Genomic DNA, 144,179 nt, shown 5'->3' on the forward strand with positions numbered 1-144,179 from the left:
AAGGCATTTAAAAAAAAGTGCAATATGCTAACTAAAATGCTCTGATAGCATGAAGTGGTGAGCATGGACTTTGATACTAGGTCCCTCCACTGAGCAAACTGCTAATACTCCTCTATTTCTTCCTTTGCCATTGTAACCAAAGCAGTGGCTTGGGTAATTTCACCACAGTTTTACACCACTCGGCTACTACATTGCAGCAGAGGACTGGACTTATCTCTGCTACTGACTCTACTGATACTTGGAGCAAGTCACTACATCTTGTCTTCAGCCTGTTTGTTTATGAAAGGAAGTAAATCAACCCAAGTATAGTTCAGAGTGGCAAAGAACTCTCGCTTTTCACTTGGTAACACCTATTGCAAAGCATGAATTGTTCGTGCTAGATGCAAGAAGATGCTGCCTCTGCTTATAACATGCTGTGGTGCAGTATGTGATGTGCAGTAACCACTGGGAAGTAAGGTGGAAAATAAGGTCTGGGTTTGAAAATCCATGTAGTCTACATAGACTGCTCTGATCTAGAACTGGTTAATGGCAATGGACATCTTTCCAGTGATTTGTATGAGATCTAGATGAGAATTCAGCTGTCTACCATGAGGCTTTTGAATCACTTAAATGGAAAAGGTAACCTTAAAATTAACGTTAGTGTACCTGTGTCTCATAGTACTGGATTTTTATGAACTTCTTATCCTATTGTTCAAATAATCTTAAAAATTTGGTAAAAAGTACATGCATAAGACAGCATATAGTATAGTACTAAGATTCTTGATAATGGTGATAATTTGATTCTTGAACCTACACATTGAACAATGGTCAGTCAAGTGTTTGAATATTTGTCCATCTTCCTTACTGGAAGAAAGGATTAGGAGCATATAGATGGATAAAATTTCTTCATTTTGATGATTTCAAGAAAGTATATACCATTTCCTCTTTATTCCATTTGATCCAGCATGATGGTGCTTTGTTTGTTTGTTGCTAAAACATGAATTAGACCATAGAGACAATTACTTGAAGCTTTCAAAATGCAAATGGATAGTGCAAACAGGGCAATGCTGTCCTTAAACATCCTGGTAGATATGCAGCCTCTTTCTGGAGGTGAGATGTGAAATGTTGCTGAAACCTTGTGTGTGTGTGAGCTGCAGGGGGGAATTATCATCCATCTTCCATGAGGAAATTGGAGGTGTTTTAACGGGCTTTTGTTACAATGATTGCAACAAGAAAAACCAAAAAAATCCCCACTAAATTGGTGATTTGCTGTGGTTCTTAATCTTGATCTTTTTCTTTTCATAAATCCAAGGAATTTTGCAGAAAGAGGCTGGAATATCCCCTGTGGAAGACATTAATTAGGATAATGAATGATGTGACAAATACTTGACAAGCAAAATGCTTATGTCTACTGCCATTCATTCACTGTCTGCCAATTCAAATCACATCCTGTCTTTACATCATTTCATTTCTTGCTGGTACTCAATGTATACAAACAATTAGCACGTTGCAATGCCTTTTAGGCCCTTTTGTTACATACTGAGTTAATTGCTAGTTTGTTTTGATGGCCACCATGCTGCTATCTTTAGATGAAAAAACATGGTTATTTTTAAGTCAGAAGTGGGACCCTTCAAGGAAACTTGTCCAGTATTTTTTTTTACCATATGTATAGTCAGAACATGCTGCAGCCTTTGATTTTGAAGCTATAGCAATGCTTATTCTCAAGTACCAGTACAGTAGAAGAGCCATAGCTGATAGTCAAGTTGGTCTTTGCATAGTGCCTAGGGAGTACAAGACCAGCTTTCTGGAAACTTTCAAAGGCACATCTTACCTTGGGTATTTCTTTGGGCTGAGCTACTCTGAAATCTCTTTCCTGCAATTCCATTCCAGGTGTGAGAAAGAGGTGGTTCTTTCTCTTACATCTCACCTTCTCTGGCCTTTCTGCATGTTTGGATCCTTCCCGCAGGACACTGCTGATCCAGAAACCTTCGTGAGAAAAATCTTAATGTAGCTGTGGTGAAAGCATTAAGCCTTTTACTGTTGTTATACTTCTCTGTGAAGATGGATGTCAGTAAAAATCTGGCCCTTTAATTGCTCCTATGCTCCCTTTAACTTACGGGAGTAATACAGATAATGAGTAAAGGATTTGGACAGTTTTGCTTCCAATTGCCTCTCCATAGAAGCAGAAATTTTGTAGAAGTTCCTATTCATGGGTTCATCATTTCAGTGCATTCTTACAGCACCTTTAAGGAGACTTTCCAGCTCATAGAAACAGAGTTTTATCATTTCAGAGTTACTTTGCACCTCTCCCCCCCCCACCCTTAGCTACTTTTGCTAATTGCTGGAAATACTTATTTAAAAGGAAACTTATGCTTCTCTATTTCACTGTGTCTTGGGCTTCATCCCTTAACAATGCTGTAATAATGTTGTAGCATCGTTGTGGATAGCAACAACCATTTAGAAAGAACAGCTTTTATGTCTTGCCTGTGTACTTGGTGCTTTTTCACTGTTCTACTAGTATTATCCTCATTCTGTATCTAGAGAAGCGTAAGTCTGGGTTAGCTGAAGTAGCACAGTACCAGATGCTCAGGTTTTGAGAACTTGCCAATGGGCCCATCTTAAATGAACACTGTTTTTTAAAGTGTCCACAGCAAGCTTTTCAAAAGAACAAAGCTTTTATTTAGGTCTGAAAATAAGGGCCATATTTTCAGATTCATTCGGTATCTACCATGATGAGCTCTTCTGAAATGCTTGCCATCTTTTCTGGCAATTAAATGAATGCTAAACCCTTGAAGAAATTCATCTCCAGTTATGTCTGCTAAAATCTTTCAGATTTAGATGTTCAGTTTAGCAAAGTATTATAAATAGTTAATCAAATATACATGCGTTTCACTTCAATATTGAAGTGAAAACAGGAAATCTCTAACTGAGAGAAGATGCATGGCTGTCTTTTATTCACAAACAGCATCTCCAAGAGATGTCAACAAATCAGTGTGGGAGTTAGCCAAAAAAGTTAACAGGAAGTTGCCATCAATAGCTGTCTATTAGTATAATCTCACACTTCTCTTTAACAGTTTCTATGACAGGTGCACTTACTCGGTTTTCTCTACCATTTTTTCTTTATATGGGATGCTGCTGAATAGCTGAGAAATACATGGAAAGCCCAGATTTCAAATGCCTTAAGCACTGTGTAAAAAAGGTGGTTGTAGTTGTTGTTGGTATTTTAACTGTAGGAAGAGATTTCATGATTAAAGGATATTGTATATAATTCATGTGGCTAGGATCTCAAGGTATTGTTTAGGCTCACCTTATACTATATGCTATATAAATAGTTAGAAGTATCTTTTCCCCCGAAGTTTAGGATAGAAATGCAAGATAGATGAAGACAAGTTTGAAGAAATGCTTGGATGATAATGAATGGATTTACCACATCTGTGGCCGATATTCATGTTTAGTTGTGAATATGTAGGAGACAAGAGAGGAATGGGGACTAATTTGTGCCTTTTTGTAACCATTGAAGTGAGAGTTTTAGGGAAGCCAGTGGAGGTGGATAAGAATGTAATACTGCAGTTATTAATAGGTTGCTCTTTCCAACCTTCAGATGTAGAATAGGGGAAAGCACACAGCAAGATTATTTTCTTATTTACCAGGGGAGCAGTTAAAAACCAGCAACCCAGGCTGAGAAGTTAAATCCCTCCTTGCTTTGTATGAAATTGGAGATGAAAGGTTGGGCAGGCATAAGTTGGGAAGGACCTGACTGAAAACAAGAGGAGTAAGTTTTCCAGTTGTTACAAGACTAAACCATAAAATGTGGAGCATCACAAGGATAGGGAAGGTGACATGCTAAAATAAATAGGCTAGAAAAAAAGTCTTTCTTTTGATATTCTCACTAGGAACACATTAAGACTGTGCTTCTCTGGGCAAGGGATATGGACATTTGAATTGCAGACTTAACTGATTGTGAATTTTGGGCTTTATTCTGGCAGCAGGAGTTTCATATCCTAACAGTCTGTTACTCTAGGTATGCTTAATTTGAGGTAGAATAAAAGTGTAGTTGTACCCTGTAATAAAACTTTGTTTTCAATTTAATTTGTTAGTTTCTAAAAACGGAGTGTGTTGCTTGCATACAAAATTTTCAGTTCAGCCTGCTTATAAAAATGGCATGGAAATTAGGTAGCTGGTAGGTCATCTTGATAATAAGTCTCTCATATCTCAGTAGGCTTGAAACTTCAGCAAATTTTCATTAGCATGCAAAATGTCATTCATGTTCCATATTTCCACAGAAAGCATAATGACTTCCAGTATACAGATACACATTCAGAGCTCATTCGCTGTAGTTTCTCCAGTGCATATAATGTGTTTACATGCAAGAACAAACTGCAGTTTTGAAAAGTGGCACTTACTGTGAGCAGTAAGAGTTTGAAAGACAATTAAAGTAGTTACATGAAGCACTATGTGTGACCCTAGGGATCGAGAATATCTCAGGACCAGGTTTGGGAATGTATCAGCTACATTAGGATAATTACCTCAAAAAATGATGATTTAGAGTGTTCTCATTGACTGCTATGGCTTGTTCTAGATTGATGGATGACCCTGAAATATATTTGTTTTTCTATTATTGTACACCATTATTTAAGTAACCTCTGCAGTCTGACTTGTATTTCACTGTGACAGTTTAAGTATCTGATGCACAATAGATATTTAAATCTATAGACATGTTTAAATATTAAAATCCAGATAGATACATTTTTTTCCCTTTTTCTTTAGTTTCTCACCAACACTCCCCCTCCCCCTGTTTGTTTTTGGTTTGTTTTTTAATTATTTGAGCCAGTTTCTCTGGCATGACCCAAATCCCCCCTGTCAACAAAAATGAAAGCAACAGGAATTGCTGACAGCTCTGTGATTTTCTACTTGGCTGGAGACTGACCTTGCCACAGAATAGGCCAACTTCAAGACTTCCCTAAAACTGTTTGTCCAAAATTTGCATTAAAAACATTTGACGGGGGCAGGTCCAGTCTTCCCACCACATCCATCTGTTCATGTTCAACATATTCTAAGTCCAGACATACAGTAAATCAATCCCAAAGGACCTATACAGTCCAGCCCTGGGAGTACCAGGATGACTATTCTAATAATGCCTTGTTCAGTCACTGCTCTATGAATATTTTACTTTTTTTTTTTTTCCAACCTCAAACTCTAAGGTACATTTTAAATGACTAGCCACAATTGCTGCGTTTGGGTCATGTATTGGTTTAGTCATTAAGAGAAATTACATTTCTTAATAATCTATTCAATAACATTAATTAAAGTATATCTTCTTGCAAGTGCTAGAGTCCATGGCCTTAACCCTCTTCCATTAAATATATCAGTTTCTGCTAGCTTTTTAAGTCACTTTTTCATTAAGATATCACAACCTGATGACAAGCATTGCATGCTGTTCTTTCCTGTATTAAGGCCATCAGAAGAGGCAGTCCCATGGCCGAAGGCATAGTCTAGAAATCAGACACAAACTCTACTTCCCAGAAACTTTCTTTGAGATTTTGGACAAGTCATCTGATGTCTTCTCACCTTTTTCTCACTCCCAGGTTAAAAAAAAAAAAAAAAGTGAGGGATTTAATTCCCTGCTTCTTTCATTTATCTGAAGTGCAATTTTAATGCACGGGTATTCATAAAGAGCGAGATTTCTGATGACTTGGGTGCCTAGCTGGAAACCGTTGAGGGGAGTTGGTTTTGGAAAAGCTGAATGTCAAGCTTTTTATAAAGTGTTGCAGATTAAGTGTGTAAAATGACTCATTTCTGATTTTTTTTCCAAGATATACTGAGGTAGTTCTGTGGAGGCTGTTAAAGAGTAATTGCAAAGTATTGTTGTTTACATACTTAGGCTGGCTTTGTACAGACTATTTGTATTATATCCATACTCATGTCTGGCTTATATTACCTTTAATAAAAGGACACAGGTCCTCAGGATGTAGAAATTGAAACCCATATATTATGCTTAATATACATATTTTAGAGTCATTGTGTTATATAATGAAATTGCATAGCATGTAAGACCACATGCAGGGAAATGATTTCTCAAGAGTATTGTTGCAAAACAGCATTGGTTTAATGTGGGCTATAGAGGAGATATGATGCTACACACTAGAAACTCTGTGTTCAGTGTTTTACAGTCCCCTAGCAATTCTAGCTTTGGGATGCTGCCCCATAAATGTCCTATCTTAATTAGATTGTACTTTTGGTAATTAGTTTTCCTAATGCAATATAGTCAGTCCTCTCTGAAATTTTCTTTTGATGCCTAGGGACACATCATGTCAAAACCTGATGAGTGCTATAAGCTTATGTATGCAAAAGATGATTTATAGTCAAGCTCACTCCTCTGTATCAACATAGCGAAGAAAGGAAGGAGTAGAAAAACAATCTTTTTTACATCCCCAGCAGGAAATCCAACTTGTTCTTCTTCCATTATAAGGTTAATGTCTTGCAATACTATGAACCATAGACATTTACCCACAGCCACTGACACTGGCAAGTGTTTTCTATTTCCATCTTTCATTTATTCTGGTGGAATATCAACATCCGTGCTCAGGAGCGGATGTATCAGACATGTGCACTGATCACCAATTAGCAGCTGGAGTAGAAAAGGGCAATGAATTTTTTAGATACTTTTTTTTTTTACACCTAAAAATTGTAGCTTTGACTTGATCAAATTTATTTTTCAAATTTGTTTATTTTGCTGAACCGCTTAGAAACCAAAAGGGGATTAGAATATTTTGTTTGATGCTTCTTTCAGTGACATTTTCCAAACTAATAACACCTTATACGTCTAAGTATATTTTGCTGTGAATAGCATGTTGAAAACCATCAACTTTCTTTGATGAAACCTGGGGTTTGGAGTTTTTCTAAATTTCTTTGCACACTAGGGAACTTCCCGTACCCCATAAAATGTTGGAAAAGTCTAATTACCCAAAACAGAGCTGAAGTGCTAAGTCTGCCCCTTGAATATGTTAAATTGCTTTGTTAAATTATTTCAGTTACAACTTATTTTATTATACTCCTTGAGTATTTATCTAACTTGAAAGCACTAGACAAAGGTTAATAAGATATTTCTATACATGATTTCTAATGACACTGAAATAAAAACCCAAAAGATTTCTATATCTCATAGAATACTGTAGGATATTTTGTCAGTTGGTGAAAGTGGAGAAAATGGAATAGCTGTGAGGTAAAAATTCTCAAAAGTCATCCAATTTAGAAATGTTTCAGCAGTTCCAATTAAAATTCTCAAAGATTGATTCCTTTGAAATTACACAATACTTTGAGGTAACTTATTACCATACATTTTCTCATGAGTATGAATTTTAAAAAAGGAAAAAAGTTTAGAAACACAGGTCCTTCTGGATCTCAATCCAGACAGAGCATCCCACCCATGGGATGCATCTCCCATAATAGTGCCATCCCTTGGGTACAGTGAATCAATAGAGTTAGATGGATGGCTGCAGGGAGCATTACACAGGGACAGTCTGAGCGTATGCTGCACTTGGGGCTAAAGCCAGACAGAACTGCTCTGGTCCCCAGCTGCTCTTTCCACTCCCTGTGCTGATGCAGTTTTTTGGGGCCACAATTAGACTTCCAGTATGGTTCTTGTCATAGTCTGGATCAGCCCAGTGATGCAGGTTAGAGCACAATCTCCTGGCAGATGGCATGGGAGGTGGAGGACATGAGCAGGCAGATGCTGGAATGTCTTATATCATTTTTGCTCTAGAAGGAAGAGTACTGGATAACCTTACCTTGAAAGAATTGCACTTCTAGGGATGGCAGCATGTGGGGAAAAAATCAGACCCTGAACTTATTTTTCTCAAGTCTATGCTGTGATATTAGGGACATTTCAGTATAATATTTTATCAAACTGATATGTGGTTAATGCTTTTGAATGAACTGGATAAACTGAAATATTCTAGGTTGAAAAGGCACAATCCACAATACTTCCTTTTATTCATGTAAAATCAGTTTTTTCTTATTGAAAAACTTTTTATCCCCCTTCCCCCCCCCCCCGCCAAATCTATACTTTCTATCAAGAAGTTGTTCCAACACAAAATTCCCCTCTGGTTCTAATTAAGTAATCTACATATAAAATATAATGGACACATTAAATTAAGTTTTTAATGTTTGTGAAGCCTTTGCCAGATCCAGAAAGTGTGCTCCATTTTAAGTGCAGAGATAGTGCTACAACTCATAATACCCCTAAAATGGGAATGAACTAAAATGAACTCATTACAACATTGTTTATGGCAGGCAGAAAATAACAAACCACAAGTATGTCAGTCAAAATGTTGTTTTGTTAATTTTTTTCTGTCATGTTAAGGAAAATGAGAAGAAGAAAAGACCAGTCGTTTTCTCACTTGTGGACACAATCTAATATTGTGCTTCAAAGAACAAAAAGCAAAGCAGCACACTTCCTGAACCTGAGAGAATGAGACCTCAATATTTAAAAGAGCCCATGAAAAGGGAATATTAAAGCAATTTCTCGTTTCATTCGTGTACCACATTTCTGCAGCTGTAGCTCAGCTATGTGAAGGCAGCCGTTTGTGGTGAATGTGATACAGAAAAGAAAGGGTTAGTGGTTAGGCTGTGGTGTGGATATTTGACTAGTGAGGGGCTGGTGCTCTGCAGTCTGGCTGTGACCCACATGCCCAGCTCCCCTTTCCACTGAAAGCACACCAAAGAGATGGCAGACAGAAAATGGTCATATTCTAACCTAGAGTTAAAATGCCACCAGGCTGAGCTCTCAGCTCTGGGAGGTGACTCCCACAGTTTATCTGCAAGTTTCTAGCATCTAACTTGTCTCTTACACAAAACCAGGACAAACACTTCCCTTGGCATCCTGTCCATGCTGTATGTGGATGTACACTGAAGATCTCAAGGTAGTCTTCCTCATCTTCATAGCATGCAACACAGTTGCTCAAGGCAGTAAACACCATCCATGTGGGTATTTTAAGGTATTTTTATCATGGGTGATGTTCTTCCATGTATATTTCATTCATTGACTTTCCTGTTTAGGGACATTTTCTCTTACAGATTTCAAAGGCAAGGAAGCCTGGGAATGGGACTTTTAGTCTGTGAAGCTTATGAGAGGATTAGTCTAACTTACTGCATTCAACTAGCCAATACCATTATTGAGCACCATTTTACTGTGTTTAAAGATTGTTACATAACATGCAAGAAACCCCCTGCTATACTTTTCACCTTCATTCTGTAGGAAAAAATAGGGGTTTGGCACAGCTCCATTGCAACGTGGGTCTAGCTGATCCTTTTTGCCCTTTGTACTGTTAAAGAAGGGGTGACCATTTTGCACTGCAATAATCTCCTGTCTTTAACCAAGACCAAACTCAGTTTAGAAGCTCTCTACCTGAGCACAAAAATGGGGAGGTTTCCTTAGGCAACCTTTCAATCCCTTAAGCAACAAATAAGTTTCCAAATTTTGGACAGTGCTAAAAGAACCAAAATTGAGCTCCATACCAAAGATAAAGCACACAAAGGGATGGGGACTAGTTTCACTCAAAGCCTTGACTGGAAATATTGATGGTTAACAGAACTAATACTCGTTGTTAACAGAACTAATCAAATCTTTGGCATTTACACCATTTTAGGCATAGGGGGAAGAAAGAGCCTTTATCTTATTTCCTAGCACTTTCAGATATGCTCAGAAACTTGGAAAAAATTATGATTGGCTTAGCCTCTTAAATGAAGAGAGGCTCTGAGAGGAACACTTTGATGTAAATCCATTCAGCTTGCTCTCTACAAAAACTGTGATCTCTTTAATTACAGCCACAGTATGTTTTATAAATATTTGTTTACAGCTTCCTGCAAGAAAGCACAGGGAAAATATGGAAAGAAATGTATATAATTACAGTTTAATGATCTGCATTCTAATTGAGATTTTCTTAAATAATTTTGTAGGAAGTCAGGAATGTTCCAATAATGTTGATATATGGTTAGGCACTTGGGATTTGAATTCTCCTACTTTGTTATATTAGCACCTACAAGGGCATGAAGACAGGGGCATTAAAATATTTTTAAATGTAGGAATTTTTTTCCTCACTCATATTTGTGGTATTCTAGAAAAACGTGTTTTTCCTTACATCTGGCTGCTTCTGATCAAAGTGCATTACACAGTGTTTTGAAGAAATACTTTAATTAAAGTCAATAGTGCGGTCTGATACATACTTGCAAAACACTTAGATGTGCTGCTGTTACTCTCCGAGATGCCCTCTCCCTAATTCTTCTTCTCTGAAGACAAAACCGTGTTTTCTTTGTTTTGCATTTGCCTAGTCCTCCAGTTTCTGCCCTGTTTTCCCAATTAATGCTTACTTGACATACACTGTCACTTACCGAATAGAGTTAAGAATGAGGTAGTAGAGGATGCTGCCAGAACTGCTCCTAAGACATCTTTTTGCATAATTTATGATAGTGTGACAGTTACCATGTTGGCTAAGTGAGCAGGAATTGAACCAAGGTCTTTAATGGCCTGCGATACTACTATTTCATCCTTATTTGGAGCTAGAACAGACTCCTCTCCCCTATCACTTTGGTCCAGAGGACAAACATACCCTCAGTAATGCTAAAGTTAATGCTTTCCCCATTAAACGGTGACAGAGACCGATTTTCCAGAGCATTTTGCTGCATTTTGTAGGACAACAAAGTGTTGATGATCACAAAGTCTGGCTACCAATCTCTTCTCTTTCACTTATCCCTGGTAGCTTTGATACCATTAGCAAATCTTAACCAAACTTGCCAGAAGCATGGAACTTCTTTTTGTGACAACAAGCTGGGTGGGAGAGGGAGACCCAAGCTTGTGTCACTCTGGGAGAGGTGGTGATTTTGCTCTGTTAGCTGCATCTATGCAGGTTCCCACACTTCAGATGCAGATCTGCTGGAAATCAGGTCTTGTTAGGTGAGGTATTGACAAAGTAATTACCAGTCCACGTTTTGCTGATTTTATTATAACTCTTTTTTGTGTGTGTGTCCATATTTCAGATCAAACACTAAGAAAAATACCACGTGAATGCAGCTTACTGTTTTCAAAGTGGTCCTCTGTAGTAATTCTTGTTTCCCTACTGCCATATTCATGGGGCCAGTGTTGTCAACTTAAACGTACTTCTTTTCTTTGTGATTTTATTTTGCTGCCAACTGCTAAGGCCCACTTAACAATTGTTAAAAACACATGTTTTGTGATTTCTCAATTACTACAGGTGGTGGGATTTTTAAATTTTTTTATTATTATTATAATAGCAAATCAGAATGTTCTTGGCAAGTGCACTAAATAAAAACACAGCTCTTCCCACCTTCAAGGATAAAACCATTTGAATATATCCCTCTGGATATGGTCTTTTTCCAGATGTGCAGAAGGATTGCTACCCTTTTGGATTTAAAAGATCACAACTGGGCACAAGACCCACCAGAAATGAATTGAAAATTGTTTGAATTTGGTCCTTGTAGAGATAAGGTTGTAATGTTGTAACTTTTTATGTGCCACTTTTAGTTTTCCCAGAAACCTTTTCCTCTTCAGCATCTCAAGTCCGCTGTCCAGCCTTGCCTTTTCTCTTGTGAGCTCTCATGCATTTAAAATAGTAATTTTAGTCTATGGAGCCATAAACAGGAAATTAGAGTATTGTCCCTCCTTGGCATCAAGATTGACAGTGGGTGAATATTCACTGAGCTCTACCATACCTGTCCCAAGTCATAGAAGACTCTTTATTTGAGTGCGGATTTGAGTTGCTAGCATGTACTATTCCCATTAAATATTAGACTTGGAAGAACCACCTGTGTCACATGAAGTACATGATGAGAAGAAAGCTTATGCTCATTTCTCTGTAGGTACTTTTCTAGCTGTGTGCATGTGTAAAAATAGGTTATGTACTTAATTTATGCACAGAAGTCATCTATAAATAACCTTCTCTTATTTGTTTAAGAAAGATCCTTCGTGCAATACAGACATCTCTCTTTTACATACAGCTTTTGTAACCCACGTCTTGGATAATATCGTATACCTGATTTTACTGAGTATCGTTCAGGTTAAATATCTTTTTTGCTTCATTATCTTTATCTGTGCTTTACATTTTTTTGTAAGACAGGTTTTCTCTCCTAAGCACAGTGGATAGCTATCTCTAGGTAGATTGTAGCTGGGAGTCTCTGGCTTTCATTTCTTGTGATCACCTTTTTTTCCTGTCATCGGATAATGTATTCTGTACTTTGTCATATGCTGAGCAGCCAGCCTGATGAAAAACATACAATCACCAAACAAACTGGTACTTAAAAACAGGAAAATCAATGTTGCACCTAATTATCTGTACTCTCATTTAACCCTATCTGATATTCTATTAGGTTTTGATCCCAAGCTTCCAGCAAGTGTGTATGCACCCCAGGAAACAATTAGTAGAGAGAAATACTGCATTCTCTTCCACAATAAAAATATAACCTCATCACTGCAAAAAAGTATTGCTTACTATTGGTATTTCATCTCCTCTAATAAAAAGAATGCTCAGCTGCATTACACGAAATTCAATAGGTCATGAAGGGTCTAAAGTTCAGCATCTTAGGAAGATATTTTGCAAAGGACAGGCTAGTCCATAATATATAACTTTTGCCTTTCTTTATGTCAACCTACTGATCAGTGGTGGAAGAAAGGTAATGGAGTAGAGGGAATATTGCTGTCGTATCCTAAAGATAATTCATATGAGATCAAATTTAGATGTAACAAGTTGAACTGTTCTTCCTGTACTGAAAGCAGCAGCAGCAGCAAAGTTTCCGATGGGATCAGGGGCAAAGCAGCTGAGTCGTTCACTGCAAGCCGTAATTCTTAGGAAAAAAAGGAGAGCTGAGACTATGACATTGTCCCATGACTAAATATAGGGCAAAACTAAGCCCTTCTGTCTTGTTTGTACCATTGCAGACTTATGAAATCCTCAGAGGATGAAAGGACAGATCTGAGTGTGAAAGCGTGTGATATTTTCTGAGCGAAGGATGTTAGTTTTATGAATCTAAATATAGAGGGTGGATAGACTGCATAAGTCACAAACTCCTAAACTCAGTGTGAGAGAATTATAATTACCAGGAGTGTAAAATTACTGTTTGTGTAATGTTAAAAGAGTCCTGACCCATGCAAGAAAGAAAGGAATCAGCATTTTCAGGAAGTCTTGTTATTCATTGATGGGAGCTCCTAACATAGGCAGAAGGCTGTGTCCTGTCTTGTGAGAATGGATTTCCTACATAGAAGGTAGATATGTATAGAAAATGAGATGGTGAGAATGTGCAACTTCTTTGAGGACTCAGGATTCAAAGGCTTAGCTGCAGAAACTGAATGTAAACAGACACCACTGCACTCCAAAACTGTCTTTATACAGAAAACCAGGTTGTATTCCAGAGCTTTTTAGACTTTTTCTTTGACTTTTCTCCTTGACGCACATTTGCTGATACCAGGAAGCATAGAGCAAATTCATTTTCTCTTCCTCTTCCTCAGAGCAAGAATTAGTCTTCATGAAGTTTTGTTCTTTTATGCTGCCTCCTTCATCTCCTTGGATGTTATTGCTTTCCCACTGAATATTACAGTAAAGCTCAGGTAGGTTGCTTGAGAGAGTTTGGGGGGTGAGCATTGGCCTTTTGATTGAGAAGATTGCACAACTGCCAGTAAAGAAGGTAGATGTACTGTACCTTTGCACAACTTCTTACCCAGAGAAAACTATACAGATGGCCATAAAATGAGAAGTGATGAGTGTGAGAAACTCCCTTTCAGTCTAGGGGAAGGGTGGTTACTTCACACACTAGTCGTCTTCCTTTTCATGCTGCCAACAGCTATTTCTCTTCTACTGACAAGAGAGAGAAGCCAGGACTGCTCCTATACTTATTGCTGTCCCTATTCATTTGTTCGTACTGTGGGGAATCAGGCAAGGAGCTCTTGTTCCTCCCATTAAACACAGAATTTGTATGCCTGGGTCTGAGTAGGGTGATGTTGCATTAAACATACCCCACTGCACTGATCCATTGCACTCAGGGAGGGCTGTTGAATCATATGCCTTTGAAATAAGAGGTTTGTTCCCTTTCTACTGCTAGGGGTTTTTTCCAACTCTAACAGCACAGATCGCTAGTGGGTTTGGTGCGAGTTGCTAGTTAGGGAACAGTTAGAGAGAATTATTTACCTAGAGGGAAACTTGTTTAAAAATGCTTTCAAACCAAAAAGCTGTGTCTGTTCTCTAGCCCTCTATTTTTCTTTTTCTTTTTTGTTTTGTTTTGTTTTGTTTTAACTTTGGTCATAAAATACAAAAATGATGATGAAAAGCTAAAGGGGAAATGTTGAGATGGTGAAGAAAATAATTTGATGGCCCTAATGAGTCATAGCACTGCTTTGCTTACCAACTTTTCCAGTTTCTTTTTAGCAGCCAAATGGACATATGCACAGGAACATTTCCTCACACTGTCTTACAGTAGAGATGCTTATGATCCCTCAGCCAGTCATCTTCTCTGCCTTTGTATAAGTGACTCCTCAGGATGCTATTGCAATGGTTGGACGTTTGGCCATTTCCAAAAATAATCCCTTGTGAATGTTCCTCAGTTTTTAAATGAATCATTTCAGACTCTGAATCACTGACATGTGCTACCACGGGAAAACAATAGCCCCAATCAACCATAGTTAAATTTACAACTAAAAAGCTATAAACCCAAGGCTTGTAGAAACAGGATTCTAATTTGGTGAAATACCCAAAACCCAAGATAGAGAGCGAGGACAACAGCTGCCTCTGAGCGGCTTCTTGTCAAGCTGCATAAGCTGTTGTCTGTGGTTCAGGGTGTTGAACTGCAAAGCTGTCTTGTGCTGCTTTTAGGAGATGCAAGTCTTGAGACTCCTCTCCCACCCGGTGTTTAGCAGAGCAAAGATGGGACGCTTACTTCTGGAAAGCATTCAGATCTTGTTTAATTGCCAGCAGATGCAACCAGTAATGATGCTGATAGCCGTGACTTGGATGTGTATTTCAGGCATGGTCTAACGTGGTATCACCTGCTAGCATTGTCTGGCACAGCTGCAGTATGTAATTTGCCCTAATTAAGGCAAATGAGAAATTGCATCTCCAAAAGAAGATTCTTTTGCACTAGCCCCGCGAGTTGGTAATATCAGCCACCACCTAGTAGTGTCAGTTTTAATGAGTTTGTTGACATCTTCAAATGGACAAGTACAATAAAATAGTGCTCTCGGCTACCAAAATTGCTATGATTTATGCCAAAGAAGCTCAATAGCCCCTAAGGCCATGGCAGACCATTTGAATTTTTGCTACATCCTACTGTTCTTCAGCTTCATTGGTAAAGGCAGGGAAATGTCATCCTTATTAATTATCAGTTTATATGTGTATGTATTTTTCTCAGGAGGAACACATTATGGTGTATTTGCCATAGAGCACAGGGCCAGGATACAAAGGGTTTTATAATTCTTTTTGTCCCCTCTTCTTTAGATCACAAAAAATATCCTTACCCATTAATTTTCCATTTTATCTTCTTAATGTCTTTTTATCTTCTCCCAGCCATAGTGGGACTATCTACCCTATTGCTAACTCAACTTTTATTAACCAGCTACGTTTTTGTACATTGTTACATACAGGTTGTTTTGGGGTCTTTTCCAGCATTGTAATTCCATAGGAGTGGATTTTTTCTGTCCTGGTATTCTGTAGACTTTCTTAACATGCATGTCAGATGTGCCCCTAAATGGCATGTCCACATTTTTTAAAATGCACAGAATGTTAAGTGTGGGCATTTGTCTGTAAGCATATTTTACAAATACATTACTGTTCATGGAAAATGTTTTTTCTTCCATGATTACACATTTTTCATATATGATATGATATTCCATTTAGAGGAGCTGAGGGCCCAGTGTGTTAATGCCTGTTAGTGGGTGCTAGTAAACCCTGGGGAATGTGCAATTAGAAGAGACCAAAGCTTTTAATACACTTCATATAAATGTGCGGTTACTGAATACATATGATTTAGTTGAATGTGCAATTACTACTTGATTGAATGAAATATTTGATGGTAGTCATTAGGTAAATGTTAAGAAATCTGGAAAGTAACCTATGAAATGAAGTTAGGATAGCTGAACTTGTTTTGACAAAGTTGTTGGATTTAGGCAAAAGTTTTCAGCCGCATTGTTTACTAGCTGAAAAATCAATTTCTGCATGACCTAAACAATCTTCCAGTGGGGAACTAAGTTCAGAAGAAAATTTCCTTTGAGAAAATTGAGGACCTTATCATAATAATCCTTTTCATATTTCATGCAGCATTTTCAAAGTGAAAACATTTTCTCTTTTCAAATCCACATTTTAGATTACAATAAACAAAACTAAAATTTAGGAAAGAGATAACCACTGCCAACAGAAAAGTGAAGCTTTAAATTCTAAAAAATGTTTTTGCTTTTTTTAATCTAGTGAGAAGTTGGAGGAGGAAATATTACAGTTCAGAGCACCTCATCCAAATTAGGTTTTGTTTGCTGCTGGCTGGTTTATGGTTTCAGTCACTAACCCCAAATAATCAATTATTTCTGTAGTTCCATCTTTCCAAGTGTTATGCTGAAAATTAGCTTAAAAGTTTGGGGGCTTTCATTAATTATTCCTACAGCTATGGACTTTTGCCTTCATACAGAACTTGTAAAATAGCAGAAGGAAAGCTGACTGTCTTGCTTTTATGTCTGGGACTAGAAGGATGAGTCTGAAAAACTCATGAGATGACCTATTTTACTAGACATAGAGAATTTATCAAAGCTGGCCAAAAAAAAAAAAAAAGCTGCAAGACCTTCAGAGAAGTATTCACATGGCCTCATCCTGCTATAAGTGATTCCTGAGCTTCCCACCTTTTAAGATTCTGCCAACCATTGATGCACTTGTTTCATTTAAGCAAAAATAACCTCCTCTGCTCCACTCCTCCCAAAAGGAATCAACAGTAGGGAAGAATATAAATTGTTATCATTTATTTTTTTGGCCGGGAGTTCAGATTAGTTCTTCCATGTGACTTATCGTATTCCTCTGGAAAAGAAATGCCATTTTAGAAAAGTTTTCTTGATTCTGAAGTAATATAAAGTTTGCTATAATAGTAAGTCTGTTTCTTTAATCTTCTTTTTGTGTTTTTGTCCTAGTAAATACACTGGTTTGGCCACCTTAATAAAGAGGGAGAAAAAAAATTGATAACAGGAATTAATCATACAATTTCCTTGTCAATCTAGTTAGAAATTAGCTGTCAGCTTAAAAAAAAGGGGGGGGGGGGCAGGTATAAAAAAAACCAACATGCATTCATGCTAGCACAAAATACTACAAAAACACTAGAAGAGCTTATCTGAGACCTTGCTGTTTATCCTTCTGGCTGTGAATCTGTAGAATTGAAAAGCATTTTGACATTTCATGGTAGTCACTGTGTCTACATAGTCCTGTAAAGACATCCCCAGCAGCAAGTTCAAGGCCAAATGCCTCAACTGTCTGCCTGCTGTGAAATTCCGGGAACTATCATGCAAGCACATCATCTGACATGCTGGGAGTCCACAGAAGATGTCTTAAGTGCTCCTTGCCCCTGTTATGCTGACAATAGGAGCCGGTATGAACAGCGTGGTTGAAGCTTACCCAGAAAGGCCACTACTCCTCCCTCCCAGGGCTGTGCACCCCTGGAGCATTGTGCTGACCATGCCCCTTGAGAAACCTTGGGCCTTACCACCCTTTGCCTTACTGGGCAACCCCCAGGGCTGTGGCAAGACCAGGCTTTCTGCCAGAGCCATGCCTTTTGCAGGCACCTTTCCTAACACCCTCATGACAGGAGAAACATGTCCCATCCACATATGTCACCTGAACTTGCTTTGCAGCTACCACCCATGGGCGACAAACTACCCTAAATAACTCACCACTTGCAAAGGCAATTGGCACACCTCTGAAGGTGGTTTTTTTCTACGCAGGTTGCCTTTGCACACAGCTCAGGTTTGCTTGGGGATCAAAATCTCAGTGTGTGATCCCAGGGTGGCATTGGCCATCCATCTGTGCCTTTTTGCAGATGTGCTCATGCACGTTATATTACCTTGGGCCTATTCAGCTTCTTTGCATGGCTGTGACTGTCACCATCTCAGCCTTGCCTTTCTCTCTTCTCATCCTCACCAGCAAAGCCCAATCCAAACAGTCTTACTAGTTTCAAATAGGTATCAGTTTTGCTTCTGGCAAAGAGCTATAGAAAAGTTTAACCATTATGGTCTTCCCTGACATGCACTAGTCCCTCTTTGCCTAAACTGGGCCATGCTCATCTGCTCCACTTCTCTGCTACTGCTGGCAAACTTACAGCTCTGTCACCTTCCTCATAAACACAGTTTCAGGAAAATCTCCTTCTGCCTAATGGGGGTTGAAGTCAAATGAGAGGATTAGGTCATACCTATAGATGCCCTCAAGAAGCAGGGAAACAGTCGTTTGTTAGAAGGCCAGTTTTCTACCCCAACTTTCTGGGGGTTTCCTTTTTTTGGTTTAATGAAATATTAATAGTTTTAAAAGTGCTTGTATCTCTTGTCTGGTTTAGTCAGTGGTTCTTAGACCCTTTGTCTTTGGGAATCTAGTCTGAACAAAAGTTAGGTAGTCCTTGCATTCTGGGCCAGATTTTGCAAACTGATTTAACTCTCAGTAAACATTTAGGCACCAGGCTAAGAGGCTGGATTTTCAAAAGAGCTCAAGAAGTTGGATGGTGTAGATGCTTAAAATTTCACCACAGATGCTACAGCAGGAAGATGTTGAGAGTTCTCTAGTTTTCAAAACAAACACACAAACAAAAAGTAAGTTCTTTGTCTTGGTAAGGGAAGAGATAATTTGAAAAATCCTCTTATATTTGCAGACACCAATTCCTGGAAATGGTACTGCAAATACTCTTGGATTAATTGTCCAATATACTTGGTGAAAACCCAGTTCTTCCTATCACTAATAGAGAATTGCAAGTCTTGTGTATTCTGATAGCGGAGAAAGTTTATATGCCTTTGTTGCCTATATAAATTTTCTATATTTTATTTCTCAGAATTTAAATCAAACTTGTTTTGCAATCCAAAAAAACCATTCAGGTCAGTGCATTTTCACTTCTAGTTTAATTGGAGGGCAGTGTGTCTGGCTGGCTTTGTTTGTTTGATGGGGTTTTCAATTCCTTGAGGTTACAGCAGTTTGTGATGTCTTTTACTTGTAAGTACTTAAAGGCATAGTTGGTATACAAACTTTTTTTCATTCCTTGTTATTCTAGTATAAAGCTACCAAGTTCATAAAGGAGTCAGTGCCTATTGATAATGAGCAATAATCAATACTGTTGTGTAGCAAAGTCACCCTCTTCCTGTCTTTTTATTTTGTCTTCAAAGTTCCCTTCTCTTTCCAAATATTCTGCTTGGGCTGAACAGTTGCTGGTGCTCAGTGAACACAAAAATACTGAGGTGGCCTACAAGGTAGGATGGATCTCTTAATTCGTCCCTGGGAGGGCAAGGCTTTAGCATAAGCCATGCCTAAGGTACAGGACTTGATTTGCACTTGGGATCACAGGCCAGAAGGGTGCTGGCAGTGGGCTCAAAGGTTAAGGAAAAGCTGTGCAAGTGTTGATGCTGGCTGGAAATGACGACTCACTTCTTTCCAAGCAACAGTCTAATGTTGTTGTGGAAGATTTCCTGAGAGTCCGCTTGATCACGGATTTTCTTTATAGACTCAACTCATCTACTGCTTATGCATCATTACATGGGTATGATGCCAAACCTAAAATAAAAATTAAGAGTGGCTCCTCAACTCCACTTGCAGAAGGGAAAGGTTTCAGTTTTGTATTGAGTAAATGTATTGCTTCCACAAAGTGGTAGCATTAAGAGAAAGTCTCTATCAAGCCACAAAACTGTCCTGTATGTAGCTGGGAAGGAATGAAGTCTGGGGAAATGGGGAGGAAGTGCCGAAAATTGAATCAGAACACTATAAAACCAGAATCGAGTGCCATTTTAGTCCCTTTTTGGTAATTTAAAGAGAGAATTTTGAGATCACTCAGTCCTTTCCCCCTTTCCACCTTTTCCCCTTTCCCCTTAACAACAATCAGTTCTTCTCACGTGCCCTGTTAGAGACTTTGTTCTGTTTCTTTGTAGTCTCTGGCACATTCAGGGTCCTTGCCTTTACTTCTTATAGCTGGTATTAACAGCCATTTTTCAGGAAACTTTCTGTAGAGACATCCTCACAGAAATGCTCTAAGAAGTCTGCTACTCATGAGAGAATTATCAAGCAGGGAGAACAGCACAGCAGGCAAGCATTTCAAAATGGAGTCAAAGCTGTAGCGAAACATTTGCCTCAAGCTAAAATAAGCCAGGTAGACTAGAACTAAAGCAATCACATGGTGCAGACACATGCTGCGGAGATGTAGCATTGCTATTTTATCATAAAAACTTCCACACTTCATTGTGTAACGTAAAAAGGCATCTGCTACTCAGCACTATCATTCTCTACTCTCTCATGGCAGATTAGCACCATGTACTGGCTCAGGGCTCCCCAGGTATCATCCAGGTACACACACATATAAAGTCATGCAGAGTGAACCCATTGCATGCTGGATTTATCAGACATACTGTTCGTACGGAAGTTGATTCTACAGGGAATGCATCTGTGTTTCCATCTGGACCTGTAATCTAGTCTATTAGATGGACATTTAGGTTATATGCAGTTCTCCTGGGGCAAGTCTGTCCCACCCAGAGCGTTCAGGCTATGTACGTGTGACATACCTGTGGCTGACACCTGTAAAAGAGCTGTCCAGACCTCTGGATTTTGGGTAGTCCACTCAGACTTAGTGTTCCAAGTGGAAGCCTGCTTATGTTGAAATCCCAGGGGAGTAGCTAAATGCCTTAGCTCTTCCTGAACAAAATGTATGAGAGACAAGATGTCATGCCAGGAAAATTCAGATTCATCATAACTTTATCCTGGGAGAAACAGGTTAATCATTTAATTTACCCATGTTCTATATATTCACTATCTTTCTGATTTCAGACAAATTTTCAATTTTTCTTATTTTTAAGTTCTGCTGCCTTCTTTATCTCCCCTATTTGTTTTTAACCAAAACTATTGCTACAGGAGTTTTGGCCAGAGTGCCCATCAGGGCAGCGCAGGTGAAACATGCTGAGCTTCAGCTGAAATTAATGAGGGCTTTCCACAGCAGCAGGAATCCTGGCATGCTTGTGTGGCTCCACTTAGGAGCTGAATGGTGGCTTTTAAGCCAGAGCCCTGGTGTCCAGCTCCTCTCAGGCAGTAGGAGTGCAATCTTTTTCTCTCCATTAAAAGTGCTCTCCTCATCCTGTGTGTAGACCTGTTGTTGCATGGTGGAAAGGGAAGAAAGCCCTGTACACTTCTCCAGGCTTTCTTAAGCATCCTGCTTCCCCGTCGTGAGAGTAAGAGTGAAGAAATAGTTTCTGAATGACCTAAAATACAGGGATTGCTGCTGACCCCCTCAACTGGCTGCTTGCAGGAAGGAAAAGTCTGCAGCTGAGAGATGTCAGAAGGGTAGCTGGGGTTGTTTTTCTCCTTTTAGTTGGCAGTATAGAGGCATAATAGCACTTGAGCATATATCTTTCGGACAATATTTAAAAACATCATCACCAGTTAGCCCTGGAGAGAAAGACTTGTACTGTTTTACTGTAATGTATACATATGTTCTTTCTGCCTGGCAGATGAAAACAATTGTTTGTTTTAATTGTGCAGCAAAGGAGGAAGAAGTATGTATAAATACTTACTTTTACCACCTTTAACCATCCTGACCATATATAAGGAGATGCTGGCATTTGAGAGCAATTGAACGTGTTCTGGTCGTACTCTAAATAGATGATGAGAGTAGTAGTCGTTTCTAAGATTCCCATTCTTAAATGTTACAACAGTACTTGAAATGACTCAAAGTTCAGTGTAAATGTTACGTGCTGGCTGCTCTGTGTTGATATTACTGTGGCATATTTTCCAGTAGCAAAGCAAATAATTACCCCATGGGAAGAGGTTATTTTGTTAATAAAGAGCATACAGTGCCAGTTCATCCAATATAAACCTATTGCATCTGTCTGTCTAGACAGCACATATACTCCATAGGGCCATGGCCTCATAAATTCTAATAATCTGGCCAGGGTAAGGGTGGTTGTTAAGTGGCTGGAAACCTGGAACAATGCAGGAAGAGATGATTCAATAGTTGTGCTTCTTCCTCAAATTCACCAGTGATCCAAAGTAGCTGTAGGGGATAGTCTGCCTCTGGACATGCTGCCAGATGAATAACATTTAAAACAAAAGCCCTGATGAACAACAGACATAACATAGTCTCATATGCCTTGCCATGAGAGTGGAGTTTCCTACCCATCCTAGTGAGGATAATTGTATTAATGCCCGTCTCAAGTTCTCCTTCCAGTCAAACTGAACATGATGCAGTATAATTCTGTGAGAAGAGGTGAGGATGTCACTGAGAGGATGAGGGGGAGACTGGAGCCCAGGTGCCTGGCAGGCCACCAGGCCAGTTCACTCTGTGAATGCAAGGAGGGAGACCTGATTATCAAGAGTAGAGTGATGAGCCCTTTTAAATCAATTCACAGTGATCCAGACAACATTAACAGAGATGTTTGAGCCCCTGAACTTCTTGCTACTTAATGATGAAAGGAACAAAAGTGCCAGCAAATTTGGAGAGCATCCAAAGCCCAGAGACACACAAGTTTTGATTTGGCATTTGCCCAAATGTGAGACATGAGGAGGGAGGGAGGAAGGATGTAATGGGATGGCAGTAAGGTTCAAAAGAAATCCATAAATTAAGATGGTTCCTTTCCTAATAGGACCAATGGGGATGAGTTTCATTTTTCTAGAAGACGCAGCTTTGCAAAATCTGTGACGCTCTCTTGGGCTGTGGCTTCTTAGGGCTGCTTCTTCTTCCTTCCATCTGTCATTCAGTCATCAGATGAAAGCGTAGCTGCCACAAGCTTGGAAGTGAAGCTTCCCTTACCTTAAAAGTACTATTTCTCACCCCCCTTTGTCATGTTTTGAATCACTCTGACAAGCAAAACTGCTAACCTTAGCTCTCCTCCTCCTAATTAGGCAACAGCATTAAAACTCTTTATTAATGCCATCTCTCGGGGGGGGAGCAGATATATATACTTTCACAGAGTAATTGCTTTCTGGCCCTCATTTTAATTGGAGTCAGTGGGGAGCCTGTGGAATTCCACTGCCTTCATCTCCCACTGGCTCATTTGGCCTGTGACACAAATTTAGAAACAGGGAACTACTTTCCAGATCTGCATCTGGAGATGTAAGTGAGGGGAAAAAGCCCAACAACATCTCTGAGATGTAAGAGGAATTAGACTGGGAGAAAACAAAGTCTTTCACTTTGGTTCCTCCTTTCACTGGGAGAAAAAAAAAAAAAAAAAGGAACAAACTGGTGGAAAAGCTTTCCAGCAGTTCTGTTTTCTGGCTTTTGTCTAATGCGGTGCAGCTTGTAACTAGGTTAACCAGATTCTGAAGGAGGTTAAAGACCATTTGAGGCTAAGCTTAAATGTTAGTTAAGGTTACACCTATTTTGCAGAAATGACTCTTAGTTTTCTGGGTCCTCAGAGTCTCAAACAAAGTGTGTAGAGAGAGATAACATCATGGCACAAAGGAAACGCAATACACAATGTTACAAACCCGAATATGAAAGGAACTGCTTCTTCCAATTCAGATTTTGGCAACCTTGGCTTCAGAAAAATGTTTTAGTTTTATTGAACATTCACATTTCAGTGGAAATGGACCCTCTCTGAGGAGCGGAAGGAAACCATTTGCCAGAAGAAAACATTTCTGTCAAAGAAACTCCAACACACCAACAGGTTGGAAGAATATCTGTTCATGCTTGATTACACAAAATATAGTTGGGGGGGGGGGAGGGGGGATTATGCTTGGAGACAATATGTTTTTGAGATATATGCTTTAGCTAGATATTTCAAATGAAATGAATAATCGTGAAATGGTAACAGTATTGTTATTATCAGTCTTCAGAGTTAATATATGCTAAGGTGGATGAAATAATTCATATCCATCCAAGTTATTGTTTCAGACAGTGACTGCAGACACTTCTACTCTGTATAGTGTTACAATTAATGTTTTCTAAATTATAGTCATAATCATAAGGACTAGAAACTATAATTATTCAAAAAAGTGTGCAGATACGACAGCATGAAAAGAAATTCTGTCTCATTTCAACACTTAAAGATAAGAAGTATTGTTCAATTCTTTTTGTATTAAAGCAGACATAACTTCATAAAACTGCAGGAATATAATTGCCTTTTTTGAAGCTTTTTTTTTTCAACATCTCACAGTTTTGACAGTTTTCAGTTAATTCCACTAGAACTTACATCCATCCTTCATTCTTCTTTTTCTCCTTTCTCCGTAAGCCTAGCTACTGGAGCAGTTTCACAACAACCTATAAATTCCCCAGTGCCACACACACAGATACATGAGCCTCTACACCTGAGTGCCATTTGGTGGTAATTGTGGTGCTAATATTTTCCTTCTTGTCTCTGATAAAAGGCTGATTATTGTTGCCACCTCTATGCACAGTTGGGTGTTTCTAGAGAGGACAGCAGCTCCTCAGGACATCTCTCTAATTAGGCTGATTGGTTCACAGTGCCAAGCCAACCTGATTGAGGTGTGCTTGGCTCTGTGTCCTTATTTCTAACTGCTTTCACCCTGTGTTAAATGAACCTTTGCTGAGGGTCTTTGTGAACCACTCTTCCAGCTAGAAGCAAAGATGCATGACCAATGTAATGTGAAGAAGTAAAATCTGTCCTGCTGACACACTGTGGGTAAGTATGCCACAAACACACTGAGGTCTTAGTTTTAAGTTGTGGCCGAATTGAGAGAAAATACGGCTGTGGGGTTTGTAGATTAAGGACTTGGAAAGACCTTTACATAACAGTAATCTGTACATGGAGATTAGTGCAGGTTGATTAATCTGGTTTTCCATTTAAAGGTGGTTTGGCCATCCCAGATTACAATGCAGATTTAAAGCAAAAGGTATAAACAAAAGACCTGAGAGGACTGTGCTTGTTTCAGAGGCTGTGAGGCCATAGCAGATGTAGTTTTGGGCCCCAGCCCTTTTATAATTCAGTGATCCCATTCAGTTCTCTTCCAGGGACTGAGACATTTGCTTAGGACCATTGACCTCAGAAGTGCAGCTTCCAGTGTTGCATAAGAAATAGATTTTGTAGTAGCAGCAGAATGAAAACACAAGGAGAGTACTCTTGATAAGTTACACTGGAGCAATGAGAAGGATGGGGTAGGGTTGTGCCTGGAATGAGCTGTCTAACTTCTGGGCTGCAAAATCAAGGGGGAAGCAGGAGAAAGGAGGAGGCTACGTGATGTGTAGCAGAATTCAGATGTTGGTTTGTCTTTTAAATCCCAAATTTTGAGATGTTTAGATTTGTGAGATTTATTCACTCCATAGTAGTGGCCCAGGAGCTAATTCTCTGCTGGCTGTAATTCTTGTAATCAAAACAATTAGTACAACATGCCATGCCCAGAAAAGCATTTGCAGCAATCATATATATATGTGTGTGTGTGTGTGTAAAAAAATAAGATTTTGAACTCTCCTAAATGTGGGATTGTCCTACTCACAAAGAAAAGGTAGCTCTCACATTACAGCCTTTAAATTATCCATTGACTTTGACAAGCAGTCACAGGAATGCTGTGATAACATTGAAGTTAATATGGGCAAATGTTCTTTTTTGTTGACCCTTGTAAGGAAAATGGCTCTAAGCATCTGGAAACCTAAAACTACCAGGTGCTCTACTGAGTTCAAGTTCTGCTATGGTTAAGTCACAGTTAATGTCAAGTGCATCAAAATTTTCAGAAATCATGTTCCTCTAAACCAGATGAAGCACCTGACAGATTTACATCAAAATCACAGACACATTTTGCAGTTTCATTTGATTGCATGTGAGACTGTTTCATAATCCGATACTCTGCCGTGCAAATTTAGAATGCTGCCATTAGCTTTGAAAGCACTGCAGTGAATTCCACCATCCATGTATCTGACCCAGCAAAACTAAACCCAAACCCCACATTCCTTGTCAAGATCCGTGTTCTTAATATTCTGCTCTTTTAGCTTCATTTATTCTTAAGGGATTAAAAAAAATATATCAAATTGTTCCATTTTGGAAGACAAGGAAGCTGATACAGCTGCAGCACTGCAACATTTTCCATTTCAAATATGCATCGGTATGTACAGCTGACATCCAAGAAGAATTTTACATTCAGAATTAAAAGCTCATTTGAACACAGTATACCCAGTGCATTCCCTCCTTTTATAGAAAGACCATTGCTCGTGAGCAGTGGCCTAGAAAAAGGCTTACTTCAGACACACAACAGATAAGAAAGCAAAGCACTTCCACAAGCACAATCCTTCCTCCTTTCATGAGCTTGCATGGCTTGATCAAGCTCTAATGACTCACAGGTTTGAAAGGCTTTGTCCACATCATAAATGATAAGCACTGGAGAGATTTGTCTGAAGAGATGAAATAAATTATGCACAACCATTCCAAAGGCCAAGGTGGAGTGTGGGTGGGAGAGAGTAGTTTGTGCTGGTCTAAGAGTGAGGGAATGAGGAGATATGTTTGATGGTTCAATAAGAAGATATAGGTATTAGCCTTCAGAGTCTAATGTCTTCATGCCAACGTGACTAAAGCATTACAGCTGAAAAACTGGGCTGAGGAAAGGCTCAACAGTCATTGATAGGATAATTTACATTGTTGGTTTAGAATTTCAAGGAGTAAAAAACCACCTACTCCCCTTCAGTTTGAATGGCAGACCTTCATGTAGCATCAAGCCAAAATAGCCAATGAGTCTATGGTGGGTATGTGTTCATTTCTAATAAACAGGAAGCAGTTACTCTTCTCACCTCCACCTAGGTAGGCAGCTAATCAGTGACCAAACCCTAGCTTTCTCCTAAACATGTTCTGAAACCTGCCTGCAGTCCATTCCTGAGTCCACATGGTGTGTACACAGGCACACAGGTTTTGTGTAGACAAGTCACTCTATAACTCCATGCGCTTTCCTTCCCCATCTGGGGAAGAAGGGAAGATTTTCTGGCCACAGCGCAAAAGGGCACGCTCACATACATTCACAACCTGTCCCCCAAGAGCCCTTACTGTTGATGGCTCTCTACCGCATTTGCAATGAGTCTTTAACATAGGCCAAAACACCAGCAGTGACCTCAATGATCAGCAATTTGCCTCCTCCATGTTGGGAAAACCTACCCAGCTGGTTACAATGCTGCCTAAGCTGACTACCATGCTTCTCTACATCTGCCACTAAATCCCAATAGAGATTGTAGTATAGTGGTACTCTCTGAGTAAAAAAATAGTAATTAAATTTGTTGGAGAGTCTTGACAAACTATTTGATAGATAAGGCCCCCAATATCAAAGCTAGCCTTATGAGGAATACATAAATCGTTTACATGTCCAGGACTGACAGTGGAATATGAGTTGATAACTAAGGTGACTAATTAAAGCAGAAAATCCTCATTTCCTGAACTAATGTGTAACATTTGAAGGGAATTAATAGGAACCCCTGAGGCTGAAATAGGGACATGGCTTTTAAACTGTGCTAAAATGCATTGGAATAGTTACACTTCTTTGTGAGACAGGCTATACAGAAAAATACAGAAAATAGGAACATGTTGCTAAACACAGGGATTGTCCTTTCTGAGTAGGAATGTCTGACAGCTAAGATGAATTGGTTCGGCTTTGTCGTTTAAAATAGTAACTGATATTTTGTCAAGTTGCTCCCTCATGGGAAGACTCTTGCAAAATGAGAGCGATGATTCTATTAATTTGTGTCTCTTCTGTGGTCTCAGGTGATGTAGTTAATAGAGTTTCTGTAATGTCAGGTTAATACTTATTCCTTCTCTTGGTGCATTCTTCTATAAATTTACCCTCAGCTCATATTATACCCTCTGGTAGTAGAGAAGTTGAAAGTTGAGAATGGAGACTTTAGGCTTGATCTAAAAAAAAAATTATAAGAGCTATCAAAATGAAACTTCCACATTTGTCTTCAGATGCAACTTGGGTTCTGGCTAACATGCTTTCCAATGCTACTTCATGCCTCTAAACCCATTTGTGTAAATTAACACAGCTCTCTAAATTCAGTTGAACTATGGCTGTGTAACCCAGCTGAATACTAGCCAATATTGGGCCAGCCCAACACCTGGACATGTCACAGAATTTGCCCTCTTGCATTCTCCTTTGTCTCCCCTTTCCTTTTTTTGTTCTTTTTTTTCTTTTTCTTTTTTCTTTTTTCTTTTTTTTCTTTTTTCTTTTTTTTCTTTTTTCTTTTTTTTCTTTTTTTCTTTTTTTTCTTTTTTTCTTTTTTTTCTTTTTTTTTCTTTTTTTTTTCTTTTTTTTTCTTTTTTGAGTGCTGAATTTTTAAAGGAAAAAAGTGTGAAGAGCACAGTCCCATAGCATCTTGACTTGTGAGAATGACAAGGTATTTCAGCAGGAAACCTTGGGACAAAGTTGCCCAATGCAAACCTGCTCTTGACTTGGATAATGCTTCCCAAGAGGCCTGAAGAAATAGCTGGTCCTCAGTCCAGGGAGCCTCTAGGTGGAACACAGAGAGAAGCCTAGTAATACTGGCCATCAGAAGATCTCCTAACTCAGCTGTTTCTTTTCTTGAATTAGGTGAAACAAGCCGAACACCTATGCAGGGAAAACATAGGTTTTCAGGAAGGCATTCCACCTAAACTCTAATTTCTGCTTTATGTATCAATCACAATTGATGAGCTTAAATAGTTAACAGAGCAGTTACTGATATTCTTCATGGCTCTAGGAATTTGTGAGTGGTCTTCTCAGAGGTAAACTGAATACTGGTATAAAACTGTATTTCACAAAGTAATTTTGTATGTTTCCAGGGATGCTTCTCTCACAGTGACTGAAAGAAAAAAATAACCAGGGTAATTTGGTACAGTCAGATGGTACAAGAAGTGCTGGAAAGAGGTAAGCATTTGAAAGTAATATACACCAGGATTATTTTTTCCTTTTTTCATACCTCTTCGAAAAAAATGCCACAGTTAAAACACAGTCAATATTGATGCTGATCTCTCAGGCTAACATTGTCGTGAGTGAAAACTTCAAGGAAGTTTGGCTGTATTCCCTTTTTCAGTTCTGTGCTCTTTTAGGAATTTTAATTTTTTCTTGGATAATTAGATCTCTGACATTAGATGCATATAATTAACAGGGAAAACGGTTTGCATTGCTGATTGTAATAGCACTGTCTGATCTGTTTGCCAGATAACTGTTATGGCCTGGTTTTTCAGAATCATTTTATTCCCACAGATAAGCAGCAGACATGCCTAACTGGAACCACCCGGATTTGTTTGCAGGGATGAAATCCTGGGACCTTTTACTGATTTCAGTGGTCCCAGGATTTTGCATGCATCCTCAAAATTTCCCTTTAAGATAATCCTCTTTCAAAATATTTATTGGTTTGGTAGTTGAACATGAATGACTCCCCCTTGCCAATAGAATAATAGGGCTGAAATTCAATGTGCAAAGCTGTATTGCTCAGGGAAGATGTTTTTTAGAATTGGCACAGAAGTTTTTACTGTCATTTTCAAAATGTGCCTCTCCTGGTGGGAGGGAGATGTTTTCTCTTTAAACTAAAAATTAGCTTTATCTGTCTTTTGTTAACTAAAATTCAGGACTCTGGTGTCTTTTCATTCATGTCTTCTGGAAAATTGTCCCCAAGTCTTTTTTAATAGCCTATTTACCAGCTGCTAAGCAAACAACACCTAGCAATAAAGGACTGGAAAAAAAATGGTTGCTGCTGCTTGTTATCTTGTCTTTTATGCTACTTACAGCTTTTTGCATTTAGATCAGATAGAGTTTTGGTTCAGTAGAATAAAGCTTTCAATCCTGACTTTTTAAGGAGCAAAAAAAATGGACATGAGGTGCCTGAAGCCAGTACCAGATTACTTATATTCTTTTTCCTGAGCATAGGGTCCAGCAATAATTTTTACGTGCCTAATAATGAAAAAATAATAATAACAAGGAAAATGGTCCTAACCTGTTTTGGACCAAAATGGTGTTAGGATTTTCAGTTAAGTGCTCTATTATAGTCCAGCTTTTCTGTCCAGGTCAAAGGAAGGCAGCTTTCACATCTGTGGGAGATAAGTCTATGAAGCATTTTTGAAAAATCCCATGAAGATCTGAGCACAGTGTCTTTCAGTTCATGGAGAAATGGCTTTTAAGACATATTGCAAGCATCCTTATAACTCCACTGGGTGCAATGGGATTAAAAAAAAAAAAAACAAAACCAACAAAAGTCAAAACCTTTACCAACTATCTGCAGTTAAAGCATATCATTCACAGCTCTTCACATTCTATGCTTTTCTATGTGGAAGATAAAAATAGATTTCCTACACAAAGCTCTCATTAGGGGGTCACACAAATACACAGCAGACATTTTTTTCTAAATCAGATCATTCTCTACACTACTTCTTTTGATGTATGGAGTCATTACTGCAGTGATCTTTCCCCTATCTTTCCTGAGCATTACTACCTATTGTCTGTCATTCAACATGACTACAATATATGAAGCCATTACTGTGCTACATATGCAGCAAATGAACATGTATACATATGTATATATATTTTTAAAAGCACTGTTTAGCTCCTACTTTTTTACTTCACTGTCTTTGTTTAAGCTTTCAATCTTGAAAATACCATTGTGGGTTGGGGTTTTTTTTTTAGTTTTTAAAAATGTTTTTATACTTCTTCCTCTGGTTTCTAATAGTCAGTGCAGAAAAGCAGAACTTTGTTTATCATAACAGAATGGGTGGTGGAGGGGAGCTGAGGGGAAAGCAAAGGGAAAATTTTGGTGATAAAATCTTTGAACACAGCCAAATATTGCATAAGTTAGATTTACAGTGCCGCTGGGATTAAGTAGACACATATCCGCTTATTTTAAAATTATTATTTGTTTTACTGTAATACCTAAGACCAGACAGAAATAGCTGCTAGATGCTGTACAAACTCAAAATAGAAGGACAATACCTAGCCTGAAAAGCTCACAATTTAGACACAAACTTTCTGTGTTTGCGGGAGTTCATATCCAAGGGCTGGTCACATCCCCTTGGAAAGACAATCTCATCTTTTGTATTCCAGGTTGATTACTAGTACTTTCCTTCTCATATTTTCTTGTGAATCAAAGAAAGATTTTTTTCTGACTGAAGTTATATCTTCCTAATGTCTGCATCTCTTGAATGTTCTGATTGTGTGACTACCAAGTCTGCGGATTTCCTTGTATCTGGGATCCCAGAAGAATGCCCCAGTTTGAAACAATCCCTGACATTATGAGACAATGGCTATCCCTTCTGCCATAAACTGCTGCTTTCTTTCATTGTTGGTCTGCTGAATTTACGTATGTCCAACCACCTGTGCTCAGGTGGTTCTTTTAGTTCTGCTTTGGCTAAATTAAAGAACTCTAAATATTAGCCCTCCCTAGGAATTTGTAGTAACTTGTTTTTCCTCCAGATTTCAGCCATCCTGATGCTCATTGCTCAGTAGTCTTTTCTTTCCTCATGGTCTAGTAAAAGAGACTAATAAGACACAGAAGTATCATGGACTACAACATGAAAATAGAATTTTAAGATCATATGGATATATATTAGCTAAATCACCATTCATGTAACTTTAAGTGTACCAAAATGAATTTGACCAATTATATGGATAAATCTGCAACATATTTCAGTATCCTGCTTACTCGAAGTCTGAAACCACAGAGCTCAGTTATTATGTATTTGAATTTGAGATAACCCATTCCATGGAAACAGCAGGAGAGGTCCAGCTCTTACGGGGTCCGGTGTGCAGTCCCTTTCTGCCTGAACACTTCAGACACTCTGAACCACCAGAATGACAATTATAGAGTGTTATTACTGCAGGTGGTATGACTAACAAACATAAGGAAACCTTAAGTGATTTTTTTTTTCTTAAATCCAATGAAGAATAGAAATAGAAATGAATACAGAAGATAAAGGCACTCATACTTTGGACAATTTTCCCCTCACTTCTCTTTTATTTCTCTTCTGACATTTGTTCTTCTAAAAATCTTGACCGCTTTGAATAATAAGAAGCAGTGACTCTAGAATGCTATGTGTTGAGATTTCAAGGGGAAGTAAGTGATCATATTCTTCCCTATTGCTTTAAGCAACAATATACAACAGTGGTATGCACTGGAGCACTTTAAAAAATGGATGTTATTTCTATGAAGAAATCTGGTTGGAAAGGTTCTTGACTACAATGCTTACTGGTTTTATCACTGCTTGTAGACTTAATAGTGAGATCTGATTTTTTTCTATCTAAATTGACCTGAAACCTTTTAAATAGGTATTGATTATATTTGATAGGCTCATAGGATAGTGATAGTCTTGTCTTTACGAAGAAGACAAACTTATCCTCTTATTATCATTTTGCACTGGACTCTAAGACTTTTTATTGCTTTAAAGAAAATAATAAAAATCATTACAGTGTTTTACTCTTGCAGTGTTTTTAAGGTTTACCCTTATTTTTTGCTCAATTCAAATTTTACTTCCCATTTTTATTTTGAACTGGTAACTATGTAGAGAGATAACAACCCAGCTACCATCAATATCTTTCAAATTTTGCATCTTAAAAAGATTCAAGTAACAAACCCAATATATATGGGCTGTAAGGTATTCACTTTCCCATCAGACTTATAACAGGCTGAGCATTTATTTTGTTTATTCTTGTTTGAGAGCTGTAATAGAACATTATAATAAGTTACATAATTGTGGGCAACCCTCCTCATACACACTTCTATTCCAGTTGACACATGCACTAATCTGATAGCGTGGAATGGTAATCTTGATAATGATAATTTCTGATATTTCTACAAAGTTTTTCATCCCGTAGAGTCCAAAGGCATTTAAAAGATTTGCTGTGCATAACTGAGTTCTACCACACTCTGTAGAAAAGCCCCGCTTTCCTGACAAAGGTCATTGGCGCACTGAGAAATCCTGTTTTCTTCCAAAGCAAAATATGATAGCACAACTGTTGCAGGTTTGCAGTTGACATGAGATTTATTTTGCATTCAGCATGCATGTTGTGCCTAAATATTACAGTGACAGGCACACTGTAACTACCTAAGATGGGAAACACTGTGCATGCACAGCCTTTTAAAAATTGGTGCATAGCCATAAGATATCTGTATGAAAAAAATTGCATATACATATCCTTGTGTTCACCACCAGCTATGCTGGGAATGTTTGCCAGTTCTTATTTTGGATTCTATTTACAGTCTAAGCAAAATGTTGCTCTCAATGCATTTTCCCTGACATTAGTTAAGAAATAGCTCATGATGACTGTATTCAATACCAGAGTGAATGGAGAAAATGGGAACCTGAGGCAAATCCAGTAAAGCCCTGTGAGCTGTAATACCCAGCTCATGCCTGGAAAGGCTAACAACCACACAAAGGAATTTAAGGGGCAATTCAGGTCAAGGAAGATCTAGGAAAGAAAGGGGCGACTGAAAGCTCTGTCCTATCAAAAGCCTTTCAGAAAAAAAAAAAAAGCCCAAGATCCAGTGTGGTGACCCTGTGGGGGATTCCTCCCACCCCAGAAAAGGCTGAGGAAAAAAGGTAGATTTTGCTGGCTGAGATGGTATGATTATATGACACCCTTCTGGCTGATACTGAGAGCCATCAGGAAGAGTCTTAATGACTATCCAAGGAAAGAGAAGTGAGGTTAAAGCAGAGTCCAGAAAGAGTGGAGGAGACGATGTTAATTATCGTATCTTTGTTATCTCTTTAAATATTTGGAGCATGGATACCCTGAAAGGATTTAGTGCATGGCTAAATCCCCATTGCAGCAACCCATTGAACTGGTTCAGGGCATTCCTGCTGCAGTCATATTGAACCGAGTCAGTAAATGGCAGGAATTTCTAGGAGCATCTGTGAGTTGCAGGAAATGGTGCTACTGATTCCACGGGCTTCTTCTTTTTATATCGCATTTCTATAAAAAGTGAGAAGGCATCATATTGCCAGCGGAGATGTAAAATCAGGTCAGGACTGTCGCTGGTTATTTAAAGGTATTGCAATGCTTTTTGTAAGACTGAACATATTACATGCTGTATCTTGGCTAAATTCCATCTTTTGTAGTTACATCCTCTTTCCCCTTCTCAAACATTCTTGCTGTCACAATAGGAGGCAGCATTCTTCTTTCTCCTGGTCTAGATATCTGGGTAGCAGTGTTTCAATCTCATAGTGATGTCTCTGAAAGACAGATTCAAGTTGCCCAAGATGCAGTGTGATCTCTGCATCACTCCCTGTAGCATTGCTGTAGATGGAGAGAAAGAGGGTTTTGAAATTAATACTTAGGCAGAGGTTCCAATTTTCACCCTGCTTAAGTACAAGCACAAATCTGTTGGTTTGGCTTCCTCCACCGTTACTGTTTGCTACAGTATAATCACTCCCTGGAGCAGTGCAAGGCTTAATACTTTAAAAAGTACTTTGAGATAATTTTAGTCAAAATGCAAACCACCAGTATCCCATTAGTACTGGGAATGCTTTCACATTAGTACTGGGAATGCTTTCAGAGCATTGACCAGCTTGTGCTCGTAGCTTGACGAGCTGGTGATTGTAGCCCTTAGGTGGCATTTTGATAAGCAGAATCCGAGGGGGTTGTTACTATGTTAGCTGCTCGATGAACTGCCAAGATTGTACTGAAAGCAAGCAAGGGGGGCGTGACTATAAACAAAAAGCCCCAGCCACCTCACACAATTTTAATATTGTTTTCTCTGTGGGTACAATATTTGCTGGCGAGAAGTGCCCACAAGTCTGTTACTTGGAACCACAGGCAGATACTCCACCAGAGCAATGGTCTGGTCTTTGCAGTCTAGTAGCCAGCTGGGAGTGACAGCAGATACTGGAGAGGAGAGCCTAGGGAAGACTTCCACCAATACATCTGGCCAAATGCACCATGCCAAAAGTAAAATGCCCATCACAAATGGCACTAGAAGGGTATCCTGTTGCCAGTTTCCACAAAGACAAAATTGAATTGACTAAGAAATGAAGTTACAATTTCTCACCTGGAACACTCACAAATTGGGCTGAGGGACTTGGGGAGAGGCTGATCAAGTTTCATTGTAGGTGCCAGAACTACAACCTTTTTCCTGTGTCTAATAGTTTTCTGTGGTGCTCAGCCTGCATCCTCTTGGAAGTTGGACTCTCAGTAGGCTTAATTCCTCTTTCCTTCGAGGACTCTGCTTTGGTGGCAACCACCCTGATTCCTCACTGCTTTGTATATTTCGAGAGAGAGGTATGTCATGATTTAAACCAGTGCCATTTATCAGTAGTATTGTCTCTATATGCTCCCTTATACCCTCTTTGCTGAGGAGTATGGGATGGTTTATGCACCAGACAGTGAATAATGACACCTATAGCTCCCTCCCTCCTTTTTACTTCTTCTTTTTCTCTAGTAAATACATGGGGGTCTAAACAGGAATAACACCTTTTGATAAGTACTGATTTCATATCTTTCCTTTGGTAAAATCCAGCTCTACTCATGTACCTCTTTTGCAGAAAGGTGCTCAAATATTTCAGAGGAATGTCTGTACCAGAGAAAGAAGGCAAAAGAACATGGCATGGGCCAAAACCCCTACATCAGCTTAATCTTGCCACCGTGGATCTCTACAGCACATAGGACTTGGCAGTACAGCAGTGTGTATATATACCTGGTGTCAGGAGCCTCTAGGACACTCTTGTCATGCTGGCTGCAGCCAGAGCTTAGAAAGAACTGCTGGAGCCCCGGCGCAGAGGACTGCTCTGCATCACACCCTGTCACCTTTGTGTGCAGGGCCAGGGACTGGGAGGGAGGGAGGACGGACAAGGCGTAGCACCTGTGCGATCAGCCTTGGACCACTGCGCAGAGGAATGCTTGACGGTGCCTCCAGGCAACATTCAAGCGCCTTTATGTGATGCAACAACTTCAGCCGGGGGCTGAGCATCGGCTCTCATGTTTTATTCATCCAAATTGCCTTTCTCCACTCCAGAAATCTACACTCATCTCTTCACTAGAGAATCTGTTCAATTTCCTCTTGTTTAGCCCTGTGCTGCAGTGCTCACATTTCCGCCAAGTACCCTCACTTAGAGACTGATAGGCAGTAATCACAAGTCCAGCTTCTCAGGAGTGAAGCATGGGAGAGAGAGGGAGATGCAAGTTCATCGAATTCAGTCTGTTTTGTTATACCAAATATTTGATTTTCAATAGCCAGCTCCTGTGGAAGGAAATAAAAATGTAAGAAATCCAGCTTTTCCATTTTGCTTTTTTGGTAAGATTTTAGGTTTGACTCATCTTTCCCAGGCTAATTGTCAAGAAACTGACAGATCAGTCGTGATTGACAAGTGAGTAATTGGGAGAAGAGAGGGAGTGCAGCAGGTGTCAGTACTAATTTGGTAAAACAACAACAACAAAAAAAGAGTAGAGTGGTATGATAGTCACTTACACAGTCATGACGTTACAAGCTTTTCATACAAAATCTGTGCAGGATTTTACAACACTTAGAGCATTAACTATTAACCAGCCACTGCAGGTCCATTTCAAAGGTGATCTACAAGTGCACCAGAAGAAGAGGTTTTTGAGCCTCTTAACAGGAAAGACTGGTTCACAACACTGCTGGGGAACTGAACAAAAATTAGTTTGATGGCTGTCACCTGTCACACTGCTGGGCACACAGAACAGTCCTTGCAGGGGGGTAGATGCCATGCCCTGGCCCTGACTTGGCTGTGCTAGGCTGGACCATCAGGGAAGGATACCACTGCCAGAGCTGGAGCATTCAATCACTGTCACCCTGCCAAGATCTCTGTTGCCCACAGCTGCCCTAATTCTCCCAAACTGTGACTCCGCCCAGTCCCCGCTCATTGCTAAGAGGCTGATTTTACAGCAAAGCCAACATCTCACTTGCTGACTGGAAGAAATGAGCTTTGCACCTGGAGAATTCCTCCAGCTCTGAAGAAAACAGTCTAAGATACTGCTGTATTTTGGAAATCTAACCCTTGGAAATAAATTCTTTTACTTACCTGCCAAATCGGCCCCTCTGAGCTCTATATTTCTTTTCTTCAACCTCAGTTGTCACTGACACTGCCTCAACAGCAACCAGTGCTTTTGTTTTGATCTCTGTAATAGTGTTAGCGACTACAGGCCAAATAAGGTTCTACTGGCAGACTCCTAAGACACACGTTTGCTCTGAAGGAGCTGTACAAATAGCATTGCAGCATTTCATGTTTATTGTCTGCTAAATATTTCAGTATCTTATGTGCTCTATTTCAAAGAAATAAAGCTTTTTTTCCCCATCTAACTGCCAGTCCTGAAAATTCACCAGGGATTCAAAGAAAAGCTTATTTTTTTTTCTGGCTTCTGTGTAGTTATTAAGAATACGGAGGCTGCAGGACAATTTCTTCTCTGGCTTTCATCCCTATAACCCCTACTATCTTGAAAACTTGCCTTCACTTTCATGCATGGATTATCTGAGGTGGAGGGGGCCTGCAAGGCAGCTCCAGGTAGCAGTTGTGTTTCAAAGGGATGGGGCTGGAAGGGAAGCCGGTACCCTCTCCCAGAACTACAAGGTACTGAAGCTCCTCTCTGACTCAGACCCAAGCAAATCACCTCCAAACACCTGTACCTCCAGTATAGATCAACTAAGGGACAATTTTTTTCTTCTCGCTTTCCAGGATCTAAGTATTGCTTATTGGAAACATGTTTGGGTTGTTTTTTTCTGTTTTCTTTAAATGAAAGAGGCGTCTCCACCAGCCATATGGAGCGGCTCCCGCCCTGCAAAGCATATATCTGGTGGGGACTGCATCCATTCAACCTTTCACAATACGGACCTTAATGCAGCAAGGAAGAGAGCTGACAAGCACCTTTGCAGATTTAAATCAGAGGCAAAACCTCGAGCAATATGAAGTGATCTGAGCCAGCCAGCAAAGTCGTGCTGACCTTCTGCTGGTATTACCACAGCCCCGAGCGTGACTTCAGGTGCTGCATCCTCGGGAATGACAGCACTGGGGGAAGCCAGCAGGCCCTTCCCGGTGGCTGCCTCTGCCCTGCTGCTGCCCGATGGAGTGTTATCACTATGACAACCTACAGGTATAGGATGCACACAGCAGTGGGAGCTCCTGCTGACCCTGATTGCGTGTGCATGGCTCAGCGCTGGGCTTCCCTGCCTGGGAGGGGAGCAAAGAACACGTGGATCCACAGGTGACTCTCCCCTGACTCCGTCCTGTCACTTGCTAGCAAGTTCGGGATTTAAGGCAAGGTGGGAGCTTTGGAGACACTGGGTAGCTAGGATTTTAAATAATCTTCTCTGGGACAAGGTAAGGGAAGACTCATTTTTCTTCCCTGTTTCTAGAGTCCTTCTTCAGGAAAAGACTTATAAGAATATAAAGTTGCCCTTCAAAATCTGCCTTCTCTAGCCCGTTAAAAGGTAAAATGCTTCCAAACCTCACATACACTGCCTGCCTCTCCCTGTGCATGTGTGTGTGTGTGCATGCATGCGTTACTTTCTTTCACTACTATCGCACATGCTCTTCCAAAGCTATTCACAGCATTAGAAATACAACTCCTCCCTCCAGTGCCCCGTGTGTGTGTGTGTGTGTGTGTGTGTGTTTGGCTCAGGCTTTCTGCTTCAGCTCACTCCCCTCTGATCGCGGGGCTGACGGTCACGACTCTGCTCCACACCTCCAGGCTTTACACGGAGGGGAGGAGGATCGGATCGGGGAAAACACAGGAGCAGGCACACAACTGACCCACAGAGCCATCGATAACTTACACCCCTTGCATCAGAACATAGGGGAGGGGAGGGAGGAAGGAGGGAGAGGAGAAAGAGGGGGAGGAGGAGGAGAAGGGAAAAAAAAGAAAATCCAGAGAATTCTAGTCTTGCAAATGTAGTGAAACCAAGCGGTTGGAGTTCATTTGCTCTAGAAGAGCAGAGAAGAAAGAGGACATTAAATGAAAAAAAAGCAAGAAAGGTCTGTAGCTTTTTTCCTGATAGTAGCAGTGTTTTAGAGGTAAAATGATTCCTCCGAGCAGCACGACTGAAGTCAGCGTGGATGGTGTGGAGAAACAGAATGAAGTGGAGCAGCCCCCCTCTCCAGCATCAACTACCAGCCAGGAATCAAAGGTAGGTTCTCAGAGACTGAGATTTTTTATTTTTTTTTATACTCTTTCTTTGTTTTGAAAAGAGGTGTGTTGCTTTGATTTTTATTTGGAGCCCTGTGCCAGGATCAGTGGTAGAGTGCTATGAGCTACCTCTGATTGCGGTGCCTGCTCTGACACTCCTACTCCTGAATTCTCCCTGTCACCTGGGCAGCTCAGGAGTCTGAAATGGGGAAATACCTGCCTTTTGAGATGTTTGGTTTGGGGGATTTTTGCTCATGTTTTCTTCTCCTTATTGAAGTAAGGGCCTGGGGTAGTGGTGGGGCTCAGGGAGGGGATCGATGCTAATAGATGTTGTTAGCTATTTTCACACCAAGCATCAGATCACTTAAAGGGTTTTGTTCATGGTTGGAAAGATTGGTTTTTCTCACAGGTTCAGAGAAGGTAATTTTGTCTGGGGGCTTGGGGTGTTTCACCTGCCTCACCTTCTCTGGCAGACCCATCAGTGAACTTTCACTGTTTAATGAGCCAGCAGTTGAAACAGGATTTAAGTGACAGTTTTGGCACAATAATCCTTGTGTACATCACCCAGGAAAGGATTTTTTTTTTCCCACAGCCTTTTATTTATTTATTAATTTTTAAATGTGGTTCAATTCACCTTACTGAAAACCAACTTCCAGCTCAAATGGCATGACCTCTGAATTTTTAATTGACTTGCATATGAAAAGTTTTTCTGCCTGCCAGTATGTTACTTGGAAGATAGAGAGGTAAACAGAGAAAAGTAGTAACCTTACATAATGAATGTTCTTTGCAGCCTATGTGGATAATGTGCTTTTACTGATCCTCTATTACTTACTTATGATTGATATCATGATAGCACCTGACAGATCTTCCTGTGAACTTCATAGTGATGCTATGTGCTGTGTAAACATGTGAAAATAGGGAGGTCCTCATCACTAGGAGCTTACAGCTGGGTAGAGCCTTAGAAGGTGTTTTGTATGATCAAAACAGCTACTTGACAGGGAAGGTTTGTGCTGGCCCAAGTTTAAAGGCAGTGGCTGCCTGGGTCTAACGTGGGAAGACTGCTACGTTATTCCACAGTTATAGCTAGGTTTCTGGAGAGTGAGTCGAAATTATCTGTCTGCGTGGGTAGAGTTCTGACGTGGGCTTTGGGATTTTTTAATTTTTTTTTTATTAGATGCTATACTCCAAGGAGGACAGCTAAGGTATTCCCTATGTAAAACAGCCTCTTTAAAAGAAAAGAGCTCTCCCAGCAGCAATAGCATACACTATTCACTGTACACATTCAGCACTACTGGGACACTGCTGCAATCTTCCTGTTTAATGGGAAATGAAAAGTAAACAGGTTATTGGTTTAACCCCAGGCTCTAAAAGGATCCGGCTGATCGGTACCTAGATCCCCCCCTGAGACCACTTCTCTGGACCTGCTGAATTGTTATTTGGCCAGTGGGAAGCTCAGCCCCCCCCCGCCCCAGTGAGGTCCCAAAAGTAACTGGAGCCTTCACTGCACTGCTAGCACCAGCTCCTCACGTGTGCTAGGCTGTGCATAGGGCCTGGTGTGCTCTGTGCTCCCCGCTATGGTCCTCACTCAGTGCTGGGCAAGTGGTTATGGAGCTCGAGGTGCCGCTGACATGGTCAGGCACTTCATGATGATGGTACTTGAGGGACTTTCCCACTGGGTCACAAAGCACTGGGCCCAGGACAAACTGACTAGCATGAATCCTAAACTGAGAGAAAGTGAAGTGCTGCGTGTAGGGTTTCTTCCTGCTGTTTGTGCATCCATGCACTTGCAAGGATGACAGCAGGAATTAGGCACATCTGGCCAGAGAACAAATAGGCTACAAACTGGTTTATAATCAAATATTATTATCATCCATTTTTCCAGTCTTGTGAGCATTTGAAGCGATATGCTGGAATAAGCAAAAGCTATGACTGTGCAGTTGATGCCGTTACTTGCATACAGATAGTTTTCGTAAATATATAATCTGTGTATATACATTTTAGAACAGCAAATACCATCAGAAAGCACACTGTATTGCCATTTCACTAGATGGAGTCAAAAGAAGCTTCTGATCACAGGGGTAATGAGATAAGCTTTCTTTTTTTGGTGCTAGTAAACAGCAGGATGGAAAAATTCTCAGTGATTTCATAAAGATGTTGTTTGTGCTTGGGTTTTTTTTTTCTAAGAGAATCGATGTACTTCGGAAGCTAAAGACTGAGAAAGGCATAAGTCAGTGCGTGCCAAGGGCCTGTGTGCAAGCTTTTATCCCGCAGTGTCCCCTGCTGAGGGAGCTATCCTGTCGTTCACAGAGAGCTAAGCTTTCTTCAGGTACTCTCTGTTGCACAGGTTAACAAGTTCGTGTCTGCTGCAGTTACTGCAGAACAGTGTGTGCAGTATCTAATTACCCCACAATGACTTGTTTCTGTGGCAAAACACTATTACGACTCCAAATATAGGAACAGAAACAACATGGATAATAGCAGCCTTCAAAATGCATTTGAAAACATTTCCGTGGAAAACCAGTTTTGAAAAACTAATGTAGAACTAATGTAGCAAGCTTGCTTCCAGTCCTGTGTAATCGTAGACAACTGTGGCACATAGTGCCTTGTAGTACCAAAGTCCAGAAAAAGAGTTTTATCCAGCACACTCCAGCCGGTACTCAGAAGATGACACAAGGAGGAGATATTGCAATTCCCGACTAGCGTGAGTTTGAGAGGCAGAAATTCAGGCTTCTACCAAGTCACTGAAATTTGGAAGAATGACTTTCGTGTTAGTCACACACCCCTGTCACAGGGAAGCAGCTCACTCTTTAATAAATGCTAAAGCCTCCTACCACCTTTTCCTGTGGATTAGGAGCATATTTACAGGTGAGCACACCCGGATGCTGAAAGCTGAAAGACTAGACTCATGCATGTCCTCCTCATCATGAGCACCTTAACACCTGGACTTCAGTACTACTGCTCAGAATGAGGAAATTGAAATACACTTTCAATTCACCACATTTCCTGGGCCCTAAGTGCAAATCCATTTGTGTGTTCCAAGTACATGTTTGTCTTATGGCATAGTATATATAACATGACTGTGTCTTTTGGATTATGTGTCCTCAAGTGCTTTACACATAATACCTCCAGTGTACTGTCTCATTAATATAATTTCAAATAGGTGTCTGAAGGGTAGCAAACATGCTATAAGTAAGCCTGTAGCACTATGTATACTGCTACTGTGCTAAAAACCCTAGAGCTTGAATGGTTAAGAATGTTGCAAACCTAATAATTCATTTATTAAATTAATTTATCGGCTCTTGAAAGCATTTACTTCACACCTAAGTATGACATGAGTGGATACTTAAAGTTTACTAGGAGAATAACTTTATGAGGGTACCATACAAATACATGTAATTGCTAATTTTATTACATTCATATGCTTGTAGTTATGGCTCCCACCTGTTTGGGTCCTTCACATCTGGCTTCCAAGAAGGTAAATTACCAGTTTGCCAAAGACTTTTGTAGATTTACAGCTCAGCAAGGGAGGAAGTCATTAGCTAATGAACCCTAAGGGAAAATTTCCTCCTGGTGGTGGCAATTAAGGACACACTGCACACTCGTACAATCACTAACTTAGCAATATAAGCAGAAATCTAGTGCCAGCAATCAAAGATCATATTTCTGATGTCTCTTATGTAAAGATACCTTGGAATTTAGTAAAAAAACCTAAAATTTGAAGGAATATGTGGCTAAAGAAAAGATTGCTACACCTGGCAATATTTCTTTATGTTTTGGTATAGTTGGCATGTAAGTCTGTTAACTTTTATCCTTCTTAGATTTAACTGACATTTCTATATGAAGAGGAAAGAGCCCATCTGCTGATTTCTTTAGGTGTGAGTCAAGTCATTATTGCTGTATTGTGAATAATGGCTGGGAGTATTCATAGACAATTGGGTATATCTTAGAAAATTCCCTTACCATTTTTAAGTCTGGGGGGGTGCGCTGAGCATCTGTGATATTTGAGCTAGTACCAGCAGGGCTGGTCAGCACTGCTGATCTTCAAGCTATTAGTGTTTCATTTCAAGTATGTTAAACATCTTCCAGGCTCTGCCATATGTCTTGGAAGGGGTATGTCCCTGCCCCTGCCATTGCAGGCAATCTGTCATGCAAAAGTTACTTATTTGTAGATATCAGTGGATATCTGTGAAGACCAAAGGTTTTTTTCACAGCTTTGCCCATTTCCATCTACTTTTTATAAAGTCCAGCTGTAATTGTGATGTACTGCAGTCACGCATCTTTGGCGTGATACCTTCCAAATTTTCCTTTGAACCAGTTTCATGGACCTAACAAATTGCTTACACTTGGATCAGTTAGGTAAGCTGAATAGCTGAAAAATGAAGAGAAAAAAAAAAGCTAAACCTCCAAATAAATATGGCATCTGGACTATGTATTTCACAAAATAAATGAGTCTGTCTCAGTCTGATACTTCCATACACTGACTATCCAGTGGCCAGTATTCAGGGAAATGCAGACCATTATATTCAAATTCAGGTATAGCAATTCAGGAGATGTAGCACAATTGTTCAAACACTAGCTAACCTGATATGTAGGACATGAAATGGAAGTTAAGGAAAAGTAGCAAGCCAAGAAAAGCATTAAACTTTGAAGTTCAAGATGTAGACTTCATTTACGTATATCCCCACATTGGTCAAGAAGATTGAACTTACTTTCCCCTGTTCTGCTAGTCCAATAGAGCAATATTGTTTACATGAGGTTTCAAAATCAGGTGTTAATACTAGATACTGAACTGACATAAACAGCTTGAAACTCTTTGGATTTAAATAGGATTGCGTGGGATTTAAATCATGTAGGATTTGTGCTATGCTGGTAAGCTGAGATCTTCCGCACTTAAAGAGTTAATACTTTATGAGGCTCCATAAATGGTTACTCATCAATTAATATTTGAAAAGGGCAGGGAGTGTGGTGTACAGTTAGTGTTTCACCCCCCACACCAGTGATAAATATCCAGTATGTAAACTACTGCTGTAGTCTTCAAATGAATACCAAACAGCTTAAAAAAATCGCATGAAAGGGGAAGAAAAGACCCATTCTCCATCTTAATCTTACCTCCATGCCTCTGCATAGAATGGTGAGTACATACTGTGAAGGTAAGACTAAGGGAAAGAAATGAGCTTAAGTATTTTTATGTGTTTTGATGAAGTGTTAGAACAAATTATGTGCAGGAAGATTTCATTAATAGCAGAAAAGTAATACTCTACCCTATCAATAATTTCCTGAGCAGACTTGTTCTTGTATTTACGTTTATTTTGACTTTTCTCTCTTTCTTACTCTTCTTCTCACTAAAACACTCTGGTATTGTTTTCGCTTTGATATATATGTTAGATCAGTTCCTAGGCACATTGAGATATCTAAGGCAAAATAGAAATGTGATCAGTTCATTCTCTTCTGTCCACACGTTTAACAGTGCCAAAACGAAGAAAATGTCTATTACCTTTCAACAACTAAAGATGACTTGACTGAAACCTGGTGTGGTAAAAAAATGGATTTACTAAAAAGTTCAAATTTTCACTGAAACAAAACAAAACAGTTTTCAAAGCTGGAAGATAGTCCAGTCCTACCGTCTCAGTCTCTTATGCTGTATTCTTTTTCATAATGTAATCCTGTTGAATTCAGGTTTTACCACTACTTTTAAAAGGCTCTCCCAACACCTGGATGCTCTAATGGCTAAGGGATGCCCTCTGCCCCTCACCCCCTTCTAGTTCCAGTCTAAGTTTATTTCTGGCCGCTTGTGCGGCACTGTAATATTGATAATGTTTTAGCTTAAACATCTCTTTTGCATTCTTGGTACAGGTTTTCATCATGTAAGTATAGACTTTCATATCTCGTCCCAGCCTTTTATTTTCTAGACTAAACAAGCCAGACTGACATAAGATAAACTCTCCATTCTTCATCTCATTCTAGTAGCAGATTCACGAACCTGTTTCAGTTTTGAATAATCTTTCTTGGAAAAGGGTGACTGAATTTGTGCATGGTATTCTACATCAGGTCTTGTACAGTATCACTAATGCCTCACTAACTTTCCCAGAAACTGTGCTTCTGATGTTTGTGTCTTCTAGTCACCCCTTGGTCAACCAGAGGTCACCATTCTATTTCTCTGTAATTTCCAGTGGATACAGGATATGTTTGTCTGTCCTCATCTAGAGTGGTTTGGATAAGGTCTCAGGTGCACAAGCTTGCATTTCCACAGCTGAACTTCATCACATTTCCATGTCTCCATCCCTTAAGCCCCAGGCCGCCTCAGTTTTGACAATGCCTCCAAACTCATGTCAGAGGAAAATGGCCTTATGACATGCCTAATCTTTGCATCAAATTCAGTAATAAAAATACAGAGAGCAAGACTGACCCTAAGACTAGGCCAGTGTTGTTCTTTGAAGAACTCCACCAATGACCTTCCTTCAACCTAGTCCTTCTCCTTTCAACAGTAACCAACTCCCATTGAACTTTCCTTAAAATGTCTTCACTACTTCCCTTTTCAATCTTGGCTAATAGATTCCCTTTCGGTAGCACACTCAATAATTTTAATGAAATCCAAATAGACAGAAACTACCTTTGACCTAAAACATTTTCTTTGTCTAGAAAATTGTTCATTTTCTCCAAGACAACTGGTCTAGGAGGATCTACCTTTTTTTTTTTTTTTTTTCATTTTTGTCGAGCACTATTGAAGTCAGATCTACAAATCTGGATTTGCTGGGGTCGCTTTTCCTGCTTCTTGGAACAGACTTCTATTTTACTTTGTATCATTTCTGGCTTCATAAAGCTTATTAAGAAAACTTGTTCCTAGACCTCCAAAGTAAAATTTTGTAATGGAGATTAACTAGTTTCTTTTCTCTCTTTCACCTCAGCAAACACATTGAACTGCTTTTTTCATGTCATACCATCCATTTCTGCAACCTTTTTCCTATTATTCCTATTATTCCTATTATTTTGCCCCAGGATCATTGTTCTGGGAAGAAAGTAAGATTAAGTGTTTGTTGAAGTTCTAAACCAGCCTTTTATCCCATCCTTACCGTACTGCAGCCCATTTCCTCTTTTTCTTTCCCTAGCCTGAATCAATCCATTGACATTTCCTTAAATACCTTTTGCAAGGACTCACTCAGCTTTTCTTGACAATTAATGTGCTTAGACCTAAGGAACTCTGCTTGAAAGCTCCAGTTTTATTTGCACACCGGTTTATTTTCTCTTTTTCTTTCTCTTGTTCCCTTCCCCAGCATTATTTGTGGACTTTTTGCTTATTCTAAAGTTCCTTTTTGAGGTAACTATTTTCATGCAATTTGCCAGGGGCACACAGTCACAGAATCTTTTTATTTCTTTTCGTTTCATCTTCCAGGTAGTATTAACAGATAATGAAGAAATTCTATGCCTCTTATACATCCCAGTATCTAACCGTTTCTGATCAGTTTTGTTTATTAGTGAAGCATGTCTCTAACCTAATACCTCAAGGCTAGCAAAGGCCAAGGCTGTTCCACATCCCATGGTCATCTGGGTTCATCAGCGCTCAGTACCTGCTGAGAGCCAGCACTTGTTAGCAGATGCGATGACCTGCTTACATAGCTGAGCTGCTTTCCAGACCACTGCTAAGACCTTCATACCTTCAGATGGACACTAGCTTTGGTCCTTCTGTGTCACACTCCAAAGTGTGATGTGGTCTAAAATATATCCCTAGGGAGCTGAGAGTGCTGAAGGCTTGGAATTTCTTCAAGGGAATGTAGCATGTCAAAGGCTACCCTCTTGAAATCCAAAACATGGCTTAGAGGTTCATTTTTCCCTTACACTTTGTTTAATTTAAATGGAAGTAAATCATAATCACCTGATAGAAAACTATAATTCCTTGTATGATGAGCATTTCTCCTATTGCCTCCCTGAGCCATTGCTGTATACTCTTGATAGGCAGAAGATTGCATATTTGATAAATTTGTGCTCATGTTTGTCAGGTAGAGGACTAATCTTTCAGATGTGAGCACAAGTTGAATATTCTTAGCACAGTCTTCAGTCCTGTGCAACTTCCAGTTGCAGAGGCAAATGGTCATTCAGTATTAAATGAGCACTGCCTTCTCCAGGCAAATGAATGTCTATATTCTAGCTGAACCATAAGCAAACTTTGCATGTTCATTAGCAAAGAGAACCAGCTGTGAAAATGAGAAATCTATGTGTGAAGGACTGAAATAACTTGACCTTGTTTTCTTTCGACATATGCCTCTGCTTGAGGAAACTCCCTTGATTCAGTAGACCAACTGATATAATATATGATCCTTGTCAGGGAATTCAACTCAGGAACCCTGCAAAACATGTTTACAATGGATGTCTGAAAAGCAGGCTTCTTGTGTCTTTGACATCAGCAGTTGAATATGACAAATGGCTTGCATATCTTCTTATTTATTAAAAAAAAATTAGTCTCATGCCTGTAGTCTCACAAAAATGTGCTAGACACTCATAGAAGTTTTCCCATTGCAGGTCATTGTTTTTTAGCTGACCTGTTTTTCACTGATGAGAGTAGTTTGCTAAGCACTGTCAAATGGAAGTCTTACAGTTTTGGGGCTTTATTAAAATGCCACATGTGCACTGCTTTATTAATAAAGATCATTTTAGCAGTCTAGTGTTCTGAATAGAAAAGCAAAATGCAGCTGACCTATAGTAACTGATGATTAGGTTTAATTGAGAAAAGAGCAAAATACTATAAACTGGTATTCACAAAGCTATTAAAATCAGCATTTAGAATATTATTTTTTTTTGTAGATTATTCATCAGAGTAAGACAAAGAAATGTACACTATGGAGGCACAGCACAGGTGAGAGAGCAAAGTTGACCTGACAGATTGTTATAGCAAATACTGTTGAATATGATCTTAGAGACAGACTTGCATCTCCATTACCCCAATATTTAACTTCATTTGGTTTTTACAGAAATTGCTCATGCATAGTGAAGGGAGGCATCAGCTTTTGTTGGCCAAGAGTCCAATTTCTGGCATGACGCATACAAGTCACCTCCTCAAACATCACATATATAGGTGTACTATTCATTACTGATTTGCCGGCATTTTCCCTGCCAGTTTAAATGCTGTAGTAGCAATTCTCAAAACCAAAAGGTCTTGGGATTGAAGTGAAAGGCTGAAAACCTTGACCCAGCCTCACTTGCTTTTGTGCGTACACAGGGTGAGAAATAGCCTTGGACTGAGCATCTCTGTCCTCACAAGTAAACTAAATATACTAGGCAACATGCAACATGGTAAACTTGGCAGACTGCCACTGACTTCTGTGCAGTTAAATTGAGGATCCAGTTGTTAAGACATTCAGGTCCATATGCATTTTTAAAATGCACCTACTGTTAAGTTATCAACCAATATCAATCCTCTCACAGATCCAGCATATACAATTTTTGTTGTACCTCTTAGTGTACTTATTTATATTACTTACAAGTGCATGTAGCATATTTCTCACTTATGGTCACACATCCTCTTTCAATTCAAATTATCTAATTAAGGAATTATTTACAAATAAACATAAGGTGACTTGTAATGATTTGCCAGACATTTCTGGTAAAGAACAGCCCAGTGAAATGTGTGCTTGTCGAGTGTTTGGGGTTTTTTTTCCTTTTTTTTTAAGTCAAAACTTCTGGTTTTGAGGAAATATTCATTTTTCTTGAATGTGTAAACTTTTGTCAGGAAGCTTTCCCTGGTTGCAGGTGAAATTTCAGTCAAAAGAGGAGAAAAATGCATCCTAGATTAAATCATACAGCCTCACCTGTAATTAGAGACCAACTTTAGGCGGTTAAGTTAGTAGTTCAGTCTCCCTATGTTATAAATGGAACACAGACTGAAATTGTTTTATCAAAGGTGATTTAGAGGAAAAGCCTGCCATATGTGCTCTAAATTAGCCTCTCTAAGGGGAAATCTTTTTCCAGTAACCATAGTAGGTGGCTACAGCTGAGTTAAAAGCTTGAATTTAAGTAGGGTGAACACCACTGTGAATTTGTCAGGGTGAGGTCTTGAACTTTGCCTACAAAAACTGGCCAGTTGTCTGTTCCCCTGGCAGGTTGGTCTGTCTGACTTTCCCCTCTTCTGCCCACAGGTGTCTCAAAGACATTTTGAAAGGCTGCAGTTGTTTTTTATGTCAATGTGGAACAAAATAATTCAAACTTTGAAAATTTTTGCTAAGTGGAACTGCTGTTTTCCAGCCAGCCCTATAATGGAAAGTTATGCACCTATGACAAAAAGAGAGAGAAATGTGAGCCTATCCAGGCTTCAAAATGTGAAGTGCTGCTATTAAACTGTAGCCACAAGATGAATCATGTATCAGTTTCATGAAGTATGGGCACACGGGAGTCTTTGGCAAGTTCACAGCAGTTAGATCTATCTTCTGTATTTAGTCGTAATGACAAATGGACTTCATCCTCCTGGCTGTTAAAGATCCAGGCGAACAGTTAACTTGTTTGCTAGCTCACCCACTCGCTCTCTACCTTTCAGTGTTTCTCTCTTTCTTTCCTCTCTGTTCTTATTCTCACCCAGATGCTTTAATCCAGGACCAGGCTCTCTGATACAATGAGCCAATGCAAGGTCTGTCTTTATAGGAAAAACTTCCAGGTTTCCAAGTTTAGCCAAGTCTAAAAATTCCTGTTAAGAAAATGGATGGTGGTTCTTCTGTTAGGGGGAGGGACCTTTTATAAACACTGTCTGGATGCTGGCACTCATGCCATAAGTACACTTGGAAAAAAGCAAACCCTACAGTTTGCACTTTCCCTTTCACCTATACTCAAGCTGTGCTTACTTTATTCACAAAGAAATGCCTTAAGTTGCGTTTTAGTTTCTTCACATTGTCTGGTATTACGTGGTCTCTTCCTTGTGCCTGGATGCCTATTGATCTCTTGATGTAATCTCATGTTTTCTTTATATGTCTATGTAGGAAACTATACATAAATTTAAAACCCAGGCAATGAACTAATAGAAAACATTCCTTATGCAGAAGAAATGAAGCCCTCCTCTTAGTCTCCCCTGTCTTAGTCTCCTCCTTTCTGGGTAGGTAGCTGAAGACCAATGCAACTCAGGAGATCCCTTTTCAACTGCACTGCCAGTGAAGGGCTTTTGAGCTCCTGCCTCCCCAGCAGCTTAGGCTCCCACAGACTTCCCTGAGCTGCGATTCTGCGCTTTGACAGCACTGGCTTTTTTAGCAGTTCCTGTCTGGTGTCCAAGAGAAATACTCTGGACAAATGATTCCTTAGAGATTATCAAAGTTAAAATGAATGCAAACAGCTGTAAGAGACCTACTTGAATCCTGCTAGAATGTAGATAAATGAAAAGCATTTCACAAAGGTTCAAAAAATGACAGCCAAGCCTTAAAACAAAAATCTTAATGGCGTGATTTGCCTCTGAGGAGCACTCAGCTGTGACTAGAAGTTGGCCATAAGAAGTAGCCACTCAGTCTGGTCAAAAAAAGTCAGACCTTTTTTAAACAAGATGAGAAAGGTAACCTATTTTTTCTGGCACTGTAGGCATACACTGCAATAAATACAATATTCCTGAAGTAGCAATAAAGATAATGTCATTTGGTCTTTACTACCAGCTTCTGAGTTCCAGAAAAAAAAAATCTTCTTTCCATGAGTTATCATCCCTCCAGTACAGTTGTACTCATAGCCACTACTGCAAATAAAAAAAGCACCAACTGACAGGAGAAAATGGATATAAATCTCAGATGTTAGCACTGCACTTGCTTTTCAGTTCAGCAGTGGTCAGTAGCTCTGATTTCTGCTGTAATATGTGACTCCCGTTATAAGTCAGTGCTACTCTGCTGACACCAAGAATGGTACCTACTCTGCAACTAGACTAGACAAAGTGAGGCACTTCATGGAAATTCCCCCTCTTACACAGCATTCATATTCATATTCTTTAAAACTCTCTCTGTCCTAACTTGACTTTCCTTTCTTCTTCCTTCCTCTATTCCCCTGCTCTCCTGCCTGCCTGAATCCCTCATGCAGCCCTGTGCAATATGCTGTTCCTGTTGAAGTCACTGGTATTATTTTTGTCAGACAAGGCTTTGCAGTTTTACTGGTTCAAGATCCCTCACTTTCCTGTCAAGTAAGTAACTCCTATTAAACCTGTTGGTATCTTATGTCAATACCAACAGGTCTTTTCTCTCTCAACACCAAAAATACGAAGTTTGGATATGCTTCATTTAGTAGGTGAGCACAACCTCATAACAGTGTTACAAGCTTTTTTTCTTTTTTTTTTTTATTATTATTATTAGCTGTCTGCAGGCTTTCATTAGCAACAGTTTAACTCTAGAGGATTCTGAGAGACTTCAAAAAAACTCTTCTAACATTCAGAAAAAAAATTGTAGATCTTCAGAAAGAGTTATAGTCTTAAATTCTCTACCTTTCTATTTGTGATATTCTGTATGTAACTATCTTTTTACATGAAGCTAGCTATCTCAGTATAAAAACACATTTTTGCAGTTCAGACAGTCATTTTAATCTTGAAACTTTGATAGTGGTAATTTGAGGAGGAAAGTTGTGCAGCTGGTGAGGATAAAAATAAAATGTTTTTGTTTTGCAGGGTTGATCTTGAAACAATAGCTGGCTAAAGATGTTCAGCAGCTTGGAGGTTTAGGAAAAAATATAAAAGAAATGGATTAGGCTGAGGCAAAAGGAGTCAAAGATGTATGATAAATCTCATATATAACAACTCTTGCCAATTAACATTTCCAAATATATGTATTTACATTGTCAATTTCTTGAAGCAGTGTTTAGGCCTTCAAACATCTCCATAAATTGCCAAGTAACTGTATGTCATATATATGACAATATCTTCATCAAGTTAAACAGAGTCTTCATGTGGAGAGTGGGCCTGTTCTTTATGTAGTACACTGAATGCAGTTTTTGCTGGGCATGACTAACGTGTAATAGCAAGAAGACAAAAGACAGACTGAGATGGAAACTTTCTGTACTAGTAACAGGTTCCTTGGAAACTGGTACTACAGGCATAATTTTCCCCAAAATGATTTGGAAGTACTTTTTGAAAATTAGAAAATGACAAGAATAGATGTGTTGAAAGGGATAAATGCATGCCATAAGTTGCAATTTGAGAAGTGCTTTAATGAAAAATGTGCCAGATCTGACTGGATTTGGAAATAAACAGATCTCTGACATGGTGGACAGTAAGATAACTGGATGGAGAATGAATAACAAGGAAGATGCTGTTGAGGTAGGAAAAAATTTTAATTGGCACAGCATTTGTTATGTATCTGGTAGCTGCTGTAGGACTTTAGAACTAGAAATATGAGATGAAGGAAACTCGGTGGGTACCCAAGTGAAGCATGGAGAAGCGCAGAGTAATTAACTAGCTTTGCTCAACCTGTGCTGTCAGCTTTTCCCCCAGATCCAGGGCTTCAGGCCAGAGTGGTGCCAGGGCAGCAACGTGGCTCTGCACCAGGACCTTATGGGTCCTGTTGGACTTGACTTGTGGTGTCAGACCCTGGCCTCCAGAGTGGCTGGCAAGAAGCAGCGTTCACAGGATGGGGCAGTGTCAGTCTTCAGGAGGGATAAAAAGAAGATGGAAGGCAGCAAGTTTGCTACCAGATTGCAAAAATATGTACAAGGGGAAGGGAACTGTGAAAATGAAAAATCAAAGTAAACCAATAAACACTGCTAATATTCTGTAAGGCATAAGTTCCTACCCCATCTCCCACTGAGAAGAGTTTGAAATGGAAAGATGGAAACAAGTTGTAAAATTTGGATCTGAATCTCTGTTTGTGAACAGGCAGCAAAGAAGGGAGTGCAGAAACCTGTGGGATCAAATAAGTCAAAATATCTACGACTGGGGGCTTATAGCCATATAGCGCCCAAATTCTGGCACTGTGTTTCTGGTTCTTTCTTTGTTCAGAAAATGAGGTATCATCATCTCAGAGTTAAAGCACAGTAGCTAAGCGAGAAGTTTGGGCAGAATTAATTCACACAAAGTATGAATTTGAAACAGCTGTCTAAGAAAGACAAAAGAAGCAAGAAGCATAGGTGTTCCCCTGGATCTATCTATATTGGGTTGTGGAGGAGCAAAGATTGACAGAGATGGTTTAAAAAAAGAGGAGGGCATTGAGAAGGGTCGAATAAAGTCAGCCAGATAATAGGATGCCAAATTTGGCCAGGTGTTTTTTCATGCTGCATGCAGAAAACATTTGGTTTTAATGTACAGTGTAAAACAGTAAAAAAAAAGTTTCATTTCAAAACAAAAAAACTAACAACCCAGCCAAACCCCAAGCCTTTACTCGGGAAACATGCTCGCTGAAGTCAGCGGGAGTTAGCAGTAAGCAAAGACCTTAGGATTTGGCCCAGTGACAATAACTTTGTTGTAGAGCTGAGGACTTAAGCATTTTCATTGCGAAGCAATTTTAACAGCATAAGTTTGGAACCCCAGAAGTAGGACTGGAAACACTGACAGAATATTAACTATAACAACTCCCAGCAGATCTAAGTCTTCCTTTTTGTTTTAAGATGGTACAAATGTGATTATACAGTATGTGGGATCTGGTGCTGATGTTAATTTGCCCTCAGTTAGTATCAGCCTCCCTGCCAGATGTATTTCCATATTTGCTTCAAGAGACATATTACCATCTAAAGCATTATAAAACAGCTCTGCTAAAAAAAAATAAATAAAGAGGAAAAACAAATGAGTAAAATAAATTAGTGGAAACTATTGCTATAGGTAGACCAACACTTTTTAGCAGAATACTGGTTTGGTTTTTTTAAAGGTCCAAAGGGGTCATATTGAGCTTTAATTTCTCATAAGATCAATAGTGGAAAATAATGATGCACACTTCATAGGTGGACAGACATGAGATACAGTCAAGGATGATTAATTTTACATTCGCAATCACATTCACTGCAGATTATTCATGAGCAGGAAAAGAAGCAAAACTCAGGCCCTATTATTATTATTATTATTGAAGAATCTCAGCAGGTAGATAGCAGTGTAGCTTCCTTCACCTCAGCAGGGCTGCCTGGATTTACATTACTCTGAAATCCAGCCTTTTAATCTTCAAATTTCATTGTGCCACTTCCACCGCAGCAAAGATTAGTAAATGACTAAATCGGGAGTTACCAAAGGGAAATCACTGTTCCATTTAGAAGCTGAAATGGAAAAGAGATATCCAAACAGGGCAGCAAAATGTGGGATTCCCAGAAGGGACTTCAGAAAGAACAATCCAAATTCCTTCTACGTCAAGAGACAAAAGATAACCACACGTATGCCTCATCCTAATGGGGACAAAGTATGGAGATGACCAGCTGCTTAGCAACCAGATGCCTGAGGTGAAACCCAAAGTACGAAACAAGATGTTGTAAACACGTACATGTCTTGAAACTGCAAGTACGGGGGGGTTAAAAAAAAAAAAGGTAGGTCTGTTCCTAACAATCTCTTGCTTTCTTTGTTAGCTTTCCTGTTGGTTTCAGGAGGAAAGACCAGAGACAATTCAATTGCCAGACCATGAGAGAGAGAGAGGAGCCACACAGAGGTTTGCAGCTAGTTATTCCACCAGCCACCTTTCATAACCTGAATTATAAAAGATTTCCTGCAGCTGGTGCCACCCATGTTGGAACAGCTGTTTAGCAGCAGGGAGAATATAATCCTGGATATAAATATGGGATTTCTAGTCTTTCCCTCTGCTTGTGAGAGGAGCAGCTCTTCTTTTGCTAGGTGAGGCAGGAGAGGAGATCAAAGGGACAAAACATTTTCCAACCCCGATATAAAACAAGCAACAGGCTTTGGTCATGGCTGAAGTGTTGCTTAGTTTGATTTGTAATGTGTTTTGATTTATGAACATGTTCACAAAGGAGGAAGAATTGACAATCATTGAGCTCAACACAATGAACCCAGCAAATCATACTTTGGGACTGTTAATCTGATCTTCATGAATCGGATGATAAACTTTGGAAAGATACAGTAAAACTTCTCTGAAAATTCTGGTGAGTTGTTAGCTTGAAATGCTGCAAATTTGAGAAAGTTTCACTGGTTTTCCTCTCTGCTAGAAGCATGCTGAACACAAACCATGGTTCAGTGATATTGCAAGCATTTTCCCCAAACTAAACTTTAATCAAACCTGTTAGAAAGTTTGAAGAAATACTAATAGAGATTAGATCTCTCAGGAAGAGAAATGTAATATGCACTCTTTTCTTTCTAGATTACTTTTTCTAATATAGCTTGATTAAAAGAAAGGAAAGGATACACGAACATAGGGCTGTTCAAAAACACAACAGCAAAAATGCTGTTAGATATAACATATGAGAGTTTGGGCTAAATGAATAAATGGGGGGGGGATTTTACTTAGTTTTTTATTAAAAAGCCTTAAAATTTTCTGGATTTGACATGCATAGAAGTATCGTTATATTTATTTTGCATACGTTTCCTCCTTTTTACAAGATGTTTTAAACTCTTTAAACGACTGTGAGTCTTTTGAGGTTAATATGAAAATATATTTGGCAGGGAAGGTAATACAAGCTCAGGGTAAGTCGCAATTGCAGAATTTCTAATGCAGTGTTTACTCTTTTTTATGCCTTAAGACAGATATGAACATAACAGAGACAAAAAAGGATTTCCCTGAGGTTTGATGGCAATTGTTATAGTTAATAAATTATTTCTGTTTCCTCAAATCTGTCACTCCCTGGACTGCATTACTTTGTCCTGTCACACCTTATGCTGAATTTTGAAGATATATAGAGGAATTTGGAGCACAAGGGAGGCTTTTTCATATTTTCAGGCCTTAAAATGTTCAGCACTTTATTTCCTGTTTGTCTTGCATATTTGCTAATCCTGGTTCTCTGAAATATTAGAAGAAGACATACCCCAAACTGTAGGATAATTTCCAACCAACTGCAGGAGCAATTGTTTGAGAACTAGATGAATTTTTCAGCTTGGTTTAAACCAAACCAGAGTCTCGTACAGAATGAACAGGTCTGCTGAGCAAACACACTGTTTGGCTACATGTGCAGACTGTACCTCTTGATAATTTAGAGGTCTGCCAATTAGAGATGCAAACACACAGCCACCAAGGATGTAGTACATCAGGAGAGGGCTGAGAACGTGTGATTCACAGTGACATTTGTAGGAGCAGTGACAACTGAGCATCCCTTCAGATTTCATGCTCTCAAACCCTGAGGCTCTTTCAGGGATTTTTGCTGTTATGCTCTGGCATGCCAATCAGAGCATTTCATTGTAGTTAGGGCGCTACGTGCAAAACAAAATCACAGAAAGAGCCCTGCCTGAAAAGGTTGATATCCTAAATAGGTTTGAGGATCAGTGAGTGGTTTCAAAACCAGTGTAGGGTGGGGACGAGAATCTGAGGATGACAATCAGAGCAGCAAGAGCCAACCAGAGTAGTTGGAGGTACCCAATAAATCACTATTATATTATTGTTAGGTATTATGGAAAATGTCTCCCCTTTGACTAGTCCAATGGAGCATTCAAGCAGACAGTTTGATATATTTATTTTTAACAATAATAACAAACATATTTGTTCTAATGCCAGCTATGCAATCTGCTTGGGAAAATACACAAATATAATACGTAGCAGATTCTGAAATAATGAACACTCCCTCTTTGTCTGTAGTGGATTAAAAGGATACAGCTTCCAAGAAAGCTGGCTGGGGCAGACACAAATACATGATAGGGCCAGATTCTCAGACTGTGTAAATCAGCTACAGCTGAAGTCAGTTCAGCTAATTCAATTTGTACTAGTAGAGTATTTGTACTATTTGTTATTTAGAAAGAAGAAGGTAGAAAAGGAATCAGCTTTGCTCACAAATTTTATCAAGGATGGTTTGCCAATAAACAATACCAACCCCATAAGTGTTTGAAATATCCTTTTATCTTGTTAATGCTGTAAGACATGGTACTTCTCTCATCAGCAGGCAAACACACATATTATTTATGAAATTGCATACTGGCTTTGGGCATGTCATAATCTTATTTTTGCTCATTAAAATGCCAAGGCAGTGCATTTTCAAACCGAATCCAGAAAAAAAGCCACCCTTGACTGTGCTCAAAAATCACTGACTTTTGTATCCCTCAATTTTAAGAAGAAAATTATTAGCCTTCATGCTCACAAAAAGTAAGCACTTCTGTTGGAGCTGGTTCCTTGTTTGCTCTTAATCAGCATAGCCAGCTGAAGCCCAGCAATGCTGCAAGGCTAGCTTACACCCAGGTAACATCCAACCCATCAACAAACCTAGTTAACATCTGATGCCTGAGGGTTGCTAATACAAATTGGATGCTCCTTGACCCAGAAAATGGACTGTACTCAGTAGAACAGATGCCATTCATTAAGACTTTTGCTCTTTCCCTTATTTGAAAGGCTTTTGGTCTGAGTCCCTTTTGGTCATATCCCATGTACCTGACATGCTCTCTAGTGAATCTACACATCATCTGGGCCCTATGCATTTAAGTCTTTCTTTTATAACAATGTGAGAGTCAAATAGTTTGGAAACTTGCTCTAAGAAGCTGAAAGGAAAAAGAAATGGTTCGTTACAGAAGGTGGACGTGAAAGCAAAATCTGCTGACAGAGCATTTTTAGTCTGCATGGCTGAACAAAATAACTACATTTTATAAGAATTGCAGGAATCAAACTGGCTTGATGGCTCATTCCAACTCTGTTAATACCCTGCATTACTTGTAATCCATCTAATGATATTGTTAACACTAGCGCAAAGAAAGGGATAGAGAAGAGCAAGCAATATCTTTTTTTTTTTTTTTTTTTTTCATTTCCAGCACAGTAGCAATACAGCAGACAGCTGATGTCTGAAAATGAGGGCTTGGTTATATGGTCTGTCAGTAAAGTACAGTTTATAAGCCTGGTTCATTTGTTCATTTCTCCTGGAAGATAGTTAAGAGTGGAAATGTATAAAAATAATCTCCCTGTTGGCCCCACACTGCACAGGAGTCTCTGCTGCTGGCAAGGCTGGTTAGCAGTGGCTGAGAAGGGAACAAGACCGAGCGTGTTGGGAAATAAGGTGATGTGGGCAGACTGCATGAGGGTTGCTCTGAATGCCAAAGCTGATGGCCCAAGCAAACTAATATGTATTATAAAAAAATATAATATAATATAATATAATATAATATAATATAATATACAGTTTGTCCTCCTAGTAACCACCATTCACTCTGAGATCACTAAGGAAGGAGCTTCAGGAAGGGGAATGAAGCATCTGTGTGTAGGAGGTGGAAGGAGTGAGGCTTTCCCTGAGCTTTGAATGGTGAGAAGGTGTGATGAAGTTGTGCTAGAGAAATGGTGATGGCATAGGGCATTTCAGTTTGATTTGGGATTGTGGTTTCAAAGCACATCTCCCAGTTGTTGCTGCTCATCCCACTTTGGTCCTTGTTGTGGCACATAGAGCACAAGCTGCATCACTTGGGGCTTTGCCTGTGCTCCAGGTGTGCACCTAATGCACACCAGGACTGACAGGGTGGTCTGGTTCAGAGTACTCTGTGCCCTGAAATGCATATGGTGTGTATGCTGGGTCCTCAACAGCCCCTGTTTCATTCTCCAGCTCCTCTCCTACTGAGCCATGCTGACTGTAGACAAGCTAGAGAGGCAAGGGAAAAAGAGTTTCTAGATAGCAGGGAATAGTTAGGAGCCTGAATAAATTACTGTTTGCAGGGTGGACAATTACCTTTTGTAATTGCAAAGCTAGAGATTATAAAACTGCTCAAATCACTAATATTTTCCCAACTTCCATGGGAAGTTCTTAAACCAAAATTGTAGAAGAGTTGTGTGCTTCCAATGCTTAAGTCAAATAAAGCCTTGGTGAGGGCAGGTGTAATTCCCATTCACATCAAAAGCAGTGGCACCTAGTTAACACTAGGAATAAATTTCAATAGCTGTCTTTTTGCTGCCTCCTGTTTTCTAGTTACAGCAGCTCAAGAGTTGTGGAATAGGGCAATTAGGAATAGAGGAGGTGCTGATAAGCTGTGCTTCGTCAGAGCTTCCAGATCCCTTGAAGCTTGAACATTCACTAACTCAGAGGAAGATGGAGATTGTGCTGGAAGATACTGAAAAAAAAAGGTTAATCAAGCTCTAAGGTTGAGCTATTGCACTTATCTCTACCTTGCCTGCAGGGTTAGTATGTGCGGTCACTGAGAGTCTGTGTGACTGATAAAATGCTTTTAACTAGAGACAAACTTTTTTTCCCCGACTCTAATTTCAAACCACAGGAACATCCTGGATTTGATATCAAGGGTTCATGTTTCTGAAGTGTCAATGTTGTGAAGTCTCGTGATGCTATCATGGGTCTAGAAAAACTCTTGTGCTTGTGGGAATTTTATTTTTATTCAAATGAAATCTAATTTGTAGCCTTCCTTGCAAAGGAGAAAATGTGAAAGGCTTAAGAGATTTATCTCAAATACGTTTCTTAAAGCCTTTTTGTGCTTGGTTTAGGGTTTTTTTCAGTCCCAATTCATGATGTTTCATTGAAGTGTTGAAGTAAGTATTGAGTGCAGAGCAAACCTAGTTGCAGGTTTTTCCAAAGTTTGGTAGTATTTCTTCCTAAGATTTAGCTTTGGACTCATTCACTCTGCAGAAAGAAATTATAAATAGTAAAATCTGCATACTTTCCTTTCTATTGAAAGAGCTGATTCCTGCCTCGGGTGAATGCTATAGCAGCTCTGTTAGGAGCCAGTGGCATCACAAGTGCATTAAATCAGCTTATGGCAGATCAAAATTAGGCACGTATTACATGCCTGTAACACATGTATATATGTGTTTAATTACATTTGAAATCTCCCAATAAAAGAACAGGGCTAGGCCACAGCAAACTTCAAAATGAGGAGATGGTGATATTTAAGTAAGGGAAGTGATGCTCACTTGACTGTAGCATAACAATCACTTAAGCTTTTATGGTTTTATAATTTATACTATCTATACAACAACCTGCCCTTGCTTGGGCCAACTTTTCCTGAGTAAATAATCACATACCAGTACCATATTTCAAATTCTCTCATGGGCCTAGTATGAGAAAGGAAAGTTGGATCAAATTTTAAAACCTGGTGCCAATCTTCTATTGCCCTGTATACTCTCACTTATGCAAGAAGGGAGTAAAACACTGTTCTGAGAGGTACTTTTCAACAGTACTGAGCAAAGTGTATATTTAGCTGTGCAAAATGCTGAACGTTGACTATGTTCTGCATTTTTTGCATAGTCACTTCTGTACTCACGTAACCTATTTGGGATATAATAGCTGCAGGCTTTTATTGGTGGTTTAGGTATGCAATGCAAGCCAAACAAGTAGGTGTCTTCCATCCTGAATGCAAATGAGTATGAAATCTGCATTTGGGTATTGACAAGGATGCCCACCTTGTCTGGAAATTATTTAACTACATTGACATAGGACAGTGCTCAGGGAATCTCAGAGAGGACTATTAGCTTGTGCAGAGGTGCCTACCAAATCTGTGAATGTAACTTGGTCAACTCATTCTTGAATATGTGTCCTGGTCTGAACATTGTGGTTGGAGATGGACGGAGTATGCACAGTTGCATGCTCACCTTAGGGTGTATGCATATGTTTGGACATGCATAGCCTGAATGCTGGACTGCCCTTCTTTGGAAAACTGTTGACTTTTCTGCCTGGGGAAGGAAAGGCTGCTGGTACATCCCTTGACTGGCAAATGACTGTGCACAAGAGAACGGGATAAGGATAGTGAATGCAGAGCTCCTTAAAATATACTGCATACATTGTCCAAACTAGCAGGACAGTTGTTTCATGATTAAAAAAATACCGTATTGCACAGCTTAGTCTTCTTTCTGTGGCAGAAGCAGCATTTCGAAATATAATTTACTTCATGTGGCACTGTAGAAATGGATGGCAAATCAATAATGAATGCCATTTCAGTCACCTTATGGTGTTGTAATTCGCTGTGTTTTGCTACACTAATTAGGTCTGACTTCAGTGAGAAGCATTTCAGGAGCAAGGGGGTGAATTATTGCCGAGTTCCTGGCTGTCACCAGGGAGATGAAGTAATCTCAGTACTGAGTAACCTCAGTGATTTCAGGAGCTGGTGACTTAACATCGAATCAGAAGAGGGAGGATCTCACATTTTGTTGGTGCAGTTGTACAGCGAGTTTTGGCCTCAGCTAGTCTATGGCTTAGGCTTCAGCTGAAAGAGCTTCAGAAACCAGAAACTGCTCTTACCTTGTAGTTGGCATTTAATGACTTAATTGCTCTTATTTCCACATTCCCCCAGAGACTGAATGTTTCTTGCAAACAGGTATTTCCTTCATTTGCATCCAGGGCTCCTCCCATGAGCCCAGAGAGAGTCATGGGTGAGAGTGGTGCATGTGGGATGGGCCCCTGTCTCCAATCCCTCCCTGCTCCCAAAGTCACTGTGGAGAAACAGCTCAGGGAGCAGAATGCAGTTTGCTTCCATGTAGAAAACCCAAACACTCTTAACCAGAGGCAACGGCAGCTCTTTCCCTGTTCATTGGACTCGGGGAGTTTGTTGTGAAACATGTGGAAGAGAGCTGGAGCATCTCCCTTTTCCAGGGACAAGCTGCTCATGTCTGAAGGCGGAGAAGAGGCTTCCCCCCGGGATGCCTTGAGGCTCCTCTCCGACAGCATGCTTTTGGCTGCATCGTAAAGAAAATGGATGGATCAGGAATAGAATCTAGGGAGAGAAGCGCTCCGAGGCCACGAAGTCAGTGTGACAGATCAGTGCCATGCTTCTTTGGGAAAGTATGTGAACTCCTTCCCTTTATATTAGTGTGATTCATGATTCCTGATCTTCATTGCTTCTAACATAAACAGTTTCTAATATAAACCATTCCTGCTGGTTACCACAGACAGCCTGAGCAGCATGGAAAATTTTAGTTGTTACATCACATTCGCCCAGAGAATTGCAGCAGTGATTGAAATGATTTTGCAGTGGTTGGAATAATGCTGAGAGAAAGGTGATACGGAGGAATTACACTTCAGAGACAGCAAATATGAAGTGGACGCAGAGCTGGCTTTCCTTTTACCTGTGCTCTACCTGTGGGCCACTGGGAGTTGACAAACCCTGCAAATTTATGTAGCTGGTATCCCTATAGCTTCTGTGCCTCACCTAGCACCCTTCTCGGCCTTATATAAAATTGGGGGGGAGAAGAATGAGAAGACCTCTTACAAGGCACAAGACAGTTTACAGGTAAAGAATCTGAGTTAATAATTTAAGTTAATAATGCCTTATTTTGGTGCTTAATAGTCTGACAATCAATACACAATACAATATACAAGATTATATGTGAATGTGTGTTAACGAGTATTAATTAATGCATTAACTATCAATTGGCTAGTTAATTATACTGTTACTGCTCCTTAGGTTACTTTCCTTTAAAAAAATAAAAGAAAACAAGGCTTTCTCAGCCAAAACTGCATATATTCTCTGTTTCTGCCAAATTCAAGAAATTTAAGTATATCAAATATATTTACTGAATTCACTCCTCTTGTACTGCTGTTTAACAGCTGTTCCTGAAATGGCTTTACAGGCTGCTTAAGGACCATGTAAGGACAAATAATACTCTAAGTTCTCCCATGCTTGAATACAAAGGATATATTCTCCAACGCATACAACTATCTGCAGTACCTCTTTGCTGTCATACCTGAAAGAAAAGACCAATAGAAGGATTCATCAGGGCTATCAAGTTTATTGTCTATCAATCAGAAAGCATATGTAAAGTAGTTTATTTTCTGAATGGGATAAGTTTTCTTTGCTCTGAAATTGCTGGTTAAATTCTAAAGTCGATTTTATAGTTCAGGTGGTTCAGGGTCTACCTGTGGCTCACAGGTTCACTTGTCAACAGCACACCCCAAAACCAGGAGCTTTGCCTTCCTGTGGAAGAGCAAAAGGCAGTAATTGTAACTGGCTTATTTGTTGCAGCTGCAGAAACTGAAACGATCACTCTCCTTCAAGACCAAAAGCTTGCGGAGTAAAAGCGCTGACAATTTCTTCCAGAGGACTAATAGCGATGTGAAACTGCAGGTAGACTTGATGCCTGAGGTGAGCACAAGCACTGGGCAGCTCCCCAGCTCAGAGAGCCAGGCGTCCTCCCCCACGAGAGCCCAGCAGCTGCCAGAAAACAGCAAGGCTCACATCTTCCAGGAGCACATCTTCAAAAAACCCACCTTCTGCGATGTCTGCAACCACATGATTGTTGGTAAGAAAAGATTTTTTTAAATCTGTGTGGGTGTCTGTGCTAGAACTTGCAGGATGACCTTTCCATAACTTACGTGAGCCCAGATGTCTAACTGAGAATACCCATAAAAAGGAGCTGGACTTATGTCATGTCTGCTGCAGGCTAATACAAGTTCTATATTTGTTGACAGATCTCATGCCTTGTGGACACATACTGTTATCACAAATTACAGGTGAGGGTTTCAGCTAGAGTCAAATTCCTCTCTCATTCAGGTTATACTGAGCACCAAGCACAAATTCTGTTACACTAAAACCAGCCGAAATCCACCTTGAGACTTGTGCCTGCTATTCTTACCCTTTTCCACAGCAGTAATTCTAACTCTCTCACTCCTTGTGTCTGCCCCCACACCCTGCAGTACACCCAGTTCCTATTTGCTGTGGCAACTATGCCTACCTCCTCCAGCTGCCTCGCATCTCTCCTAAGTGTCAATTGGGCAAGAAGTACACTCAGCTGGGTGGTAGGCTCCAAGCTGTGTGTGTGAGTGCATGTTGGCTGTCTAGGACATGTGTTTTGGGAGACCAGGTCAACAGAACAAGTAACAGCTGAATTCACGCTGCAGACTTTCTTGGGATTCTTCTACCTGATCCCTGCTACTCACAAAACCTCACACAAACTTTATACCTTTGAAAGATTGCCCTGTCTTCTCTCTGAAACTGTCCATGGGTATGTAGGTTACTGCCAGGGACTGACTGACAGATGGAGCTAATAATTTATTATTCTCTTCAGTGTGCAGAGAAAACTCCATAGTGAGCCCTGCTTGTAAGGTGATTTTCAGAGCAGTGTGAAGGCCTAAAAAGCCAGCCTTCACGCAGCCTTCAGGCTGCAGATTATCTATGGTGCTGTGCAAGGAGAAGTCAGGAAAGAAGTGGTGGCAGGTGGCTGGAGGTGTAGACCATGCATGGTCACCACTGTGGGAAGCTGCAGGAGTTGCTATTCAGAAGTCTGGTCCTAGAAATCCACGTCACTGTGGCTAGCTTGTTATGCACATGATTTGGTCTTCTTGCTACTTATCATCTAGTTGTTCCAACACAGCAGATCAGGAATAAATTCAGTGGCAGTGTACCAGTGTGAAAGTGAGTGACACCATTTACAGGTTTTTAGGCAGGACAAGGAGTAAAACACTGGTTTAGCTTCATGTAGAAGTAGTGCTGATACTGGAAAAGCTGGTCGAAGAAACTCTCTAAGACTCAATTTTGGAGTTTTATAAAGCAGGCATTCTTTATTGCAGTGCTGGTTGCACGGGGGATCGCTCCACCTATCGTGCACACCGTCAGGCCTAACTGTGCAGGTTAAGTACATGTTCTACATACATATTCCCTAGATTGCTGAGAAATGTTACACATATTCATTAGTTTTCTGGGAAATTATTAGCATATGCAAATGTCCTTTACATAGGCACATTGAAGGTCTCTGGTGGTCTTCCATAGTCTTCCGCACTTGTCCACTACTTGACCCTTCTCGGATGATTCTGCGCGGTGTGATCTTCTGCATGTTTGATACATCTTATCCTAAAGAATGCTCATTAGTGCTTCTATTATCTATGCTTACATTTTGATGTAATTCACATGGATCCTTCTAAACTAAGTTACCTAAAAGGGCTAAAGTCCTTATCTTCTTCAGTGGGGGCTTGTCTGGGATGGCCCAGAAACTGCAAGGCCATCCAAAAGCAATTTCTCACACATTTTGCAACATATAGAACTCCCCATCCACCACTGATCAGCAAACAATAGGGCAAAGAAACAGCAACGCCATTGTACTCAGAAAAACATCCTGCATCAGTGCACGTCTCTGAGTACAAACTGTTGTCTGTAATTTGCTGAGCTTCCTGTAATAAACTCATGTCCCTTGGCATGGAAGTCACTGCCTTTCAGATAACAATATGGTAAGTTCTTGAAAGATGCTGATAGGATTGCTCAACCCTTTTCAGAGAATGCTACCTCCTTTTCCACATGCGGGTGCTTAGTGTCCCCCATTTGCATGGGGAACCCATGCTCTTTGGAAAAGGCAGCTGTCTGCAGAACATTAAATCTGATGCAAGACAATCCTGCTTGCATAAATTAGAGAACTGAATGTATGAGGCCTGATTTCATTCTCTCTGTACCACAGCTCTACTGAATCCATGGAAACACAGGAGTTTTGATCCCAGATTTTTGATGTTATTTTCCAGTCTTTTAAGGTTTTTTTTCTCCTTTAAGTGAACGGGTCAAAGGGAGAAGGCGTAAAGCATCAATATCAGGGAAGTTCATAGTCCAGAGATTGAAGGGAAGTCTGGAAGGTAGGCAGTTAGTTGAAATAACTTTATGTATGGAGGCAGGCCCAGAACTTGTCTCCTTCTGTAATGCAGATGGACATTCTATCAAAGCTTAGTTTCACAAATACATACTGCAAATATAAGTCCTTTGCGTTTCTGGCAGCTTCTCATGAAGTTGCATGGAGATTAGTATCATCACAAATCTGCACAACTCAGCATACTGTTTCAAAACACTGCTGCTCAAGACAGATTATTACTGGCAGCAAACTTTGCAGGAAGTAACTCCAATTCCTAAACACCCGTGCCCTTTTGCTTTGCTGGGCAATCTGTGTCCCACCTGGGATAGGAAAGTCCTGAAGCATAGCTATAAGCTTCAAAATATCAGCTTTAACTCCACCTGCCTTCTGAACTTTTTTTGTTCTTTTCTATTCTCTGGGGCTTCCTTTTTCTCTTCTGTATCTTAGCCATTTCATTAGAGAAAGAAGCCTTTGATAATTGCTGAAGAAGCTAATGCAACCTATTGTCTGGTGGCAGGCTGAGTCAGGTGAATTGCTCTGACCTCCTCCAGCTCACCTTTGCTTGGACGTATGGCAGAAAAGATGTTAAGAGTTTTACCTTATAATGCCTTAGAGTCTAAATGCCCTGATTCTCATAGACAGACGTCTAGTCTATTCCTGTAATCCTCTCTCTTTGATCCTTACTGCAGTCATGGCTGGTTTCACTGTATTGTGTTTTAAGCAGCATGGGAGAGCTGGATGTTAGTGTTTGCAGCTCAATTAATCCACATAAGTTATGCAACTGTTGGTTATGGGGATGGTGAAGTAAAATAGGCAGCTTTTCAGGAAATCGTGTCAAGCCTGCTCCCCAAAGCAGACTCAAAAAAATTCACTTCTGTGCAGAGACTCTGAATTTACATGCAACACGGAGCCTATTTGTTCTCTCTGTTTGCATTTTTCACGGGCAGTGACATTTGAGAGTAACAAGTCTATGGCTTTAAATTCCTTATTGATGAGAATAAAGGCAAAGACAGATACATGTTTTGAAGACTGGGGGAAAGAGTCCAGGAAAATCCTGGCTTGACTTTAGATGGTTTCAGTTTTGCCACCAAGAATGATTCTAGGTTCACCTTAAATGACTCTCTGTTCTATGAACTAAGCAGCTCTGTTTGGTACAGGGCAGCATGAGGAACTGTGCATAGCATGAACATGCAGTATGTGCTTCAGTCTCACTAGCATGGCAGAAATCTGTCTGTAGCTTCAGAGTGAACAGGAGACTCAGAGCAGAGGCAGCAGGCTCCCTGTGCTGCTCTTTTCACAGCAAAATTAAAGCAAAGGAACATGAAACATTGTCTTCCTACAAAAAATATGCGCATTGTCTCTCCTTGATTGTTAGGCCCTATGAGCCAAATGTTGCCATTGGGATATAGCACGTGTGCCTGTTTGTTCATTTGACAGAAGTACAAGTCATAAGATGAAGGCCAAATACATGTAATTGGTTTCAGCATTCAGAGGAAGGTATTTGCTAGGATCAGTATAATGCAAACTTACTCATTCAAATGCTTTTCTTGCATCCCAGAGTGCAATGCAACGTATTCAAAAGAAACTCCGTTTATTGGTTTGATTTCAAAAAAGAAAAAGCAGTATTAATAGTGTGCTTCATACCTCAAATTAAAGACAGGAGTCAAAGTGTTCCTAACTGTACTAGACTGGGGCTAAAGTTCCATCTCGGTAAGCAGAAGGAAAATTTTATATAGAAGCAGTAGTTTTCTGCCAAATGAAAAAAGGGAGAAAATTTCAGATTCAAGGGAGCTCTGAGGAGAGCATGGAGGATGCATTTTACATTGATAGGGCCTTCTTGCAGCATCAAGTACTCCAATGCAATCATCAGTTCTTATACTGAAGTCAACAGTAATAATTCACGTAATTTCAGAGCAAATCAATAGTATGTTGGAGCAGACTCTGCACTCCTTTCTGCCGCTCACTGTTCTGCTGCTGTGACCTCCAAATGTTGGTTAGTATAGGAGTGAGTTTTCAGCTCCATGGTGGGTTACGTATTTTCCTAAATATATCCACCCATGAACATCTTCTCACAGTATGACTCCTAGAAACCCTTTCATTTGCTGTACTTAGTAGTAGTATTCTGAAAATCAAAGTATCTTGTGGAAGGTATCACTAGATGATTATTTAGAAGACACTGGTTTGTTTATTTTAAATCACTGTGAAAAGAAAATCAAGTCAGAACATCTCTGAGTTTGCTTTGTGTTATCTACCATTTTCTGTGTTTAGCAAGGATGTGGTAAGCTTTGGCAATTTCCAATAAGGGGAGGCAAAACTGCGTGGCACCAGCAAAGATAGAAACTATTAAATTAATGTTGCATCAGGTTAGAGTCTTAAACTATGCTGATCAGAAGCAAGTTCTTGCTCTTCATCAGTCTCTGGTGTATCATCAGTCATCTCTGTGATACTTTACTCTTGAAGAAAACATGATGTCAGTACTCAACTCTTGAAAAACATTGTGTATTTTTAAAAAAACTCCATCCGTAGACTTCTCAACATTTTACTCATTTGCAGTTCATTTCCTGTGCTGACTCACATGGAAAAAATGTTTTTTTCCACACATTCCAAGCATATTACATGCAATTAATGTATTCCCATGTAAGTCAAATAGAAGTAGTGTAGCAAAATGTAAGCTGCTTTGCTTTTAAAAATAGCTGACTTTAAAGTCAGACCTTTAAAGCTGTGTTTTAAAGAAATAGCTGCTCATTTATAACAACATCGTTGTGTGTTTCTTTGTGTTTCAAAAGTGTACTTAGCAGTTTCATTCCATACTTAACCTTAACTCTGACACAGAATTTTGACAAACCACCTGTTCTATTGACATACCTTTTGGGGTTTCTTTGCCTGGAAAGACACACTAGAGGGCTACAAACTTTCAGAAAGGCCAGACAAAATTGTGGTCTGCAATGTCCAATAATCGTCAAAAACAGGTCCTTCTGGATCATGCCATTACTGGCTTAGGTACCTGAGATATATGCATTTATAGTTGGTCTCAGGGCAATTGAGTTTCTGGTTTGGATGCAGATTCTCCAGACCTTTGCAGCTCTGGAGGTAAATAACTCAGTACCTGCCTTCTCAGGGAACTAACTAGGTTGCAATCGGAGAAACCTGTAGAAAACAAACAAGCAAGCAAAAAGATAAAACCTAAAATAAACCCCTAGCACAGTTTACTTCCAGTCTACTAATCAGCAGTGCTTAAGCAGTGAAATTGTGCTATCCTTTCAGTATTGACTCTCTCCTATCACCGCCTGTTCTGGTTTAGCCAGTCATTCTGGAGTTTCAAACAACCAACAAAGTGCCATGAATAATTCTTTCTGGCCACATCATTTAAAAACAGCCTGTATTTCTTTATTTCACTGTGCTACTGTGGCTACTAGAACTTTCAACCTCTTTTATCCCCAAAGCTGTAATGCAACATCGTCCATAAAGCTAGGCTCAAAGTTGTTAAACTGGCCCAGATTTTCAAATGCAGAGGAATGAAGGAAAGAAAGAGATCTGGATTGGAGCTATGGCCCCCCTTTTTGTTAGTCACTACATCAGAACATCTTCTCTTAGACTATCGGTAACTGCAACTAATAAGTAATGGAAAAACTCCATAGTTTGAAGAGGGGTTTATATAACTGTAATTTATGTGGATGTTTATTAAATATAGCAAAATTTCACAGGAACTATGACACAGTGCTTTTTGCCTCCAGTCTGATCAGCTCCCTCATAAAGATTATTCTTGACTTTTTTTAAGCTTGCTGCCTCACTTCGTTAAGTAGGCATTCTGGTTTGATCCAAGCCTGCCTTTATTCGGCATTATCCAGGTAGACAAGGATGCAATAAACAGTCACAGGTTGATCACCTCCGCTTGGCAGTTAGACAAAGTAGAAGTACTCCTGGGAAGCGTGACTGTAACTGAAGCTATGTTTCCAAGGCTATGGTAGTTTGGAGCACTCCTCCAGAGTCTTAACACAAAACAAAAAAAAAAAAAAAGAAAAAAAGAAAAAGAAAGCTTTTTTATTTACTGAGGATTTTCTTGCAGGATAAAAGAAAAAATAATGTTATTCATTCAGCGTTCACCCTGCCCTCCACTCCCCCAGATGACCTTGGGGGAAGAGATTCATGTTGCCACTGCATCAACATGGGAGTTTTCCCCTGTAGAGAAGGGTAAAGAGCTGCCAGTGAGGAGGAGATGCCTCTGGCGCAGCTTGTGGAGGTGGTTTCGTGTCCACCTCTCCAAAGGGCTTGTGCTGTCACAGCTGAGCCTTCCTAGATCTATTTTCCAGATGATAGACTATTACAGTATAAAATTGTGTGTGTGTGTGTGTGTGTGTGTGAATGGTGTTTATTATTAATGCAAGAGGGCAAAGAGTTTCCTTGTGGAAAGAGGTTTTCAAAAGCAGCTGAATTCAGCCTCCTTTGGTTTTGATTGTGAGGCAAAGGAGCAATTGTGTAACCTTGTCTGTGACCGGTACCAGGTGCCATCCCGTATGTTATTAAATAGCCTAAAGTCCCTGTCTCTCCCTCCTTCTTCCCTCCAGTAAATCCACTCCTGGATTTAGGAGACTTAGGTTCTCGCTCCAATTGATGCTGAATGGCTCTGGGCACCTAAATCCTCTAGCACTTTTGAGAATCGTTGTGTCAGAATTACTTTGGTCCTCTCTGACCTGCTGTGCTAGGGTTTAGGGCAAACAAAAACATTGTATTTTTTAACATACATCTGCAAAAAAAATGATGCAAAATAATAATTTTAACATATCTGTTAGCTTGAAATTGAACCTGGTTTCTCCTATGATATCTTTCTTGAGTTAATAACTCTCCATAAGCATAGACCTTGCCACTTTTGAGAGGAGGCCTGTAAGAAGAGCTAAACAAAAGCCTTCTGGAAATATGAAGTTAAGCACCACATTAATCAAACTGTACAGTATGCAGTTAACTTAGTTATGGACTAGTCAGGTATAGATAATGTCATCTGGACTCTGCAAAATTTCTAGAAAGTGGATAGTTTGTCTATTAAAATACATAAAGTGGGGATGAACAGATGGAAAGAGGCTGAAACACGTATGGTACACACAGTTTAGGTGTGCTCCATTAGTACGTCTTCTATTTTTAATAAGCATGACAAAAAGTACCCAATTCATACAGCCCCATGTTTGTAAAGTAGCTACAGAGAGCCACACATTATCCCTGCATTAAATTAATATTTTTCATTGGTGACAAAGAGTTTAACATACTGTAAAGCAAATATTGAAAAGCAAATATTTAGTCTATTTATCCTCTGGGAGGGCTTCCTCCTCTGAGATGAGGCAAGAATGTTATCAGTAAATTGGATAATCAGGAACTGCTTAGCTGCAAAAAGAGGGTGGAAATATATTTTAAATTCTAATTTGTCCTTGAACAGCATCAAGCATGTTTCACATTTGTTACTAGATAATTTTCAAGCTCACTGTAATTTTGGGGAAATTGCTATTAATATGAAACTGCAGTTAATCCTCAGTGAAAAGAGACTTTAAAGATATTGACCAACATTTGCTGCCTAATTAGATGGAAAACAATAAAAATTTCCAGCCCATTTACAACCAGTATTTTAACATGATGTTAGCCAAGATGATTTTTGACCAAAAACTACTTTGAAAAACACTAAACACCCTAATCAGTAGCGGTCATTGTTCCTGAGATCAGCCCTAGTGAAGAACATAAGGGTAAGCTTAAGGTTTGTTAAAGACCTAGGGATGAAGCAGAATACATGATTTCTTTTTTTTATGTCCTGCTATCTACTTTTCCTGAGCTCATATGAGATATTGGGTGTTTTCAGATAAGGAAATTAAAGGCATCTTCTTTGAAGCTGACCTTCCAGTAAAAACATTATTTTTCTACTTAGAGTCTTTGTCTACCAGAGTATCACTGTTACATGGATAATTACATTGCCACATAGCTGACAAAAGCATCATCAAGAAGGGAAATTATTAGGAGCGTCACCTTACTATGAGTTGCAGAGGCCATAAAATGAGGCAATTAGCAGAAATGCTTTTGCAAAAAATAGAGCATTGCCATCCTGTAGAGTAAAATGCCTACCCACAGTTGCTTGTTGCTGTCCTTAATATAGAAGGATGTCTCAGAGAGCAATGATCCTTGTGGCTCACATGAAGCATTGCATGATCTTTCTGCTTTGGTAATATGAATGCAAGTAAATGCAACTTTAGCAATTATCTTCTCTAAACTGCCTAAATTTTAGTTTTCCAGGTATACACAATCTATAACTTTTTTCCTCTTTGACTTAAGTTTATCTCACATTCCGAAGGATGCTGCACATACATGGGTCCCCTCCTTGACTTCTAATTCTGAAGACATGCTCTGCAGTTGAAAATTGTGATTACATTGTAGTTTCCTTTATAACATGCAAGCAGCAATCTTGGAAAATCTTGAAACATTTTGTTTGACCACTAGATTATTTCCTGCTTAATAGAAGGGTTGGAAGCAAGCAAGCAAGAAAAGAAAAAAAAAAGGTGGCTATGTCTTCTTCCCGCAACAATTCCACTTTCCCAGCCAAGAGAGGAAATGGCATATGGCTGGTATAATCCCTGAGCCAGTGTGAACTATAACATCACAGTCAGCATGTTCCTGATTGCCTTCCTCGGCAATCACAAAAGAAAGGCTGTAGATTTACTGCACAGGAAGATCCCTCCAAATGAGGATTGGGTGTATTGATGAGGGGACTTGTATTTGCAGTGCTTATATTGCCTGTTTTTCTAGCTGCACCTCTCAGAAGTGTAGCAATTTTTCATATCTGAAGATCTGTGGCACCTGAAACTCTCCAGACAGGCTTTGTGCTGCCCCAGGTCTTTTTTTGTGAGGCATGGGGATGAATTTTTAACATTGCTGGTTGCTTACAGAGCTCTGTCATCAATGGGCTTGAACTGAGAGGCTGCTATGTGCAGCTTCATTTTGTTCCACCACTTTGCCTTCCTCTGTAAGCCCAGGCACAGCGTATTGGCATCATCAGGGGTTCATTTGCACATCTGTTTACAGCTGCAAGGTGAGATGTTTTCTGTCTTGCAGTGTTTGTTACAGCTAGCAAATATGAAAAGGTTACACCAAGGCGCTTGGTCTGTTTTGCTAGATCTAGTCCCTCAACACAGCTGAGCATGGAAGTCCATTTTCCATTAATAATCTCTGGATAGGTATCATGGTTTAACCCCAACTGGCAACTAAGTACCACACAGCTGCTCGCTCACTCCCCAGCAGTGGGATGGGGGAGAGAATTGGAAGGGTAAAAGTGAGAAAACTCGTGGGTTGAGATAAAAACAGTTTAATAATTGAAATAAAATATAATAATAATAATAATAATAAATGTAATGAAAATGAAAATAACAGAGAGAAATAAAACCCAAGAAAGGCAAATGATGCAAGTGAAAATAATTGCTCACCACCACCAAACTGATGCCCAGCCAGTCCCCAAGCAGTGGCCCCCCTGCCAAACTTTCCCCTAGTTTTATTGCTGAGCATGACGTCATATGGTCTGGAATATCCCTTTGGTCAGTTGGGGTCAGCTGTACCAGCTGTGTCCCCTCCCAACTCCTTTGCCCCCCCCCCCAGCCTACTTGCTGTCAGGGTGGTGTGAGAAGCAAAGGCCTTGACTCTGTGCAAGCACTGCCCAGCAATAGCTAAAACATCCCTGTGATAACACTGTTTCCAGCACAAATCCAAAACATAGCCCCTTACCAGCTACTGTGAAGAAAATTAACTCTATCCCAGCCAAAACCAGAACAATGGGATAAACAGCCACTGAGTATGACAGGTCTCAAATGTCATCAGAAGGGAGGACACAGGATGTTTTCTCTTGGAGAGCAGCAGGTAAGCAATAGCCTCTGATGAGCGCCTGTTTTCCATAACAAGCTGATGACATGCTCTGGCAGACTTAACTGCTTAGTGGTGTTCTCCAAGGGCAACAAACGCTTTGTTAGCTGACACAGAGATTCTTCTGAAGAGCAACAGAAAGTTCAACACTTAAGATATTGATGGGATTTGGGTATATCTCTCACAGATGCTCTTTCAAAATACCCTATCTGGAAATTTAGGCTGTTTCTTAACCAAAGAATCAAAAATTAAGCTGAGCTTTTGTCAAGGGTGAGACAGCATAAATGCCAGTGTGGAGAGGATCTGGATAACAGGTTTTATTGAGGAATCAGTGACATTACTGCTTTTACCCTACTTATTCTTTCTCACACTCATTCACTCCCTCCCTCCCTCCCCGCCAGCATTTCATTCCCTAGGTCTCCCTTTCCCTGCAGGGAGATTCCTGCTTACCTGGGAAGGTTGGGCAGAAAGTCATGTCAGTTCCTGCTGTGATGCTGCTTGCAGTTACTGGTGTCAAGCACCACTGGCCAGGGTCCATGGGCATCCCCCGGCATTGATGTCCATGGCTTCCTCATCTCCAGGATCTTCCCCCATTTCCCAGAGTTCTCCCGAGGTCAGGGTCTTCACCACCTTCCTTCTGGGCCCCCTTCTTTCTGAGACCACTTCTTCCTTTCAGGAACCCATGTCTTGGCACCAGATCTTCTTTCTGGAAACCAAGATCGCAGTTCCTCCAGTCTAAATAGTGTATGTGCATAAGAACAGCGTGTGATCAGCCCCCTAACTAGTGGGTTGGTCTCCTGTCTCTTTATTAATTGGAAGATTTGTGATACATCCCTTTTTAGTCAAAGTGTTATCAACATTTCCAAGCAGCCTGTACCATTTGTAGCTTAGAAATAGCAGGCTCCTGTCTGAGCAGTTCAGGGACATTCACCCATGCATATACACACAGTTACCTGCTGCCTGTTTGTGTTCACAATTTCAGCTCTTTTTGCCTATGTCAGCTCCTAAATCTGAATACATGTGTTTGACCCAGCTCTCTGTGAGATCCAGCTACATTCCAGTGCCTCTGAGACACTGATCTTTTTTTTTTGCTCCCCTCCCTTCCAGATCTCCCCTCCCCTCCAAATCATGCCTTCAGTGACTTCCCACCAACAGCTCCAGTTGCGCTGGAAATCATTTTGCTAAAACCAAGATTATGTGATGGATTTTGCTTGACTTTTGTTATAGGTTATATCATTGTACAGGCCAGACAGCTGTAGCTACCAAGCCTATTGCTACCCTATGGGTTTCTTTATTTCTAATAGCAGTAACACAATTATAGTCAACATTAATCAAGGTTTTTGGACAACAAACCACATAGTCATGCTGGTGCAAACCACATGTGTAGATGAGAAAAGCTATGGCTTGAGTTGGCTTGTCTTATTCCTACTTGAATCCAGGGTGAATTCAGATAATGCAAATACTTTCTAACCATGGACAGTTTACGAGTGATGTGCTGGATTATTCCTGTTGATAGACAAAATCTTAGAGAGCAGATTTGGGGTATTTTTGGTTTAATGATTTAAATATTTAGAAATAAAGTAAAATCTCAGCTTAACATCCATATTTTTTTGCTCCCTGGATTGACTCCCAGGCAAGTAATAATATTTTTGCATTGCTAAGCTGTGGAAACTTCTGTACAATCATTTGAGAGAAGTTTTTTTCTTTTTTGTAATTCATTTAAACTGTAATTGATGCCACAGGGAAGTATACTTGTAGCTGTGCTTTAGGCCAGTACTACTATGTGTCGGGTTGTAACAATGAAGGCTGAGATTGCCTCTTTGAGCAGATGACAGTAGTAAATGAAAGTGGTTTTCTGCCTAACTTGTGTGATTTCACTGAAATCAGTAAATATTTCTGGAAAAAAAAGAAATTTTAAAACCTTGCACTTGGGTTGAAAGGTTTCATTTGAATGTTTTTCCACATTTACCATTTCATTTTTTGTTTTCAAAACTGCTGTCAAGAAGAAACTGAAACACTTTGGTATAAGATGTGATTGTAAAATTCTGTAAAGAAGCAACACATTGTGACTAACTGTAAAAATAACTTCCCTGAAAACCAATGCCACCAAACTGGTATAACTGCTCAGTTACTTACGGTGGTGCCCTGAATCTTCTCTAGTTTGAGCAAATCATGAAGCCACTGTAGCTTCTAATGAAGTCCTGGAGCAGAAGCCTCTGTGTGGCCAGATCATGTCCATGCACTAGATTTATGTGGAGACACATGTAGTTATCTTCTGTTGCTCCACTTTCCAGCTCCATCATTAGCTACTGTGAAATGGGCAAAAGAGGGTGGGAGAGGAATCGTGGCTGTGGTAAGTCGCATGTCAGCATTTCGTGTGTGAGGCCTATCGCTGCAGGCACTGCCAGTCAGTCTGTGCTAATAAAGACCAGAAGCAACAAGAGGTTGCGCTGATGAGGGAGTGTTTTTACTACAGGAGGAAAGAGCCAAAAACCTCAGTAAGTTTGAAACAGCAGAAGGCCAGAAAGCAACTGGCTATTTACATAGCAGATGTGGGGTTTTTTTAACTAAACCTTTTATAGGCCTAATTGATTGTCCTAATCTTCTGGCACATAGCAGCCTCTCATTTCAAGCCCATTGATGATGGAGCTCTGTAAGCAACAGGCAATGTTAAAAATCCATTAGCCGACCAGAAATGATATTAAATCCCTTTGCTGAGGGCAGACTGTTCTTTTGTTCTGTAACTCTTCTCCCACATTTTAAGCAAGCCCAGAGCCCTGCTCTTCATTTTGCAGCATAGTTTCTGTTCAGATACTGTTTTTCTGTTTTCCAACTCCTCTATAATGGTACAAGGCCCTTGAAAGATCAAGGTTTTGGCACATATAAGTGGCCCTACAAAATTCAACTGCTTTTTCAAAGTGTCTCAAAACACACAAAAAAAGGCTGTAACTGGATGCCTTTTCATTCCAATGCATGTAAGAACACAGGTACAAATAACCTGAGCCTGCCAACATGGAGATCTTGTTTGAAATCTGACTTTCATCATCTTCATCTCAAGAAGAGTTACTGAACACACGGTGTTTACTAACATTACTGAGACCAAGATCAGCCACTAATCTCTGGTTATCCTCCTTTGGGATACCACACCAGGTTTAATTTCTCCATGTTCCCTTGTCCTGTTCAGCTTTGGTACCATCATCATCTCTGGAGCCATTCAACATCACCTCCCATAGGCAAGCCTATGCCTATCTTCTTTGAGCTATTTTCCTTCTCAGCAAAGCAACCTGGTGCAAAGATCTACAACCACAGGCTCAGCAGTCAAGAAAATTGTCTAGAAAAGTAGATATTGAGATACCAGTGTCAGTTTGTTTGGAGCAAAGAAAGTTAAATATGATTTATTGTGTTTGGTTTTTAGAGGACTGGGACTTTTTCTTTCGATAATAGCTAGCTGTTAGTTTATTTATCATGGTGTTCCAGTATCTTAATTAACATTTAGATGATCAAAAACCTGAAATGATATTTTAAGAAGTACGGAGGTGGATATTTCCTTTTAGGGACAAACATTTATAGCAAAGCTGCTGAATATGTGAAAAGTGCATTGCAAAAAAACCTCTTGTGGCCAAATTTTTCAGCATACGGCAGTGAGTTTTGTCCTCTTCTGATCACCAGACATCAACAATGAGAATCACTTTTGCACCAACAGGCAGGAAAGGCCTATTTGCATTTTAAGAAAGTCTTATTGTTCCTGAACCACAGAATAAAATGTCTGGCAGAATCAGAAGTTCTTTGTCAAGGAGTACAGAGTTGATTTGCAAGAGGAATAAAGGCATTTCCTCTTGCTGATACGTATGATTTAAAACCATGAAGTTAGAAAGGACTTTATTTTAGCAGGGATATTTTTCTTCTCTGTAACAGCCTTGAAGAAAAACCTGCCTATTACTGCCTCAGTTTTTTCTCAGCATGTTGTTTCTAAAGAAAACTATGTCACTAGGAAGTCAGTTCTAATTTTATGTGCTGTTTTGTAGCCTGCCTACATGCAAGGCAACTTTTCTTGCTATTTAAACATTGGATATTGTTAGGAAATCGGGTGGGGTAGGCACTCAAACAGACCCACACCTCAGTGACATATAATCTAAAATTTATTGATTTGGCAGAACAGGTAGCATGGTTGGATATCAAGTCCTATTCTACAGAACATAAATATACAAGTCCCAGCTTCTCCCCACACCCCGTTTGGTTTAGACTGACACAAGGTGAACTCAGGGGAATGGGACACTCCAACCAGTGAAGGTGTCAGCTCTAGACCTAGCAGCTTGGTCCTGAATAGAGGGTTCCTCCTCTAGCTCCCACATGTTGTTGGACATCCCTGTACCCCCATCCCAAGGAGCTACTGATCTAACCTACCCACAACTCTGCATATTTTGAACTGGCAGATTTAACTGTAAAAAAAGAACCAACACAAAAAAAAACCCCTTACTAAAGAGTAAAACCTTTGAAGTCAATCCCATGCTGCCGTTATTCATGAAAAATTGCCTAAATAAGATTTTTGCCTGTTTTTCTCTGTGTGTTTTGAACTTTTTCATCCTACACATCTGTTACTCATGCATAGAATGCCTTTGCCATGGTCTTCAAATGAGTGTAGACTATCTAGTCACGTCAAAAGAGAAGGGTATCTATAAAGTGCAATTTCATCTCCTTAAAAAGGAAAAATTATCCTTTTGAATCATCAAAATGACAATGCCAAGAGCTGCCACAATACATTTATCTGTGGGCCAGTTAGGAGCAATAAACAGCAGACCCCAAAATTATTATGTCCTCTTTTTATTACTTTTTTGAACAATCCATTCAGTCCTGTATTTAGCAGTGGAGAGTGCAATTGGAGGATCATTAATTGTGAGGTGAATATTAGTGTATCAGTCAGCGCACCTGGCAACCGTGCATCCATCAACTTGAATTATCAGTCAGGCATCGGATGGCAATGACTTCCAGCGGTCGGCCGTTTAGGGTGGCTGGGGAAATCTGGGTTCAGGCTTTGATCTATAGCTCGCCTGATGACCAGTTGAGGATCTGCGCCTCTGTCCTCTCCACAGTGTCAGCTGGGGCAGGCGATGGGGTCCAAGCATCAGTTAAGAAAAAGCATCAGAGGGGTGCCAAGTATTAAGGCAGAGAAAGTGGGCAGTTCCTGAGGTGGCAGGAGGCACTCGAGGAGGCTGAAGGCCAAGGAAGGGCAAGCAAAGGGATGCCCAACTCATCGTTACAAACCTAATGATTTGGGGGGGATTGAGCTCAAGATTTTTAACTTTCAAGGTGTGGATGTCCTGCGTAGAAAGTGTTGTTCTCATCTACCCACAGCTCTCAACTGAGGAGGAGCAGAGGAAGGAGGAGGGTGAGTGTTTGTCCAGCAGCAGCCAGCCACAGGGGTGAGAAGTAGCCATAGGGGGATTTTTAAAAACAGTCTCCCTTTCAGCATCAGAGCTTTTATGCAAAAACAATTAAAAAAGAAGAAGGGGGTGGGAGAGGAGGTTGCGCAAAGGCTTAGAGACAACTGCAGGTGCACCAGTGCCATTTCAGGGACTTTTCTTTCTCCTTCTAAGGTGACATCCTAAGCCCTTCACTGCTACAATACTGTCCTAGCTTGCTTAAAATTCTCGTTTCCCATAAAATCTGGCACAGAGACAACTTTCTGGTGACAATTGCAAATGCGCTTGGGCAGAAAGGGGCAAGGCACTCATTATTTTTATCAGCCTCCCACAGCAGAAGTTGAAGTTCTATGGAAAATATGTAATTTCAAATGTATTTATTTATGAAATTTTAAAATCAAAACAATTTCTGACTGACATGTTCCTCTCAGCTGGAACAATAAAAAATTGTGGTTGGATCATAGCTGGATTAGCTGGAGGTGAGAATCTCTCTGTGTCTCTTTCCCTTCTTCTTTCTCTCTTTTATAGACCTGAATCTTTTTATCCTCTCTTTTTTTTTTTTAAACTTTCGCATAAGTGCCTAGTATAGTTATCTTTATACAGTCAGCATAACGTCATGTTGTTACCAACATTTGCGGTTTTCTTTCAAATTTCTCCAGGCTGTAGGGCTCGTTCTCCCTTTATAGCTATTAATCTTATGTTGAGTCTTGAAACAACAGGCAAAAAGCTTCAGCCAACAGTGCTGTGGCCATAGCTGTGCTGGCCAAGAGGATGATAAAGGTTCCCCTCGCATGTGTGTGATAAACATAATTCTCATTTGCATTCCTTAGGATAAATGTCACTTTCCTGAAATGCAGAGTAGTTACAAAATTACTTTTGTAGGAGAGACAGACATAAAGACTTGGAATAAAATTCTGCCCTGTCTCCTCTGTCTCTGCCTCCAGATCTTTCCATACACCTATACTGAGGAGTTCTGTTTCCATTTATGCTTCCTTCAAAAAAGGCTTAGATTTACAAAAGTGATGCAGTGTGTCCTTTTGGTAGTATTTAAGGTCAGATTATCAGAACAGTTTAAGATTTAATTTTCTGTAGCTGTTCTGGAAGACCTAGCCACTGGTTTAGATATTCAAGTGGGAGCTGACCCAGTCATAGAGTATTTCTAGCAAGGTGTTATTAAACATGACCTGCTTCTCAAAACAATGCGTCCTTCCAGTGCCGAGTGTCTGGATGCATTAGCTGGTATCTGAAGAAAATGACTGTGGCAGAACCTCATTTGTAAATTTAAGAGCTACTCAGGTAACCTGACATGAAATTTCCTCATTTGCTTCCAGTGAAACACTGATTCTTTTGTCTGTTTCGGCTTTTCATTTGCAAAAGGCATACTAGCCTTTACAGACTGTGAGATAATTAATAGATACATTAGTACATAGGACATAGAGGACGAATGTGCAAATGTATGTGTGAGTGGTTTTTTCCTATATGAATTTGACATATACATTGACAGTTATGTTTTGTTTATGGACACTACGAGTCAGCTAAACATGTCCAATACTTTCCATTCTAAACACCCAGTTTTAGCAGCTTGCAATTTTTACAACTCAAATGCCAGCATCTGGGCCAAACAGTGCTGTATTAGTAACAGCTCTGACAGTTTTACCCATTAGTCCCTCAAATGGGAGCCATCCCATCCAAGTTTTGGCAAACGTACTCATATCACAGGGCATAAAGAGGCAAAGATAGTGAGCCCATAGTAAAGTCCATGAGGCTATTAATCCCCTTGTATTTGGAATTAGGCTACTATGGTACTCAAGAGATGATGCTTAAGGACACACACTGTCCAATGAAAGTAAAAAAGAAGTATTGAATAGGGCTGCCCATTCATTGAACACTGACCTCCCTGTTCAGTGAATGAAGTAGCATGCCTTGCATAAAAATAGTGATAATCACATCCCTAGATTGCAATCAAAAAGTGAATGAGCAGAACCTTTGTTCTGGCATGCTCAGCATTTAACAGATTAAGTAAGTAACCTTAGTAAGGGTCTTTGGAGAAGAGCGTGAGAGGGATGATTACTTTTTGAAGGTAGTAACAAAGAGTCCACCAAAGCTGTTGGCCTACTCCCCCTTTGAACAAAAAAACAGAGAAAAAAGTAGATAGGGTACTCCAACTTTAGCTTAGTTGCTAAGCGTTTAGTTCCTCTATTTCTGATCCACCACAAATTGAAATGATTCCAGGTGAGCTAAGAGTACTTTATACCAGTAGTTTCCAGCTGTGCTTTGAGGTTGGCATAGGGGAATATCTGCTACTGGGAATAAATGGTAGGCTGCAATCAGGCTGACAGCTATTTAGAGGGGCAGGAAGCAAACAAGACAGTGATGGTCAGGCTTGCAGGTCATCAGAGTATGTTCGGCAGAAGTCCCTGAGGAGAGTGTTTTATTATCCCAGACCTCACTGCTTCTGCAGGAACACTCCCCTCTCCAGACACTGCAGTGGCCATCTCAAATATGAACTATCTCCTTACTCTTCCCCTTCCCATGCTTCAGTCTACAGGAAGATTAACCCAGTCAGAATAAGCATACCAGAGAGGCTTTCAACTTCAAACAAGCCCTGGTACCCTATGGCAGATAAGTGAAATGATACTGATTCCCCTCAAACAGTCTGTCCTATTGTGGTGGTGGTGTTATTACTGTTATTGCTATTATTGTTGTCATCATCATTTTTTACTTTTAGTCATTAATACCACTTATTTTCTACTATTTAATGTATGTTCACACCAAATTCCTAGCTTTCTTATGCTCTCTGGGGGAATTTATTGGCAAATAATGTTTCAACACATTGCTATATCCTGTGCCACTACTTTAGGCATAATGAAATACCTCTCTTATACCAGCATGACTGTAGGACTCTGACCATACTCACTCAGCTTTACATAACTTGTTTGCAAGATCCATGTTCTGCCTGCTTTTTCCCCATTTCAAACTACCAGGATGCCTTCCAAAACCAGCCCTATTCAGGCAACTGTAAAGTCAACGGGCTTGCTTACATGGGAGCCCAAAAACTGATGCAGCGGGTCAAACCCTGGTCTCATTTACACCTGTACTGAATGTGGATCCATTCTCCATAACGTGAGCTGTGGCTGTGCCTCAGTTCTGAATCTTGGGAGCTTTTGGGTCAGATATGTTGCTGATATGTAGTTGTCTAATCTCTGGCACACAGTTTTGAAATAGCTTAGCCATGATTCTCTGCGGAGGTTTGATTTAGTGTGATGGAGATTAGAAACTGAGGAAGAAGAAATCCTGGGGAAAAAAGAAAACGTGGCTTGTAGAAATGCCTTTTTCAGAGCTTGAGATACAGTAGTTAAGTGTAAATACAGAATAAATGCTGCTTCTTTAAGCCCTTTAGTTATTCCTGAGTGAGAGGCAGGGAGATACATACAAATTATTTCCAAGCTGCCTAGTCCCACAGTAAACCAGGTAGTTAGAAATGACAATGAATTAAAGATTGAAACTTTTGGTAGTTATAGGGAATTTCATTTTGATTTACAAAGACTTCTTGTAGACTCAACTGTGTGACTGAAATACTTTTCCTCTCCTTGAAGCCACTACTTACCTACACACAGGTAACAAATGGCATTCAGCAATAGAAATAGTGTTGCTGTTTTGTAATTTATTGTCATATTCATTTTCACATGACCACAGACTTCTGTTCTGAAGAAGCTGGGTTTTGATTTTTGAAAGTAGCACAGATACTTTGCATTCATTTTGCACATCATTTGAATGCACCGTTGTATTGACAATTGTGTATCTTCTGTGATCACATGGTCATAACATGTTAAGGACCAATATCCACCTTGTAATGTTAACACTAAAATGGCTGGAAGAGCGTAACACAGCCAGCAGAAAGGACTGTGAGACCAGCTACCTTTTCAGCTGGATCTCAGGAGCAACTTGGTAAAGCAGGTAAGAGTTATGCCAGTACAGACCAGCGTGAGAGGAGAATTAGACCCAGTGTAAGCACTGACTCGAAAACACATGTTGCATAGGCAAAGTATGATGTCATTTTCCTTTTTTTCATTCCATCCTCCTTCCTGTTTTCTCACAGTGTCAGTTGCTAACCATTAGGAAGGGTGATTTAGCATTTCATCATCAGCAATAAAAGCACAAAGCCACAGAAGTCAATATTGGTTTGAGCATGTGTTATTGAAAAGAAACTATAACTGAAAAAATCCTCACAGCACAGTGATCCAAGTGCAACCATGCAGAAAAAAAAAAAAACCAAAAAAACCCAGGGATGTGTTCTTCTAGTAAATCCTGTGTTTACTAGGAAAGAAGACCCCAGGAATGAGACTAGACGTCTGCACGTACCCGAGCAGTGAGGCACTGTGCATCGGCTCAGCTGAGAGGACGTAGGCAGGCAACAAGCAGGGAGCAGGCGCTGACCCCACTCCATGGGAGTCCCCGGGGTGCACCCCACACTCAATCCTATTCACTCCCCATCTCTCCAGCAGTCTCAGTAGGAAGGCAGGGAGGATGTCGGTTCCCTGTCCTACAGGAAGCGCACAAGTGAAAGGTCTGAGCCTGGCTCACTGCAACCACCCCTGGCTCCTCCTGCCTCTATCTGGCTTGAAAGTGGCCACTTCAGGGACCTCGTCCCCTGAAAGCGGTCCTGTCAAGGCTTGTGTTTTGTCACTGACTTGATAAGCCCTTCCCTGAAGTGTTTTTTTCAGACGTAGCATTTCACTGAATGAAGTCAGCAGCATGTACATGGCGTTGAGTACTCAAATAACCAAGAGCTACATGAGTACTTTCAGATGCAGGATTCTTCTGACTAATATTCCTATAATGTCTGACTAATGACAGCCGGTTAAAATGTCAAGAGTTTTGGGGTGGTCTTTCACTACCTTGTTTCTTACTCACTCTCACAGTAGATGATAATTAACTGACATGTTGTTTACTCATTCCATTTTTAAAGTCCTGTGGGGATAAAAGAGTTGCTGCAGCTTAACTGCTTCTGCATAGTTTAGGAAGTCTTATGGGTGTATGAGTAAGAGTGGCTGTTCCTGCCTCAAAGCAAACAGGCTTGGCTCTGTCATTTAAGAGTAGGTCCACACTGAAGATAATGCAGAACTACTGTTGCCCAAATGGGAGAAGTCCGCTTCTGTAAGGCATATTTTCTCCCAGAGCTCCCCTACCAGCAGCACTGAACTTTTCCACTGCCAGTGATGGAGAGCAAGGTCAGACCCATGGCATCCTCACTGCCCCGCTCAGAGATGTGCAAGGAGCCCTTTCTGCACCCTCTGAGCACCAGCTCAAGGAGGTGAGAGCAGCAGTCCCTTGGCGCATGGGTGGGCAATGGTAAGGGAGCTGGCTTTGCCCTCTCACGCACCCATGGAGCTATCTCTCACTTGCAAAACCTGGCCCTCCGCTGATGGCCTGCCTCCCCAGGGCAGCTCCAGAGCCTGGGTGTTCCTTCAGTGGCTTCCTCAGCCATGCACGGCTCCCATGCCAAGCCCTTTCAGAGTAGCAAAGGGATTTTGCTTGATGTTGATGAGGCAGAGACATCACTGATAAGACTATCATACAACAGAGCATAATCCAACATATATCTAAAGGCAGCAATAGCCTAGGAAAGAACCTCAGGGAGAAATGCCTAAAATGGAGAGGCTGTAAAGAAAGTGCATGTATAAATGTATACGAAAAAAGTAGGCAAGGCGAAGAACACTGTCAATATTTACTCTGCTGCAACCGACCTCCCCATCAGTTCTTTCAGGTCATTCATTAAATGCATGGAAACTATTGATTTTGTCTAATTAAATCATTTCCGTGCATTTCACAGGGACAAATGCTAAGCATGGCCTGCGCTGTAAGGCTTGTAAGATGAGCATCCACCACAAGTGTGCAGACAGTATTGGACAACAGCGTTGCATGGGCAAGCTGGTAAGTGAGCAGCTCAGGGCTGCAAGTGCAGTGGGAGGCACCAGCTTGTGCTGGAGCCACTTGCTTTGTGTGCCTGACCCACAGGCTGGCATTTAGCTGGTGCATTAGCAAAACTGACACCAGGTCATTTTACTGAGGCGGGAAAAGTAAAGCCAGGTCATATTATCAATTTGGGCTACTGCCACCACACAAAAACCTGAACAAAAATGAAGCACAAATCTGGTCTGCTTTGTGGATGTGAAAATACAGTTACATAATCCAAATTTAGCTAAATAATAAAATTAATTCCCTTGATTTAAACTGTGCTTGCTGTAGTGTAAGTCTCTCAAGGAATGCTATAAATTAGTCAAAATATTTCAATGGAGTTTAACAAATGAAAAATCCTTCAAATTATGTTTTATTGTTTTTTCCACTCATAGGGCTTGAAGAAAAAACATAATCCATCTTAAAAAGAAAACCAAAGGTTATTTCACAGTGAGACACTACAGAATATGAAGCAATCTTTCAGTAGGAGAGGCTGGGAGGAGACTTGTCCCTGTATGGACACAGCTCCTTAGTGCCTGGGTCATCTTCTGAGCAGCAAATTCTCATTATTGGCAAAGGCAGGACACTGTGTTTGAGACTATTCTAACCCAACTTGATGACTTTTATGGGAATATGGTTCTTTTGGTTTCTTTTGGAAAAAGAACTTGGAAAAATGACCACTTGCAATATGAAAACTGAATACGTATATTCATGTTTCAGACTTTCTTAGATTTGTTGCAACCTGAAGGCACCTGAGACAAATATGAGCTAAAACCAAACAGTTTCAGTGTGTTAAACAATGAAAAGATGCAAGCATTGACTTCAAAAGGGCTGGAAATCTCACCTTTCTCTGGAAAGATCTTTCCAAGAGTATTCAGTGAAAGCTATTGAGGCAAATCTTTGTGCATTTAATCCATAATCGTAGCCCTAGTGTGAAGCATTTGGGTGTAGGAAGGTGGTCTCTGGAAAGGTGAATGACCTCATTGCAAGCCCTGGACAAGCCAAATATTAAATCACGTGAATTGTTTCACACATTTCTTGATTCCAGCCTCAGCTCTTGTGGTCACTAGTTTACAAAAGCAGAAAAGTAGAGTCCAAATTAACAGCAGGGCGTCATCCAGCAAATTCACAGGAGTTTTATGGGCTCATGTTATGCCTGAATCTAGTCTGGGGCAAACCGAAGCTGGAGAATCTGGAATTTATTCCTCTAAGAATCCAAATTTATCAGTCTCCTCATTCCTTCTCAATCTATACTGCAGCTCATTAGCAAAAGAACTAGTTGTTGAACTATCATTTTTTGATGTATACGGAACATAAGATATGGAAAACATATGCATCTCCATGAGGCTTTTCCACTTCTCACTGTGACTGGAAGTTCTCACAGCCTGCAAAGATTAGAAATCTGAAAGACCATTTGTGAATCTTTAATACCTTGAAGGGCGTTTCCAAAGACTTCAATGTTAGCACTTTCATTTTGAGATACTTGCTAGCTGAGATGGTAAATAGAGAGGTAACAGAAAGTGTTTAACCTTCTAGGAATGGTTTTTAGAGTGGTATAAGGCACCATTATTGGCCATATTGTGGTATTCTTTAATGGTATAGCTTGAGTTGTTATAGTGCATTTCTCTACAAATGGACATTGAGGGGGCATCTGGTGATGGCTTGGGGAGTTTTCTGACCTCACAAGACAAAAAAGCAGTGGAAGCTGCAGTCAGTCAGCAGCAAACCTTAGAAAAACCTATAGAAAGTCTCTAAATTCCTTGGATTTTGGAAGTGCGTACATGGGAACATGAGGATTTGGAGTTAGGGTGGGGAAGGGTAGTTGCGTGTTTAGCATTACATTACATAAGAAGAAAGGGAGAGGAAAACTTCCCAGAACCTCTAATGATTCAGCACTTCTGCTGCAATTAATTAGTGCTGCTTTTATGTAAAAGACAAAAGAAAAAGGGGAGCTGAAAATGAGCCCCTCCTTCCACATAAATATGGGAAATTGTTTTTTTCCAGGAGAAAAATCAAATAAATCCCTAATCTCTAAACCCCACAGTGACTCAACAACAGGAGGCAAATTTCCAGCCTCACCACACTGTTATGCCATTAGCCGAAGAGCTGAGGTTATTTCTACTACATCAGTCATGGCAGCAATGCACTTCACTTGTTTTTGCTTTCTCTCCCTCCAGCCAAAGGGATTTCGACGGTACTACAGCTCACCACTACTCATTCATGAACAGTTTGGCTGCATCAAAGAAGTGATGCCTATTGGTAGGTTTTGATTGCTTTTCCCTTCAGTCTCCCTTTGGCAGTGCTCTGCAACAGCAGCGGCAGACTTCCAGCCGTGGTATTTACCCTCAGCAGCCTTCCAGCTCCTTTCGGTGACTGGATGTCCTTCTGCCATCTCAGGAAAGGACCACTTCAAAGATACAAAGCTGGAAGAGGAGAGGGTGTGTTTATTGTGCGTTTCACTCAAAACCCCATACATACAACCTCTTAGCAACTACTAGTAGGCAGTCAGTTTAAAATTACTTGTCTGAGGACATTTACATTGTTGTTTTCAGCAGTTAGGGGGGAAAAAAAAAGTTAATTACATGGATTTCATCTAAGTTTCTCTTTCTAAAAAACATCCATCATTTTTGTCAGAAGTCATAGAAATGTTTTGAACAAACTCTGGCTAAAAAAAAAGAGGTGTGCTTTGCTCTCATCAAAATTCAAAATCCCATGTTTTTTCTCAGTACTTTGCCCAAAATTTCCCTTCTTCTACACAGTGCTACAAATGTACTGTAATCTATGTGCCTACCACCTTGTACTGCAAGGGAGGCTGAGGTCTAATAATGCAGTATGTAGAAGAGGATTTGAACTGAATTTGCTCATGCCAATTGAAGACATCCATTTCTCTGCCTTGGGAGATGACTTTTGGGGCCAGCTATGAGGGAGAGTGCGAGTGAGAATTGAATGGACATACGTCAGTGGGGGTGGTGGCCTTTCCGGCTACCCCTACACTGATCTGAGCAACCTGGAGCACATTCCCAACAGGCAGGTACTTACTCACACCTGCGTCCGGATGCCATAAAGCCCCACAGTGGGGTTGTCGGTACCTTTCAAGGAAGATCCAGGCCATCCTGTTTATCCACGTTAGTCAAGTAGGAGCACTCTGAGGGTAGATGGATAAAGGTGATGGCCCACCCATACCTCAAGGATGGTCAGGCACAACGCAGGGTTTTTTCCTTCAAGCATCTGCTGTTGAGAGCAATCCAAAAGGTCAGTGATAGGAACAGGCAGCAAACATGGATTAAAGCCTCCTGGTACTCTGTCTTCCTTACCTCAGTGTAGGCAGCATCAGTGGTGATTAGAGAAGGAGTATGGCAGATAAAGAAAGACGAGGCAATGTCAGGGACCCAAAGAGCCTGTATGAGGGGAGGATGATCTTTATGGAAGCAGAGAGGCAGCAGAAAATTGCTAGCAAAAGCCAGTTCCACTAAATTCATCAAACACTTTTTATCAGGATAGTCTCTCAACTTGTGTCTAAGTGTACACCCCACCATGCTGGTAGAGGCAGGTGTTTCTCCAAGTGGAGCAGGAACATGACCAGAAATACCTTCGAGGGACTGATGCATGTTTTGCTCCTTCTGTTGCAGCCTGTGGAAATAAGGTTGACCCTGTGTATGAAACTCTCCGCTTTGGGACCTCCTTAGCCCAGAAAACCAAAAAGGGCAGTTCTGGAAGTGGGTCTGACTCTCCCAACAGAAACTCTGTGAGTATCCCACATCTATCTTCCATTTTCTTTCTGAGGGAGCAATAGATAATCATTCATAGGAGTTTGTATCAGAGTTCACAAAACTTGTATTTCAAACTGTAAAAAAAAAAAATAATCTCACTCTCAGCTTACAAAATGAGACCAGAAAACACATTATTTTTGCAAACTCAGGTTTTAAGTATCTTTTAGATGACTCTTGAGAAAAAGGGAAAAACACAAATTAAATGGATAATATTCTTTTATTGGATTGGAAAAGGAAATTATGTTCTTTTGATTTTGCATATCTGTGTAAAAGCAGAACAGAGATATTTAAACTGTCATGCTGGAGTAGATGCATCCTGCCTGTTGTTGATGGTGGACGTTTACCCTTCATACCAGTGATAGCAATGGGTTGGAGTCTTCAGAGCCTAGATTTAAAAGTACAAGCTCCACAGTACAAGCCCAGCCAAAATTAAGCCACTGCTACTGCAACAAGGCGATGGACTGGCACCTCCACCCCTGCCCAGGGTAGTCTCGGGAGGGACACGTCACAGATTTGGGCTCCTCTCTCCAAGCCCCAAATATAGGCAGGTGTGCTCAGCTGCTTGTATCCAGACAGGGAGATTTTCACCTTCATGTTAATCTTTGTCATTCACTCTCTCCTATCATAAAAGTCACGTTCTTCAGGACAATGGCAGAAGAGCTGGAGAAGGAGGACAAGGGAAACGATAGTTCCCTTAGCCCTGCCTTTGCTAAATCCATACCTAGTTCAACAGTAATAATTACCAATTTCTTCCTTACAGAAATGGTTATTTCAACAGTATTGGGACCCATAAAATCAGGAGCTCATTCATGGTGTTGAAAGAATGTTTCACCTCCAATAAACAGGCACTTAAGCCTATGCTTGAGGCTCTCTTTTTTTTCAAAGAGATTCTCCCCACTCCCACCAAAAAAAAAAAAAACAAAAACTCACCTGAGTACACTGGAGGCTAAAGCTGATTGTCATGTCTAAAAATCAGACCCACGTTATCTGACAATCTCTTCTGCACTCACCTTAGTGTAAAAATCACCAGGCACAAAGACATAATGAGACTTGGTCTCCAGGCCTCAAAGCAGATACTTACATGTTTAATTTAAAGTTGTGCTAATATCTGTTTATGCTAATATCTGTTTATGTTTGGTACAACATTTCCCTGGCACTTAAATGTATGCTCACTCATATGGCTGAACTGTAACCTCAGGTGGCATAGGTGGCCTCTAAACAGACATCCATTTGTGTCAGATGGTAAAGAAAACAGACAAATTTAAACAAGAACTAAGTGAAATCTGCAAGGCAGTTATTAAAGGATATGTCCTCTATCCACTCTTGTTTGTGCCTTAAAAGGAATTTGGTAATTTCCATTCTTTTTTAAAACCCAGAATGACTCTACCACCTGTCGCATTGTGATTACAGTTCTTTCTTTCAATTATTTAATTTACTTTGAAACAGAAGTTCTACAAATGTAATTGTTGCTTTCTAAATCAATAAAGCATTCTTTTGAATTATGAATGGCAACTCAAGCACAGAAATCATGAATGCTGTGTCAGCTTGCCCTAGGGAGCTGATCATAACTAGGTGGGGGGTGGGTGTAGAATGAGGAATGCAAGTTCATTATGGGAATTTCTCCAGGGTATTGAGGCTGAGACAGCACATAGCACGTGTCAGCATACGGAAAACAGAAAACGTTAGAGAACTGAATAAACAGACAAGTGAAACCATAACTTCTGCCAGTGCAAGCCTGTGGATTGAGACAAGGATAAAAATGAGGGGTGGACACAACCCTGATCCAAATGATGGGGCCATGGAGCTTTACAACTGTGATGTGTGACCCAGGAGCAGGCACTGACCAGTGATGTGACACAGAGCCCTTAGAGCCCAGGTAAAAATGCACAGGAGTGTGTGAGCTAGCAGCACGTGTGCCGTTAATAATGCACAGGGACTAAGATCTTTCCCCAGTGGTCCTCACTTCTGTGCTGCTCTGCTCCTCTCAAAGCAGAAGCAGCAATGCAGCTATGAGGCTTACAGCTGGAGCTGGGGAGCGCTTCAAGGTTCTGCCCTGTCACCAAACCAGGGACACCATGGACGTGGTGACACCTGGGATGCTACTTCACCTCGCAAGTGGTGTCCAAGCTCCCAAAGGGCTAGCTCTGGATCAGAGCAGCATAGCTGCTCCTGCTGAAGGTAGTTAAAAGCAAAGGCAACTAGCCTAGGAGCCCTGCCTTGCTTCTACAGCCATGAAGCTTCCAGGACTGCAGTTTGTGTCTCTGCACAGAGTAGAGATAACCATCTTGCTCTGACCTAGCCAAGGTATTTTTAACACGACTGAGCAGTGTGGACACACCCACTGTGATTTTTCAGCCTGGATTCTGCATTTCCCATAAAAGAAAGTGGCCATATGCTCCAGATTTACTACCTACTGCTTCCTTCAAAAATGTGCTTCTGCAACCCACATTTATACAGAAAGTCACTTGAGGTGATGTAAATGTGATTGCAGTTCTTGTTAGTTATTAGTGGATAGCATCTTCTCAAAAGCAGCTTTGTATCTGTCATTTCTATTAGACTGTTTGTCATACAGCTCTGGACTGAAAAATCATTAAAGGTAACTGAGGTTACTTCAGGAGGTCTTGGATGAGGTATATTCTGAAAAGACAGTCACTGCACATCCCTTATGCAGTAGTACCCAAAAAATAGGAAGCTAATCAGCAATTATGAAGCTAGTCTATGAAGACTAAGGAACATGCTGTAGCAATGAGCTGAAAAATACCTGGGACTTATTATTTCAACAAAGCCAGTCTTTCCCTTCTCCACCCAGAAACTAGAAATACCTAGATATGCTCTACACTGACTCCATGTTAGCACTGCTATTACAGTGCCTTCTCATCCAGGGGTGACCCATTTGTGAAAGCAGCAAGACAAGCATGACCTGCTGCAAAAGGCTCAGTCTAAAAACAAGGCATAACAGAGCAATAAAGTAGAAGGCTCTTAAAATAATGAGGGAAACAAGATAACCACAAGATACCTGTGGCATAAATCTACTTTTAACCTCTTTGTTCATTAATATCCCTGGATGGAGAAGTAGCTAGGAAATTACTAGACAGGGGAAGTAAAATTGTCAAAGTACTTTCTAAAACAAGCTTTGTTGTCAACACTAGTAAGAGGAAAAAAAAATATAAAAATCTATAAAGCAATTCAGATTTTGTGCTCCCTGGACAAAAGCAGAGAATGTTCCTCATTTGGCTTTTCCTCCAGTAATGCAGGCAACGGACAGAGCTATGTGTACAGTATAATTGTAAAGTGTCATGGAATAATGAAGTTAAATCCTTCCATGTGTCTTAAAATACTGTTAACAAGAAATAAACAAAGCTTAGGAGCCTATAAGGATTTAGTTTTCCAGGTTAGAGAGAGCACCTGACTCGAGTTCAATGTTTGTGGTTTTTATGGTTATCAGAGATGTTTTACCCAAAAGAAGTCACGTGTGGAGAGTTGAGAAACTGAAGTTCCGTAAGGTCAGATTTGGAGAGAGTTGTTTGGAGCAGCTCCTGGTTCCTGTTGGGCTATACATGGAGAAGCTGACTACCCAACCGAGGAATCTGGTGCCTTATGCAGAGATTACTTCTGAGGCTTGAGATTATGTCATCCCATGTTTTCCTGCACCCTAGAACAATGGGTCCCTAATCATGATTGACATTAATATGGTACAAATAAGAAATCATAGTAATTCTAACAACAACATTTGGGTTTCATTTTTCCCTAACCATACCAGCCAGATGACTGTTTGAAAAGAAAGTGAGGGCAGATATTTAAAGTCTGACTTCACCAACTCTATCACACTCCAGCTCTTTCTTTCACAGCATATTAACAGAATTAAAATCACCTTTACATTACAGTTATTATACTGAATAATGTATTCAGGGTTAATAAATTGTCAATAGTTTCAATTAATGTTGTCTCCCTGGTAGATAGCTATTTAGTATACCTGCAGGATGTACAAATTCCCCTAAGTCCCTTCTATTTTATACAGAGAACCACATTGTTTAACACAATCCTTTGTTCCTTAACTTTCACTTCACTTTGTACTGAAGAAATCTTTTGTACTTCAGACTGTAAACTTGGTCTGGAGTTCTTTCTGGGCTTTCATTGCTCCCTGTGAAGTAGATATTTGTCATGCATCACCAGATACAGTGTTTTCTGCAATCCCATTAGCCTGACTTGCTCTGCTCTGATAGCACCCAAGTAGTGCATTCCCCAAAGGCTCTTGTGTGGTCTTTTTTCACCTCATCGGTCACTTTTTCTGGCTTATCCCATCTCATTTGCTCTTTCTGTCCCTGCAGACAGCTGACCTGGCAGAAGTTCCTGAGGAAGGTGATAGCTCTGCAGGCACCCTTGACATAAGCAGGAAACGCAGCAACAGCGGTGAGTGCTGCCAGGCCAGGATAGCATCTTCAGATGTATAGGCCTGTGTACAACCTATTTCAGATGGGTGTTTATGGTATGTCCATGTTTTAGCAGCATTCTGGTTTTCAAAGTGGAAGGTGAGTGGGGCAGGTAGTTGGTGCAAGAATTTGGGGAATGGTTTTTGCCATTCAGATGAAATCCAAGCCACCAGTTTTCTTAATTTGTTGTGTCCAGACCCGACACTGGACAAGGTTCAGGTCCGTTCCCTATCTCTTACGCTTCAGGAACATGACTGTAGACTAATCACTGAACATGCTTCAGTTCCACACAGGCAAAGCGGAAAAAAATAATTCTTTCTTTTCCATACATTTGACTTGTCTCCATGTCTCTATATACCATAACCTCTTTGGGACAGGAAATGAATCATATAATATCCATATGTCTGTAAAATATCCAACACAAAGAATCCTGATTATAATTGCAGCTTCTCAGTACAACTATAGTATATGCCCAGTAATATTAATAGCCCAATTCCTTTATCTGCTTTGCAGCACAAGAGTAATGTTTTTACAGCATTGGTATGATGGGATTTCAAGACCATCATACCAACTGAGAGCTTAATAATGAAATCTCAGCCACTGAGGGATGGTGTTTGTGACCCTGTTCTTGAACTCAGTCATGGTGAGGGAAGCAATAAGTACAAAGGGGTTTGCAACACTAAGCAAAACTTCAGGCCCAAACCATCAGAGCAACTTCTCAAGCAGCACCTAAACCTGAAGGCTGCTTTGCTGAATCTCACATGAGAGTACAGTACAAAAATAAATCACAGTGAGCATAGCTTTCTTCCTAGCAACCCCAGTGCTCCTTACATGCTGCTAGCAATTTATGTAGGTGAAATGCCAGCTTCAGCTGTCCATTCCCATTTTATGCTACCTCCTTATTCTTTTCCTTCCCTCCTGGTCCTATCACTTCTCCTCACTGTGTTCAGCCATTTCCTCCGTCTCATTTTGTGAACATCCCATCTATGTTATCTGCTTTCTCCTGACAATTTGGGGGGGGGGGGGGTGTTCTGTCTTGTGAGTGCAAGTTGACCTGACCTGGTTAAAGATAAAGAATTCAGTCTGTTTCACATTGTTTAATCCTGCCCACCTGAGATTAATTTGGCCCTGTTTGAGTTTTCGGGTAACTTTTTATTTCATTGTCAATCAGTAGTTTCATTTCTGAAACCCAGAGAAACTTTTTTCTCTGAGATCTGTATTCACTGAATGCACTGACAGGCATTCAAGGAACTTACTCAAAGAGATTAGTTTAAAAACTCAGCATGTGTCACACCTCCAAATAACTTCTGCGGCACATTAACGATTCCTTTGATCAGCACTGGCTTTTTTACAATCCATCCTTCAGAGGCTCAGAATATAAATTATGCATCAGTCACTCCAAAAATTTCCCCTTGGTAGATTTTTAATAAACTGCCCACACTGTTTGCACAAGCTATGGAAATGGTAAAATCCTTTTCAGACTGTAAAAATCCCTTCTTTTTTTTTTTTTTTTTTTTTGTCTGCTGCTGCTAGGGCAAACAAATATGAAAATAGATGGATTTCTGTTGTGTGCAGACGTGAACTACATACCTCTATGGCCTTCACATTCAAGTGCCTCCTAGTAAGATCCAGAGACCATGAGCTAAACAGAGATTAAAAATTTAACAAAGTAAATTCAAAATATTGTTGCAGGGTGATTCACCATTCCTTTTTCCTCAGTTGTCCACTGCCTCTTTAGCAGGCAGTTCCACATTAATGCCTTGATGAATCAGGTCCATTCCAGTTCTATTTTTATTTTTTTTTCATTACAAAACTGTCTCCTGCAAATAAGATTTTAGGAAAAGGTACACTTGAGACTCTTTGCTTAAAGAGAAACAGCAGAAAAGCCACAGCCTGCAGAAGGATGAAGGGACCCAGCACATGTGTGGCCACGTAATCACTCCTATAGACTTTTATGACAACAACTTCAAGGGAAGATTCAGGCCCTGGCATACATACTATGAAGCAAAGCTTCCTAGTTTACAACTGTAAGATGGCATACCTAATTTCCAGCCCTTCAGCCTCCTCTAAGCCAGTTATACTCTTTCACTGCTGTGAATTGCCATCTGTAACAGAAGTCCTGCAAGCCAAAATGTACTTTAAGTGACATGTATGAGCCTGTTATCAACATGGATTTGAGCACTTTCCCCCTGAGTCAAATATGGGATGTCGTCCCTGCAAACCCAGGTTTGGTGAGCACTTCTTGGAAAATACAAGGATACAGTCCATCTCCCTCCCAGCCTGCTGGGTCAGCTCCACAGCTGACAAGGCTGTATGTTAGTGACTCCGCTTTATTTTCTGTCACCAAGCAGAAATTACTCCAAACATGATGCTAAAATACTTCCACTTCATCTGGTGAACAAATTTCTGCAAGTCCAGAATGCTCCTGATTACCCACCTCATTATTCACCAGAACTTTCTCTATTTGCCTCCCTAACTCCTTTTCCTCTGGACACAAAAAACAAAGCATAGTAATTTGAGTAGGACTTAAATACTGCCAGATTGTAACAGCAGCATTTTACACCCCTTTATACAGATGTGAGATATACGTATACCCCTATACTAGAAGATACACGAAATTAGTTTTATTTTTAAGGTTTTCCCTCTGGTGCTCGTGACAGTTTGCAGGATCAGAGTCCCTCTACAACAGGACTTGGCGAGGAGCACAGTGAGGCCTCCAGGTCAGCTGCAGTCAGACCACATGGACACAACTTGGGCATTTTCAGGTTAAACGCTGCAGGTATCAGCTCACATACTGTCTTTGCATTCACACATTGGGACTTTATGACAACAATATTGTCTTACATTTTGTCAAGAGAACATGTGCTTGTGTGTGCTTGTAGATGCATGTCACTTTGTACAAAATCTTTCTCGTGCATACTGTGGCTGCCGTTTTAGCTCTCTTTCCTCTGTTACAAGGACACTACATTTTGTCGATGTCTAAGTACTGTATCAAGGAACCTTACTATTTCACTCATAAAACATCTTCAAAGACTCTTTGTGTAGTTGCCATGTACAGTGTAGAATAGCCACAGAGATAAGTGTTAATGAAAGAAAGGGTGAGCAAGTGAAAGAACAGAGGGGGAAAGAAATTCAGCAGTTTGGTGTCCCCTGGCACCTTCTTTCTCCTGAACACATGTAACTGTATCACAGAGAAACAAAAAGAAAATGCACTCAATTGGCCTGCTACTTATTACCATTTTCGAGATTTCCAAATCATTAGAGACCACAAAATCCACCTTCTGCTCAAAACACCTGCAGAGGTAAATGGTGGGAGAACATGCTGGTGGTTCTATCCAGAAGCAAGAAACGCCAGGCAATTCTTAAAATGTGAAGGGCGATTTCAGCCCATGTAATAAAGCCACTGTGGTTTTTCTAGGGAGATAACTGAGGACAGGCATCAGTCACATCATGAAGAAACTACAGTAAACTACTAATTAGATATCAGGTATGTTAGGTGCTGTGATCGTTGTCTAATTCTGTGAGTTTCTGATTTAGTAACTTGGAAGCAAATTTTCACACATACAGGCCTGTGTCTCAGATAACCATCCTGATTTGAAAGCAATTCAGGTACCTCCTATAAAATCAGAGAGAGAGGCAGCATATCCAGTGCCCCCCAGGCAGGGACTACTGGAGGGAGGGATTAAAGAAGACTATCAAACATCTAAAGAGAGAGGATCGAAGAGGGGAAAGAAGGGCTCTTGGATACAAAATTCCCTCAGTATTGCTCATATATGGTCATTGGGTTTTGCAGGTGCTTTTAAACAGAAATATTGCTCATCCTAAACATGAAAATACAGCATTCAGTGTGAGGAAAAGGCCGCTGGACTTTAAATAGTAATGCAATTAGGGGACCTAGGTTCTATTCCCAGTGCTGTACTTGTGTATATTCATCCAATCAAAATGGTTTATTTGTTACGATTGTAAATTCTTCAGGACAGAGATTGTTTTGTGCCATGTGCCAGTGGTATAGGTGGTTTTGTTGGGGGTGTAGAAGGGTTCAGAGGAGAGCACAGGTGATCAAAGAAAGTAAAGGGGAAAGGGAAGAGTTTAACAACATAAAGGTCATCCTGTTGAGATGAAGAGTCTTAAACTACTCCTAAAATGTCATGTGTTTGCTTTATTTCAGTGTTTACATACTCCGAAAATGGCACAGAACACTTTGGAGAAGAACCAAAAAGTACACATTCCCCGGTATGGGCACAAAGTTTGTGAGAATGCAATGGGAATGGGAAGTCATATAAAAGTCTTGTTTTTATGGATAGCTAAGGACCTTGAGTAGGTCTGCTGGGGCACTATTCTGGAGAAGCATCGATATCTGACTGTCATGTTCTTACACCATTTCTTGGCCACTGGCCACCGTTGGAAGCAATGTACAGGACTGGATGGCTCTTTCGTTTACCCATTATGGTCCCTTTTATGTTATTCTGTTTATTACAAATTGATAATACTAACACAAAAGATCCAGTGTGGAGGCCATGTCATTGCAATAGAACTGCAGTAATGTAAAAATCATAGGTTTGATTTGGAAAATTCTTTGGGGTTTGTTTTAGGTGCTTTTTTTCTTCAGATTACCAGTGGAGAAAGTGAGGAGAGAGGGTAGCCAGTCTTCTCTGTGGGAAGTCCAGTGCAAGCAGCTTTCTGTTTAAGAAAGTGATTTTCCCACACTCTGTTTTGGACCTGTGCACTCTACAACTTTAGGTCCATCTGTAACGAGTACTGTATAATAGACATCTTATACAATGCCAGTAATACACTACTGAGCTCATAAGAGTCATACATTAACACAGAGCAAAAGGCAGACTCATTTTTAAGATCTCACCAGAAAGACCAACTTGTGCAGATTTCTGCTTTTGTTCTTTGGAAGCCTGGAATTTGATATTGGGGTTCAAAGAATCTTATTTCTAAATGAAGGTAGTTACTGCCTTAGTAGCTCGTAATGTATCTGGGCCATAGTCCTCCAAGGTGTGAAAGCAATGAGATGATTCAGGCTCATTTCTTGGAAGATCAGGCCTCATTCCTCATTCTCTAACAAAGTGAACCAAATTCCTATGCAGGACAGATATTTAAATTTTCTCTTTCTCTTTTTTCTTAAAGGGACCATTTTATAAAAGCATGTTACAAATGAACACCTATGTTGCCTTGTACAAATTTGTACCACAAGAAAATGAAGACCTGGAGATGAGGTAAAGCCCCAAAATATTTGTTAATTGATTTGACCCATGGCATTTGACATCTTTTCTTTTAGTGCAATTAGTTTGAATCATGCTACTCACATTTTGCGTGGTCTTGCTAGAGCTCTTGTAGTAAAATGTGTCAGCTCTGTTCAAGGTATCCCCTATATCAAAATAATCATGCACATGCCACAGAATTTAGGGAACTGCCAGAGTAATGCCCCTCTCATTAGCATCTCCTTCACTGAAAGCCTTTTTCCTGTTCCCAGCTGTGCCTTCCCATTGCTCTAGAACTAATGAGTGGGTTGTAAGGCAAAAATTACAAGCTTCCCTATCATTCTGCTTTGCTGGCATTTCCTGATCATTACTTTAGGAATGTCAGCTCTTCAGGAAATAACCCCAGGGTGTGGTGACCTTTAGTGCAACTTGTCAGCTATTCTGCTTGAGGGATTCCACTTTGCATCCTGCTCCTTTAGGTGTGTATTCCAGCTAGCACTTTTGTTCCATGAAGAGGAACACCGCTTAGACAAGCCTGCAGTGGACTACCATCCTCATCAAGACATAGCAATCTGGAAAACACACCATTCTTCAAAATTTTCCTGTCCCTCATATTAGGGGAAAAAGCAATTTGTGGTCTGCAACCTGGACTGTCATGCCTAACAGGCTTTTTCCAGAGGCACCAGCCAGGTTTTAGACTAGTGTTGCTCAGCTACAGCAGCATTGTTTGTCCCATGGCCAGAAATTCAGTAATACATGGGTTAACACTGTTTCATAAGGGATACCAAATAGCTAGTAATGTTGTTGGTCACTGCAGAGCCAGGCAGGATTCAGCTCAGTTGCATGAATTTTCATTTAACATACTTGAGTTGCTGGAGATGCGTTCAGCGTTCAGTTGTCAAGACTGACAAGCACTGTCCTGGGAACTTAAGTCAGGGACCAGCCAGACACTGATCAGCCCTAACATAATGAAGGGAAATAGCAGGGGAAGGACCTGAGCTGGGAAGAAGAGTTAGGGGAGATTTCTGGAGATCTCAGCTCACCTCTGAGGGTATTGAGTGGGTGGCAGATTACTGCAGTGGAGAGGTGCCAGCCCTGATTTCAGCAGCAATTAGTACTTAACACAACCTTGATTTCTTCCTCAACAGCAGGAGCAGCCAGTCAGGTTTTCCAAGTTAAGTAGGACATTGCAGTAATATGCTTATTCTAAGAGATGGCCTTATATTACAATATAAGAGACAAGCAACCCCAGATTTCGGACACTGCAATGAATAGAATAGAATAGAATAGAGTAGTTGGAAGGGACCTACAGTGATCATCAGTGGTTGCCCGGCCACTTTAGGGCTGATGAGCACCTATCTTGCCACCTACTGAAATCTAGAGCACTGACGTAGAGCAGACAACTTATCTAGGGTTGTGATTTACAGAAGAAAAAGATGAGACCTGAGAATGTTTTCAACCAGTAGTAAACGCCAAGGAGGTTGCCCCCTTTCAGGGATTAGCAGCCTAAGTATAGGCAGCAAGAGTAACATAGGTCCATCTGGGACTTCTATTTTGAATGCTTTTAGGAGATTAGAGACATCTATATTAGTCCTGTGCTAAAAAATATCATAAGCAAAATCTGCAGGTCTTACGTCTAAAAATCTCAGTGCTCAGACCACTGACATGGAGACACTTTAGGTTCAGTTGCCGTCTTTCTCTGACAGCCAAATAAATTTATATTTTCTAAGTTATTTTTTAATAACCAGGCTGAAGGGTATTTGGAGGATGGGGCTTTCCAAATCCTTCTTGTTGAAAGTGTTCTTCCTTGCAGTGTACGGGTTCCAATGGTGTCACAGCCTATTCACTTTGAAATGGCAAGATGGGCTCCCTCAATACCGCTTTAAGGGTTTTATATCAAATTTTAACTAGAATAAGGTATTCGGATGTCCTTTCCCATGGAAGAAATCTTTTACCACCAGGATACTAAGTTGTCTTTTTTCTCTAGCCTCCTTTCTCACCTCAGCAACATTTAATTATTCCAAACACGTTGGAACAGCTTCCTGAGGAGGGCTTGAGGAAAATCTTACCCTGTTGCCCTATTGATAACGCCTTTCTGTGAAAGCTGGAAAACTCTGGTTCAGATTGAGTAGTGTTAGAAGACCAGATGCCTGTTTCTCCAGTTGTCAGCAGTAATGATAACCACTTGGAAAGTGGACCAAAGAAGCCCACCACTGTCCCTACCTCTAGCTGCATCCTGGACAGGTCCACATCTTCTATGCGTGCTCTGAAAAAGCCCATTAAATTGGACCCATTATCCATTATATGCTCCAGATGCATTTGCAAGCTCTTGTGCTGATACCTCAACAATACAGTGAACCTAACAGGGAATGCAAGGAAAGCTGAATAATTAGGGGTCAACCATTAATTTTATTAAGATCAAAGAAATGCCTGTTATCAAGCAGACAGAGCTTTCTGAGGTTAATCCATTTGGAAATGGGCTGCCGCTTACTTTCTACAACGCGGCGCTATTGTAATTACATAATAACGTTGATGAAGTGCCACCAATGGGGGGAAGGAGGTCAAATAACTGTTCAACTACCTGCACAAAATCAGCTTAGCACATTTTGCTATTAGCATTTCCAGCCAAATTATTCTCCTAGCTCTGCTTTGGAACTAGTCAGCTGGATGCTGATACTTAGCAATTACAACCTTGCACCACACATTATAAAGGTAAATATGTCCCATTCAAATCAAAAAGACATTCTTGGGCAGAATTATATCCCTGCTGACTAATTGCCTTTGTCAGTTAAATAGAACTATTTTCCTGCTGCCTTCCTTCTGCAATCACAGCTTGAAAACACAGATGATAAAGTGGTGTGTCCCAACAATGTGAAATGTCTTGAAGTAACAAGATAATGCCTGTAACAAATAGGGACTGTATTTTAAACAGTTTCTTATTAAACAGGAAGCAAAAATTCCAGTTTGCAGTTGTTGTCTCAAAATAAAGGTCTAGCCCCAATAGAGACTTTCTTTCCACATTACCATGTATGATTGAAGAAAACCTTGCTGCCTCATTGAGTCTACCTGCAGCAAATGCTCAGATAAAATGACCAAGAAAGGAGCACCTTCCTGTTAGAAGGTAATTGTGGAATTGCTGTGGAATTGCTGATGCAGCATAACAATTAGAAGTCATCTTAACTACTATCCCTCTTCTAATTACAGGCCAGGGGATATGATCACTCTTCTGGAAGACTCCAATGAAGACTGGTGGAAGGTATGTGCTAATTATTTTATATCTGTTTTCTTTCCAAAGAGAAAAATATGTTATTTTCAATACTGAACTTGTATTAAAGTTACTAGTGTTAACAATCTTCTTCTATCAATGTGTTTTCTCCACAGGGGAAAATTGATGATAGAACTGGATTTTTTCCTGCTAACTTCGTTCAAAGAGTGCAACATGATGAGAAGATTTACAGGTGCATCAGGACATTCATTGGCTGCAAGGAACAGGGACAGATAACTCTGAAAGAGAACCAGGTAAGTTCCCCTGGGCTGGATCCCCACTGGACTTGGTCAGTGGTCTGACCAATGATTGGAGGGAAAGTTGTGCAAGATGAGCACAGGCAGATGCTGTTCACTGCAATTTTACTACAAGATTTATTATTTGTACGGTAATAGTGTCTAGTAGCCAGTTAAGAGCAGTGTTGGCCTTGTGCAAATGCATACTCCCTGCCTAACGTAGCCTAAATTTTCAGTCTCAGAGACATTCATAAATATACTTTACATAAAATGCACACTTCTACTGACTTCAGAGGGACAGCTTGAAGAACACACCATCTTAGAGGTAGACTTTGTGTGCCTGAAAAATGATCTGTTTTTCTCCTCATTATTAGAGCTAATGTAGTAAAAGACAGTGGCTCCCTCCCCACACCTTAACTTACCTAAAGATCTAAACAGAGCTCATTGTTTTGGCTTCGGGAGGAATAGAGTTAAGGTAGCACCAAACCAACCTGTAAATCTTAAATTTAACTCTTGTTCACAAGTTGCAAAGTATCTTTAATCATTAATTGCTTGTGTCACCACTTACACACCCTCTCTACAGGCTGTAATTTATGCTAAACTAGAAGTGCTGCTGTAACTTAAAGTACACCATGTACAGTGAGGACTCACAGGGTCCATTCACCATGGTGTACTTTCAGCAGCTCCTTCTACTTTGTGTCCTTCAGGTGGGTTCACTAGGCAAAAGCCTTGGCCACCATTATGAGGTTTTTCTTTGATCTGATTTTAAATGTGATTTTTAACACAATTCTTACCAGATGTTTAATACAGCCAAGTGTCAAGTCTTGTGATGCTGCTATAAATGCTTGCTGGGGTGAAGTGAGAGAAGAATATGGTTTAAAACCTGCATTAAGGGACAGCCAGGTTTGGCCATAAGCTCATGTAAATAGGAGGATGGCTGACTAAGGGTGGCGCACAGCTCGAGTTCTCTGATGCCTGGATGAAATAGAAAGCTAGATTTTTCTCACTGTACCTTCCACCTCATTAGGTATTTCCTTTCCTTTGGCAATTGATGTCACATCACCAGGAACTGTTTGCCTTACAGTGCCTGGACAGCCATTGATTTTAATAAAGTAGAGCAGAAGTTAGCATCAGGGTGGACTTCAGGGCCATAGATATTTCCATGCAGAACTTCTGTAACACTTCACTCCGCAGGTGGGTAAGATTAACTTATACCTTTGCTGCTGCTGTCTTGTGGCACAGCAAAACATACAAGTGCTAACAATCCTTGGGTACACACAGCTTTCTAAGGAAGGCACAGCAATACACTGACCAGAATATATTTTAAATGCCCCTGTGCACATAGTACATTGGGCACCCCTGAAGTTGCTGGAAAGAGAGAAAGTGCTTAAATTTTTTCTACCCAGCACCTCTTTTGATTGTTTCTATATGTTCCCACAGAGGGAAAAAAATATTACCAAAGCAGAATGAGAGGTTTTGCACCTGTTGTGCTCTAGAATAAGCAATACACAAGGGCAAAGCTTGGGGAAACGGTAGTGTGGGAATATGGCATGGCAGCATGAGGGAATGGTCAAGGTCTGAGTCCCTTCCCACCAGTGGGCACACCAGATCCTCTCTGTTAGTGTGGCTGCTGCTGCAAACAGTGAGGGCCTAGTTTCTTGTCTCATTTCTCACAAACCCAGTGTCCAAACAACTTCATCTAAACACAATGACTTCCTATTGTCCCTGTTTCATAACAGGCTCACAAAGGACTTCACAGTCAGGGGCGCATCGTCGTCTCTGGTAGGGCAGGAGGTAAAGAAAGGGATGAATCCATCCCATCTGTCTACTACTTCCTCTTTTTTTAGCAAACTTATTCAGCTCTATCTCAAACCCATGCAAATGCTGAGGTTGAATGTGGATGCTGTTGGGTCCTCACTGCACATGGGAGAGGCTTCAGAGGAAGAAAGAAAGAAATATTTGGCGTAAAACAGGGGGCAGAGATCAGACTGAACAAACACATGGATGCAGAGACATGAGAGGAAAGGAGCAGACCCAACAGATCCCACTCCACCCTCCCACAAATTATGCAAAAAAGGAGACATTCAAGTAGCTTCAAAGCCATTTTGAGTAATTTCCAGGCAGGACAGTCACAACAAGGCCATGGATGCTCATCTGCTTCCTGCTGTCCCTCCATACAGGGTTTGAGCCCCCCATAATAGCCCCCAGGGAGAGCTGGCAGCATGCACAGGGCCAATGTGTAGTGGCAGCATGGGGACAGGAGCACAAGTTCTCCCAAACATAGCCTGTGGGACGTGTGCCTGCCATGGAAACCTCTATCTGAATGACACAATTTTTTGTCTTTTTTTTAACAGAACAACTTTGCCTTCACTGTGGAAAAACTCTTATCGTGAAAAACATTTTAATTGTTATTGGGAATTTTTCATTTTATATTTCCAAAGGCAAATTTTCTTTCTTCTTTATTCAGCCATTTCTCTTATTTTTTGTCTTTTATTTCCCCGTTGTTTTCTATGTGAAGCAGAGAGGGCAGTGCAATAGGGAAGGCATAAAAAGGAAAAAAGTAATCTGAATGGGACTTCAGGGAAAAGTTTGGCAGAATTCTTTTTTTTTTTCTTTTTTTTTTTCTCTATTTGGGGATTTCTATGGGATGTAAACAGCCATTTTAGCTGTCTCTGGGCACAGTGTCCAGAGTGCTGTGAGTGCAATATATGTACGATGTGCAAAGCACTGGCTTGCTCCAGATTAGGAAGAAAGGGAGATTATTCATTGCTACCAATTCCTGTCAAGTCTCACTTTAGCTAGATAAACTCATTAACTGGTCTAATAAATTCTTGTGACTATAGTATAGCAAATTGTCTCAATTTTATACTGTTAATTCACTGGCTCAAATTCTACGGGGTCTAACAAGAGTCCAGAGCCATTCTGACAACAAAGGCAAGGATGATATGCCAACAGAAAAACTTATCCAATGACATTAATATGAATTTTCATTATATTGCTTGATACCATCCATGGTTTATACTGCAGGTCTCTATCTCCTTTGTGCCTTATATGAATGTTCCCAGGTAGAGAGTCTATTCTTGTAAGGCAAAAGGCAATATATTCACATCAACAAAGCCACATGACTACCTTAAGAAAAGCCATTTCAGGCAAGCAGAGACATTTTCAAAGTTTGAAGCACAGTGGGTGAGGCTTTCTCTGGAATTGCTTGACAGTTTCATGCCCTGGGAATAATATTTTGAGCTTCAGCTTCATGCAAACCTTTCTGGCAAAGCCAATACTCAAGGAGAGGACTGAGGGACAAACAACACAGTTTGCTCACCCATCTTAAGCAATATGCACGAGCTAGTCTTCACAAAGGATCCCTTGAAAATTTCATTATGAAATATGAAACCCAGCCTGGAGGAGAAAAATTGTACTGCTTCAGAGACATCAATATCTTGGAGTTTAGGGTTCACTGACAGATTTGTGGGTCCTGAATCCAATTCAGAAGATGACTGGGTACCACAGGGCTCAGTCAGGAATCTGTGAAAGGGAGGCAGACATAGACTCTGACATCAGTAAAGCAAGATTATTAAGAGTGAAGAAAAAAAACCAGCCAATTTCTGGGGCTTCCCACTCTTTTAAGCTGTCTCACACACAATACTGGCTGCATAATTTCCAACTATGATTGATTGTACCATTACTTGGATAAATAAAGTTTTCTCCAGCCTGTAACTTCTGCTTTAGCCTACCCGAGTTCATTACCACAAATTCATTATACAAATGCTTCCTTTGCATGACTACAGGCTCTGATTTGACCTCTTTTCACAAAACAAAAAGTCACTGTATCTAATATATCATCAATGTTTGAAAAAGCATGTCTTAAAAAGCCTCTAACATTTTTGGTCATCCTTATTTTTAAAGAAGTCATAACAATCTATTGTTTGAATGTCTGTTTTTACTCCTCTTATAACATCCTACTTACTTAAATAAAGGAAATAATCTCTTTTAAAAAGGAAATAATCTCTTTTAAAAAAAACCTACTCACACCCTTCACTGACTGCCTCTCTGACGTCTTCAGTCACATTAATTCAAACCACTTGAGAGCTGTTTTTTTTGTGATTAAATAACATAATTGATTTTAAATTGCACAAGTGATCTTGTGCAATAGAGATGACCCCAAGCCATGACATTGGTAACAAGACTGCTAATCAGAAATTCTCTGCCTGTTCCAGATGTGGACTGTGAGTTTACACAAAGGTCAGTGCAACAGATCCATTTTGCGATGGAGGTTTTTTATAAATGTCACTGATACAAACTAGCCCTGTTACCAAAAGCATCTCCCAGCCAGCTTCTGCAGTGACTGCAAATAGCCCACTGCTGTTGTGATGGCCACAACTTCCGAACCAGAGCTGTCAGCCTTGCTGTCCCCTTGGCACCACAGCACAGGGGACAAACTTCTCTCCTACCCCAACACCCCAGTCACACAAATTTCAGAAAGAGTCACTTTTAGACACATGTACATTAGCAGGTATGTGCAGATATGATCTAGCCGCTCCAGGAGAGTCTAGGAATGGGTTTAAACATATTCATGAGGCTAGGCTCAACAAGGCAGGATTGCAGTCCAGGTCTCCAGCCCTGGGGGATCCACCTCTCTTTGGTCTTCTTCTGATTAGTCTGGATGCTTTGTTGCTACCTGGCTTTTCTCTTCACTGCCTAGGAATTACTTTTTGTCCCCACATTTTTCATCCTGGGATACTGAACTTCTAAGAGCATGACTCAGCTGCCTTTGAAAATCAGTTGCGTCACGGTGACTTATGCATTCAGGCTGAATCACTTAAAACACAAACCCAGCACAGAAAGTGATGTTGCAGTTCTTCATGTCCTCGCCAACTATAACCACTGCACTTCACAGCTAGGCTTAAGGGAAAAAGGGTCTTTTTCCAGCTATCTCTGATTTTCATTGATGTCAGTCTTGCTGAACAGGGATGGGTGTCCACATTCATTCAGAGATACTGAATGGCACACAATCTTGCAAGAGTCTAAAACATGGGCACAGCCCATTATGCATCCAGTTTAGTCCAGGTCATCTTTAAAACCCTGAAGAATGCCATAGGTGAAACAAGCTGGTGTTCTTAGTCCAAAAGCTAATGAAACAGCTGATATAAAATGTGTCATCATCATTTGCATGATGGCTGAATGGGTGTGAAAACTGAACTACTTACCATTTCCATCTACAAAGCTCACATAGGCAAGAACTCCAGTGCACAGGCAGCAGCAGATGTGGAAACTCACAGTGTCCCTGTGCTGTCATTCTTACAGACAAACAGAAGACTTGAGCTTTCAGACCTCTTGACCTGGCACTGTCTGCGGGCTCCAGGACAGCTCTTTAAACTGTCCTGTCCTCATAACCAAATTCCTACTTTCATCAGAGACAGTCTGTGGCTGACAGATGGGTTAAATATATGGGAGAGAAAAGATAAGCAAAAGACAGCTGCAGAAAATTATAGCAAGTCCAAAATTACTCCCGGACAAAGAGAATTTGCCACTTGAGCCCAGATTCAAAGCACAGGACTTAGAAGAACAGGAGAGTATTAATGACTGTGCAGCTTAAAGGATCATTTCCTAATTGCTCATCTCCCCCATCTGCTCAGGGCTAACTGATGGACAAAAAAATCCTCAGGGCAGATGTTGACAAGTTCGGACAACAGCCTAACAGTTGTTTGTTTTGTTTCTAGTGGTTTGGGTTTTTTTTAAACAAAATGAGATGAAAGAATGGGGGAGTGACTTTATAATATTAGATCCTGCTTTCAGCTAGTTCTGACATCACTTGATGACTGAGAAATAGCCTGAGATGTGGTTTCTTATCCTGTGGCTTACTCCACTACTAACCTCTTGAGCCAGGGTGCAGGTAAAAAAATAAACTAAGTGTTTGTTTCCATTTGTGTTGCTACCAAATTCACTGGGGAGTGGCTGCTCAGTGGCTCACTTACCTTGTCAGGCCAGCAGCCTTCCCCCCAGAACATGCCAGCCTGAGTAGCTGCCAAAAAAAACAAAAAAAACCTCTAAAAAATGACCAAATCTGCCATCCTTTTTCACTCCAAAGATAAAGAAAATCAGTGTTCAGAAAGCTCAGTATTTTTCTTTTGTCCACAAATCATTCTGCTGACAGTACAAGACATCAGGGAAAAGCAACTCTGTTCTTGCAATATGTTCTGCACAGCACCAGAGGTTAAGCAAGAAATGCAGCATGGCTAGTGAGCAATGCAGACCTGCTGGAGGTCACTTCTGGAGATCTGACTATTTTGGGGACTCTTTGGCCCATGCAAAAAGCTAGAGGTGTTGCAGACATCGCTAGTTAGGAGGAAAGCACAGTGATGGAATCAGGCGTTCCTTTTAACCAGCCAGGTGTAGTTATGGAGAAGCTGCAGAGGCTCATTTTCCCACACAACAGCAGGGATCAACCAAGAAGGGGCATCTCTCAGCCAAGATGCTCTTTCCCACTCTTGGATACTCTGCCATGCTTGGCCATCCTTAGTCTCATGCTTCTCTGCAGGCTTTTGCCCTCATCATTGAAGTTTCCATAGTCTTTCTCAGAGCCACAGACCAACACTTAGCAGTAGTCAGAAACACATTTCTGTGTACATGTGCTTTACACCTCTCTGCTTCGAATGGTAATGTGACTGCAGAGGGAGCAGCTGCTCTGCTAGGGATTCAAGATACAAATGAGCTTGGCTGTTTTGCAACAGAACCTAAGCTAAATGGCATCAATTCCATAACTCTCCCATGCTTTCCATGTGGTTTAGCCCAAACAACAATACTTTTTTTTTTAATTGTATGTCACCTCTGTTGGTGTGCTCAGTCATTCTGCCCCAGGGATCCAATTCAGTTAGTGTTAAGAAGGTAGCTTAAGTAAGAAAATTAATGAGTCGATTTGCTTTCCAAACCTTTGTTTACAGGTACAGAGATGCACCTGACCATTTCCAAATACTGGAGGTGGCAAATATGAAGCAGCTTCACCTCCTTCTTCTGACCTTTCATTTCTCCCTGGGAGCATCAGTGTTGCTAGTAATTTTATGTATGTAACAACAGGAGGACAAGCTGGCCCAGAATTCAGACGTGGTATTTAGGTGTCACCATACAATCCGTAACAGTCATACTGAAATGGATTTAGCCAGCAACACTTTAGAGACATTTTTGTTCATTTCATGCCTTCTGAATTATTGTAATTAAATGCTGTAAATACCTATCAGACAGAGCCTTTGTGAGTGTTAGTCCAGACAGAGGGCTTTAAAGACCTGGCACTGACATCATAAGAAATCACTGAGTTGGTCTCAACAGGACCATCAGTTTTCTGGCTATTTTTTAACCATGTTTGATTAGTAGGAACTATATTGTTCTTTGCCACAGATGTTTGAAAACAATTCTTTATTTTGGGTGGCTCTGTGCTCAAGTGCCCAGTCTGAAGTACTTGTGCCACTAGGCTTTCAAATGGCTCAGCCATTACCAGAAGTGTCTCAGGAAGGCCCCTAAAGTGGAAATACGTGAGATCACAAAGGTCTTCATGAAATGCAAACCTTTACCACAATGTAATATTTGTGCTATTGTAAAGACCATATGGTTTCACCACAACTGTCTCCATTTGGAGTAGATGTTATGCAAACACGCTTGCAGAGCTGGATTCGGATCACATACTTTGGTATCCAAAACAGGCATCTGTAGCTGCAAGGGCTGAGTAAATAACATAACCCACTGCTCATCTGAGAAGTACGTTGGCTCCTTCAACATGCAAAAGAGAATATGCTTGCACTCAGATCAGCTGCTACAAGTGACCCACCTTGGCATCATGGTTCCTTTTCACCACCAGCCATTGAGGGAGCTAGCTAGCTCATGATCTGAAATACCCATTCCTCTCATACACAGACAACTAAATCACAATCATTACAGTAGGCTGAATTCATAATTCAAGTTTCAAAATCTTTGATCCACCACAAAGTTCTTAATGATTTTAATGTCGCTCATGTATATGTGGCACTTCAGGGAGGCAGGGGAAAGATAGCTCTCTGAATATATGGCTCTGAGTTTCTTATCAAAGCAGTCAGAGTCTAAAAGGGATTGTTCTAGTTATAGAAGTAACTAGTGGGATGCCTAACTCACCTGATAAATAGCCTGGAATAATTTGTCGCTTTGATCATGGCAAAGAGTTTATTATTTTCATACCTTCTTTGCATTCAGATTTGTGTGACTTCTGAAAAGGAACACGATGGCTTTATCAAAGTATACAGCGGGAAGAAGAAAGGCTTTGTCCCCATAGACGTCTTAGAAAACATCTGATTCCAACAGCCCACTTGCTGCAGTAGGAGCCCTTTGTTGGCAATGCCTGTCTGCCTCATCTCACACTGTGTCAACCCAGATGGGCTGTCTTGCAGATGTTCAGGGAAATAGTGAGAAAACTGCAACTACAAGAAGAAAAAGACATTTAGACTGCCACAGCAACACTAAGAAATAAGAAAAGTGGAATGTTTGAAAGAAAATATAGTCAGAAACTGCTAGGGAAATGAGAGGTCCTTGGTTACTAACAGGAATAAGGTAAGGAAAAAAAAAAGTCTGGGCTGATTTCTGGTGCAAGATGGCTGTTACAACCCTGATGGAGACAGACAGCTTGTTCTGAAGGTCTAAACTCGCGTCCTGTTCTTGTGTCTTAGAAAACTGTTGGACTGCTTTCTTGCTTGAAGTGTGTATTTGGGGGGGGGGGAGAATACCATTCAAACTGTCCTCATACTACAGTCCAATGCTTGTAGTAAAGTGTGGCTGTGGTTCTACAGTTTTGTCCCCAGTATCAACCGATCAGTTTAAGCGTTTAATCCTGGTGTTTAGTCTCATAACAAAGCAGTCTGGAGACACTACGTGAACATCAGTTCAAGAAATGCACTGTGCCCTGGAAGTTGGCAGCTTTCTCTTTCTGTGCAATCTTCCCATATGAAAGAGTAGCGAATTTGTCTGTCCTTTGTTTTCTCTATATATGAACAAAAGATCTCAGCATATGTTGGGTGTGATGGCTGCTCTTATAGCTCACAAAAATAGCCGGTCCTCTGATTCACAAGCCTGTTTGGAAGTGTCCCTCTGTATTTCCTACACCTTTCTCTGGTGATACAGAAAATGGACGAAATGCTGGGAGAGAGCCACAGGCTGGAAACGTTTTATATTTTCCTGTGTTTATTGCACTTAAAAGATTTTATATATTAATCCTATTTATAAAAAAATAAAACAGTTAACTAACCCCCGGAAGACTGAAAATGCTAGGAAAGAACAGACTGCACACAGAAGTGAAGTCTGTGATTATCAAAATCCAGAACTTGTGACAGAAAGGCTCTGAGTGTCTTAGCATTGTGTTCACACACCAAAGGCGTCTTCTTCATTTACAAAATAGAAGTTTTGCAGATTCAGCAGTAAATACATTGACATGAATTCCTCCTTGACATAACCCACCATGAGCATCCTGTAAACCTTCTCCATCCTAGTGAGACTGTGCAAATAGCTCTGTTTTGTCCATGTAAGCCTCCATCTTCAATCATGTTTTGGGCATATGAACTTTTTGGTACCTGGAGCACAGTCTGTGGGACCTGTGGATCTTGACTAAATTATACCAGTCAGCCAGTGCCAATCCTGTTGTAGAGCAGGGGCCTTATGATGTTTAAAGACAGGGAACCTAATTTCCAAGTATTTAATTGGATGTAATTGCACCAAATACACTTAGACAGCTTACCACGTATTATGACGTAGAGATTAAGTCCTATCCCAAAGCTCCCTGCTGAATTCATGCCTTATTTGACCAGCTTGAGACTGAATGCCAGTCTTTACTGCGATTAACCCCAAATTGATGTCCTAAATCCTGATACTGCAAGAAGAAATTCACATGCTGCCAGGCTAGTATAGGCCTTTGCAAAGGTGACACTATTTCTAAAAAACAAGCTACCAGATCTGCTTTCATATACTGAGGCAGTTTGAGTCTGCGTTGCACTGCCCAGGTCTCAATAGTTGGGTTGTCCTATTTGAATAGCTGACCTGACTCAAAGCCTTATGAAATCCAGTGCAACTCTACACATGACCAGAAGTTCACAGAGCAGCTCAGGCTTCAACCTCTGAGAGACACATTTTGCAGCTCTTTTACGTATCATTTAATTGCAGAGGAGGAAGTTGCAGGGGTGTCAACTGCTGAAACAGGGTCCTTCATAACATAAGTGGTCTATACCAACTATTAATGTCCTCCTGTCTGATCAGAAGTATCTGATTTCATATCTGCTGTGGGAATATCAGCAATTTATAAATGGGGGTTTTTTTCAGTTCAACGATGAATATCTGCTCAGCTCATTTTCCTACGTAACCAATAAACTCAGTGGGACAACAGAGGATTCTGATAAGCCTTAAAGATCAAGAGGAAGAGCAGTAGAGGCATATTAATCCACTCCACTTTATAAGATTTTTTTTTTTTTATTCACCCATTCAAATGAAAAACTCAAGTGTTTGTTAGAATTAAAATATTTGCTACTTTTGATCAGGCCTGTCAAGTGGAAAAAGGACATCTGTATTAATCTCCACATATGTGCTGTTGTTTACATGATTGCATCATACTGTGATTCCCTCCTATTTTAGTCTTCTATGATTTCAATTTATCCCTACAATGTGCATCACATATACAAAGAATTATATGAGTATTACCTACAACTCACAATGGCCTTTAATCAGTGTCAGTTTTATTCCTTTTGATACTGAGCAATAAATAATAAAGTGACTGAGTAAAACAAAACAGACCTTATGTGGACTGTATTATATCTGAGAGCATTGCTTCTGAACCAAAGCTTTCATGGTTATCTTTTCTTTGTGTTTTTTTTGTTTTGCCTTTTTACTGGGCTTTTGTTGTTGTTTGATGTGTAGATATAATTTATGCCTAATTTAGCAAGAAGCACATATATGAATCTTACTTTAAGCATGTGATTCATTGGCTATTTGCATGCTTAAAGCTGAAGCACTTTGCTGAATTAAGGTCTTTTTCCTCAGTTTTATTTTGGATGCCTTACACTGAATCCAGACAAGTATCCCATCATCTTTTTCCTACCATATGTAGTTCACAAGAGATACTGTATTAGCAAGCAGTTAAAAGTCAGACAGAAGATGGAATGGACTTATCTGACGTATGCTCAGAAAAATTGAATTCTAGGAGATAAATGCTGTTCAGATTTAATTTAATATTCTGCTTAATAAAGACTATGCGATGGTTGGAAGGAGAATAGAAGTGTATATTTCTTGGCTTCTTTGCATCAGACTGTATCATTTTCAGTTATCCACCTTCAAGAACATTCACTAAACCTATCAGCAACAGATGTTACTGAGCATTTCCATTTAAAATCTACAGCGCTTGCATTTGCCACATTTAGCAAACCATTTCTAAAGTAGTTCTTCTGCAACGTATGTAGCATGTGTAAACTCGGAGTGAAGTTTTGTGGTGGGGCCATCCTGAACATTTGTTTCTGGCAGATCAGAATGTATTTTAAGCCATTCAACATCTCATCACAGCATAAAACTGGCTACAGAATATTTTCATAAGTGCTAGGAACAGTTGATCAACGTGAGCGGAGGATAAGCTGCCTGAATCATGATCTCCTCCTGTCTGTAAATAACACAGTATCTCAGTTTATTACCATGTTTCTCTACACTTGGCCATTTTGACTCAGTGACTTACTTTGGAGACAGATGCTGCAGTGCACCATCAGCTGTGGACTCATTGCCCCAGGGGAAAGAAGACACTCCTACAAACATTGTGTATCTTTAGCATTGCTTCCAGGCCTTTTTTTGTATTTGTTGAGATGCAATTGACTAAATACAGCTCTCAGTGCCATCAGAGGAACGTGCACATGGCCAGCAGGCCGTGACATTAGAGATTTGGAAGAGCCGTCACCTTCTAAAGAGGCCACCGGAGACCATGTATGTTGTCTAAAATGGCACTAGACAGATGTCTTTGGAAAAGGAACCCAACTCATTTATTTTAAATATGTGCAGACAATACTGATTTATTGAACACTCAAATTACATCTTTCTTTTCCTAAAGGACACTGAATAAATGCAGCAAGACATATCAATCTTGTCCCATTTAAATCCACAGTAAAAAGAATCCTTGAATGCCACAGGGACTGGAGTTCAGCTATTATCTTGGAAAAGGCTAGTCAATGTTACCATTCTCCCAAAAATCTATGATGTAATTTGCCTGATCTAACTGCAAATGTCTACAACTAAGCTAGTAAATCAATCTGCTTTTGCCCTTCCCCAGAAAAGAGAGTAACATGCACTTCAGTACTGTGGTTCATCTGACTGACTGAAGACTTCTGCTTTTGCATAAGCTGGATTGTGCCTCAGAAGTGTCTGTTTCTACCCATCGACAGCCAAGGGAGCATTGGATAGCTAGGTCAGATGTAGACCTCTGCAGATGTACCATCTGTATTAGGGCAGAAAAATTCCTAGCCCTAATTTCTGGATGTATAGGTGTAACATATATAACTCTGTAACAGATACACCTGACTATCATGTGTCTTGTTCTTTTTACAGTTCCTGTGAAGTTACTAGTCATGGTTATTATTAGAAATGAGAAAAGAGGTACATTTTTCCCCCCTTTTTCTTTCTATAGAATTTCCTTTACTGGCTGGTGGATAAGTGTGGCTTCCTAAATAGAACATTTTGCATTTAAGTACAAACATAACTTTAATATCATATAGAACTGATCCTATTAAGGACATTTTAATTTCAAATACTGAACAGGAAGAATATTAGCACAGCCCTATCCCTTCCTGCAAAAGTACTGACTGTCCATAAGTTCCAAGAGCAACAGTAGCATGTACTTACCATGTACCTAGGGAGGTAGATTTGTGTGTGGTTCATCTTCTACCAACATTTCACAGTGTTTCTGCTGGACCACATTCTGAGATGCTACAAACCACCAGAATAAATAGCATTGGCCTGGGCAATTAGACCAGGGTGGGTGTTGCTGTGCTCATTCATACATAACAAAAAGCAAAATGCAGATACGTATTTTCTATTCACTGGTGATACACTTACCAAATAGCTCATATAGCGATGAAAATAAGCATGAAAGAAAGTGAACAAGTACCAAGTATGTCAGGTTCAGCTTAAAAATATGAGGGGGGAGGAGTGTGAATGATATTCCCATGCATATTTGCTCTACTACAAATAGGGTCAGACCAACACAAGTGTTTAATTTCATATTTGAGACATTTCATAAAAAATGTAGTCCCAAATTATCATCCAGATTGTGTGCACTACATTTTGTAAAGCAAGGAGAATATTTTCCCCAGTGGGAATATATGTCACCACAACGTTGAGTTTTCCATGGCTAAAAAGAAGACCTAAATCTAAAAGAGGTACATGAGAGTTATTTTTAAAACCATTCTTGATATAGAAAATTGTTATGTGCGTGGGGATTGAACACTTGGCAGAGTCTCCACAAAAGAGACCCAGAAAAACTATAGCAGGACTGCTTCAGGTCAGCGTGTATGTCCATCCCCTGAGTGGCTCAAGGAACTCTATGCAACACCTACCTAAATTAACATCATTTGTTCAATCAAATAAGCTTAAATTAATTTCATATTTTATTTATGTACATACAGGCAACACATAAACATATATAGATATATATGTGTATCTTACATTCATTAACATCAACCCAATGGCAAGAGCACATGCCCTTAAAAATCTGTCCTGATTGATTTTTTTCCCTATCTTGATGTGCTCAACACCTAGTTAGGATGGTAATTGGTGCCTGATAAGTACTGAGACAGATGGCTATATGGACAGGGTGGGCTAGGCTTGACAAGTTTTATGCTGTTAGGCAAAGCATATAACATATAAACCCAGAGTTACAGGCAGTTGAACTGCAAATAGGCAATACACAGAGCACAGTCAAGATACTGCTCTGAAATGCATGTCATTCATCAGGCAAAGTTAGGATTGCATGCTGCATACAAATTGGCAGCCTGAAAACATTGTCAGAACAACGTGTAAATCATGCCTCTTTAACCTGGCTGCCTCACAATAATGAGATATTGAAAATAAAGAATAACTTCTTCTTGGAGGTCTGAAGGAGAGGAAGCCAGGAGGCATTCCTATGGGCTTAAAATAAAATTTTTTAAGCAGTGCTAGTCGGTCCCACGTACACACCATGAGAAGGGCACATAAATTTACCTTCATTAGAATGAAGTAAATCAACATCTGAATAATTACTGTGCTTCCAGCGGTTTGCCAGCTGATAGGGTCAGAGGCTGACAACACAAAACTGAAAGACTGTGAGAGTTGTTTCAGCTTTGCATCACAAACAGGAAAAAAATGAGAGGTGGCTGTGGGCCAAATCCAATTTTTAAAAGAACCAGTGCAGTAGTGGTACCGAAGCAAACTCTTCTATGTGCCTTGACTTTTCCGCATAGCCCCCTCTCCCTGGCGGGGCCGGTCCAGGTGGCCGTGGCAGTGGCTCCCACCCCATGCTCTCATCCAAGGGCAGCACCGCAGGTGCATGGGCACAATCGTGGAGCAGACTTCTGGGCTGTTCCCGGCATGCCCAGCCCATGCCAGCAAAGCCTCTTTCCCACTGCTCTTCCTTGCAGGGATCATGCCAGTTTTGTTGCTGGCTGGCCACTGCTTGCCCTTGTGTCTGGCAGGAGAAAAATAACCAAAATTTTCCCAAGCAAACAGAAGCCAAAAAAAGCAGCCAGCGTGGCAGCAGTCTCCAAAACCTTGGAGTCTGGCCTTCCTGCACATCCCTGCGGTGTTGCAAACTGCACCGCAAAAAGTGGCCGTTCTTTGTGCCTCCCTGCAACGTGTTGTTCCCCTCCGCTGCTCATGGTCCTCCTCTGGCTGGGCAGGCAGCAGTACCTTTCTCACCAACACACCAACCATCCTCATTTTACACCCACTGAGTCTCACTCTCTGTCTTGCCAGGAAAAACCTTTCAGGCCCATCTAGTGCATCCGCCCTATTAAATGCTTGCTGTCAAGCAAGTTGCACCAAAAAAGGCAAGGCTGGCACTGGCCCTGCCTCAGCAGCCTTCCCACATGGGCGTCTTCTACAAACTGGTTGGAAATCCTCATTCAAATGGATATGGGGCTGCTGTGAGCCACATCACCGGCACTGGGTATGGAGAGGGTCCACTCCCATGTGATCAAGGAGGGAAGGGCAAAAACAGACGCTACCTTATTGTGACCCTTTGGAAGAAGTCTGGGTCTCTAAGGCCCAAGTATTAGGTGAGTCATACTAAACATGGGAGAACAACTTCTGTTTTCAGCCCATTTACATTATTTATTACTCTCTCCACATTTTGCCTCAAGAAATGCAAAGTGAAAGCAATCTATCTCTCCTGCTCTCTCTTTCGCTCACTCTACATCCCAATCAGCTGCTGCCTTGTGTCTTTGTGCTCAGTCTTGCAAAGGTCTCCCCTCCTTGGTTTTTCTCCCCCTGCCAAAGGCGATGCTTCCTGTGGATATTATCCAAGGTACAGTGAGAAATTCCCTCCTGCAGGATGGTGGGGCCAGGCTTTTCTATGTTGATCGTGTCCCCTGGTAAATAGCAGTTCCCTGCAGACACCCTTGTTCATGCTGTGGACACCAACACCTAAGCAGAAGGAAGGGAGGGAGGGCAATGATCTTCATAAGCATTTTTATTTTGGGCAGGACCTGGAGTGACTTTAATGTAAAATGCCTGATCTCCAGCTGGACAGCATCCAGCCCCATTGCCGTACCTGTACCACAGCGGGGTCTGAAAACGGCCATCACAGCAATCCGGTTTGCAATTCATTCCTGCTGCAAGGAACTATAGGGTCCTGTTTGTTTATTTAAAACCATAGTAGACACTTAACCAGAAGTCACAAGACCCCAGATGTGTACTAGGAAGGTGAATTATTTGATTAGTGGGACTGAGTGTGATCAGGCCCCTAATCACTCACAGCAGACTCGCTTGCCTCTTTCATGCTTGCAGGCAGGCCTAAAGTACATCATCCGACATTAGCAGTCACAGGGGAGATTAAGCTGACAGTACATGTGGTGTGTATTACCCAAGCACAGCTATCCACATTACTAAGTATTGGCTGAATTGACTACAACATTTGAAGTTCAGTCTTTCCAGGAATGAGGTATCAGCTGCACAGGGAAGAAGTAAGCCCAGGCTATTATAGTGTAAAGAGAAGGTTACCCCATAAAAATAGCACCTAGATCACATGCGTTCAGTTTCTTGCTTAACTGTTACCAAGGTAATTCATCTAATGGTACTGGAGCTAAAATGAAAGTTAATACTGTGATGGGACACTCTAGAAAAGCACACTGGAGCAGAAATGTTTTTTTCAGTATTTATATAGTTTGCAGCATTTTATCATGTAAATAAATGGTAAATACACAAAAATAGCCCAAGACAAAACTATTAGCTTACTCCTACCCATCATCTTACACGTGCACCTTTTAAACCATCTGCTGTACTTTTTCTGTAGAGGTATGTACAGTCCTGTGGCCTCTAGAGGCTACTGTAATATGAATTATTAGTACAAATGGCAAGCAAATCTGCTTTACTGACATCCTGAAATTAACTCACAAGTGCTTTATGGAAGGAACAGAAAATCAGTTTAATTCCTGTACATAAATCTCCATTGGACAGTAAGACATTTCCTACAGTCTTCCTTAGAAGGGCAAAAGGTCCCACATACCTAACTGGAAGAGACAGATTTCTTCTTGAAGACTGCAGCACCAAGACCATTGCTATCCTCCACATTGCGTGCAAGGCTCTGCTCTTTAAAGACCTCAGAGACACCACAAAGAACCTGTGCCAGCCTTCCATCCAAATACCAGGACTGCAATGGGACATGCAAGCCTGCACACAATGTTAACTGGGACAGTCTTTGTATCCTGCACACTTACATGCATTTTGTGCAAAAAAAAGGTGGCACACTGGGCATATCTGTATCTACAACATGCTCCATGCAGACATAATGAAGCCTTGGTTGTAGGTTAGGTCTCAGCTGCTCTGAAGCACTGCTGCTGCACAGAGTGATTGCTAGCTGTGCAGAAAGCACAACTTCCCACTCTCTGTTCAGGCCGTGTCTACCTGGTGTTGATCATATTGTTTGCACAGGTCACGATGCTCTAGCTTGGTTTCTCCAAAATCCTGGTGCCCTTTATCTTGGCTTGTGTGACATTAGTAAGGGTTGTAAAAATACAGTTTAATTCTCTGCATAATGCCCCCCCCAACACACAAACCCAATTAACATAATGCATCAGCTGAGAGATTAGATGCTGGAGCAGGCACACAGTTCTTCATCTGACAGCATTGTACTCACCCCTTAGACTTTGGTTACACAAAACCTGCTAATTGAGAAGGAAGCTCCATAATTTCTTGAGTTTTAAGAGCTCCTTAAGAAATCTTCCTGCTTCAGTGCCCCAAATAACCCCCTAATAGATTTAGCACACTTGTCACATTTAATGCTAGCAATTAGTGAAACAATCTGCAGCAGGCCAGAAGCATCAAAGAAGCCTCTGTGAGAGTGAACTCCTCTACCCACCAGATCAGTGCAGCCGTGGGTGGTGGAGGTAATAGGAATGGTCATTTTTGCTCTCATTCCTGTAGGGTGGTTCCACCTCCAGATGAACCCAGGTCATCCTCAGCCCCAAAGAGTCATTTTTGCAGGCAGGCATCACCAGATAGTGGTCTTCACATGTTTTAACTTAAAAACCAGGGGGATACCCCTTGGCCCTTCAGAGTAATACCACTTTTACAGCCAGCTTTCAAAGATGTTGCCCTCTTATAAGATTTCACCCTCTTTTAAGCAGCATCACTGTGGCTTTGGTCTCAGAGCAGTCAAGGAAAGACCTGACAAGTAGATGGAGCGGTGTCTAAGTAATGTTGTAGTGTCAGTCTCACCACGGAAGATGAAGATTCAGTGCCTGCTTAGCGGAAATCCAAACACAGATGGGGTAAGTGCCTTCCCCCCACTGTCTCGGGAGCAAGGGAAGGAACAGCTGTCAGTGCTAATGAGATATAGAGCAGGTGATGTAATTATCATCTAAGAGCCTGAGCAGGATGAGACAGACGTTGCTTTCAGGGTTCATTGCTTTCCTAGTGACACCTGCTAACCAGCTTACATGATACCCCCCCTAGCCACACCAGATACAGCCTAATATAAAATGAACTGTTTTGAGTAAAACCAAAACATTCTAGGTGATATCAAAGCCATACTTGAGGCTGCCCTTAAACAGTGGGAGTCCCAGCAGGAATTGAAAACGGGGCCATAAATTACTCTTAAATAAATACGCCAATCCTGCTTCCTGAGAATCTGTCTCCAAGCTTGTACATCACCACAAGTCCCTTCTTCCCCAAATGGCATCAAGCAGCTTTGCATAGAGCTGCGGAGGACTGGTGACTCTCCACTAATCTGCAGGCTGAGAAATAATCTAGTTAACGATGGGTTTGAGGTTACTGTAGGAAGGAGGGCCCAGCTGACGTTGACCCGATCAGATTCAAGTGGTGCTGAGGAATGGAGGCAGCTCCCAACATGGTGGGAATAACACAGGGAGACTTTGGGTATGTAAAAACCACAGTTGCATGTCAAACCACAGTCAAGCACTTGCAAAAAGGCCCAGCATCATCACTTAAATGAGATCATCACTTAAATAGGCAGGATGTGTTTGGGAACTTGGTTTTGCTGTAGGAAAGATGAAGGAAAGTGGGAAGACCTTGTGGATCAATTTAAACCCCTGTGGCCCAAGTGCAATGGCATAAGAACAACTGTATGCTATGTGATGCTTGGATCCATGTTCATCCATGCTACTGAGGGCTGAGAACAAGTGGACAAGGGTGATAAAAATCCATTAAACATGGGACAAGGTAAGTGAGTTAAGACTGTAAAGTGCTCTAAAGAGAATCTTGTGCCACTGGAGCCCAAAGTGTTACCACGGACATCTGGCAGCAAATGGTGCTCTGTAAAACACTGTAGACTGATTTAGATAAACTCCAAGGGAACATGTGGATAGGTCTAAAATCACCCCCACAAAATGCGTTGCCCTTGCTCTTAGGCCTGGCTGGATTGCAGGGAGCAATATAAGATTGTACTCAAAGGGAGAGGGTGTCAACAGGGACAGAAGAAATCTGTTTTTGCCACCAGTCCAACTTGACAAGAGAAGAGGACTTTTTATTTTCAAGTTGTGTTCACTCATTTAAATACTTTTCAGGTAATTAACACTGGGCACCAACAGAGCTGATGTTCCCTGAAGAAGAGTGAAACATTTATTACCCTTCTCCTCTTCCTTCCTGAAATGATTGAGGTGAAAGAAAGGTTAGGAGAGTCTTTTCTGGGTTGTCTTATTTCTCTTTTTTCTTTCACAGTGGTTCCAGGAATGGAAAGTCATTAATCACCTATCATCAAGATGGCAGATAAGAGTTGCATTGGGGTTAGCAAGGATTGGAAAAGATCATTTAAGCACAGCAATTAATTGAAATGAGTAAGATGGGGACAGACTTTTTATTCAAAAATAAGTAGCAGGTGATAGGCAACAGAGTTGGACTGGTATTAAGAAAAATTGAGTGAGGAACCTTAGCCGACAAAGACAAAAAGTAGAAAATTAGTTATAAAGTAAAAAGAAAACACAGTAAATGCATAGAGAAAAAGGTTCATAGTGATAATCCCTGTTTATTTATTGTTTTAAATTATTCAGCTGGAAACTCTGACTCTACTTTTCCTCCTAATTGTTAGCCATGTCAGTACTACATAGACAAAGCAGTGGGAGCCAAATACCAGCAACCTTTGATGGTCTAGAAGAAGAATGCTTCAGAACCACAGATATATATCCTGCAATGCTGCAGCTGCTGAGTTGCATGAGCTCTCATTATATCTTTTGCTGGTTTTATGCATCCTGTGCTTTTGGCACAGCCGCCACCAATTCCACCATCCTCCTTCTCACACAAGCCTTCCTCTGTGTGAAGGACTCGCTGGGAAGCTCCTGCTGACCACTCACCTCTCCCAGATTCGCTGCAGACTCGCAGCGTTGTTTTACAGGGGCAGACAATATCACCAAAACCACCTCCCTCTTTTATCTCCTTTCTGAAGGAGGTGCCAAAAGCCAATGAAATAGCCTGCTTTGAAGAGCTAACACAACACAATAAAACCTGCCCACAACCTAAAAGATTCATGAGGCCTTTCCTTTGAAAAGTCTTACAGTCAGAACAACTGGGGATGAAACACTTTTTACCATGTTTGGCCATAAAGAGCCTCCATTCATAAAAGTCTCTTGGAGATATGATTTAACTGACATACAATCTTTTAATGGCAAGCAGTTTCCATATGGGTTACTTCTACCACTTTGTTAAGCTCAATACATTCTCTACTAAAGAAATTTGTTGTCTCACACCCATGCAAAAAATTTCCCGATGGCATATCCAGAGTTGGAATTTCATCAAGATAAGTACAATCTTGAATCAAATGCTTCAATTTCCACAAATTGCAATTTCTATAAGAAAATGGCATTAGAAAAAATTTAACTCACTCAACAGACATAGCAACGAATGCTACTTCTTATATATTGTGGCATTGTAAAGATGCAGTAGGGTTACGGGGTGTTGTGGTGTCCATTGGCAGGTTCTGCCATGATTCCCTGTTGAGCCTATTTGGATTTTCAGCAGATATCTGGTGCGACATGGTGAAATTACACCAGAGAGTAGGCAGAATCCCAGTTTGCCACTGGAGCAGCTGTCAAAAAAAGCTTTCATCTCAGAGAAAACCTGAGGAAGGGAAAGGTTTCCAGGAGGAAAAATTAATTAAATTCATCAGCTGGCTACAACTTGTTACTCTCTAGAAGAAAGGAGGAAACAGGACTGAAACTGCATTGCAGAGTTGTATGTTCAGAAGTCAAAATTTCTCTCCTAACTGTTACTGAACAACTCATAGTCTTTAAATTGGGGCAGAGGCATCCAGGACTAAGTTTTCAGCTTCCCTGTGCCCAGAATGTCCATTACCTAGTGAATCCTGATGTCCAACCGCAAAAAGTCAGGGCCTCTTGGAAGTTACCTCTTGGAGCAGACTTTTGTCCTGGACTGGTGGCTTCCAGATAAATTAGCAGCCTCTCAGTCATCACTCTCCCTTTCACCTTCATTTAAAAAAAAAAATAAAAAAAAAAAAAAGTTTTCAAAATGGTATCCTTCCCATTGTGATAGCTAGCAAAATAAAAAAGCATTCACCTCCTGGAGCTGACAACTGATCTTTGAACCACGTGTGAAACATCCAGTTATGACTTTTTCATTCCTGCTGAATAAAAGGCCAATTTTAATAACTCTTTTATGCCTTCTAATCAAAGTTCAATATTTGGTGCAATATTTTTTTTGCATAAATATCCTGTTCAGCTGCCAGCTGGAGCACACAGAGCCAGGTTGATCTAAAGCATCAATCTTGAGGAAATTGGAGAAGTTCATAATAAGCTCTCAGTCATATTTGCAATGCAAGATTAACACCATTTCTGCATGATTTGGCTCAGTCTAAGTCCTGAAAGACCAATAACACCCAGAGCAGCTGTGATTAAAGTTCACACACTGGGCTGTCATTTAGTGGATGTTACATTAATTACAGTCCTGCTGGCTTCAGAGGAGAATTGTTCTGCTGTCTTTTAGGATACCAAGGCTGTTGTAATCACATGTATTCAAAACAAATCTCAAAAAATTGAGAATAAATCTAAAAAAAAAGAAAAGTCCAGGTAGCAACTTTATTAAGACTGGGAACTTGCAACTAGCTCTGCTGCAACAGGGCAGATTCAACTTTCTGAAAATGATGTTTTCTTCAGATATGCTGGCTGGCGCAATTCTCTTTGCATGCACTATTACTGCTCAGTATATGGGGCATGACTCATGATACATCACAACACAGAGTGATAGCTAGAGAAAATTGAGCTTCTGAAAACTGAGATTAAAGGGGAAAAGCCACAGGAATAAATAATAGCATAGACAGATAGGGCTGGAGCATACAAATGAGATGTCTCAGAATAAGTTTTGGCCTGTCATCTAACCCCTGGTAGTGGGCTGTGGACACGCTTTATCTTCCTAGCATGCTAAGGGATGTGTGAGGTAATTAAAAGAAGTCAAGTATGAGGCCTTCTGCTACCAAGTCCAGGTATGCTGGTACTTGAGGGTCAGAAGCTTGTGTATTTTCCAGCATCCCCTTGTTTTTAGTCATCTGATAAACAGCCCCAGGCCACCAGCCAGCTCTGCCCACCTGCAGCCTGCAAGGACAGACACTTGCAGCAACTCCCCTGTGACTCAGGTCTCAGCACAGCAAACCATTCCCACCATTCCCATCCAGCAAACCTCCCGCTTGGTTTCTGCAACTCTGCCCTGGGTGTGGTGGGTCCGAGCACAGCCACGTACCTTCCCAGGGGAGGAAAGCTGCAGTCTGGCTTTGCCCCCTCAGTAGAGACATTTGTGGTACAAGTGTAAGTAAGGACTGCACTCCTACCAATTTATTTTAATTTTTTTTTTACTTAAGAGTCTGACTTGAAAATTCGTCTTGCAGTTCTTCCTATGAACTTCATATTTGTCAGGTGGTGCCTTTTATGGTGCTACATGATCTCAAGCGCTGCTTACAACTAATAAATCTCTTTGCAAACTTCGCTTTGGTTTAAGGAAAAGACTACATGTTACTTCTAGTATTTCATACTTCTCCATACCTACAAATGCACATGTAGAGCATAGAGCGTGAGCCGAGCAGAACATGCTTTACCACCTCTGCTGCTTCCTTTTGAGAACAGAAGAGACGGCAAGTTCAGCAACTGGAAGGAAAACAAAGAGGGGACGGAGAGATATCAGAGAGCAAAGAGAAAGAACAGCCCTCTAAAATCGCTTGCTGCTGTTCTGCCTCTGTAGATAAACACACATACATAAGTTGATTATTGGGCCTCTTTTTTTCCAAAAATGACTATCTCTCAATAGTAAGATGCAGAGACTGATGTTATAAAAGGGTGGATGGTTTTAAATTAAATTAAAAGAAGACAATAACTTCATAATGGCTTTTCCAGAACATAAGCGTCCTTCCAGCAAAAAAATAATCTGATATTATTGTAAGAGCCAACAAGCTTTCACACCCAAATTGTTACAATATTGCAAACTAAATCCATGCAACTCATGTATTGTTTCTTATTTTTAGTCTTACTAGCCTTGCACTGGGCATGCCACCTGCCCTTTTGTTCTGCCTTGCTTTCCATAGTCAGAGGCAAGCTGCTGAAACACTTCTCAGAAATGCTGGGACATAAGTGTCCGGGAAAGTCGTCTTGTGTTGGCCCACGCACACATCCTCCCACTTGACAGACATCTTTTGTTAAATCAATACCACAGAAAAGCCAACAGAAAGATCATGTCTTTCTTTGTGCAAGTGCATATAGCACTTCAGTATCGATCACCCCTGAAACAACTGGGAGCAAAATAACACCGGCAACAGCCTCTATTTTCCTGAAGAAAACAGTGGAATCCCAGAGGAGTAAATGAAATATCCATGCTCCATCATTGCTTTTAAATGATGGCCTTCATCCTCAGTGAGGCGAGCCCCAGCGGTGCCGGAGGGGTTTTGTGTGGGCAAAAAGATTTAGCTGCCAAGAGCTTTCAGTGGGATGGGGGTCAGACTAAACAGGTCTTAATCCTGCTTCCATTAAGTCAGCTGAAAGACTCCCATGGAGAATATGATCCAACCTCTCGCTGCCTGTGTTTTAGCATGGAAAAGAATTAAGGAGCAGGTTAACAAGATGGATTAAGAACAACTTCTTTCAAAAAAAATGTGATGGAAGAGGGAGAGAAGGAAGGGACAGAGACTGATGCATTTGGGAGAAAACCTAAAATTTCAAGACAACAAGAAGAGATACATAAATGAAACATAATCATTAGTAAGTAGAAGTTTTAAGTTTAATGCCTACCTATGTATTCCTTAAAGAAAAACATACTGGATCCAGTGAAGGTCATATATGCCCACCTAAGGAGATGTTACAGCCAGGGTGACAGTGATGCTGTATAGACTGTCAGTAAAGAATGAGTTTCCAAGCCACTTCTGTGTGAGGTGATACATCCTGGACAAAAGGATGCTAGCCCAGAGGCACCATCAAACCCCCGTCCATGGAGCAACTCTAGTGCAATGATGTGAAAACAATCCTTTGTTAAACATTCTCCCTGGTTCTCTGATAAAGGATGTAATTGCTGGTATTAAAAACACAAAAGAAAATTAGAAACCAATAGAAATTGATATGGAACAAATTGCAATGCATAAAATTCATTCTAGATTTTTCCTTAGTGTCTCTAATTTTCCTTTTTTATATGTTCTACACATTAAAACTTGGAGTTTATGCTGAAGATACCAGGGGAAGCTCTGCGACTGTCAGGACTAGGAGAGAGTTTTCAGAGTATGTTCGGTACAACAGAAGTTGTATTAAGAACTGCCAACATTGATGCTGAAGTTCTGTTTCAGCACTGGACAAGTACAGCTCCAATGTTTTCAGAGAGTCATGGCAAAAGGTATTCACAAGAAGGTGAGATGCTTGTAAGCTGAGCCATTCAAACACACTGTGTGCTGGCACCCGCAGACCCAAGATCTCTCCCAGATGGATGAACAGAGACACTTTTTCTCTGAGACAGAGAAATCACAGACCTTCAGATCAGGACAGTCGCATCCTGAAACTCACTGAAAAGGATACAAGCTCTACAGGTTTCCGACCCAGCACAAAAGAAGCTTCAGCAGCATGTTGTAGGGATTTAAAAAACAGATCCCAGGATACATTAAAAACAAGAAATATGTGGCTTACTGTAAGGGAGAGTGTGTTACCTGTGCAGGCAACACAGATAAGATGAACACCAGCTACAGAACTAGTTCCAATTTAGGTGCTGAAAAACTTGGTGCTGGAAAAGGCATCAAAAATTATGCCAGACACATAAAAAATTACTTCCAGCTAGGTAGTTATTCAGAAGCTCATCAAAAGGATGGTTTCTGAGTAATGCGTTCACCTGGTGTTATCACTTTCAGAGAGAGAGACCAAGGCCAGTGATAAGTTCTTCTATCCAAGACAGACATAAAAAAGCACCAAGGGCTCAGAGGTGAATGAGGCAAATTCTGACCAGAAATAAAACCCATGTTTTGAGGAGCAAGGGTAACTGACCAGTTGGACAAGACACCAGAAGAATGGCAGAGTTTCAGTCTGAGAAAGGGGTGACTTAGAAAATAATCTTCATCTTGCCCTGAAGCTACCAGCCTCAAGACAGCAGTAACCCTGCAAGACCAGGAATAACCCAGGAAATGTGGGAGATGGTGTAAAGGTCACATCTGAACTTAACCTCTCTGAACCATTGTTGAAAATCATTGTTATTAACCTGAAACATAAAATGGGAATGAATCACTGAAAGTCTTTGAGAGGCCTTTCATTATAAGTATCCTTACACTGAGTTATTGAGTGTACTTTAAAGAAACGAAAAGGAGCAATTGTACTATCCAAGGACAAGGAGTGGAAATTATTTTAAGCCTTAAAAATGACACTTACTTTTTTCAAGAAGTGTTGCCCAGGTGTTTGCAGCATTAGTCAGAGTTTTCAATTGTCTAAGCACAGTTAATCTCAACCTTGAAACCGGTTATTAGTCAGCCAGCCACTGGGAAGTGGAGGAGAGGAGGGGAAGGTTTTGGTGTCACACAGGTGTCAAAGCAACCCTAAAGAAGCCAGAGGAATCACAATAATGTAAAACACAAATACTCTGACTCTGGGGATTGCACCCATGCCAACGTGACTGGCACATGAGCAAACAGCACTGAGAAGCAGTCCTGAGTGCAGATAGATGCCTGCTCAGCCAGTCCTGTAATATGCAAAGAGCTTCCCCAAAACCTACGCTCCCAGATGGTGAGCGGCAGCAAGCACTTGCAAAAGTAGCGTTGGAAGTGAAGTACCAGAAAATAATCCAATAGCCACTTGTGCTCTCCTGTAGCCTGAGGAACTGGTTTTATGGAGGAAAAGATGGTGGGCTTAGGCAGGGTCCCTTGGTGGCCAGCCCTGTGACCAAACCTGGAGATATAGCCACCATTTCAGAGATCCAGCTGCTGACCTGGGCAGATGTGGAGCTGCAGCAGCAGGGCACAAGGGGAATAGCAGTCACTATGGGTCAAGTGCATGCACATGTTTCTGTCACTGCTACTGTGCATGCCCTGAATAACCCAAGCTTGAGTGAGACTAATGTATGGATAGTACCAGTGTATTAACTTTGAAGCTGCATTTTGCAACCCCAAATATCAATGACGCAGAAAAGCTGATCTATGCTAATGGAGCTACCACTGACTTACTTAATCTTTTATCTTAAGGAGACAGGCACAAGGAAGTATGACCCTAATTCTTCCAGAGATAAATTTGCCATCTGGGGGGAGGGTTGGAAAAAAATAATTTTGAAGAACTATACCATCCATTTCTTAAGGGTGGACAGACTCTTAAAGAGTGCCATCCTTTTCTTATGGGTGGACAGACCTGGCAAGCAGTGGCCAGCCATATGAGTTTATATGTCCCTGGTGTGAGCAGAAGACATGCTGGTGTGTGTCTGCTGGCAATGGCACAGAATATTCCTGATCAGTGCTTTGAAAGCAGCTTTTCCCCTCCTCTACATAACTATGCAATCTTTTAACGTGATCCTGGGAATTATCCTTTTTCCAGTGCCCCATTTGACTTTGTTGTTGATGTCATGGAAAAAAAGCAGTCAGTTGTTTACCAGAGCATTTGATTTCTTATCAGCAGATCTGGCTATGAATAATTATACCACATATTAATACCATAGTAAGCCAGCTAGTGGGCTACAGACGCCTAACAAATAACAGGATGAGAGAAGAAAGGGCAGATTGGCAGGATGCTGTTTGCCTTTGCAAGGGTTGAATTATAGAACTGGCCAGGCTTCAAAATTGTGAATCATTAAGAACATGCACACAGCAGTTTTACATCAGTGAGCTCTATTGACTGTAGTGGAGCTAATATTGATCTACTAAACATATGGGAGTGGGGAAGCAGGTCCCACATAGTTAAAAATGTGTTTTAATGTCTGTCCTTTGAATTGTGTTGGTTCCCTGAAACACCCATGCATTTCTGACATCATGACCAGACCTTTATCCAAAGCCTTTGAAATGATAGATGTTTCTGTTCAGGTTCACAGTGACAGAAACCTTTGATACATGACTGAAAATATATGATTGTGAGTTACCATGCTTATTGTAGCTCTCTTATCATGTTAACCCAATTTGCAATACCTACATTCATGTCTATATTCATGGAGATGGTTTTAATATAAAAAAAAATACAGAATTATCTTGCCTTTCCTTAGTAGTTGGGATTTATCTTCATTTGTGCAAATGGGGCAAAAATATTGCCTCACTCATCTGCAGTCATAACCGTTGTAAACTATGACATGAGCAGCAAGGAGCCACTGTACAGCACTTTGTTCTTCACTCCTGCAAGGAAGGCAGAATGAACATTGCAGACCATGAAGCCATGCTGACGCCAGGGAAGGGAAGTCAGATTATAATTGCTTTTCTACCCATACATACACTTCATTGTCCACTATAGGAGATATAGCACAAATTAGCCCACTAGCTATTAGAGGCTATTTCATGGGGCAAAACCAAAAAAACTTAAGGAGAAAATATACTTAGCCTGTTTTATTCACAGGACTTAGAGACGCTGGACTACCATGAGTCAGATCATGACCATATGGTCTTTCATTGGTGTGTTCTATCACATGTTTGCATACAAATGACACACAAACATTTTGCATGCTGGCACATAGTAGGTAAACACTGAATTTAGGATCTTAACTATAACATATGATTTTTCTTTACATGCTCAGTTCATGCTGCTGGTCATACATGGATCTTTATTCAGTATTTGCACCTCTCATCGAATCTTAACATTTTCTTGAATTTGTTCATAAGACCTCTCAGCAGCACAGTCTCCCATCCACAGTTACCTGTTGCTAACAGCCTCTGACTTTATTCTTCCAAATATCGCAGTCACATCCCTGTCACTGTGAGCCATAGCACAGGGCTAGAAAAAATGGAAGCTGAACACAGTCCTCTTCTTTCATTCTGATAAGCAGGTGCACATCCACAAACACTCAACTGTCTTGGCAGCCTCCAGTAATAATAGTCAGACCTGCAGTCTGTTGAAAAACAGAGAATAATCTGTCTGCAGGGTAGAGTTACATGAAATACAAGACATTCTTCAATTCAAATGCTGATTTTCCATCTCTCCACTGTAAAGAAATAGCAAGTGTGTGATATGCATCTGTTTCAAGGAAAAGTCTGTTTGCAACATGACCTCCACACATTGTGGACTGTGTACTGGTAAACAAACTAGGCATAATGGAAATCTATCATTTCAGGTTTGGCTATTGAAAACCAAGAATATATGTGATTTAATTTTCAGCTGTTTACGAAGAGGATGAACAAGGCACAGAGCTCTTTCATTTCTCCTGTTAATCCAACACGCCTCATGGAAAACCTGAGCTGTGGCCCTTTGTGACCCTTTTCCTTTGCTTTTATGTAAGTGAAAGAGAGGGAGACCAAAGGACATTAAAAAAGCAAGGGAGATAAAGTGATGTCTCAAATGACCAAGACATTGAAAAAAATTCAAAACCAGCAACTCACCTTGAAGTTTCCAAGTCTCTGGTTTCCCGGACCCTTCTAGGGAACCAAATTTCATACCTTGCTGTGGGGCACAATATTATCGGCCTCTTCTTCTTCAGAGAAAGCACATGTGGTTTAAAATTATGAGACACAAATAAATATTTACTCTAAGATTAATCTTGACATGCAAGATCTCAGGGAAGGACCAGTTTAGGGCTGATTGGCTGCCTCCCTTGCACAAACATTTGGTAATTTAAAAGTTGATCACTTTAAGTCATTCAGTCACAATCAAACTGTAGGTCAAATTGCATCTTTGTTTTCCCTAAACTGCTTTTGGAAACAAATGAGATCACTGAAAATATAAATTTGTGCAGAATATATGAGATATTTACAATCTATCTATGTGCAGTCAATAGATGATTTCACCATAGAGAGGAGAGTGTAATCTAATGCAAACAGGCTGGGTATGGCAGAAGCTTTTATTTAATATCAAGTGTATTTAATGCAACCATTTTATTACATACTTCTGAATGAAACACAGTCTTTCTGACTGCTGTTGACCTGCACCTGCACAAATGAGAAGAAAATCTGGCTTACAGAGCAAGGGATAAAAAGATAAATAGAAACCCTTATTTCCCTCAAATAAGCTGTGAATACTTGAATGTTAAGGAAACTTGGCAGCTTCCAATAACTGAAAGTTATTTACGGTACTTATACAATGACTAGATTGACACCTTTTTCTTTATGATACATTTTTGATCATTGTTATTCAAAACCAGTTTGATTTAAAAGCAATCTTTGGTGAATTCTTTTCTTTTGCATGGGGCTTCTAATAATTCTAATTATTATTGTAATAATCCTAATACCTATTAACTGTCCTCCCTTTCAATTTCACATTCTTCAGCTCAGACAAAATCCTGTTAAAGCTTTCACATTGACTCTTCTCGAGCATCGTGGCTGTTGGATTTAAACCACTGCACTGCATTGTACATCCTCAGCTTAACAGGTCTTGCACCTGCTGGACCTTGAGCAAATCTATAGAGGAAGCCAAGCAAGTCCAATAGGAATAGGAAACTTGCTCTGCCTGGGGCTGTGAGTTATCTTCTGCCACAGTGCAATCACTTGGCTTGCTGGAAGGGAAGAACTGACCTCCAGGAATGATGGGCAGAAACCAGAAGAGAGTAGACCTTCCCTGTTCTGCAGCACAAAGCAATGCAGTCCTTTAATAATCACCGGGTTGGAGAAGACTCACTTTAAAAGGGATACCAGAATTTCACCTGAAGGAAGAAGCAAGCATTTGAGTGGTCATGAAGACATGAAAGAAAACGAGGCAAGACACTTGCTCTGCCTCATCTGAGCTCTGGATACCATGAGGCTGCCCCATTTGAAGTTTTGTATTTCTCACCATCAGTCAATTTATTCAATGCTGTTTGAAGTAATAAAGTCCAGTGAAATAATATAACCCCACCACTCCTTTTCACACGGATCCTGCACTCTGCTTAGAGCTTGGATTTCAAAGTTTCATATGAGTTCCCTGCACATAGAGCTAATTGCCTTGGCTAGATGACAAACAACATTAGTTGTGACACTGGTGAACCCAGCAAATTAACTGAGGATCACATAACTTCACAATCCCCATTTCAATGAGATGTTAAAGTGAAAACTCTTTTCAGAGTTGTCATTCTCTGGTCCATCTCCACATCCCAAAAGAATTTTGCCCAAGGAGGGGGCTGCAGAACAGAGATTGCTATCAATAAAATCAAATTTGCAAGAGAAAGGGCTATACTGCTAGCTTCATAATGGGAAGCTTTGGTTACCTACACTGTTTTGGTTTTTTAATAGCAATAAATAGGTGGAATTGGAATAAACATCTGATTCTAGGAACTAAACTCAAAATAGGAGCCTGTACAGTAAGTATTCATGTGGCATTATCCATAATAGAAGCAGAGATACTGCTGCTATTAGAATTAATGACCAAGAAAACCTGAAGCTGATCCCCCAAGGAAAAGGGTGTACAATGCTGTCTCTCCCTGCTCTCATTTTAAGACTCAAACTGGTTCAAACTGTTAATGGGATAAATATTCAGCAATTTTCCTTCCTCTACCATTGACCTCTCCTATTTTTACCTTGGTAGGCATCATTACCATAATATAGGCTCATTATGTTGTGCATTGGGCCCAATTTTGAATGCTTAATAAGAAATCCTCCCTTGTCCATGTACCACTGTTGAACCCAATGGGACAATTTGTGGGGTGATTATTTACATAATTAAGGGTTGTGCTACAAGATGTGGAGCTGACTTATCTGACTTGTTCTGTGTATTTAATAATTTCTATTAACATATTTATTAACCAAGTCAATATGTTGAGGCATATCATAATTGTTATTATTTCACTGTCTTACAACAAACAAGGAAGGTGGAAGGGAGGGGGAGAGAATCCCACACTTACAATAACCACAAGGCAGGTCTCAGAAAAATGGAAGGAAGGAAAGGAAGGAAGACACCAGGCAAATGGGACACTGAAGAGAGTAGATATGAGGGAATACAAAAAAACTGTATGGATGCTGGCAAGAGAGCAACTATGATATACAACGATTTTGCAGAGCTTCTAATATCATGTCACAAAATTCTACTGTCAAAGTTAGTTCAAATTCCTTTGGATGTGAACACTGTCACCTGGACAGAAACTTGATCAACCAGCTCTGAAGTCAGGATGATGAGAGCAAGCAGCAACACAAAGCTGAGAGATGAAGCGTATGGTCAGATTCTGCCCAGATCTGAGGTTTTGGGAGCTTGGATACTGTGGCAAGTACCACAGAACTGAATTCTGAAGATTCATTAAAAAAACTGAATGGCAATTGCTGATTTAGAAGAAGGGGCAAAAGGACAATGAGAAAACAGAGCAAATATTACTTAATGGGAACTATACATGCTGGTTAGGATGAAAGCACGCAAATTGTTCACCATGCAGAATTACAGCGGGCACAAGGTGGGAATGGCCATTTTGGGGTCTGACAATCCAGTGACACCAGTGACTTGTTTCCAGCAAGGGTGAGGACCAATGAGAGCAGCGGTCGGCAGCCAGTCTTTGACGAAAGTGGGAAGCTCAAGGCATGCAAAAAGTGGTCCTTGCCCTGACTTCAGCCCCACTGAATCAAACCTCTGAGTCCCCCCTGGGCAGAGCAGTCCCGCTTCTTACAAGTTCCCAGGGAGGAGAGGGTTTGCAGCATACCTCCACCCTGGGCTGCAGAGAAGAGTTTGGGTAACATTTTCCAGGATGCAAGGAGAACAAACATCTCTGGTGCCTCCTGGCCTCCCCCGCCCCCGAGCAGAGCTACCCCCTACAGCAGTGATTCTGCCAAGAAGAAGGTTTCTCTGATCCTCCTGAATTTGTCCCATTGCCTGATTCAGGTCTTTGAAGAGGGTTTGGGTTTGCCCTCCCAGTTGTCATTGTGCTTCTGGGGACCCAGGCCCCAATGTTCACAGCCCAGTTTGAATCTGACATGTCCCTGTTGAACTCAACTCAGATTCCTGTCTACTGCTGGGATTCAGAGCAACCACAGGCCCACTGCGACCAGGCATTGAGACCGCACACACAGCTTGTACATGTACAAGCAGACCAGCTCTGGAGACCTGATCCACCCACATTTGCTCTGCGGTAGCTCTAATTAGGCTGAAACCCAAGAAACAACAACAGCTGTCTCTCCTGAAAGTCACAGCTCCTGGGCACAGTATACACTATTCACAAACATCTGGTGCAGGATTAAAACCCGTTGCAGTATGCTTACCAGTGGGTATTTTAGCTCCGCTACTATGACAGCATTACATCTTATTTAGTTCCATAATTGGAAAAATCAGGATTCATCTGCAATAAAATATTTTACTATACACTTTAGTAAAATAACCTTTAGAAAGGGTAAAGGCTCTGACATTGGGAGTGGCGACAAAACAGGTTTCTTAGCCAAGTTGCCTAATTACATTTCCATAGACTCACAGGGAACCACCCCAGACCCAAAAGCCACATGGACACACTCTGGTGTTAGGGGCTTGTGTCTACCTCCTGCCTTGGGTCAGCACTCACTGGGCCACCTCTCTGCTTTCCAGGTCAGCCTCACACCTTTCTGCCATGCCTCACCAACATGTTTCTTGCCACCTCTGCTGTGCTTTCCCTCTCCATCACCACAGGTCATCTGGATTGTGTCAGTGCAGGAAGGTTCGTCCTCCTCCTTGCCCCAGGAGATGCTGGCTGGGACAGGATGTCCTAACGACAGCAGGTGTACAGGTATGTGCCCCTTTTCCAGCTTCAGTGACTTCCCATCACACTGCTAGAAATACTCCTGGCTGGCTCCTTCCACACGTCCGCACTGGAGGGGCAAGGAAAAGAAACAGAGAGAAAGCAGAAATTAATTCCAGCTTGACTTCAGTGCACTTGTTAAGAGTGCTCCCTGCCTGCCAAATAAAAGCACCATGGTAACAGCAACAAGCAAATTAATGAATTATAAAACACTGATCTTTGCAAATTGTAGCTGTAGCCATAAAGCCCCATATAAGGAAAAAAATCATACAAATTCAGAGGCACGCGACACAGATCTAATACAACTGCACAGCTCCCTTGCGCAGCCAGATAAGGGTGCCGAATCACAGCCATATGCAGGGATCTGAAGGACTGATTTCAGATAGGGGCTGGTGTTTTGTCCACTGTGATTTTGCTTTTGTTGCCATCAGACTTTTGCCATGGGAGTCCTCTGGGGAAAGAATTAAATCTATTGTTATTCTAACAGTGGGTGAATTTACAGTGAAAATCATGCAACCGTTCTCTATCCCAAATCACACTGCTTTTACAAGTTCCAGCTTCTTGCTCAAATAGCAATACAAGTAAATTTCAGAAAGAATCTGAATCATCTAATCTAACAATTAGGAAAACAAGCACAAGTAAAAAGTCTTGATATTTTAGGTATTCATGAGGTGCTTGCTATTTTTTTTTTCTTTTTTGAGAGATTTTTTGGCCTCCCAGCAAAAGAGGGGTTTACTGGGGGATTCAACAAAAGACTGGAGATTGTTTTTCTGGGTGCTTAAGGAGTATCTCCTAAATGTGAAGAAGCAAAGGACAAGCAGAAACCCCAACATGTCTGGAAAAATATAAGAAATGGGCAACCTACCAAACAGCAGAGCTGCCTCAAAAGAGGGAGAGATTGTTGATTAACAACTGAGAGTTGTGTTGAGGAATGAAAAGCTGAGTTTTAGCTTTCTTGAACTGGAGCTGGGGATGACATATCAAGAGGAAATGCCAGACAGACAGGCTGAGATTTCATTTGGACACAAGCAGATGTGTCTGGAACAGAGACACTGATCTGAGGCTTGTCCACATAAAGACAGTAATTAACTTTGTACTTAGAGATGAGTCAGGTACACGAGAAAGGAGAAGGTAACCACAGGCAGACTGCTCTACTAGACTCAAAATATGAGCTCATGCTTTCCTTCCCTGTTTCCATGCCCGTGTAATAATGTGTGCACTTTCATGTCACTTGTTTAAGTGATTTCTTATTTTAACACAGAAATCAGATTTTCCACAGCCCTGGGCCTTCAGAGGCGTCCTGCAATACAAGAATATGATACTGACAATAGCACACATTTTCAGACAAACAAGAAGTATTTCAGTTTGGGGAATCTACAGGGTTACTGACATATGTACAAAGAGTGAGTTATGTATTAAATATTGCATACGAGTGAGAAACATTGTATATGACACTTTGAGAAGAGAAAAATGAAGTCTTACTGCTATACCCTACTGACAGACCTGGAGACTGAAGCTACTGACCTTCCTTTTTACTGACCAGATCTGCAATATGACTTGAAAGTTGTCTCTAGAGCCTGCCAAGAGGGCATCAAGCTGATTTAGATGACAGAGGGTAATTTCTTTCAACACAGGACTTTGTACATGGGATGTAGAGGTTCTTTGGCTCCTGGGGCCACTCAGGAAATGCCATGTCCGGAGTGCTCTGTGGTCAGCTCATCTTCACAGAAATGCAGCTGCTTCAGTGTAGTTCCCAACAGGGCATGAAAGATGTGGGATGACCCTTCACACTAGCAGTAGGACACCTTGACTGCTACTTGAGCCAAGACTAATAACATATTCAGTGATGTTTCAACACCCCACACTTGCCACACTCACTGGTCAAAATCAGTGCTGCAGAACACCTTCTTGGACAGCTCAGAGCTGAAGACTGTCTTTAGGTTGGTGCTTGGAAATGCAGTCCACTTACAATACCTCTAAAAATCTGCCCTCTGTCAGAAAGATGCACATCCATGCTGACTCTCATCATTTCATTGTAAGCTTCTGACCATTTTGTGTTTTTGCCAAAGCCCCAATATCCACCAACATGTAGCAGCCCGCAGCTGATTTCGGCAGCTGCAGTCCTCAGTAGCCACCAGCTAGTCAACACCAATGAATATTCTCATTGCTGTTACCCTTCTGCCCATCCCCTTTGATGCCCCTTCCACTTGCAACATCTTCAGGTAAAGGCAACGCTCGTGCAAGAGTTTGGTGCCCAGACCCCTGTGCAGATGTGCACAGCACACATGCACTGTTTGTTATCCAGGCAGTGCCACAGCAGCCATAATGGCTAAGGGGACTGTAGGATGTATAAGGTGTATAAGGATGTAGGTATATGGGTGCACCTGTACAGACAGCTTGAAAGGGAGATTTTGTTGCATGTGAATTTTTCAATGCAGGGTCGTATCTTCTGAATAAACATCAGTTCTACCAGATCCAAATTAAGCATATACTGCTAATTTAGTTTGCCATTAAGCACATTTTGCAGTAATCTTTATTAGGAAATGAAACATTATTACAGCCCTGTTGGCTAAATGTAGCTATTTTTCACTCAAGTACCAGAATTTTCTTCGGCTTCTTCGTCTCCTCTTTTCTTTTCAGGTCATTTGATGATTGACAGCTCAATGTACTGCAAGAACATTGGAGGGTAAGAGATTACTGTGTGCTGCAGTCAGAAGGTCCATGCTGCTGCATAAAAATGTATTCTCTTCATTATTACCTATTTGACAAAGATTTAAGAGGGTTTTGCAGCTGAGGGCCACATGTAAAAAGACTACAGATCATTTCCAAAAGACAAATTCCAAAAAGCCTGGGTAAGTTACAGTGAGATATACTCACCTACATTAAGGAGCTGATGAAAGTACATCTTCAGGGTGCACACCACATCATGGGAAGGAAATTGAAAATAGCGGGCAGCAGCACAGCTGGTTGAAAATTCTAGGGATTACATATTCTTCCACTGGAAAATGGGATTTTGTTGAACTGGGAAACAGTAAAAACTCCAATGTTTGTTTCTCTGTTCATTTTACTGTTAGCAAACGGAAAAGCATACACTGTGTCTGCAGCTGTATGAAAAGGAAAATCTGCTGCTTTTGAGCTACTATAGAGCACTGCTAGAGTCATAGTTCATTTCCCCATTGCTCTCACTTTCCCCGTGGGTCCTGGTCTCCAGCAGGATCAGACATCCCTGGAGCTACATCAGCCTTCCCAGAGATGCCACTGATGCAGCACCTGCTGCATCATTGCTCCCTTGGCTTGCTGGGGAGACAACATGGCATTGGAGGCACAGCACATCTGCCACCGGTGCCAGGAGTGAAATGCAACCTCCCTCCCTGCTCTCCTCTATCCTCACCTTCATACCCTGGTGCTGAGCCTGAACACTTGTAATTCATGGTAGACATGATCCTGCACAGCAGAGCCTGGGAACCAGCGCTTGGCCAGAGAGCCGGGGAACAGCGGGGAGGAGGACCGGGGAGCTGCATGTCCCATGAGGGTATTTCAGGCAGATGGAGAAACTAATGACAGCTCATAATGTGCAAAGTACTCAGAGAGAAAGCCAGCTTTACATTCTTGTGTGTTGATCCAGATTATGGGAACCCACATTAATCTCTTATTTAATGCATGACTGCTCTGCAGTACCAGCCATCAGGAGCCTTGTACTCTCCCTGGTTCATCTATGTAATCCAAAGGTGCTGGTAGTGATCTTTGATGACCTGAAAGGTCAAAGAGATATTAAACCGCAATGCAGTAAATCACCTAATACTTTACAGAAGAAGTAAAATTAGCTGGTTGGTGAATGGTCAGATAGCAGAGGCAAGAAGGTGCTATCAACAAGCTTTTGAATTCAAGCCAATCCCAGTGATACACACATCTTAGTCCGTGGGCTCCTTTGGAGAGTGTTCCTGTGTTTAAATAAGAGACATCAAACGCAACCTGAATGCTCCATTAAACCAAACTCGTATTTGCAGGGAGCTGTGCAAGGTCTGTATTACTTTAGCCCATGCTTGCTTTGCTTTTAGAGGTTGGTTTTGAACAGCACTGAAAATGTGTGCTTTCACCTTTGCCACTTTGCAACACCAAACCAAAAATAACTACTATAATCAATATTATAAATAAATGCAGAAGAAAATAAGCATGTCATTAGGAAATTCCTTCTCTTGCCTAAGTGGGAATGATTCCCCTCTGAAAGTAGTTCCCATGAACAGGGTTTCCAGAATCTCTTTCCCTTAGTGACTCTGATGTCTGTATAGCACAAGCTTACTTTCTCTTCTCTGTGGACACACCACTTCCCTCCACTCAGACACTTCCTTTCATAGACCTTGCAGGAAATTCTGATCTTTGAGACAGATACACCTCTGTCAGACACATGTATGGACAGAAGAACAGGTAGATTCACTGCCTGATCCCACACGCACAGCTCTCCCTGTGGTCCTGAGTGGCCAGACCCTGTACAAAAGAGGGGCAGTGGAGACCTGTCAGAGATGACAACACTTTTCTCCCTCCCCGCTTTGCCGTGCCGGTGACCTTTCCCAACCCCAGCCAACAAACTGGGAAAGGAACATCTGCTGGGAGACTGGTGGTGAGAGCATGAGCAGCACAGCCCAGCTGTGATGCCACTGAACAGCAGGGAGGACCAGCGTGACAAGCGAGACAGGCTGTCAGAGGATGGCTGAGCAGCTGGCACAGCCACCGGCTCTGGGGATGGCACAGGAGGCTCGCATGCAGGTACTGTCTTGCACGTAGATTTGTGCAAGGGTTTTGCTTGCCAGGGACCTCATGCTGTTCTTCTGTTCACCTCTGACTGAAAAAAGGGAAAGCACATGAAGAAAGAAAGAGACAGGGAAAGAAGAACATCCCTAGTGCAAAGCAGTCACTGAGTAACTTGGGCATCCTCTTTGTAAGACAGAGGACCCAGTTCAACTCCCTCCCAAATCACAGGAAAGGCTTTCATGCTCTGATCCCCTTCTCCCTTGCTTAGCAAGCTACAGCTCTACAGCCTGATTCCAAGTATTTCCGTTCTGCAGTTTTTAGAAACTTCTCTATCATCTTGAAGTCAAGTCAGCAAGAGACAGATGTATTCAGAATTTCTAAAAGTGTTACCCCACAAATCTATGCCCTTAAAACAGGCAAACCTCTATAGGGTTTGCTAAGGACGTTTCTATCTTTCTCATGTTGACTCTGTATTTCTGCCTAAGAATGCAATCCTGTCCTGCCCTTTCCCCCTCCCAAAGAGGTGCAAGTAAACAAAAATGGAGTGGTTGTTTTCTTGGCAGGAGAGAAAGCACATGTTTTCCGTGAGACACCAAAACAAATGAAGTTGTCTAAAAAAACTCTAACAACTCTAAATTTAGAAAGTGTCAGAACATTGTTTATGCAGTGCTCAGCTGATGGATGGGATGCTGAAAGCAGACCAAAGCTCAGTGCCACTTTCAATACTACCTACTGAATAAACTACACAAGTCATCAGCATCAATAGGCAGCTGCATTAATGACAGTGCCTTGCCTTGCTTAAATCAGGGCCAAGCTTTAATCAAGCAGGGGCAGGAAGAGAGATTACAGCTTGAAGGTGCTACAGCTTGGAGCCAGAGCCCAAGGCAATGGCCTTACAATGCAATGAAGTAGTGTGGAGGTAATCTCCTAGCTTCATTCCAGGTTCAGTAAATCCATGCTCTAAATTCAAATTATATGATCCTGAGCTAATCTTGACAGGACTATTTCATGCAGGCAAAGGACTACACTAATGCAGCTATATTTGCTCCATTATTGGAGCATATAATAAGTGCTATGTAGAAACAACCTCATCTTAAACAGGCTTGAGTACTCAATCACTGCAACAGAAGGAAATTTGGAGTTTTCTCTGCACCCACATCACTGTTTCTTCTTTTGTCTTAACCCAGAATTCAGTAACAGAAAGTAGAAAGACATTAAGTTAGGTCCCGTGAAAGAAATATTGAGAATTATGAATCTTTTGTCGTTCCTTCTCCACCATCTTTGCTGGATTTGGGGTTCCATGGAGCGCTGTGGACACATTGGCCTAATGGTTCCTCTGGACAACTCTAAGAAGTTGCTTGTTCAGTGTCCAAATTAGTCCCCCAAGTTGGTCTCCCAAGGGTTTCAGATGCTTTGCAAGAGAAAAATATGTCTGACTTCGGGTCTCTGGTAGAAAAAAGTGAAACAGAAATGCTATGTAAGACCATACAGAGAGGCTGGAAGGGTGAAACAGAGGCTCAGATGTTGTTAGAGCAACAAGCCATGTCTTGTCTGCATTGTTGCACATTGTCACATACTCTTCTGGTTCTAGAGCCCAGTCATCCGAGTGGTTTTTGCTATCCTTACAAAAAAAAGGGAATCTTGTAAAACTTTAGACATTGCCAGAGAATAAGAATAAAATCAACCAGTGTTAAAGAGGAGTCCTACGGATAACCTCAACAGAGGGTGGAGAATAGGAATTCAAGTCAGTCAAGCAGTGAATTAGGATGGATTGGTGGGAAAGCATAAGCAGCTCACATTACTATTGACAGCGCCAAAATTGTCAGAGCATGTGCTTGACCCAAGCTCCATGTCTGGGGCTTTCCTGGACTACTCCATTCACATATCAAAAAAGTGAAGAGCTGAAATAAGACAAGACGAGTACCAGAAGATTCACTTAGGAGAGGAATAAAGAATACAAACATTACCACAGCAGTGCTCTCCATTGCCTAGATGACAGAAAAAAGACAGTGAGGGAAGTGGAGAGTTTTAAAATTATGTCAGAGAGTGTGAATGTCATGTTCTGTTTGTTAGAAACCTTCAAGTCTCATCAGGAAACAGTTCATTAGAAATTCCTCTGCAGCTGGTACAAAATGTCTGCTCCAAGTGACTCAACTATTCTTTAACCTTATTAATAACCTCTGATATAAGCATAGAGTGCCTAGAGTTGCAGTGGCAGACATTATAATAGTTATTACAGTGCATGTATGAGCTACTATGTGACAGGTATTGTAAAGTTAGTAATTAACCAGAGTGCTATTAGTGATGCAATTCAGCCAATGTGATAGTTGGAGTTTGGTACTTCTAGAGAGCAATTTATCCTACTTTTACATAGATATCTAGGATACCATGATCAAAACAATATACCAACTAAAAACATGACTGGAAGTTAAATGGTGGTTATTTTTAACTTTCTTTTTCTTGGTATCAGTATCAGATTGTCCAGTCAGGCTAATTGTCTCACTCAAGTCTTTGACAGTATGAACCAGATCTTAACCTCCTTGCATCCAGAGGAAGGATGTGGACAGGGGCTAGTACCCAAATAGTCCACATTCCTAGACACGCAGGTGTCAGCCACATACGCTGCACACCAGGAAGTCTGCTTTGCCAGGTCATCCTTTCATCTTCTTTCCTTTCAGCTGTGAAGGGGAATCCAAGTCTCACGGCCTCACTTCCTGGTACCTACCTCCACAGAGCAGATTTACTCCCTTCTTTAGCTCTGCTGGCATCTGCCAGATGCCTCTGCTACATTACTCGTAAGCGATCTCCAGGACTGCGACTGGTACAACTGCAAACTCGTGCATCTTTGACCTTCCTAGATAGTGCACAAGAACAGATCTCTACTTTTTATTCATCCTTGGGCAATAAAAGTAGTGCGGAGTAATCTTCATAGGATGGCATAGATTTAAGGCTTCTGCAGATTAACTTCTGCCTTATCATGTTTGGGAGTTTTTTTCAGTAAAATGCAGCACAAGGACTCCCACGCAGACATCTTCATGCATTAGAGCTTACAAAATCAGATCTTGTTGTCATTCATTTTATCTTTCCTTTTCAAAGGGAAAAATACAAGCAACAACTTGCTATGGTTAAGGGTAGAATGGATTGCTATCCCTTGTAAAGAGCACTTTTTACACTGCATTCAGCCTTCTGTCTGCTACAATTTCATTAAGATTAGCAAATGCCTGTGTTTTCAACAGAGGTTCGTCTCATCAGCCACCAGAAAATTAAAAGCATACTTACTGCTCAAAGATACAGGTCGTAGAATCAAACATCTCCTTTGCTCTATCTAGTCATCATCTGACAACTGGGAGCTGTAGCATCAAATTTGAAGCTAACATTTTTCACATACCTGGAACACCCAATGCTTATTTCTTCCCTGTAGACAGAACACAAGGCAACAGCAACATTGCAGCAGCTTTCACATGTTACCAGTCTCCATGCCCAGAGTTCAATGAGCTCTGGAACAGGCTGACACCTGTGCAGTGGGGCATTAGACATCCACTTTTTTTTGGAAGTGTATTCCTCCTCCATTTCAAATTATCTCTAAAATATGAACATTGCATATTTTACCTTCACTATTCGTCACTAGCCGATTAGATAAATAGAGCAGGGGTGTATCAACCAACATTCCTGTAACCTCTATGGAGACAGCTGGGTAAGTTTTGCTCCTAGATGTAAGAATTACCACACCCAACACTAGAAAATCCAGGAAAAAGAATAAAACTCCTGTGAACAGCAGCTACATGACAACTATTTAGACCAAGACATGCAGAGGAAATTGGATACAGATGAAGCTCCAGGGGACATTAAATATGGATGGGGTACCTTGAAAGAGAAAAGACAAGATGATGTGTCTTAAAAAAACGCACTGGGTTGAAAGATTCACTGCTACAAAAGCCCAGGACAATCAGAAACCTGCTGCATTACCTTGTGCAACACAGCTTGACAGTCCTTTGACAGATTTCAGGCAAGACTTATTCATTCGGAAAGGGTGTGGCCAAAAAAAGGGAGACAGAAAAAACCACAACAACCTGGAGAGGTTTTTTAGTGCTTGCCATTTCAGAATGATGACAGCTAATTATAGCAACTGCTCTCATTACGGGTGACCTCTGCTCACAATGAGTGGTACCTTGTTACTGGAGCAAGCTGGGGAAATGAATTAAATCACTTGGCATAAGTCCTCACCCCTTCAAAGCATAGCAGAATCTGGCCCCAGTCAGCTATGCAGCCATCCTGCCCCCAAAAATTTCCACTAGGAAGGACTTACTGCTGTAATGGAAAACACTGCAGCAGTACATCGCTGTGTGGGCTATACGTGACCTATCTGAGCCTAGAAAGCTACAAAAAAAAAAACCAAACAAAAAACTAACAAAAGAGAAGAGATAATCAACACACCTATGGTCTTACTTCATGTTACTGTCAGAATACACTTGTGGTCTTTTTTGCTAATGCTTAAAGGAACGTCTGTATTCCTGACTTGTTTTTGTCTCAATGAATAAGTTCATGTCACGAACAGCTTGGCT

General features: G+C 40.8%; 1 protein-coding gene across 2 annotated transcripts; it reads left to right on the forward strand.

Annotated features, from left to right (window-relative positions):
• Nucleotides 1–39,096: 39,096 nt before the first annotated feature.
• STAC (SH3 and cysteine rich domain) lies at nucleotides 39,097–110,211 on the forward strand. Of its 2 annotated transcripts, XM_010582382.1 has the most exons (11): nucleotides 39,097–39,204; nucleotides 63,142–63,418; nucleotides 84,860–84,960; nucleotides 87,162–87,243; nucleotides 88,614–88,729; nucleotides 93,083–93,164; nucleotides 97,353–97,417; nucleotides 98,321–98,409; nucleotides 101,599–101,650; nucleotides 101,776–101,913; nucleotides 110,113–110,211. In XM_010582382.1, exons 1-11 carry the CDS (start codon nucleotides 39,097–39,099, stop codon nucleotides 110,209–110,211), a joined length of 1,209 nt encoding a protein of 402 aa, XP_010580684.1. The 2 variants fall into 2 exon arrangements, with proteins under 2 accessions (XP_010580684.1, XP_010580692.1); XM_010582390.1 differs by lacking the exons at nucleotides 84,860–84,960; nucleotides 87,162–87,243.
• Nucleotides 110,212–144,179: the final 33,968 nt, after the last annotated feature.

The sequence above is a fragment of the Haliaeetus leucocephalus genome, unplaced genomic scaffold (assembly GCF_000737465.1).
Source record: "Haliaeetus leucocephalus isolate CR32 unplaced genomic scaffold, Haliaeetus_leucocephalus-4.0 Scaffold83, whole genome shotgun sequence".
In the NCBI taxonomy this organism is placed as follows: Eukaryota; Metazoa; Chordata; class Aves; order Accipitriformes; family Accipitridae; genus Haliaeetus; species Haliaeetus leucocephalus.

Excerpts from the sequence above, each read along its gene's own strand:
- STAC (XM_010582382.1), top strand. The coding sequence starts at position 39,097 with ATGATTCCTCCGAGCAGCACGACTGAAGTCAGCGTGGATGGTGTGGAG. Across the intron at positions 39,205-63,141 it reads CTACCAGCCAGGAATCAAAG|CTGCAGAAACTGAAACGATC; the intron begins GTAGGTTCTCAG and ends TATTTGTTGCAG. Across the intron at positions 63,419-84,859 it reads CTGCAACCACATGATTGTTG|GGACAAATGCTAAGCATGGC; the intron begins GTAAGAAAAGAT and ends TGCATTTCACAG.